Here is a 121896-nt window from a genome sequence, read left to right on the forward strand (position 1 = left end):
TACTGTGCTGATGACGGTGGGTCTCCTGATCTCAGTGTGAGTGCAGCAGCGCAGATGTGAGGAAATACTTGAGGTCAGTGACCGTGGGACGGCGGAGCAGCCACTGAAATAGAGGAGCTTATTGATCGTAGAGAGACACAGCTGAGGAGTCCTGAGTCAGATAGAGGTCTGCCCTAACTCAGGCTGTGACATCAAACAAAGTTGCATTATGATCTTTTATAGCGAGCATGATTTATTGCGGTTTGTCCACATTATAGCTCCTCACCGCTCCAATTAAGAGCTTTTAGTTCGACCAGCCATGAAAGATTAATCAACCACGCCTGATACTCTGCACCTCATCTTGTGTCATGTTGAGCTTATGATTCATGTAAAACAATTGTTGCGTTAGCAGCTTATCAAGGCGTTTTATAAGCTGTCACTGATCACAGATACATGTTACCACTTTAAAGAGAACTTCCATCTGCTTTGAAGCGTCATTATAAGTTGGCGTGTGGGTTTTTTACTAAGTGATTCCAGCAGAGCGAAATGATGAATCCATTTGCAGATGCTGTCTTCCCACGTGTTTACATCAATCAATATCAACTGCAGATGAGTGAAGAGGATATTTCTTTCTTGTCTTATCACCACCATGTGATAAGTTCAATACCACCACCATATCTAACTAAGGACTAATATGCTTATTGGCTTTCTGGTAGATGATTGATACAGTACCACTCCCATATCTGTCCTTGAAATCTGAAGCTACAGACAGCACCTGGTTAGCTTAGCGTAGCACAAAAACTGGAAACGGGAAAGCAGCTAGCCTGGCTCTGTCCAAAGGAGACTTCCTACAGCACCTTTAAAGCTAATAAAGACTGCTTTTTGTTTAATCTTGACAAAAAAAACATCAAACCTAAAGGCCAGAATAAAAGTTACCAAGAACGTTTCTGCAAAACCAAAGAAAAGTTCAAACTGAACGTTTCATGATGTTGGAACTTTACGTTTATTCTATTTCTCTTCCCTCTCTTCTCGCTGCTTCAGTGTAGGCATAATAACACTTGGTTAGGGTGAGGAAAACATCATGTTTTGGCTCAAAATACCTGTTCGCCCTAAAGACAGCTGGAAATATCCCCATTGGTGTGACTCAAAAGTAATCTAATAAGCATATAATGTGAACGTGATATGCTACAAATGTCAATCTTGGACGTAAATGTGGTTTAAAAACAAAAATTGGCCATTCTTACGATAACCTGACGTGCCAGATGGTTTGTTGCAGGGAACCATCTGGGATGTCTTTCTTGGAAACTGTTTGGACAAGCGCAGGAACTTTCAAAAATACTTGGCAGTTAATCAGACAAACAGTCTGGGTATCACTGTCTATCACAGGCTAACCGCAATCAGATCAACAGTAGGAGAGCACTTCTACCAGTGGAGCCTGTTGATAGACTCTGATCAAAACTCTTGCCTATGTCAGTCGGAATAAGAGGGAAAATATATTTCCACCAAGAAAGGATTGAATCCTTTTCTTTGCACTTACTCTTCCTCTTTCACCGCGACCACTTAAAAGAGCCACTGTTCTCTTGATCACATGATCACGACATCTTACAAATCCAGCTGCCTTGCAAAGTAAATTTTGAGTCAACTAGTATTTCTTGTTTGGGAGTAGTTGACAGGCAAACAGCAGAGACTCCAGGAAGTTACTGCATTCAGAATAGTTTTACTCATAACTAAGCATTGGACGATATTAATGATTATCCTGACCAATATAAACTAACAAAATAAAAGTATTAATAATAAAATTACACTTAGACATACTGGAATCACTTTAACCATCACAGATAGGACACGTCTTTTTTAGTCAAAAACAATCAATCAAAGAATCTTAGATAAGTAATCATAAATTTAAAGGTTTTGTGAGGATATTCACAATTATCTTGATTGACGATTATCCCGATAATGAAAATTCACAACAATCAACTTATTGTGAGTGTCTTTTATCCCAATCCACGTTCAACTCTTTAACCATCCTATCCCTACTCATTACCCCTGAAGCTTTAGAGGTGCTGGAAGGTCAATTTTTTAACTGCTGATCAAAGCCAGGTTAGCTGTTTGCTCTGTTTCCGGTCTTTATGCTAAGCAAAGCTAACTGGCTGCTGGACATGATTATCTCATCAACAAATGTTGAACTATGCCTTTAGTGCGCATGCACAGCTTTGATGGTAGTTGCATTGAGAATATGCAGCAGGTCTACTTAAATCATCAAGTTCATAGTCATTTTAAGCAAAGTACTTATCCTTATTATTATTAAATATGCATTTTATTCAGTTAGCCACCTCAGAAGTAATAACACGCCGTTCTGATCGTTAGCTGCAATGTGTGGTGGACATTATTTCCTCAGGAATGCAAAGTGATTCAACAAAAGAAAAGGATCCCAGAAAAGTCAAAAGGAGAGCCTGGAAAGAAAAGAAAAATACCCACAAAAGCCTGCATATTTCCAGCATGAGCTCACTGCACCTTTCTCATAGCACAGACGCACATATCCTGTATAAAACCACAGCAAGGCGCATAAATCTCCCTGAACAGACCGTGTGGGGGCTGAAACCCATAAGCATGTCATTTGATCCCGAATCATAGAAGGCCTGGTAAAGTAGCCCCGGTTTTCTGAACCGCCATCTCCCATATTGATCTGTATGGAAAAGGCCCCTGATTCTGAGCTGAAACCAGATCCTTGACAGATGGAGAAGAAATCAGTGTAGATAAAGAGTGTGTGGCTCTGTGTTTTGATGGAAATTCTGGGGGTTGGGCTGCACAAATCAGCCTGCATGACATTTGTTTTCTCTTTGTCAAACACAAAGTAAAAATTCATGTTCAGCTCACTGTTGACGTGCTGTTCATCAATGAATTTGGGGGATATTCTTCATCCTAGCGTACATGAAGACATCTTGTTAACCTCTCTGTCTCTGGCAGAATATTCCCAATCGGAGGATACCATGTCGGCAGAGCGCTCCCTCCGGCTCCTTTTTTGCACGGGACAACACAGCCAACTTCCTGGCCTGGTGTCGTAAGGTTGGAGTTGGAGAAACATGTCTGTTTGAGTCGGAGGATTTAGGTGAGTGAACTCTTTTTCTGCATCAGACCGCTAGAAAATCACAAAAGGACACACAGGCTCCAGTGTCCTCATTGGGCTTTGGCTGTCCCTGGCACTGCCGGGGCATTGGACTCAGATTTCTATCTCCTGTGAATGGCGTGTTTGTGCAGGTAGAGCGATCACGCAGGTTGGGCTGCTTCCCTCTTCTTTCCCTTTGAAGCTCAGAGGACTCACATCTCCAGGCTCTGATTCAACTCCTTTGACATGCACACAAAGCTCACATGGGCAGCAGCAGTCTGCTGGGAGCACTGTGATGGGAGCAGCTCTACCTGACCACAAGGACGCGTGCATCTCGAATAATATGCTCATGCACGAAATGTCTGAAGTAAGACAAAGGGAGCACAGACAGAAGGGTGTGAGTTAGGGAGAAAGTAGGCCAACGCTATGCAAATGTTTTCCTCAGCCCCGAGTAGGGACATTTTCTCTTCCTCTTTCTCACTCAGGGTTTCATCTAAGTCTCGCTATCTATTGCAAGCATTTTTTTGCGTGTTATGTCACTGAAATATGCTCACAGTTCAGATATGTCTGGACTGAAATGCGGTCCTTACAATCAGATGTTCAGTATGTGACCCCGAGAGTGACAGAGATACCGAGAATATTCATACATTCCTGTAATTTCTGACTAATGGCTGGTGGACCATCGCGAAGCAATTTGAACTATGCAAATCATTTCTGAAGGCCGAGTTACACACAGAGTTATCTATCAACACTGCACTGTCACATGAAGCAGACATGTAATTGTGATCTAAAAACACTGACACCTGTCTTCTTTCTTTCTGTCTGTCTTTCTCTGGATGGATTTATCAGTTCAGCAGTAGATGTAACAAAACAAGGTTTGCTATCATGCAGTGGATATTTTGTCTATAATGCATGGTCTGGTGTGTCACATGTAACGTACATCTTGCATCCACCCTCACCGTCTGATCATATAGTCTGAGGTTAAAACAAACACCTGAAGCCTTTCTGAACAACGCTCCTTTTCATTTTATGTGGACTGCAGAGGAGAGGAACATTTGAATGCATGAAGCTCATTTTTGTGTGCCACTTACCATCACACAGCCACCCATCATCACTTTATCATCTTTTACCATATGTACAATGTCTATATGCTGTAATTACACAATGCTAAAACCTGATCTCTTTCTGCAGTTCTTCATAAGCAGCCAAGAGAAGTGTGCCTTTGTCTTTTAGAGTTGGGACGGATAGCCTCAAGGTAAGGTCTAGCTATTTTACCATTTCCTTCTTGGGATTGTTTAGCAAATACTCTCTTAATTCTATTCTTATTTATCTTGTTTCCTTTGGTCTAGGTACAATGTGGAGCCTCCTGGCCTTATTAAACTGGAGAAAGAGATTGAACAAGAAGAGAAAGCACCTCTACCACCCCTCTCACCTGTATCTCCAGCCCAGCCCCTCCCTCCATCTCCTTCCATATCTCCTGCCCCGTCTCCTTCCCCGTCTCCTGCTCCATCTCCTGCCCCGTCTCCTGCCCCGTCTCCTTCCCCGTCTCCGACTCCTACCAAAGTCACTTCCAGCAAGAAAAGTACAGGGAAGCTTTTGGATGATGCTGTAAGTTAGCAGCAGTTTACCTCTGAAGTTGCGTCGACTTTTGACACGAGGGTGGAAATCTGTGACATATTTATCTTTGTCTGTGTGTGTGTGTGTGTGTGTGTGTGTGTGTGTGTGTGTGTGTGTGTGTGTGTGTGTGTTACAGGTAAGACACATCGCTGATGACCCCCCCTGCAGATGTCCGAATAAATTCTGCGTAGAGAGACAGTCACAGGGTCGTTACCGCGTTGGGGAGAAGATGCTTTTTATCCGGGTGAGTTTATTTCAGTAAGATTTAGATGTATGCATCTGTTGGAAAGTTTGAACAGTGGTGGAAAATGTATTGAAATACTTCATGGGGTTAAACATAAAGATACCACAGTGGAAATATTTTCAATGCAGAATAAAAGTTGTCTTAGTGTTGTATTACTGATTTACATACAAGCAGTTTATTGTTGTTGAGGGATGTCCAGGTGTACTGTAACTGTACTTAAGTTCAATATTGAACTTTGTACTTGCCTGAGTATCTCTGTTTTTATTCTATATGTGCTTCACTTCATTTCAGAGGCTATTATAGTTCTTTTTATTAATTTATTTGACAGATATAGAACCTTTACTTGTAATGCAGTATTCAAATGTTAGCAACTTTTATTTAAGTAAAAAATATGAATACTTGTTCCACCACTGAATACTTTATACTACAGTATCTGTGTACTATTTGCTAGCTTATTGTCCAAGTATGCATCAAATTATTAGTTAAGAGTTAAAAGTACAGTATTTTCCACTCAAATGTAGTAAAGTAAGAGTACAAACTGGGTAATAATCATGCAAAGCACCAGTATACAGTATATAAACTGAATTGCAGGCAAAAATATATCAAAGTTAATTGACTTTTATTGGGTTGATATATTTTATAACACATGAACAGAGAAAACCTCATAAAAATGACACAACTTCATATTTTTGCTGATACACTTTCATCCATTCTATTAATTTTTAAATCAGTGACAATAAGGTCAAACCTCTGTTCATTCTCGCAGCATATGGCTGTATGTTGATTCTCGGGGCTGGGTTTGGGATGAAAGTAACCTATTGTGTCTGGAGAGCCCGCCTTTGCTGTGAGGTCTCATTTACTGCGAATGGTATTCTGACAATGTCCGTCTTCAGCCAAACATAATGTGTTAGGAAAATAACATCCACACATTTCCATATGATCTGTTGACCAAGTTATCACCTGGAAAATATTTTACTCAACTACATTACTCAATACTGGCCTCTGCATGAATCACATCTTATAATAACATTGAATCTATCAGTGCAGGAAATGTTATTTGACTTTCTCTGATTAGTAGTTTCTCTACTGGAGACAGACAAATGGAGGCTAACACAGATTAAAGAAGTAGCATTGGTCCCCTGGGGATCCTGGTTACTTGGCAACCCACAACCAGGATTCACACCTCGAAGGATGTGATTCATGCCGGCAGTACGTTCAGGAAGAGAGGACCTTCAGAAGACAGTTTACTCTTGGGTGTCCTCTGCTGTCAGCCTGTTATATTGCAACTGCTAATGTCAAATCTCAACCAAATCAAATGTCAGTCAGCGTCAGGTTAGGATGAACAAGGCGCTTTTGAAATATTTGTGAGGACAATGAGAGTGTAATTTACAGCTAGAACAAGACTAACAACAAAACAACATAAATCTGAATATTTATCATCATCTGATGCCTCCTCAATCTTTATTGTGTTGCTGAGCAACCAAGGACGAATTGTGAGAAGCTCACGTGCCTTACCTTACATGTCAATTTTATTTAATACATTCACATTCATAATATAATATAATATAATATAATATAATATAATATAATATAATATAGTATATATTGACCAGTTTTTCCCTCCTCTCTTAATGAATACATAACTTAACATTTGAATTGCTTTACAGCTGTTTTTTACCCAAGACTGTATTAACATGGCGGCCATTTTCCTCTGATGTCACGCTCAGCGTGGGAAGCTCAAATGTCATTCTGCTGTATTCAAGGTTGCAATCTTCCTATTTATTTTCGCCCTGTAATTAAAACGTATAGCCTACTGGATGTAGGCTTATCAAATGGCAGCTAGGAAGTGGTTGAATACTAACTAGTTAGCTAATTAGTTATCAAATATATCGTCTGATCCCTCTGGATTTTCACTATCCATCATCGAGAAGTGGTGAAATGATAACAATTAACCTATGTTTATACGTCTTGCAACCTAGAAAACAGCAGCATCACATTATCCCGGCATTTAAGCTTCCCACTCTGTGCATGCCTCAGGAGAAAATGGCTGCTGTGTGAATATGGTCTATGGGTCTCCCTCTAAATTCCACCTTACATGCAAGAACATTTCCTAAACAGTGCATTGCAAAGTAAAAAGAAAAGCAAAATATCAGTAAAAGTGGAAAAAAATGAAAGCCTCTTGATTCAGTTAAAACACAATATCCTCCAAAAAACCCTTTAAAAGGAGAACATTCAGGGAGATCAACAGACATGCACTAGATGTTGTACACACACAGAAATTGCATGTTTATTATCATGTGTAATCGAGTGAGATACATCATCTGATCAGGCCACAGCAAGTGTTAAACCTCTGCTCCTTTGTCTCTCAGCCTGCACTCTTCACAGTCAAATGCTTTAATTAAAATTCCTCGGATGGTTTTACCCCCCAGCAGCTGCTTCCACTGAAAAGGCATGAATACAGTCTGTCTGTATGCAGCCGTGGAGTGAGGACAACAGTGGCATGCAGCACATATATGGGTCTACGCCACAATTATCATGACATGCCTGAGAGTCTGACCTTCTCAGCTCCTGGAAAAAATGAGGTGGCTGTAGCCTCAACAAGGGGGCAGAGTAACATCACAGTGTTTGTGAGAAGTGCTGTCCCAGATCAGCCCCGGGCCCCTGTCCTTCTCTGGACCGCTGAGGAGGGAACGGGCTTCAACAAGGGTCTTGTCCCAAAGCAGCATGATTGAAAGCCCTCTGCGTCACACAAGTCCATTAAATCCACAGTCACAAAGCCTGAGGGTTTGGCGCTGGTGATTGGAAGCAGTGCCCCGCCAGTGCCCTCCTGATTGATTCTTCTAAGAGGCTTATAAATGTTGGATGTTATGCTGCTGGAGGGCAGGAGGCCTCATATCTGGCTGGACTGAGGTGACAATCTCATGAGGTAGTTTACCCTTTTTATCAAACGATTTAGTTTGGTATTGGTCTGAGTCATTCTCCTATTGTTTGTGGTCTTAAAGACAAACAAAGCATCCTAATCTTAACAACAACAACTACTTAATTCCTTCTTAGAGGGGCCTTCAGTAAACAAGCTTGTTTTACTGGTGGTGTAATGGCATGTTAATGAGGTGGGAGGTGATATGGCTCCATGGAGGCAGACATGTTTTGTGCCCATAGCCTCTGGGAAATGTGAGTGTCTGAGCATGCAATATATCAGAGCCTTTAATTCCTTCTTCTACTGCTTATTATAATGGCCGATGTTGCCATGGTACCCAACCTTGAGAATGTGCCCTGATGTGGCAGGTGGTATCTTTTTGACGCAAATGGTTCAGACCAAACAATGAAAGAAACACTGCATATAAATCATTGGTTAAGCAAAGCATTTAGGGTTATTTTATTGATTCAATAGCTTTCTTTTTTTTTTTTTTTTTTTTTGTTTGCCATGCTAGCGGCCTGGCTCAAGGGATGGCAATGTCTGTCTGCCTGTCTGTCAGTCAACCTTTTTGGTCAAGACTAAAATATTCCAACAGCTATTTCGATGGACTACCATGAAGTTTTGTTCAGACATTCATGATCCCCAAAGGATAAATCCTACTGATTCTGGCGATCTTCTGATTTTTCTCATAGCGGCACCACCAGGTCAGAGCTTTCACTTATACAGTGAAATATTTTAGCATCTACAAAGATAGATTGGCACAAAACTTAGTACAGACATTCATGGTTTCCTGAGGTTGAATACTAATGACTTTGGAAATGCCCTCAATTTTTGGTTAAGGTTTGCATATGTGGTTTTGAGTGAAATATCTCAACAAATATTGGATGTATTGCCACAGAATTCAGTTGAATTGAATATGTGCAGCAGAGCTTCTCCCACTGGCCCCGCCCGTGAGCCCATAGACTTTACATTGTGATGATGGCACAGATTTTTAAAATGCTTTTCTCAGCTCTGGGAAAATTTTACAAATATGAAACGTCCATCCAAATTCATGATATAAAGATCGAGTTTTCAGTTTGAGGTGTCCTGTCAACAGTTTTACAGACGCCACAAAGGAATTTAATGAGATTTTTAAATAATCATCAGTAATTTGGATATAATGACTAAGTGGGTAAAGGCAAGTATTAGAACAAGTAGAATATTGTGGTAAGTTCAGAAAACTACATCATTTTGCTGTAACGCAGCCTTTAAAACATGAGGAAACGACAAAACACACACCATATCCAAAACCTAAGATGATAAATAGCCTTTTATTATGATAATTACTTAATATTGATATATTGCCCAGCCCTACTGTGGACCGTTTGTCTTCTTTATTATGTAATCAAATCAAACACTCAATTATTCTGTATTTGAATGTAGCCTGGTCAAATGGCATTAGGCTGCTGAGAGCTGGAGAAAGCGTCCCTCCAGGGACATCAACCGGTCCGAGGCCCCCCAACATCCATCAACAGCCTTATACATCAAAGCCAAGCTTAAGTGTTCATTCAACTCAAGCCTCAATCAGTGAAATGACATTAGTCCTATAGAAGCAAGGACTCCGCTTTGACACACCAACATCACAAGTGACACTATAATCCTATTCCTCTCTGCAGATGCTGCACAACAAGCACGTGATGGTGCGTGTTGGTGGAGGCTGGGAGACCTTTGAGAGCTACCTGCTGAAACACGACCCCTGCCGCATGCTCCAAATCTCCCGGGTGGAGGGAAAGACGTCGCCCGTCAGCAGCAGCAAGTCTCCCAACATCAAGGACCTCACCCCTGACAGCTACCTGGTGGTGCCAGCCCACTACCGCAGCAAAAAGTGAGGACACAAGACTGGAAAGTGGCATTAATAAACTTGAAGGAGGGTGACTTATTGCCGTTGTTTACTGCCTAACGGATGTGGCTGTGTAACATATCCCTGTTCTCATGCAGCACACTTGTGTAGTAGTGATGCTTTGGCTTTGTTTTCTGTCAATTCAGTCAAATGGATGTTTGTCAGCAGATAAAGCCTTGAATCACACTTGTGGGCCTTTAACAATGTGTTTTATTTAGTTTTACAGAAGAAGCCCCGACCAGCTTTGAATTTTTTACAATATAATGAGTTACCTGGGTAAAAGTGAAGCTGTACATTGTTTTTTTTTAATTACTAATTGTATTTTAAGCAATATATCACTTAGAGTAGGTAGAATCTTTACAGGTTTAGGCACATGTGCTCCTTTGATATAATCAACCAGGCCTGTGGTACTTGCTGTGTATGGTACTGGCTGCATTTGTTGTAGGTGCTGAAAACACAACCTTTTTCTGAATGACATGATGTAAGTGGTGGAGGTTTCAGGACACTTAGGAAGCCAATATTCTTGAGAACCTGGCATGTGAAATAGGAGAAAGCAAGAAGATATTTTTTTTACGAAGGCATGAAACAAAATGGCTCACACGCTGCAGAGTTACAATATCCACTTATTTAATGCAGCAAAGTAGTCACGCCTCGAGCGGCACTCGACTCCGATGGAGAGCGGTGTTTTTTCGGAGCATCACTGCTTTGGTGCAGTGAATAAGAGATATTGGAACCTCGCAGTGTGCAAGACGTTTTTTTTTGTTTCATGTTTTGCTCACTTTCGACCCGCCCTTTTTGGTTTGGATGTATGTGTAAACTCCTATTTCTGCAATGTATTGTCCCTTCCGCTGTTTATTTGCCATTAGGCTGATATTATTATCCTAAATGTGATAAAGCAGCCTACATTGAATACACGTGTGGTCGTAGTTGGCATCGCACTCAACTATGACATTAGAAGAATAAGTGGAAATCTTAGTCCAAAGAAATGTAATTTACCAAATCTATAAATGATTCTCCATTTTATTATAGTTATAGTTCCTATAAATCCTGCCAAATCTCTCATACAAACCAAACATGGGTGATAAAATGTTACAGCTTTTTTCTTCTTATTTTTTATTAGGCTAATAAAGCAATGCTTAGTGTTTACAGGTTGAATAACTACTCCATGCAGTGCATTTTTATACTTTTGCCATTGTTCATAATTAGTCATTATTGTGATAGCTCCTATTTTGTATCATTCCTGGACAATCACCTGTATGCAGCATGTAGTTGATGTTTGATTGTTAATACAGCAGATTTACTCAGTCGAGGCTCTATAATTTGTTGTATGTTACTGACCTCTGGAGGTAGTGCAATCGTTGAAACTTTGATGGATAATCTCTTTTTCAAAGGTTTAGATTCTGACACTTACTAGATATAATTCATCTCTTGATTCAGTGTATTAATTTGTACAACTGTTCTACTTTTCCCCTGGAAATGAATGTGGGATGGTATAAGATCACTGGCTATGCAAAGCACGTATGTCCAATTTCTGTTTTTAGATGTAAATTTTCAATAAATTCTCAAACCTTTTGAAAATAATTTTTGAAATATCTACTTTGTATATATTTAAAAGACTGGGTAAGTTTTCAGAACAAAAGCCCAAACCTTAAAAAGGTGCAATACGTAACAATCGTCCTACTCAAAACAAATAGGAGACAGTATATCAGCAGAGAAAGTTAACTGCTGCCAACTGGCTAGCTGCTGTTAGCTAGTTAGCTCAATTAGCCGTGCAGCTAGCAGTACTGACTGGTTCGTAGCACCGGGGGAATGTTTGTGTTCACAGGAACACAGTAGACACATTGTAATACATAGACGTCAGAAAGTAAAAACTGTTGATCATTCCCATTCAAGTTAAGTTTCTTAAGTTTTCAACATATTGCACCTTTAAAGAGGAGTCTGCGTTGGAAATAAACCTAATTCTCATACAGTATATGTATGTACAAGATACTGGTAAATGTTGAACAGATCAACTGTAGACTTTAATAGTCTGCGTCCATACTTTGTTTTATAGTTTATTCCTCAACTGCAGAATGTTACAAATGGTACCACTGACTTTGTTAACTAAATCCAAATCTTATCTGAACTTGAATCATCTTTGATTAAAACAAAGACTCATAAAATCCACACAGGAGTAGCAGAAATGTGTTTTATTGTAGCAAATAACATTGGCTGGATTTCCTGTTCTACAAAATGTTGAGAGCACCGGAAGCATTTAAGGATCAAGTGAAGGCTGTAAGAAATGCACTCAATTTAAGCAAGTCAAAGGAAATACTTCATCACATACTGTACACGCTTCACTTATTCTTTTCCTTCATTTTTACCTGTTACTATAGTAAATGACACGATTCTCTCCCAACAAAGTGTGAGCAAGCATATTTGCTTTTCACCAAATGTTGACAAACTATGTGCAAATACATGTCTAATGAAAGCTTCTGTTTGTCATATGGCAATTCACAAACACATTCCATATCTCATTTAAATAAAGCAGGCATCACATCAATGTTTGCATACATTATAATTCAATGCAATACACTATTTGTGCAGAGAAAAATCAAGACAGAAAAGGCTCTATTAAATGAGCAACAGCAGAGACCGGAGCAAAGTGCTATAGGCTTCTGTTTGCGTGAATCACCATGGTGACTGGTTGTGAAACATATTTTCAACATCGACACCTCACGTTGCCTTCCTCATTATAAAAAGGGACTCCCATGTGAGACGCTCTCTCAAAAATACCCCAGGGACAGGCAAAGTGCATGACGAGTTCAGTACAAACCAACAGCTTATGGCACTGTTTGCACTAGTCTTTGTGTCGCCAACAAATAGAGCAAAAAACAAGGTGAAGTTAGTGTTAACTGGTCGCTTATTAAGGTAGACGAACCCTTCAATAAGCACCCTTACGTTTCTTTGTAAACATAAATTGTTTGAGATGTGAAATGCATCATTTAAATGACAGATTTTTGGAGATGAAAAAAAATAACAGCTGATGGATTTGGATTTACAGTAACTATTGTTCCTCTATATGAAAAGCAAAAACGTTGTAGTGAAAAAGTTTGTGTTGAGAATAGCTTAGTCTTAATATAACAAGAGAATAATAGTCTTTTATGTTAGTCACTGTAAGACTCATCAATCATCTAATAAACTAACAGCCGGGTGTGTATATGATGCGTCATCCCTGACTCCAGAGGTCCAAACCAGCTTGTATAAATTGGCAACAAGGGGGTAAGACCTGCTGTTCTGTCTGTAAGCACTTCAGATTGTTTTGCATGGAGCATGACAACTGTAGCTGTTTGTCTCATAACATCGTAAAAGAGGCAAAGAAATTAATCTTAAAAGTGGACAGTAGTTCAAACACCTTTCAAGTCATCTTGCAGCAATACTTATTCTTTCAGCCTCCAAGGTTAAGACTTCAGGTTTCACCCTCAAGAGTTTCAGCCCACCTGCCACTAAAGAAACAAAGACGGAAAAATCATGAGAACAATCAAATTTTTGTTCTCATTTTGTCAATCTCAATCTCAAATTTGTGTAATATTTTGAGGTTATCTCTAACTAGATTTAAGATTGCAAAATAACAGTTGATTTATACATTTTACAGAAATCTGACTGCGTGAGGTAAAACACTGGTTTACCACGATACAAGTGACTGCTGAAGGCATCAGAACTCACCCACAAATATTATGACATTATCCATAAAAACATATATTCTCAAAGCGATTATAATATTACATTTATTAATATCATCCGGCTTCACAAACAACTAAATCTGTACAAAGCATCAGTGATGTGACACAAAGAATCTCTTAACGTTTCTTCTTGACATAAACGTCAGCTGAGTAAATGAATATAAACAATATCACATATAAATGTCTGCCTGCGTTTATGAGAATGACTCTTGAAAGTGGTTCAGTATCGCTATAGAGTGTTCAAACATGTTAATTTGCAATAAACCTCAGGGATGATATTAAAGATGCTCCTGTTATAGAAATCACACAGCTCGAGGATAAACACAAAACTAACCTTCAGCCCACCTCCACCCGACACAGAGGTGCTCATCGCCTGTTTCTCAATCTCTTCCTGTTTTTTCCTTTTCCTTTCGACTGCTTCTGGGTTTTTGACACCCCTGTATGTTGTCTGAGAAAGAGAGACAAATGTGATCAAGCACTAACAGGCAACAACTTCATGAAAAAAACGTGTTTTATCTCATTTATATGTTAAAAGACATATACAAGCAAACATGCGTTAATATTTTACCATGACCGTTTACATACAAAAGCACAAGGCATCTTCAAAAAGGGAGTTCAACTGCCAAATAAGGTAATTCAGGGAAAGGATGGAGCAGCTAACTGGAGTGTGACCGTGTGTTAGGGCTTGAGGTTTTCATCTGCGGTAGTACAAGTGTGATCTGTCAGGGTGTCAGGAGTTTCGAAGATGAAAAGAGTGATTTGGGGAAAGAACGTGTTGCAGCTGAGACATGAGCCAATCCATAAGATTCACCTGGCAAAGAAGGGTTATATTCTGGTCCTTGTCTACTTACCTGGATACAACCTTAGCATGGCGCTTACGGGCGTGCAAGTGGCTTTTCTGTACAATAAAAAAATCACTCACCACACTGTCAAGTGCATCTAGCTTTAATGGGGTGTATATATTTAACACAAGGCTACAAAGTCATACTATATTCAGTTGCCAGATTTTTATTACTATTAGATACATCTGGTGAAAACAAATGCAGTCTGAACAACCCAGCAGTACATCCTGTTGTTGCAAAGGTTATAATGTTACGTTTGTGATTAAATTGTCTTAGAAAACTGTTGTGCATTATGGTTATTTTGGAGGCTGTTGTGTGTTTTGCTGTTGAATTGTATTGTGTTGTACTGTGAAGAGTTTCTAATGAGGGTAGACAAAGTGTCTCAGAACACATTACCAGTGGTGGAAAGTTACAAAGTACATTTACTCAAGACTGTACTTAAGTAAAATTCTAAGTTACTTGTTCTTTCAGTATTTCAATTAATTTTTTTCACTCCACTAAATGTATTTGACTGCTTCTGTTATATTGCAGATTTAGTTAAATAATACAAAATATAAATCAACAAATAAAGGATAATTTAGTACTATAAAGTACGATCAAACTTTAGTGTGAAGCTGGAGCAATATATCGGGCAGCCAATAGTACTGGCTGATAAGGGCCAGTCACAGACATACCAATATTGGTGTATAATATGCTGTCTGATATGTGCTGATATAAAAACTTGTTTTTGTTATTAGGACAAATGCAGAAAAAGATGCTCGAGGAAGTTAAGTCTACTGTTTCAGTGCAGTGATTACATTTTGGACAATGAAGTTCATTGTTAAACTGTAAAATATCCTGTTAGCCTCCGTTACGAATCTGTGTCACGAGTGTTTGACAAAAATTTGATGTTTGGATACTGGGTTTTTTAAAAACCCTAATATTGTACTGGCATCAGCCCAAACAAATCCAGTTTGGTCAGGCTTCACTTTATTTATCCCTGACAGGAAAATGAAAAGCTACGAAGCAGATGAACTATTGTAACCACTTCTACCATCTTCAACATTTACGGGATGAACACACTAATGCATCCATAACTATAATCCAATAATATCACATACATCAATCTGAGATGTGCTAGAGTACTTTTACTCTCGGGACTTGAGTAAATTTTGATGTTAATACCTTTGAATCTTTACTAAAAGGGGCACTATGTAGTTTTGGAGAAGAAATTCAAACTGAATTTTAATATTTACAATATCAATGAGGTAACAAAACAAACTCGGAATATGTTTTTCCATAACTGAATAAACAAGCTGTTCTCAGAGGAAAAAAAGGTCCCCAGAACACTGTTTGGAGCGAGAAAGGTGGCAGGGTCCGCCACATATAAACAGTCAAAGTAAGAGTAGTAAAGTACAACAGCATGAAATTGTGTTCCCCAAAACTACATAGTAATAATTTTTTTTAAATGCATGACTTTAGTTTGTAACTGAGCATTAACACTTTTACTCAAGTACTGATCTGATTACTTATTCCACCTCAGCACAATAAAATTCAACAACATACCAGATAATAAATCCTCCCTTCATGATGTTGGATTTATTGCAGGGTTGTTGTATGTAGAGAACCTCTGATTCAGCTTTATGACACCTAATGGCAACCAAGTGAATAAAAACACTTAACTAAATAACTTACCTCTTTTTGTCTCTTCTCGGCGGCCTCAGCTAATTGTCGTCTTCTTGTGTCCTGAAACACCACATATTAAACGTTGTAAACCACAGCTGAAAGCACATTGTCCTCACTTCACTGCCAGTGTTGGGCCTGGAGCATACTTGTCATGCCAGTGTTTACAAAAGCTAAACACAGTCGACACTCCTGAACATATTAGGGCCTGTGGGTGTCCGACATGTGATTTATCAAATCCATAGTTAACTTTTGTTTACATTAATTTGCATCAATTCACATTACATATTGTGATACAGGCGGCACATTCTTACTTTACTAATGACACAGCTGGTGATAAAAGTTTAAGTAAATTAACTTACAGGATCGGGAGTGACAACAACGTCGTCCGCTGCTCCACCAAAGCACGGTAAGCACATCCCCATACTTGAGTTGTTATTCCACGCAGAAAAGCAACGTAAAAAATGAGTTATCAGTGTCTAGTATTTAGCCTAACTTACTAACTACCTAACTAAGATAGCTGGTAAGCCACTTTTAGATAGAAGAAAACAAAAGCAGCAGCTTCCACTCCCATATGCAGTTGCTGGGTCGCCTAGCATAACGTTACCGTTAGCTAACGGCTTCTGTTAGCTACTGTAACGTTAGCATCCTTGCTAGCAGCTAGTTAAAGCAACTACTACAAGCCAAGTAACGTCTCCAAGCCAGCGGGTAAATTACTCGTCCTCACACCTCTTGTTCAATCGCCTCGGCATTTAGAAAGCTTCTGTGTGAAGGTCTGGTGTCGACGCTAAATGATTTTGCTCTGAGTTTGTTTTGGTCGGAGTTCAGCTGACTGGACTGTTCAGCCAGGGTGTGTTCAAGAAAGTTGCAGTCACGGTTGTCTGCGAGCATGTGATAAACACATTATTATTTTCATGTGAGCAGTCAGCACACCACAAAACTATTCCTGTTTTAATAGACAATTAATCATTAAGCGGTAGACATATTTACTTCACTATGTTAAAATGTGTGTAACGTAGAATGGTCTGTGGTAAAGGATCTTGAACGCAGCTCGATGTGACGGGTGGGTGGATACTTCACGCTCTAATTATGATATCTGGTCCAACAGCACCACCGTGTGGCGACGAATGACACGTGTCATAATCGCCGTGGTGAGGATGAGAATATAACACATGATGAGTGCTAACCTACATACTGATGTTGGATTTTAATTCACATACGACTAACGCAATAAATAAAAATATGTCCTGGATTCATTACCCTATAGCGAAAAGCAAACACAGTATAGGACCTCCAGCCCATAATATAACATAACAGGGCGACATGAGTACTAATGATAACCGATTATATAGGAATGTCACAAGCGTAATTAACCTACATGGTGGCAGATGATGCCAATATAAGTCATAGTCAAACCTACGTTTTAAGAGAGTGGACTGACTCTCCTCTGTTGTTATAATTTGTTGTCAGTCACTAATGAGAAAGCTCCACGTGAAATGAGTAATGCTCCATACAGGAGCTCCCTCCAATCAATATTCTGCGATCAATAAGCTGAGAGTTTAATGTTGTTGCTCGCTTCGTCACCCGACAACACTTTAAACTCCACCCATCCATCTTGCACCGCTGCACCGCCCTGGCTACTACTCCACAGCTCAGTGTGCTGCACAGTGAGATTGACAGACTTATGAGACAGCAAAGCCTTTTCTACAAGTTGTCACTGAGGAACTTATTGATGGGGGATTTGTACTGAAGGCGCAAGTACATGCAATGGAAGTCAAGGTGTCACAGGCTCTTGGCAGCTCCTCAGGTAGGTTTGACTCACCTCTGAAGGAGGCACAATGAGAAATAGTTGTAAAACTGCAGCTGGCTTTGACACTGAAATGATTCAGTAGCTGCTGAATACTGAAATTGATCTGTTATCTTGGCATGCTGTGATACTTCTTATGATTAGGTCGTTGTTGTTAAGGGTTTGCAGTCAATTGATTATAAATCAACATTTAAAATGAGGTTGAACGCCTGTTTCTTGTAACATCTTGTAGAAAATTCAATGTATATGTTCTCTGTCACACACTCTCTGCTCTGCACTTTAAACAAGTCCATCTATATACTTTAATTATGTATTTAACTGACAATTTTGGTTAACAGTTTATTATAATTCAAAAAGCTGTATGAGTGCAGAAGAGTTTTTTTTTTTTAATCTTATTGTTTATCTACAGATGAAAACTGATCCTTTAGGACTGATTTATTAATGATGTGAGATATGTAATTAATTAATAAACAGGAAAGTAAGAGTGGCATCGTCAGTCAGTGGAAGTGTTTTAAAGAACCCACATGTCCGCTTCCTTCATGTCATTTTCTTTAAATGAGAAATAGATCACACAGACGGGGAGAAAGGAGAGCGTGACTGTTTTCGAGGGAAATCCAGCAAACATGTCCAGCGTCATTCAGTTTAATGAGCTCTCTAATGCACGAACGCTGAGGCTTTTATTAGCCGTTCTAAATCATCACTGCCTCAGGCAAGAGATGAAAATGGCAAAAACTGTGGTTATGTCCTGATGGCTAATAGGACAGTGTTTTCATCTGTGTGGAGCCATGTGGATAATGTTCAGCGCTGTGCAGAGTCTCTGAGAGGGACATGGGGGCAAACTGTGACGTGGTGGCTCTGCTGGAAGCTGGGTGAAGTATTTACAATATAGTATAAATCATCAAGCGTTTGAATCTGGTTTTAGATCCTCCCGTGTGTGCCCCCTCACTCTATGTTTTTGGTCACTGCTCACCAGTGACTATATTACGCAAAGATGTCAAAGAAATTGTCTTCAACCGAGAGCCTCCTCATGGACTAACACTGGAGTTGTGTGCAGGAGGAAGACCTTTGTGTCTTTTTATTCTTCTACTTCCTCACTAATCCTCCGTCTAATGAACTAAAATGAAAATGTGTATTACATTAGCAACTTCTAATAAAACAATAATCACTTTCTGCGCCAGTTTGCTGGAAGTCAAGGTCCGCTTTTTGGAGCTACAATTTTTTGAGAGTTTGCATGCAGTTTTATAATGACAGTCACTGTTTACAATCGTGTTCAAAGGCTCTAATGTTTGCTTCCCTAATGCAATTTGGCTCAATAACCCAACTCTGTGGAACTCCACATTTTATCTGCACACATTCAATTAGAGGGGGAGACAAGACTGTTGTGATTTTATGGAAACATTTCTATGGCCTTAAGTGATCATTACTGAGTAATGTAAGCTGTTTAAGAGACGTAAGGCACACAGACCAGGTAGGAGTCGCTATCATGTAATGGAAACACACTGTAAATGCTCTCCAGACTGGATTAGCTTATATGTAATAAAGTGATAAACACTGATGCCCCTTTATTCAATGGATAAGTTGCTGGAGAAGATGTTCATCTGGCTGCACTCAAACAAAATTACATTTTCTATATCAGCTGCTGACGGCTCCATATTGTAAAGTGTTTCCGGGCGTACACTCATTCTAAATAACCATAACATAATCATAACCCCCTTAAGCTCATCAGTCATAGAGCCCAACTGTACCAGACTCAAGTGTCATCCCTCTGACTCAGGTGTTTCAAGTTGGATGTGATGAGAAATGTTAAAGATATCATTAAAAGTTAAGAGACCATCTTGCGATGGGACCAGCTGTGACACCCAACAACATGTTGATGTTCCTACCCATGACTACTCAGCTGTGATTACAACATTGTACATGACTAATAAGTGTTGGTGGGTCGGATGTACACCTGTCGCACCTGTCAGGTTTTGCAACTGCATCTTAAAGAATGTGCGCCAGGGACGTAAAGTGTCGGGGATGCCATCCGTCTACTTCTGGCCCCCTTGCTTTGTCCACGTCCATCTATGAACTTGGCCTTCATTTTCTTAACTACACGCCTGTGAAAGTTGCTGCAGACACTGTCATTGCTGTTAAAAACATTTAGCGGATCTTGATCTCTAAAAGAAGTTTCTTTATGGATTTAAACCATTTCTTAATGTTTTAATTGAAACATTGTCACTTGATACATTTAAAGGTGCACTATTTAGTTTTGAGGAAGAACTTTTAACCACAAGAGAAAGATCTTCACTGACTAAATAAACTATGTCTCTGTTTTCATGACTGAATAAACAAACTGACCTTAAAGGACAACACGACACAGTTTCATACCGTTTTACTTTGTTTATATGTGGCGGACCCTGCCACCTTTCTAGCTTCAAACAGTGTTCTGGGGACCCTATTTTCCTCTGAGAACAGCTGAGAACATTCTGGGTTTTCCTGAAGAATTTGGAGATAATCCTCCATTATTATTCCATTTATTTTCTTTAGAGCACCAGATCCACTGGCAGCAAAACAACCCCGCAGCATAATACTGCCACCACCATGTTAGACAGGAAGTATGATGTTCTTGGAGTGAAAGGCCACCTTCCTGCCTCCAAACATATTGCTGCTCATTGTGGCCAAACAACTTGTTTTTTGTTTCATCTGACAACAGAGTTTTCCTCCAGAAGGCTTTTTCTTTGTCCATGTGATCAGCAGCAAACTTCTGTCGAGCTTTAAGGTGCTGCGTCTGGAGCAAAGGCTTCTGTCTTGCACGGCAGCCTCTCATCCCTTGTTGATGGAAAATACACTTGACTGTGGACACGGACACCTGTCTTCCAGCAGCTTCTATTTTTTAGCGGTTTATGGTTGATTCTTGCGATCCTGACCAATTTTCTCTTAGCAGCAGGTGATAGTTTGTGTTTTCTTGACACAACTGTACCTTGCACTTTATATGTACAAACAGTTGTTTGTACAGTTGATCTTGGGACCTGTAGCTGCTTTAAAATGGCTACAAGTTACTTTCCTGACTTGTTCAAATCAATAATGTGCTCTTTCAGATCAATGCTGAGCTCTTTAGGCTTCCCCATTGTAGTGTTTGTGGTCTAATGGGTGTGTCGAGCAAGTCCTGTTAAAATGGGCCCAGAAAGTCATCAGCTGTTATCAATCAGAATCACTCAGAAGAAAGTAAGGGGCCGTGCTACAAGGAACATTTGATTCACACAACTTTCTATAATCACCAAAATTATTGATCGTTCAAGTTGCTGTATGTATGTTTTTGATCCAGCAGATTTGGTCACATTTTCCACCTACAAATATCTATATCAGATTTTAGTGTATTCTGCATTACTCCCTCAAAAGATGTTAAAGAAAGTGAGAAAACAAAACATTAATAGGGTCTGCTCTGGCTGAGATCTATCCTCCGTCCAAGTTTTATGGGAATCCGTTCAGTAGTTTTTGTGTAATCCTGCTTACAAACCAACAAACCAACCAACAAATAGACAATTGGAGAAATCACCTCGCCCCCTCAACGGCGCTGGCTATCCTTATCAAGGTGTCAGCTTTGATATTGTATTATTTTGATAACCCTATGCAGTCAGTGTTGAGTGTGAAATACTTTGGATGAGCAGCTCTCAAGAAAGCCGAAAGCTGCAGTACTAGAGGCCAAGCAATCGGCCGTGTTCTGAACGGACACGTTTTAAACGGGCACTCCGCTAGTAATATTAAAAAAGAACAAACACGTGTTTTTATAACGATTCCTCAAATGTGGCAAATACTTGTGGCGAAGATGGAGGCAGTTTACTTTATTGTGAAAACTGACATCAGAGCACTGAAACAGTAAACTCCCCTGGAAATGTAATAATCATAAATTAAACATATCAAAAAGCATTAACATTTCTGCGTTAACAGACACAACATACACACTGATACTTCTACATCTGTGTTAGACCAATATCTGCCAGCTGATAAATCTGTCAGCTTTAATCAACAAGCGTATGATGTGTTTGTGACATTTATTGCAAAGTAGTAATGTAGTCACAGTCATAGTAATTGTATTATCCAGACAGTCTGTCTTTGGATAAATGAAACCTTTTACATGGTTAATGGAGTCACACTTTCTCCCAGCAAACCATCATAGATTCAGGGTTATTTGAGAGTGGAATTTAGTGACTTTAAACTTTGAAAGGTATTTGTTTAAATAAATAATCAATTTGCCAGGAAGTTCTTGCAGGAAGTACTCGCTCATCAATCGATCTACCTGGTGTGTGTGCAGTTTGGAAAACTTATGGATGGTGTATTGCTGCACTTAGACTCCAGCTTTAATGGACAAAGCACATTTGAGAGGAAGTGAGTGTTTCTGACCAGTTGTCTAGACCTCTGGTAACCAAGACGCAGCAGTTTCCATCAGCTAGCCGTTGTTTCTTTGTCCTCCAGGTAATCTCTGTTAATGTTTGTCAGTGAAGCAGTGAAGCAAAACATTTTGCTGTATTATTCAACTGTATCACAAACCCTCCCTTCTTTCAGGCTTGGGTTACACAGCCCTCTGGTAGCAATTCTGTTGCTGTCACGAACTAAACTGTGCACATTCAATATTTAGCATTTCAATAACGCGCTGTACGCACCAGCATGTCTGGCAGCAATGTGTTGTTTTATGTGGGCTCCACATCGTGAGGAGCTGCTGAAGGGAGAGGTCGCTGTTGAACCTGTGGAGAATCATTTTCTGAGATGTAAAGTACCCCCGAATATTTGTGAGTCATGCTGTTTGGACTCTGAGTGCAGCCCCTCGGCTCTTCCTGTTGGTCTTAATGAAGCTGAATGCGCACAGGAGGAGGGAGAGCACACATCAGCACACACTGAATGAAAATCTCTGGCTGTAGATGCTTATTTCTCCATCGTAAACAAATTAAAATGCATTATTGTATGCTAACTTGGTTAACCCTGGCAGTGACCTGTGTAGGATTCAGAGTGGTAGCCGCTACATTATGTAATGAAGCAATTACAACAACATTATGGTTCAGTGGCTGTATGAAAAAAAGGGCAAGGATGAATTTATAATGTGCATTAAGCTGTTGTTCTTCTTTTTGTGCCGATTCTTCCCCTTCTAAACATCCACATTGTCAGAGGGGAATGTAGCATGAAATAATGAGACAGTTTGCTGTATTTGAAAATGAGCTAATTATTCATCCACATGAATTAATATTCTACATTTCAGCTTCAAATGTGCAGTTGAATCGCAAACTGGCTTAAGCAAAGATTTAGCCTGGTCAGACGAGTTTCACAGCTGGCTTTTGAAAGCCAGAGGCCTCATTGTTCTCTATTAGTGTCAAGTATCAGAGTGTAAAAAGGAATTTTAAAGACGTGTTAAAAATGTATGAGGGCAGTAACACGAGAGGAATAAGTAGGGAGTTGGGCCGCTGTGATCATCCACCAATTTTACTGATCTGAACGCACAAGCTCGTACGTTTTCCCTCTGATGACTTAAAAAACTGGTGTAATGCGTGCCAGGATCCCCTTCCAAAATAAAAGCAGCAATAAAATGACATCAGTACCGTAGCCTCACACCACTTTGTCTCATGTTGATGTGTTTGTTTTCAGGATCATGTCATCAGGACAACTGTATGTTCCTGCCCCTGCTGGAGAGTCAGGCCTCCAGCTCCTCTGGAGCCGACAGGCCTGCTACCATGAATCCCACCATCAGCCACTCAGTGTCCTGGAGCTCCTCGCTGGCCAACAGCACAGACACCGACCAACACTCTGGTGAGTTTGCCAGGAGCAGCGGTGAATCAAGTTTTCTTACATCCATTACATCTAAGCTCTGCCCATGCTTGCTGGGCATATTACTGCACACCTAATGTGTAATAAAGTAAAAGCTTACAAAGACTTATTCCTTAATGAATATGGACCATGCTGTCTCTGCCATTGTGGGTGTTAATCAAGCTGTCAAACACGTAGATTAATCTACCGGGCAGCTAATCAATAGACAGAAAATGAGTTAGCATATATTTTATAATTTGTAAACTAACAATGAAAGAATAATAAGTTTGAAATGTTTGATAAATAACTTCAATTTATCATTGCATGAGCACTAAATACTCTCTGGTTGCAGACTCTCGAATGTTATTATCCACCACTTTTTCCTGTTTTATCCCATTATAATAAAATAAATGGGTTTTGGACTTTGTGTCGTACAAAACAAGTCATTTAAAGCAGTGATGTACGATAATATCCATGCAGCATTGTTATCAGCTGATAATTTATTGAAAATGAAGTATTGGCATCAGCCCAAATAAAAATTTCTGCTGATAAGATGAACGACCCAGTCACCAGAATTAATGTTGGCAATGTATCTTTAGGTTCAGTTTTCAACACTGTGCTCATCTGGCATGAGAGGTGACCTGTTGACTAAGTAGTTTTCCTATCTTGTCCAGTGAAAGTGCACATTTAGAAAAGCACTATATGTCTGCATCTGACAGTGGGCCATTGTGATAAGAGTTGGCTTAATAATATGTTCATTTCATTGCAGAAGAGACTTGATGTTCTCTGCAATTAGATGTGCGTACATCAGCCAAAATAAGCCCTCATATCAGATATCAGCAAAAGTCCAATACCCTGCACTCCTAATATATAGCTGGTAACTTGGACTATGGGAAAATGAGATGTGACATTTTTGAACTACTTTCTGAAATTCTGTGGACTAAATGATTTATTTAAAAAACAAAAAGCATTGATAGACTAACTGATAATTGCAAAAATACATTGCAGGTTTGACCTCTATCGACTATTTGCTCTGAACATCCAAAATCACTTCATCAGCAGATCCCTCGGCGAGCCAGTAATTTAGCTGCATGTGCTGTAGAGGTATTTCTTATTCAGGAGCCTCTAGACTTCTTTAATTCTTCAAAAAAGGAAACATAAAACCTTTTTATACAACGAGAGGTGTGTTGAATAGAGAAAGAAACAGCTTTGAGTATTTCTCAGCGTAATCAAATATCTCCACCTACGCCTGCTTGTGACCTTTTCTTTGAATGAAATATGTGGTTGCTAATTTTAGTCTGCTATTACCATTGTAATCTTATTACAGCTACTTTACAGCCATATAATTCTGACTGCTTATTGTTGACAGCAAAAAAACAAACAAAAAAAAATGAAAATTAAGTTTGCTTCCCAAAATGGAAAGCATCTCGCAGTGCTGATCTTGGGTACTAGGTGAAAATTATCGGTAGGCTTTTGATGCATAGACTTAATGAAGGCAACTATTTTGTTTGGAGGCTGCAGGAGTATCATTCAATACATGAATCTTGTCAAAAGTACTTCATTATTGTATGTTTGCATGAACAGGCTGAGGTGAATAATACAAAAACCCTCTGAGGTTATTCCCCTTTTAACCACAGGGTGGCAGTATTAGATTTATCTAAAACCTGGCTCCCTCTGCAGCGCCGTCATCTGACCTACATCTCTAAACCAACAGGCAGGAATGGAGGAGATCAAATTTTAAATGGGACTGACCGTATAAGAGCTGCTTACTTATTTATTTGTCTGCCCAGTGGAGGAAATGCATTTGCCTGGTAGTTCAATTACATGTTATAGGGGTTGGCACGCACAGCCCTGCCACCGGTCCTCAGTAAACATCAGAACAGTGGGAGGAACAGAGGCGTGCTGAGCTGCAAGAAAGCAGATGGTATTTGCATCTATGACAGATGCCAGACTACTCCCAGAATACCAGCGCAGACAGAGACTGATACACAAAAGTAGCACTACAGACCAAACTGCAACCTGTGTTACTGTGACCCAGTGGAGACTGACTGGATCACAGCAGTCAGTTCAGGGTCTCCTCACATAGAAACAACATAAACAACACTGGGCTTCCTCACTCCTGAGATTCAGGTCCTGATCCGAGGTCTGCTGGTCTGTAACTCGCTGTGGTTGACATTGAGATAAGACCGGTGACATTGCAGATAAACCATGATGGGATCTCTGTGTGTTTAACACAACTGAAGGCCCTGAAGCTGAAGTGATAAGGAGACCATATTGTAGGTGCTGCCTACATACATCACTAAGGCGCAGGTTCAGCTGCCCAGTTAATTGACTGTGTGATTGATAATAAATTGCTTCCTATTCTATTTTTTCCAAAGCACATATAAATGTTAAAAGCCACCCAAAACAACAGTGACATGTACAGGTGATAACAGAAGCAAGAAACCATAAAGTCAAAGCAGAGAAATAACTTAGTTTAGTTTGGAAATTAATGATTATTTCCACAAATCTATGATAACCGTAGATGCCATTTACACTGGGGACGCTGGTACATGTCCCCACCACTGTTTTAATATCCACATCTCTTTTTAAAAGCATAATTTGGTAAAAAATAAAGTAAAAAAAATCTGGAAAAAAAAAGCTTCCACTCAGAAATGTTAACTAAAAAAATGAAAATGACTGACTGACAAGCAGCGGCTGTATTATTAGCAGTGTTTGATTGACAAGGTATTGAAGTTGTGATGTGATGGATATGGATGACTGGTACTTAGTCGATCAACATTGTTGTGCGTTTCATGCTGAATAATTTAATATTGTCCACAATGAAGTAGCCAAGGAGATCCCTCTTTGGTGCGCCGTTATATAATGTTTAGCCTGCTGTAATTATCTACTCTGACCTCACACTGATCCCTCTGTTATATCGGCTTAAATCACATATGTTGAAGACCATTTGAAAAAAAGCTCTCTTTATCTGACACTTTGATGCTTGATAATAACCTATACAAACTCTCAGTGACCCAGTACATTTTTTAATCATCATCAGTCCCATTTGTGCAATAAAGCTGGCATGATAAAGTTTTACAACCCTGCTCAGTTTTCATGAGTGATACAACATTCGTCCTGACAGAGGGATCCCCCTGCCTGCCACTCGCAGTGTGTCAGCACAGCCGAGCAGCGAGCCCTGTAGTAGTAAGCTATAGTATTGATTGTTTTGGATTTTTCTCACAGCCTCACGTGCCTGTCAAAGTGGATGGTACAGTGTAGGAAATGTCCAATGGTTCATATTTCCCTTTGTTGATGTTTTGGTCTTTTTTATCAGGGCCTCAGGATTAATCAAGACTGGGATGGAAATTGCAAAAAGGCCAATTGCACTATTCAAATCACACGATGCTGCAGTTTTTTGATGAAGGTAAATGTCTGACAAAACAGGATTATAATGAAGTGCTGCCGAGATATTCTGGCCTACAGGTCTTGTTCTCCAGATGTGAGAAAATGTTGAGAGCAGACCCCAACAAATGTCACATCATCACGATGTTGATGTTTTTTTCAGGAATAATGAAAATCCTGATTTTAAAATGATCACATCCTCTTATCATGAATCATATCAATTGCAACATCTGTGATAATAATGACAGTATGATATTTTTCCTATATCGTGCAGCCCTGGTTTTATTTATTTATTTTTTATGTATTTCTTGCATGGAGGTACAGTTAAGCCTGACTGTGGCTGCCAGCCAGCACACTGAAAGCTTCTGTCAGCAGCACAGGATGTTGTCATCTGTGTTTTAAGATTACGTGAAGTCCAATGGGTTTAGAAAATCCGATGGCCCTTTTGTATGTGAAATCCTTTTTAAATTTCCTGCCTTAACACGCAGTAGTTTATCTAAAAAGCTATATTTAGAGTGTCTTTTCAAATATTTCGAATTTAAGTTACATGTTTTACTCAAAAGGCAGCAAAACGACCTGATAAAAATGTGATAATGGGTGAAATTACAGTATGTTGACCTCAAAATTAAAAATTAAATGCCATTACATAATATTCAGAGGTCCATTTTTTTTTATGTCTGTCCTCGGGACAATATGATGCCTTCAGGGTGCGAGCAGCTCTCAGCAGGCGGGTAAAAGCAGGATGATTGATGAGCAGATCAATACATGTCCTTGTCGGTCCATTTGAGATGTGCTGCCCCTGGTAATGTCCCGCAGCTTATTTTGGAGTCAGTAAATCAGGACGGGGGAGAGAGAGAGGATGAGGGGCGTGTCCGATCTCAGTACCTCCCCCTACCGCCCGTCACCATGACAACAGCCGTGGATGGTGGTGGTTGGGGGGGGGGGGGGGAGGGAGGAGGAGGAGGAGGAGGGAGGTGGGGGGAGCATGCGGAGCAGCCTCAGACAGGTGTTGCTGGGGTTTGCGCATCGCCCGTGAGATCGCTTGGCAGGATGGGAGCTGCGAGAACTCCCACACAACCCCACCACAGATCCCCATGTGCTCTGCTCCGCTTCACCCGCTTCACATAACGGAATTCAATTAGCGCTGGAAACCAACTGAACGTCGCAATGGTGCACCACTCGGGCTCCATCCAGTCCTTCAAGCAGCAGAAAGGTTGGTGGCGCCGCGCGCTCACTTCGCGCCCCCGGTGATGGTTTCTGCGTGACGTGTTGCGACTTTTCTCGTCCAGTTTATTAGTTTGTGATGTTGAGATGCCGCTCAGAGGTGTCGGACACTCTACTTGCCGTAAGTGTGACGCAGAGTTGGAGGTCTTGCAGCCTCCTCCTCCTCCTCCTCCTCCCGGGATGAAGCCTGTTTGTGCGCTTTGATATTTGATCTTGTAGTTCACGTTAACGTTGACTGTGTGTCCTAAATCATTATAGTCGTTAAGCAGCGTAAAACAGATTTACAGTTAAAGCAGATATTTATAAGTGACAGGTTGAATTTGACTAGATTTACAATAAACACGAGGTATTTAAGCCAGGTTTGTTGGTGGTTGCATGGTTGAATGACCATTCCTCACGACTCAAGTAATGCAGATGTTGTTTTAGTATTTACACTTGCAGCGATTTAAACTGCACTCCAAGTCGTGTCCACATGCATCAGCTTCCAGTAGGCTGGTATAATAATAATAATAGATTGATATCATGTGTGTGCTTTGAGGAAAGATACAAACTGTTCCATTAAGAAATGTGTTCAGAGTAGTTTTGTAAGTCGAGTTTATTTAGTATAGCACCAGAGCAAGAAAGAAAAGAGAATTTAATTTAAACATCAGACCATAAACAATAAATGTAAGCAACAACGGCTCATGGTGCACAGTGCACATCGTCACCACCTGTCTGGAAAAGTTGCTCTCAGCCTTTGTTAGTCATAAAAAAAAGTTAAAAGTTTGTGTCATGCAGTGAAATAGAAAATGCATCTCCTCTCACTCAGCAAGTAATTGAAAAAGCAATCTGAGACATCAGACTCCGTTTCATTTCGGTTTCCATTTGGCATCCTTGTGTTTTGGACTGGCACAGTGTGCTATGAAAGAAAGATAACTGGTTTAAATTCCTTCAAATCTTTCAGTAAATTCCTATTAAGTCGTCAATCTGCGTCTTCCCACTGCTGCACCAGCATTGATTTTCAGACGCTAAGTAGGGTTCTTCAGAGAACATTAGTGATTATTTAATACTTTGCGTTAATTATTAATGTGCTGGCAGTCTAAATTTAGTAAAATGGGCAAGAGACTTCTTGTTTTCATGCTGACAGGCTCGTAAACGGGGCGCACTGACCTCTTTCTGTTTACCTGGCTGAGGAGGATGAAAGGGTCTCTCCCCTGGCTTCTGATGAGAGGATGCTGAGCTGAGCAGCTATATAAGAGTCCTCACGACAGAGGGATGCCCTGCTGAAGAGGCTGGTAGCTTATCTGCTTTCTTTGCTGGTTTTGAGTGCGAAAACAAGCGGAGAGAGACAAGAAACTTTTTTTTTTTCATCTGCCATGACCTACTTGAACAGTACAGACTGTACCACATGAATCCATAATGTGTCTGTGTGGATTTTTTCTGATCATCCGAACAGACTTTTTTTGTGTGTGTTCGTATAACAACGTGAACCATTTCCTGGCTTCAGCCCAGCAAACAGGAAACACGTAGCACAACATGATATCAGATTAATGTAAAAATCTGACTACAGGCTTCAGGGGCCCACTCAATATTTCAGTGACTGCTAAGTGCACCATTAAACTGAAGGCAAAAGGGGTGAATGTTGGCTCACAAAGTCCTGCTGAAGCAAAAATCAGAAATTTTATTGCACTTTCTCAAACCAAATCAGCAACACCCGATCAGAGCATTAAAAAGCTTGGAGCTGAAAATGCTTGTTCACCATTCGAAATGGAGCTTTGTGTTTTATACACACAGGGTGTAATAAGCTAAGTTACTCAAGCCAAGTCATTAGTGCTTTATAGGTAATCATTAAAATCTGAAAATTAATAAAAAGAACAACTGGGAGCCAAAAGAAGGTGGTTTAAATCTCTCTCCAGCTTCTCCTAAAAGCTGCTTGGAGTTAGAAATGAGCTGATTATGACAATAAGCAAGAGAAATATGTATAGATATATTTTCTTTCTGATGAAATGTATCACTCAGCTGCTTCAAACTAGAAAAAACAGCCACATTTGGACTTCCAGACAAAAATGACTCACAACAACCATCTGATGTTACTTCACAGGATTCCAAATGTTCTTTGGCAGACGAATCATGAACTCAGATTCATCGGCAGCATGTTGATGGAAGTTGCTGAAGCTTATTGACACAGTGAACATTCAATATCTGCCAGGAAGTATTGATTTAAATGTAACCCGTTTCTACATTCAGATATCTTTAGTAAAGCTGCGCCGACGCCTGTTTATGTTTTATTCTAGGGCTGCAATGATTAGTCAGTTGAAGAAGACAAATTAATATGCAGCAATTTATAAAATCGATTTGTCATTTCAGTCATTTTCCAAGCTAAAATGGCATAAATTTGACAGTTCTGCGTTCTCAAATGTCATAATTCGCTGCTTTTCTTTGTGTGCCATGATTTTAAATGTGAGAATTTCAGGTTTTGAACTGTTAGTCGGACAAAACAAGAGCTTTAGTGACATCACCTTGTGCTGTAGGATATTATAATGGGCATTTTTGACTGTTTTCTCGTGTTTTCAGACCAAATGCATAATCCATAATGGAAATAATGGCCTTGTATTATCCTGCACTTTCCTGAGAAGCATTTACGAAACTAACAAACATAGTTTCTAAAGAATTGGTCTTACATATCAAGCAATATCCGGCGCAGTCTCCTAATGGAAATAGTTTATGGATTAGTGATATTTTTTCGTAACAAAAGTGTGTGTGTGTGTGTGTCTGTGTGTGTTCTGTGTGTCAGTGGGTGGGTTCAGCTGCTGCGGAGGGACTGAGAGTCCTGTCCTCTGTTACACTCCACTTTTTGACATTACATGTGTGCATTTGTAGTCAGTGTGTGCGTCCGTGTGTGTGTTCACGTGTAAACCTTTGGTTGCACAGCACTAAGCAGGCCACCTGTCCTCTTATGCAAGCAGGCAGATGGTTTTATAGATAGAGACATTCATTTCAGGACAGATTTGGGGGAAAGCAAATATACAGTATCATCTGTGACTCTAACAGGCAGCTGTAGAATATTTGGCATGCATCAGTTTCATGTGAGATGAGTTGAGACAGGCTTTGTAAAGCACACCTTTTTATGCAAGTGTAACATGCCAGGTAGACACAGAGATGACACGACTGACAAAACAAAGAGGCTGTTTGTTCTGTATGTGTATGATCTGGCATTTACCAGCTTGAACACTTTCACAGGCTTTAAATAGTCAGCGGCTGTTTTGTTGCTAGGTTATAAAAACAATGCAAGGCAGAAGTTCTGCTGGAGCCCAAAGTTATGTCTGCAAGACACACTGATTTTGGTGACTTGGTGGCACGATGGAGCTGAGATGTTGTGAACTTGATATTGTTTACGGAAGATGGTGCAGATGACATACATTCCCCGATGAAGCTTTGGAGAAAAATCCTGTGACGTAGTAGGAATCACAAGCAATCAGGGCGCATAAGAAGATAGTGTGACGTTAAAGGAGCGCTCAGGAATAGAGATTGAAAGCGGACGAAGATGTTTAATCTGCTCAAATGATGCAACCCAGAGGTTGTGCCAGGATTGTATAATGAGGTCCTGAACCTTTTAAACTGTCTGGTAAAATGTGCCATCTGCTCTGAGGTGTGTTCACGGTCAGGCTGCCGGGCTCGGCTGCACGTGATAGACAGACGATCACGGCCGACAGCAGTGTCTGTGGAGCAAATGATTGTCTACTTCAGACTGTGTTCACTTTTCATACTAAGGTTCCTTTTTGCTGTTGATTAGTTTCCAAAAAACATAATTACATCCACTGTGATTCAATGAAAAAGTCCATTCATAAAATGGTGTTGTGTTTCTCTTCAGGGGGTTTAAAAGGATGAGCTTCTGTTATGAGATGATTCATGTTTTAATCACACATTTATTAGTTTCAGGTCAAGTCAAGAGGCTGTTCAGTAATATTAACTTTGCATTCATTAGCTACAATATATTAGAGATCAACTGATATACCGTTTATTAGTGATAAAGGACACTGATATCTTATATTTGTAACCAATATATATGTATATTTGCAGAAATCTTATTGTCATAATTTAGAGGTAAAAATAAAGTACAATTTGCTATTGAGGATTTCCATTTTCTGCTATATTACACTTAAAGGGGCTTTTTGTAACAATTTCTGGCAATATACACGTACTAATCACTTATTTTTTGGCAATATGTGAGCCGATTGTAACGTGATGTGAAAATTTAGACCTTCCCCGTCTCTCTTACCTATACAAGCCTGTGGACGATTTTTTAATGCTGGACTGTGGAAATGGAGTTTGCTTACATTAAACAGCTTCCAGCACAAGACAGAAGTTCCACAGAGCCTCTTTAAACTTCACTACATTCAGTCAGATATTTGACCTTTACTCCACTGCATTTACATGGTAACTTTAGTTACTAGTTACTTTGCAGATTCAGATTATGTAATGCTAATAAGTTCATAGTCGTGACATGTAACCAATCAGATAGTGTTGCGGGTGGGACATTGAGACAACAAAATGGTGACTACAGACAAGGAGAGATTGGTTGCATCAGAGTTAAAGTCACATCATCTTAAATACATTCATTTGAACAAAAACACAGTTTCTAATAAAACGAAGAGAAAAATGCTGTGTATTGGATCCCATTATTGGTCAGGATGATAATCACTCCATCCCTACAATTTATTTCATGTCATTATAGTGACCTGAGTCAATAGCTTGTGTCAATAATATAGAATTTTCAATTGATCATACTTGAATAGCTATCCATCATTTATGCTAATTACATGAATCAATAACCAAGCAGACATTACTTATTTGTATTTAAGGGGATAAATTGCTGTTGTAGTATCACAAATCTCATGAGAGAGCTCAAAACTGAAACACTGACAGAGAAGACCGAACAGTTTAAAGTAACAATACGTAGCAATGTTGTGAATGTTTGCGAATTTTTAAATCAATCTGATTTGTTTGTAAGAAAATAAGACTCTCCGGATGAAAACTGGTACAGTCACAATGCCTGTGGCTCATTTCAGAAAGACCTGGTATTTGATTTCCTCCTGTTCCGACTAGAAAATTAGATTATGCATCCGTTGACATGAATGAAGCTGCAAACCTGCAGTCACAGTATTTCTGTAATTACATCAGCTTTCATGTTAAAAATCTTTTTTAAAAAAGCTTTTGAGAATATTTTTTGAGCACACTGTTGGGATGCTTTAGCTCAACATCTGTTTCAACCAATACAAGTTAGACTCTGTGTTTGACTTTCAGCACTAATGTGATCAATAGCAGAGATCATTTGTTAGTCATCCTTGGTCTGCAAGAATTATTGGAATGCCTCAAGTACTAACCATGTAACACAAGATATGAGCTGAATATTCAGCAGCTGCTAATGATATGCCTCTAAATACTCCCTGTGAACTCAGCTCCGTCTATGTCTTCTTTGATACGATGCCAGGCGGAGGATGAAACACACTAATTGCTTAGAGAACGTTTCTGCAGGAGAGTCTCCGGGCCTCGCCTCAGTCCTACCTCCATGTGCTAATTTTTGTAAACACACAGCAGCAGTGATTTGGACCTGCTCCTCTGAGCCGGCTGGTTCTTCTCCCCCTAGAACCTCTTTTATAGCAGGGATCCCCTGAAATGCCCTCTGCAGGGGGAAGGTAATGATTGTGTGTTTTGCTTAAAACAGTCCAGATGCAGAATGTTCCTCAGCTGAGAGCTTGTGACGCTGAAAGTGCTATGGGTTGAGCGTGGATGAATAATTGAAGGTATAGAATGAGGGAACATAGAGGCATGATGGGAAACAGCCCACTGACCTGAATTCTCAGTTTGCTACTTTGTGCCACATCCATGCAGATTATGTTTCGATGCTCTTGTTTCTCACAGTGATCGTTGACAACAAGTAATGTTTGTTTTCACTCTTATTGGAGAATTGTTTTGCTTCCTACGATATCTGACAGCTTGTAATTGATCGTAAAATCCTTGACATTTTTCAAATGAAATGTTTGTGTTTTTCCAGCTGGCTCAGACTAGATTGGCAACAGTCACTCACAGGCACGTAGAGGAATAGAGCTGTGACTCTGCCAGGGTTATGCCCACTTTTTTTTTATAAATAATCAAGAGGAGCATAACGAAGACATAACAAATAAACAAGCTCGGTTTTTAATTTCTAAAAGTCAGAAAGGTATATTTACAGTATATATACATGCACAGAACCAAAACAAAATCCTTTTAATCGCACATCCAAAGACCGTCATGGACAAGCTGCACAGGAGAGATCCAAATCCCGGATCACGACCTTCCCTGAAGCGCGTCCAGCTTTCCCTCGGATGAGCCTCAGTGGGTGTTGTGTGAGCACACACACGTGATTGTCGTCTAGGCCCAGCATCACCTCACAGCGATTGTGCACTCTCTCTTGATCTGGTTTCTTTTTCACTCCTGCGTCCCTGCTCCTCCTCCTCCTCCTCCTCCTCCTCCCTGTGCAGGACTCACACACACTGACAGCCCACAGACTCACATATCAACTGCCATACACACACACACGCACATACAGCCCATGCACACGCACACAGGATTACGTTTTTCCTGATAAACCAGTCAGCGCACAGCGAGATTAAACACAGGATTTCACATTAGATGAACCCTTAATATATTTATATGGACTTACACAATGCACTGTCTTCAGCATAACTGCTCCGACTGTGGGACAGAGTTCACAGAGTCTGCCTGCATGTGGAAATGAAGCTAAAGCTTTGGAACGGGGCGATGATTGTCAGATAACCGTTATTATATCCTTGACATCCTCGGAGGTTGAGAGATTTGACCACTCAATTTTTTTTTTTTTATCTGCGTCTGCTCTGAAATTTCCATGGAAGCAATTTCACACAACACCAGCTCCGTCCAATTTGTGGCTCTATTTTAAACTTTAAGAGTCCATTGGGACCACCGAGCCTCGCCCCTCCAGGCCCATTAGCTCGCTCTGCTTCGATGTATCATATGAGACATGTTGAGCCTTGTCAATGTCTGTTGGGATTACCACCTGGAGTCCAGTAAATGTACCTTTTTGACAATACATAGAGCACTACCATGCAGCAGCCATTCTCTGTATTGATCAGCATAATGGAGAGAGAGTGATCTGTATCTTCTAACTGGAAAGTCCTGTTAAATATGAGTGCATCCACTCTTCGGACCGATCCACAGAGACTATGGCACTTTATGCTTCTGGTCTCTGAGTGGAAGCTCACAGCTCGCACTGATTTACCAGCCAGTCATTAAGCATGTTGTCGCTCTGAGAAACATACCTTCTCGCTCACTGGTCCATAAAATCTCCTGTTTCTTAAATGTCATTGCAGATGTAATTGGCACAATCTGACTCGAATAACTCAGCAACCTGCTGCTCAGTTTTGATTAAAAATGTTGGGTTTAGTAGGATTGATTAGAATATAAAAATACAATGAGGAGGAACTTAACGCTGGTGTGCACTTTAAAATAATTAAAGCACTGGGAAATGGAGTTTTGTTGTTAGTCTGAAGACAAATTAACTTTATGACATGGACAAATAGATCTATTTAAAGTTTCCTCATCTTGTGTTTTGTGCTGAGTAATGGCTCTCTAGTATTTAAAATAATTTCAGATTATTTTTCAAAATCTGTCCCTTGAGTAGAGCGAAATCCAGCTGTAAGCAGTTTCAATGCACATTTCAATGGACAATTCCACTTTCTCTATTATTCATTTTATAGCTTTTAGCTGGGGCTTTCATTCATTTCATATCTGTGGGGCTTCACAGGAAATAAACAGCATGATTAGTGGTTCCCCTGAGCCCGTCGGCTCACATCTTTAACTGGCTCCATTCTCACCCAAAAGGCAGTGGGAAATCCCTCTGAGATCAATGTCGGGAGAATGAGTTATTGCGCAGCTTGCAGCGTGCACCCCAAGGATGCCGAGAGTGAATTATCAATGCAGCCGAACGCTTCTGGAAGGTCACTGTGAGAATTTCTCACCGGAGGTGAAAATAGGAAGTCACGTTCCCATTCGAAGAGAGAGCGCCTTTATTTCATGAATAAATATGTCAGGAGCTGCAGAGCTGGAGCTGCTGCCTGGAATGAAGGTGGGGAACAATGTCCCGTTTCCTTTGCCGGACGTTCATTACCGCTATTAACCTCTGAGCTTCTCTTCACAATTCATGATTACAGTATCATTGAATCACCCGTTCAGCTATCTGTCAGCCACTCTATCACCATGCCGCTCTTTTATCTCTGAAATCACCTTGAAAATGACCTCTGCTGGATATTAATAATAAAACATTGACATGCTAATGAGAAAGCTATGCGAACACAAGTCAACGCTGTTATTAAATGTTCAATTAGTTTCAGTTCTAACACACATATTGCTGCAGTTGAGTTTTGTGGTGTACCGTCATGCTGCTGAGAGTGATTTGATGGAGGAGGAGTGCTGATGGTTTTAATGCACTCTGCTATGAAGGGCAAACATGATCACTGCCACTGTAGCCCATAAAATGATGGACCAGTTGATGAGTGAAGTGATTCCTCCCTCCCTTCCTTTTTTCCACTCACTCCCTTGTTTTCAGTTCATGCACCACTTCTATGTATTGTAAATAGACCCATTTTGCAGCAGACATTTTGACTCGTCAAAGCAGGAAAAGCTCAGGTGGAATTTTTTATGATTAAAGATTGTTGCATTTTCATGTAGTTGAGCTGGTTCCAGGGCTCTGGTGTTGTGCATGCTAGGTCACTGACAACAAAAACAACAAATGAATAAAACAAAAGCAATCATTTGATGTCAACATGCTACTACTTTAGCAGCTCCAACAAATCAAAGAGACTGAATCTGAACTAATGTAGAAATGAATCCAAAGAAATTGATTATCAACAGTTATGTGTTTACAGTATGTCGAGTTTTTACACGAGCATGTCACTAACATGCTTAATTTACTACCAAAATATGCATAACTGAATATGCAAAATGTTATACAGCTATAAATACATAAATATTAGAGAATGAACTGTTGCATTAAAGTGCTGGAGTTGCAATTGCATTAGCTTATTGGCGTTAGCTGCTCCATCCAAAGGTTACTCCACCGATTTAGTATTTCACTCTCATAAAGTTGCAGCGCCCCTTTGGGCTTCCCTTTCACTGGGGCTCATTAATCAGCTGACTGGAAACATCCAATCATACTCATGCAGAGGCACAGCGCAACCATAATGACCCAACACCTCTCCCTGGCGACCTCCTCCTTATGTAACACGTTTTTTGTATTGTTCCTTCAGTAAGGCTTGACGTCATATATGTGTTGGGGAAATAAGTTCTCCCAGGAGAACCAAATCCAATTAATCTCTATGGTGTCTCCGTCTAAAATATAGTTTTATTCATCAGTATAAGCCTGCTGCATGATACAAACATGCTATACATGTATAAATATGTAAACATATGTATTTTCACAGTTCAGCCCCAGAGTTTGATTTTCCTTTCATTCCTTTACATATTTTATATATTTTAAAGTGACTGGTCTCCACTCTTCATCTGTCTTGTCCTCAGGCATGCACACCAGCATCAGCGAGATCCTGAAGGAGAAAAGCCTGAAGCCGTCTCGCCGCAGCCTGCCCTGCCTGGCCCAGAGTCAGACTCATCCAATCAACCTCAACCACTTCCTGTCTGTGCCTCTGAGCCCGGAGCCCAAACCAGAAGTCGAGGGTCTGAGTCAGAGCATCAGCACCTCCTGCAGCCTCCTTCCCCCACAGACAGGTCAGTCCAATCAGAGGACAGCATTTAATAAGTCGAACTTAATCGAAGATTAAAGGGGCAATAAGTAAGATATGGCCAGGACTTAAGTTTAAGGCATAAGTGCATCCAGAAATTAAAATTCATTCAGTCATCATCTGCTGAAGTTTCGCAGTGCACAAAACATTTCTGGAGCGTCACGGGAAAACAGCGTTGCAGAATACTCCTAAACAACTCAATAGGAACAGATTTGGTTGTCGACACACAATTACAAAATGTTGGTGACATTTAAGGCATGTACATGATATTGACTGAGTAGATTGTGTGTTGATGCTGCAGGGGATTCAGGAAACATTTGGTGCACATTCACAGGCAGTGTGATGGTGTGAAAAAATGCTGTTGCAAGGAAAACAGTACATCTCTGTTTGGACTGGTGGAAATGGAAATGCCTCTCGGTGAGAGGAAATTATTCAGTCTTATTAACATATTCAAGATTATTCAGAGGCCGTTGACAGTGAGAGCTCTATTTCTGTCGCAGAACAAAGACAAGTAACAACAACAGGTTGGCATTTTCCTGACCTTGAAGATGCCCTTTGCCTGACTCTTTGGTATTTCGGTGCTGAGTGCACGGTGTGAAAGGGGGAAAGAGAGATACAGTTTCATGCAGATGAGACAGCTCCAGGTGAGGTGTTGCTATTTTGGTGAAAACTGGCTTTTTGACGTTGTGCTGAAAATAGCGTCTGAGGAAGAGTTTACTCTTGGCCTGAGGAGGGTGTAGACAGAAGGAGACAGTGTAGACTGATCAGCCAGTGTGAGGTGGATAAACAAGGACATGATTCTTCCCACCAGTGTGCACTGACAGATGTGTTGGATAGGTCTGATCCTAACCAAGATGTGACACACTCATTCACTGTTATTGTAATAATCCCATTATAGCCTAGAACAGACTCGGTAACAGTTATCACACAGAAAACAGAACATTAATGTAAATAACGACAGGTCCCACGCACTAAAAGCTGATCAGCTAAGGAATCCAGCACCTTAAAATTCTTGATGTGTAAAAACGCAGCATGATCCAGCAGTGTAGATTCACACTGCTTTTGGGTTCATTACAACACCCCATGTTGCCCAAAAGGTCTGAGTCATTTTTCAGCACAGCTGATGCTTTTATCTCCGAATCAAAATGGACTGCGTTGGCCTTCAGTGTGGAGGAAACTCACATTGATGTCTGTAAAGAAGAAACACCACAGCAATCAATGTTCCACAACTGTCTGGACTATATCTGTGCACTTTTATCCAGTGCATACTGTTTTATGTCATTCATGTCGATGTTTTTGATAATTTGTGATGGGTAATAGATATAATCTTTCACTTTATTATTCTAATGAAGCAGCTATGGCTACTAAATATGATCCCACTGTGCTGTTGTGATCTTAAAATAGATAGACAACAGAAGGACAGATGTCTCTACAATCCCAGCCTGGATGGAGATATTGATTAAAATAAACTAAAGAAAGAAAGAAAGAAAAAAAACTCTCCTTTAGCCAGGGTCCCCGAGATCAGAATAGATTTGAAAAGACGTACTTAGACCTTCAATCCATGGTCAAGCTTGTGCACCCCAGTGAAGATTTCATCCCCAAAACACAGTGTAAATTCAAATAAATTTGGGATCTTGGGGCTTCCAGATTACTTTGATCAAACTGCTGCACCCAGGTACAGCCACGTAGTGCAGACTAGAGAGCAAATTAATATTTAATCATCAATAGTTTCTCACTACATCTGAACCTTCCTCACCCTCAGGTGTGGGTAAACTACAGGTTAGGAACTTCTTTTGAATACAAAAATGTGAATTATCAGTTAACTCACCATTATCGGCCATTAGATGCAGGTGATTATCGGTAAAGGCTGAAAAAAATCCTATCAAGGCTGCGTCTAACCAGCATATATACAAATACATAACACATTAAAAGTGGATTGTTGTGGAAATGTATAACTGTACTGTATTAGTCTATGCACGTAACATAATTAGTAACATTGACTGTGAAGCTGTAGCTGTTAGAAAATGAATTCTTGGTACGGTCTAGATTGTTTGTCTTGCCTCACAGTGTGGGTTTGGGAACATCAGTGGGATGCACAAAGATTCAGGGAGGAAGGAAACAAGATTGGCCCTCTTTCAACATCAGTGGATAAATCTGTTAAACTGCATCAAGGTGTTGCTCTCAAGCTTGCGCCCACATTTTAATAACTTGGATTTGAATTTATCCCAGATCTAATTTCAACGTTGTCAGTCGGATTAAGAAAAATATCGACTCGTGCAACAACAAAAGACTCTAGTTAGTGCAGATTGGATACTTTCTTACACGTTCAATAAAGGTCTGACTGATGATGCTGTTTCTGTGCGCAGCAGAGGATGGCAAGGATCACTACGTGGAGGAGTCGGAGGCGACTACGTGTGAAACGAGGGCAGACGAGTCGTTCCTGCTGCAGAAGCCCGTCACCCGTGCTAAATTAGAGGCCCGCACAGATTCACTTCAGGTACCACACTCCCACTAATCCACGGTTATTGCCACGATGTTGCACTGCAGTTATTCTGCCACTGATAAGCTTCCAGCATTAGCAGTCTTGTGTTAAAGGGACATTTTACCTCAAAATCAAAAATACATATTTCCTCTCTTACCTGTAGTGCTATTTATTCATCTTAATTGTCTTTGTGTGTGTTGTGGAGTTTCGGAGATATCGGCCGTAGAGATGTCTGACTTCTCTTGAATATGATGTGACAAGATGGCAGAATCCAGGAAACGTGACCTGCTTACTCAAGATAAGCTTCAGACCTTCGTGTGAGCAGTTTTATGTAGGAACTATTAGGGTTGGGTGGGTTTACAGTGTACGAGCTTCAACAGGTTTGATTTTATGGCAACCGACTGAACTAGTGTTTGTCAAGTGTAACGTTAGGTGGAGAGAAATAGCAGCATGTGGTTAGTTAGTAGAAGCCCAGGATGGCCAGTTAACTCAGCTCCAGAGTGCCACTGTACTACTCAGAGTGAAGTCCCTAAGAGAAAACTGTCATTATAACAATTGGGGTTATGCTGTAGCTCATCAGCGCTATATGCTGGTAGATGCCATTAATGTTCACATCACACGCTGTCACAAGCACAAGCCTCTTGTCCATGAGTGCCATCTAGTCCCATTATATTCAAGAGATATCTTTAAAACATAGCAACTCACACCAAAACAATCTAGACGGATAAATAGCTGTACAGGTAAGAGAAAAATCTCTATTCTTGATTTTGTGGTGAACTGTACCTTTATGCATCCCTGCATCTAAAATTCAGAGGCGAAACATTGTCGCTACAGGGAAAGAATCGCGCTGGTTCCTCTGGACTGTTTTTCCGAGATGGGAAAAAGCGTATCGACTACATCCTGGTTTACAAGAAGTCCAGTCCACAGGTGGAGAAGAGGTGCACCTTCGAGAAGAATCTACGGGCTGAGGGTCTGATGTTGGAGAAGGAGGTAAAAAAAAGGTTTGGTTTTAAAAGATTGATTGCTTGATTGCTCAACTTAGTTCTAAAAATCCTGTGATCCTTTTTTAATTTGACAGCCCTCACTGACGAACAACGACATCATGTTTGTGAAGATCAACGCTCCTTGGGATACGCTTTGCAAATATGCAGAGCAGATGAACATCCGAATGCCTTTCAGGTAACAGTTACAGTTAATGACAGAAGCTTTAACTCTGCAGAGTGTTTGGGTCAGCTTTTTCATCAACTTTCTTACTAACTTGTCTGTTTTTTTTCTTCTTGAAGGAAAAAATGTTACTTTACAGACTGGAAGAGCAAAACCCTGGGCAGGTAAGTAGATTTAAGGTATAGGATATTCCTCTCTGTTTCTCTCTGGAGGCTGGGTGCTGCGGTGAATCTAATAAAATTCATGAGCGGCACAGCTGTGAGGGCTCAGCGGTAATGTGAGCTGTGGATGTTGTTCTGAGATTGTAGTTATCAGTCATCCCACTGAGGAACACAAACAGAGAAAGTTTGAGTCAAACCATGATTGTCTTTTTTAACTCAACCACTGAGTGAGAATTAATTAGTTTAGTCTTAATCAACCCTTTGCACTGACTGGGAGTAAACACAGTATTTAGAAAGTCTGCCATTAATTAAAATGGTTGGAAAGTCATTTAAAAATCAGCGATTAAGTGCAGTTTATTTTTCCAGAAGCGTTGTCATCTTTGTTTACATGAGTGTGATTAATTCAACTTTCCAACCTTTTCAAAAACTGCAGCCTCCTGCACGTCAGGCACATTGTTAAGAGTACAATACTGTAACCCACCCACGCTCACAGTGCTTTTTAAAAAAATACTTGCAATCTTTCAGTCAAATAAATGGAGCTGCACTGGCTTATTTGCATACTATTTTTAGAGAGAAGCTTGCGCTTTGATGTGATGTTCAAGTGTTGTCCAAGCTCTGCACTGGACTCCCATTTCCCATTTTCAATTCCCATCTTCTCATCTCGCTGGAATGCAGATAGAAACAGCAAATCACTAATAGAAATGTTCTGCAACATCATTTGTTTGTCATGCTGCATTTACATTTTAACTCTGTTACGACTACACACGTGCCTTTGCTTGGTAGGCCATGATAAAACCTTGTTTTCGAGTTTTTGATTTATTTTTGAATAGTTTTTTCATGTTCAAAATCAATCAATCAATCACTCAAGATATCTTACTATTAGTGATCCATGTCCTACATTACTTCAACATTTTCTGTCCAACTTTGAGCCACTAAGTTGAAAATAGAGGAACTTTCATCCACCAACCAGGATTCAGCAGCATGTCACTAATCCACTGTCAATCAAGTCAGATCATATCACGTCCCTTCAGTCTGAACAAAGCAGATAAAATGAGATTATGACTCTGAAACTAGAAAATATATATATATCTTTTTTATGAACTTTAGTGTGTTGCTTATTCTAAATTAATATTTAATGTATACTTGTTAACATTATGATGCAAAAAAGAGGCAGATTTTTCTGGGCTATCAGCAAATGGCCACTGAAAGGAAGTGGGCAGCGCTTCATGGTGTTTCTGCCTCAAAGTGAGACAGGAGGCAAATGATAATAACAGGGAACGTCAAGTTGAGTGAAATTTGGAAGGGTATTTCTTCTTCTTGGCACCGGCTTTGTCCATTTTCAGCAGCAAACTGAGTGGTAGGCAGGGTTGATTGTGCATCATCACCTCTGCCTCTGGGCACATAGCCCACACAGAAACTGAGATACTCCCATTTGATCTGTGTCACTATGAAATTAGAGAAAATATAGGGAATATAGGGAGGCTCAAAAATTGAGTGTTGGCAGGTATGTTAATGCTTTTTTGTTCAGTTCAGTGATGAAAAGAAACTGAAATGATGTTGAACCACAGCATTGACGGTGGAAGTTTATATGTAAGATGTGAATGAGTCTTTGTAAATCTTTGATTAGGCAACCGTTAGTGATGAGTAATAATACTGATCTTGAATGAGTGCTGTTTTTTTATCCATTATACTGCAAACATGGTGTGACTCATTTCCTCCACCCTTTGTCTCTGTCTGAAACACAGATGATTGAGGTTGCTAACTAGAATAGGTACAACCTGAAAAACAGCAATTAATGTGCCTGTTTTAGTGTTTAATGATACCTCACCACGCAGACTGATATGTGTTGTCCAATATCAATACAGAAGCTCTTAAAGTGAAAGGAGTTGACAATATGAATAATTTGGAATATTCTTCATATTATATATTATCATTGTACATTTTAATGGTCGTGCTTCGAGGACACGCACACACACACCTACACACACACACAGAGCAGACGAAAATCACACAGACAAGTATCACTCGCCCACCTGTCCAACTGAGAACAAAGCACTTTTAAATCTTGTGTGCGAGCGAGAGTTAGTCACCGTGAACAATGAGGACCATTATTTTTTTTCCTTCGAGCTCCTGCCATCTTTCACTAAAAGCTGCTCCAAGAAGAAAAATATACCCGGGTAGTAAACAGGCTTTATGTGTTTACTAATGGTCTGTCGCTAACTCACGTCCCTGTAATCTGAACAAATGGGACGAACACAGTTGGTGACAGCCTGCTGGTTTGATATTATTACTTTCTGTACCTGTCCTCCTCACAACAACATTCATAAAAAGCTCTCTGGCAACAGTGTGTTTACCCCAGAAATCCCATTTATATTAATTCAGTTCATATATCACAGCAGAGCCTCGCGAATTAGACCGTAAATATGGAGAAGCAGCGGCAAATATTGCCCTACCAAATGAGTCTGAGCCACGCTAGCAGCATGGCGCATGGGGTGTTGATGTCTGTCTGTCTGTCTGTCTGTCTGTTGGTTGGTTGGTTGGTTGGTTGGTTGGTTGGTCGGTCCACTACTTTGGTCCAGACTTAGAAATCACAACTACAGTAGTGGATGGATTGGCATAAAATTCTATACACACATTCATGGTTCCCAGAGGATGAATCCTAATGATGCTGTGATCCCCTAACATTTCATTCAGCACCAGTAGAGTGTCAAAAATGCTACTTTGAAACATCTCAATCATCAAGACTTTTTTGGTTTTTTGATTTTACCATTGACTCAAATGTAACCCTGTAATTTAGTACACAGGTTCATGTCCCATACAGGAGGAATTGTCAAAACTTTATTTAAATTAACTTCTGATGTCTTTAATTTTCATGTAGCATAATTGTCTGAAAAATGCAGATTTGTCCAATACTGGCAAAACTAACATTCCCATCAGCTGTATTTTGTATTCACTGCTCATTAAAAAATGCAAGCATGCTACCACGCTAAACAAGTAGACAGTAGGCTACACCGTAGGCATGTTAGCATGCTGGCATTAGCGTCCAGCCTTACAGAGCAGCAAACATGACTGTAGAGTCTCAGTCTTATTTCCATTTATTAAGTTAATTTAATGTAAAGGAGAGACAATTTAGGAAATCAATGCATGCCTTCAAACTTTAACAGGTCCTTAACTGGGCAATATGTAAGAATGTTAATTGAAAACATTCCAAAATTAATGAAAATAATCAACAGTGTTAATTATATAACAGTTTTTGACATTATGATGTCTGTGTATTGTGTTGCAGAGATATCTATTGAAGTTAGCATGCTAACTGGCTAGCCCAGACCTGTCCTGGTCCAAAGCTCCTGTGCTAGCAGCGTAAACACCAACACTCTCCAGAGCTTTCAGTCCAAACTGATAGCTGCACAGCTAACTGAGCTAACTAGTTAAGGGCAGCTACAGTTAGCAGCATTTAGCAGTACTCTGGTGATATGCCCCGTGTTTGTATTGAGTATGAATTTGACAGGTGACCACTTCTTACATACTGCACCTTTAAATAATTTCTTTAATATGAAAAAGCATAATTTTCCTTTGCGTTCGATTCAGCAAGCTGTTGTACCGGATCACTGACTCCCAGCCTCATGAGTCACTGGCAGCGAGAAAATGGAAAACAATAGTCGGCTGGGTGATTCGTGTACTTGCACATGTGTGTGATGATGTGTTTGTTCTTGGGTGTGAGGTGGTGTGAGCTCGTCAGGGTTGTGTGAGGAGAAAAGGTTAGCAGCCACTGTTCCATATCAAAGAAAACAATCTTCATGTTAATCTGCAGCGTTAATCCTGCTCCTCTGTGCGTCTGTGCAGCAGGTTTCATCTGAGATGTCGACAGATAAAAAGCTGGCTTCCCAGAAATCCCATGAAGCTGGACAAAGAGGCCTTGCCTGACCTGGAGGAAACCGACTGCTACACGGCCCCCTTCAGCAGAGCTCGCATGCATCAGTAAGGAGCACCGTCATGCATCAGCAGGACTTCACAAACATGATCATAATGGCGGTGTCTGTATCCGTAGTGTTAGCTGATATATATCGTGCTCTGTTTCTCCAGTTCTGTCTAATCCATCACATCCATTCCTGTCCTGAATTTAGAAAGCAGCAGATGAAATTTGCAATACGACTTCTTTTATATTTCATGTCTTTGAGCCAGAACTCAGACCGATCAAGACAGGCTGATCATAAATAAGATATCGAAATACAGCAGCAGATGCCCGTGAAATGATTAGACTGTTGATCCGTCTCATTTTTTTCATTTTCACAGCATCTCTATGATGAAAGGCATCATCTAATCCTGTTTGTCAGAGAATCGTTTCCACTTTTCTCTTTGCTTGTCAGCCTTGACAGTTTTGGGGAAATAATGATGCTGGAATGAACACGAACTTTACACCCCGAATTTAGTTGTGATAAACTTCCCATCGTTATGTGTCCCAGCTCTCATTAAGGGGATGATATTGATATCCCGTTACATGACGGATATCTGAACTGCTGGTATTTTTCTCCCAGCTTCACCATCAACAACAGAGAGACCTTCTTTTCCAATTCCACCAGAAGCAGAATAGTCCATCATGTCCTGCAGCGCACCAAGTATGAGGATGGAAAATCAAAGATGGGTGAGGCACTGCTCTCTTTCTTTTCTTGCTCCTCACATACAAGTGATGATAATAATTATAGTAATCACATTAGTGGCAGGGGAGGTCCCATGCTCATTTATATATAATAATTTATATGCATCCGGCATAATAAGCTTTTTAGGACTGTTATTAACTCTGGAAAGAGTCTGCATATTTTCAAAAAATGTTATGTTTTCTGTTCATTATGCAGCTTTTTTCACCAGCAACTTTAGTGTACGACTTTATAGAAAGAGGCTTAAATAATTAATGCAAATTAGAGGCATTCAGTAAATTCAATAAAACACAGTAATTCTGTCTTTATTTCTGTCTCCGTGTACTCGAACCATCAGGGGCTGCGGTGACCGAGACAAGGTTTTGCTGTTAATGTGACTTTAGAGAGTGATGGTAGGGTAGTGAAGGGGGAATCATGTCTCTGTTGTTGAGCTGTGGGTGATTAAAATGTGGACCGCTGCTGAGCTGTTGGTATCCTCCAACTCCTGGCTGATCCCTTCTCTCCCTCTGGCTGTTGTTTTTTTTCTTTTTTGTTTTAGTGTCTGCAGTTACCAAACTGTCCGTCCACTCCCACTCCCACTCCGCTATCTTGTCCGACTGCTGTCGACATGTTTCGCTGATTAAAGTTTGGCCTTGAAGGGTTGGAAGGGATTTCACAATAATATTTTAATGCTGTTGACCACTCCGCTCTCCAATAAATAAGATCAGCTCCGCCACAAGAGTGGAAAATCCTTTTCAAATCCGCCCCTCCCTGCGCCTGCTCTCACTATCGGTGTCAGTCAGGGGATAACAGTGCAAATGAATGCACTATTGTCCTGTGAAAAATAACATTTGATTCATAACTGCTTCAGACAATACGGTACCTGCTGCCAATACAGTGATTGAGACAATATTTCGTGCCAAGTAATAATGGTCCAGCAAAACATTTGTTTTTCAAGTGCTTACAGCTATTTGAATGTCTAACCTGAGTGTTTTAAGCCCCTAATGTGCTTGTCTAATGCAGCTTGTCTGTTACATAATGCATTAAATTGTTATGACTGTGGAAGAGTGGCCTTAAATGAATCTGCCACTGGACCCCTCTCTCAATTACAGCTGGTGCTGAATTTTTAACGTGGTGTCCTTATGCTCATCCTTTGACATGACTTGGTTTATTTTATTGTAGGTATCAACCGGTTATTGGGCAACAACACATACGAGGCTGCTTTTCCTCCTCATGAGGTGAGAAGATTTTTTTTGTATTCGTGCTAAAAACCCAATTAGAGTGAAATTCTTCCTGTAAGGTAGATTTCCTTTCTCTTTGTCTCAACAGGGTGGTTACAAGAGTCGACACCCAATTAAGACGCACGGTGCCCAGAACCACAGACATCTTCTGTATGAGCGCTGGGCCCGCTGGGGGATCTGGTACAAATACCAGCCACTGGACCTCATCAGGTAATCAGCTTTGCAGCAGGAGACACAGCATCATGAGCTGTTTTTGAGCCTTGTTCTGTCAGTATGTCCTGTTTAATAGAACATAGACCGACCCAGTTGTTCATCTCCCTGTATAAATACACTTTGGATGAACCGACCTTAGTTTATGGCAGATTTGGCACCCCTGCGTCGTGTTCATCTTTTCACCAGTGATGGAAAAGTAGACTCAGTGACGAGAGAAAGTTTGACATTTTGTGAAAAAACACTTATTCACTTTCTTGTCAAGTGTTAGATGAGAGGATCAATACCACTCTCTGGTGTGAAGTACAGAGCTGGAGCCAGGAGGCAATGAGCTCAGCTTTGACTGGATCGAGGGAAAATACACACATACCTCCGCCTAAAACCACAAATTTCTATCTCTGTTGCAGAATAAACAAACAATTTAAAATAGTATATTTATTGAGCTTTGAGCTATCTAGCTGTTTCCCCCTGCTTCCAGTTTTTAAGCTAAGCATCACTGCTTACTGACATGGTATGAATTTGTCAGCCATCAGAGATTTTGTTAGCGGGTTAGCTACCATTTTAACATCTACAGACATATTATGGGATTATTACAAATCAATAAGCGTCTGCTTTGTTAATATTGGCTTTAAAGCAGCTGTAATCAATTTTTATATGCAAAAATACAATCAAATAACAGTCTAACAAATGATAATGTGAAGATGAAAATACAAAAGAGCTCGATCATATTGATCAACCAACCAACCAGAATTATCTGCTTAATCTGCAGCTCTGCTAAGCTTTACGGAGATTTAGAGCAAGTTTCAGCTCATTGTTCGGCTTTCTGGCCACAGCCTTTACTGCTCTGGTCCACTCTCATAGCATCAGTTTTGCCTGCATCAGGCAGCTGATTGCAGGGAAAAAGCACAAAAACCCACAGTACACTCTGCTCAGCACCAAATGACAGACATAGTTTTTGTCCAGCTGGTGAAAAAACTGAAGCATTTAGCAGCTAATAATCCAGAAATTTCCCTCAGGAGATCTCAAACAGAGCTAACAGAAAGTGAATATTGGACTTACATTCATCAGGTAGACAAACCTAATCATAGTATTGCTCCAATCTGTAAATAGCAAATGTTTGCTAACAATTTCTTTCATCTACTTAACAGGTGATGAAAAATGTTGTGCTCACACAATTTTCCATTCCCTCTAAGTGGCCACATAAGTTGTCCATGCTTGTGTGAAAGGTTTTCTAATGAAATACCTTCATATTTCAAGTTTTATATACTACAACTGTATCACCCATCCCTATATCTTAGTTACAGACACCTAGTGTGTATCAGTTACTATCCTGAAACCAGGATCCATTACCGGGATACAAGTGTGCATGTAAACATACTGAGGGAATATTTGTTGACACTTTTTTTCTCAGCCATGTCCTCCCTCGTTGTGTATACAGCCTTGCATACACACTTGGGAGTTTCCTGATACAGCTAATTGCCACTGAGCTGCTTTACAGGAGTGGTTTTAAAATAAGTGTCTTGCTCAAGGGCGCCTTGACAGCTGTGGTTTAGGACGCAGATACAGTTATTGATTCGTTTCCCACCACAGCGTTACAACATGTGACCTTTCAGCCCAGCTGCCTCTCTATCCATTAAGCTACCACGACTACCTCACAGTACACTAACTTCACCCACAACTTCACTGCAAGTAAACATGGCCACATTTAATGTAACAGCCAACACAGTTTTAACCACTCCATCTGTCTTTCTCTGCCCCAGGAGGTACTTTGGTGAGAAAATCGGTCTTTACTTTGCGTGGTTGGGCTGGTACACTGGCATGCTGATTCCTGCCGCCCTGGTCGGCGTTTTTGTCTTCCTCTATGGTCTCTTCACGATGGACTCAAGCCAAGTCAGGTCAGACAACTGCTTCACACAACTTCACACAACTGCATACTATTTTAGATTGCTTGTATTGACATTATTTTTTATGAATGTGTAATTTAAAACATTGTCTTGATTCATTGTCTCTTCAGTAAAGAGATTTGTGAAGCCAACACTACCATCATGTGTCCTATGTGTGAGGACACCTGTGACCCGTGGACGCTGAGTGACAGTTGTGTCTACGCGAAGGTCAGTGCAGTTCCTCAGACTCCTCCGTAGTCACAGCATTCATTATGTTCAGAGTTTCTCAACCAGGCTACAAAATTTTTAGTTACAGATAAAGAAGATCAACACCACTCAAGTACCTGTCCGATAAATATGAAGCTACAACAAGCAGCCAGTTAGCTTAGCTTAGCACAATAATTGGAATTGGCCGGTTTTCAGCATGACTGGCAACTGGCCGATCAGTGTCAGACATATCTGATTCTGTGCCGGTCAGATTTACATACATGCCACCAACCCCCGAACTGGGTCGCCAGCCTGAACTGAAAGAAAGAAACTAAATATGTTGTGTAATTTAGCCAAAATATGTGCACTCGTTTCATTTTCAGGTCAGTGTGAGAGTCTACTGCTGTCTGTCTTTGTGTTTTACTGTGGGAGCCAGACAGACATGGAGCTGAGCAGAAGCAGGGATGTTACTCGAGTTGACAACAAGATGTGTTGTGATCTGTTGCACCTGTTTTCTTTTGGGAAAATAAAACATTGTAGCCGAGGGTGATTGATTGCACATTCACTTTGAGGGTAAGGATCTGTTGTCTGAACCAGAGCAGCAAATGTTTTATTCTGCTCACATGTCAAGTGCAGCGCATTACAGATTTTTTAGCTATCTTTTAACCTTTCACAATAAGATTTAAAAAATCAGAAACCAGAATCGGCAAAAAAGCAAGATGTAACATGTTAGATGTAGCGGGGGTGCAACATTCATTACTGGTGGACAGAGCCAGGCTAGCTGTTTCACCCTGTTTCCAGTATTTATGCTAAGCTAACCTACCTGGCAAACATCAGAGTGGTATCAATCTTATCCCGTCTAACCCTCAACAACAAAGTAAATACCCTTATTTCCCAAAATTTGAACAGTTCCTTCCGGCCCCAAACTCAAGGATGAGACACTCTGAAGTTGATGATTGTGAGACAGTCTTGAGATGTATTGGACCAAAGTGAAGCGCACTTTTTCATAGCAGCCCTTCATGTGCTTGTATTTCTAGGTGACCCATCTGTTTGATAATGGCGGCACCGTGTTCTTCGCTATCTTCATGGCTATCTGGGGTAGGTGGAGGCTGTTTTTGTTTGTCCTCTTTTTGTGAACACACTTTGTGAACACTTGTTGTGATATATCAACTCTGTTCCTCGCTTGAAACAAACCCTTCTGGAATTGAAAGCTATTTATACAATACTGTGTCAGTGCTCATGCTTCTACTCTCCACTCAACTCCTCCAAACACATTAAGCTTTTCAACTGAGAATTCAACACCGTAAACACTCTGAGGTGCAAAAACAGAAGATCCTCACTCTGTGATACATTTGTCAGCGAATAAATCAGGTTTCTCTGACTGAGCGTCTGCACTTACACTTCCACCGCTGTTCTAATGTAATTAGTCGGATAATTAAACATATCTCAAGGGGGAGGCTGTTACATTTGGCTGTCAGGGTTGCAGGATTGCACCATGATAGCAATATATTGCAGCCATGGTTCCCACAGCTATAATGTGTTTTGTAATCTGGAGTGTGAGAGTTACTGTGCAGCATCTGGCCCAGATCCATATATCTGTCAGCCTGGTATATAATCACCTGTGCCCAGAGGGAACACTTGGCACATTGTGTTCCGAGTTTGGGCTAAATGAAGGGCCAAGGAGCGCTGGAGAGCCGAGGGATGTCCAGCCAGCCTCGCTGACTGAGGTCTGTTGCTCCGAATCCTCCATGACGGCTTTTGGCAATGTGGACCAAAGTAGGAGTACTGCGCCACTGAGCGAGTGCACTCCAGGTCTGCTGTGTGTGAGCGAGTGTGTGCGAGATAGAGATGAGAAATTGGTTAGCCCAAGGGAGCAAATGTAGGTATCTGAACAGGCTGCTTTCTCTCTCTCTCTCTCTTTAAACAAAAGTGGGTCAAGCTATATTAAACTTCAACATCTTCAACAGCACTGAAAGTTGTTCTGACTGAGGATTCACATTCTGGTGCTTTTTAAGGCCATGATTCCCATATTTATCTCCATCACTGGAAATCGTTTTGTTTTTACTTTAAAAGGATTCAAAAATAACACATGGAGGGCTGCAACTCACACTTACTCTCAGCATCCTATTAGTCTGCTGATTTTTCTCTTTATTGCTGAAGCTAAAGATGGAACAAAATACTATAAAAATGTCTACCCACAATTCCCGAGGGCCCAAAGTGATGTCACGTAACTGCTTGTTTTGTCTGACCAACAGACTAACACCTTAATATGGCAAAGAAAAGCAGCCAATTCCTCGTAATTGACTCAACTGTTAAAATTGATTTCTTTATCGTTGATCGACTTATTGATGAATCATTTAATAATTGTTTCAGCTCTAAACACATGTATGGAAGGCACGTAGGCCTACACACTCTGTATTACTGTCGGCCTTGTTCTTATAGTCTATATTAATAGGCTGCTGATTTTAACCCACTGTATTGTGCACATCACATGTTTAATGTGCTGCTGAAGTCAAAGTAAAGAAATGTTCTGTTAGGTTTAAGTGATCTTTGACTCTATTTCCATAGTTAGCATTGTTTGACTATTACAGAAGGCTCGCAGCTTCACACCAGGAGTTTCTGACTGAGCACTAACAGAATAATCTGTCTCAGTTTATAAATGGGTATGAAAATGCCAAATTACTTGCTTTAATGAATCGGCTTGGCATTTAATATTCCACACAGTCACTGCTGTAGGAAGTCCAAGCTGCATTTTGATCAATGTAAGTGGCATTATTCTGCCTTAATCATTATTTAAAACACCAAATTATACACTAACTAGTTCAGGTTGGGAACCCATAGGTTTATGAATATTTGTCCATTTAGAGTTGCTTGAAATATGACAAATGCTTTGTGAGTGTAGCTGAGATTATACCTTCAAAACAAGTGTACTTTTGTGGGATTCCCGGGACAGAGTGGATAGAAAATGTATAATTTGCGGGAAAATAATCAACCCCTAACTTACATATAAGTTACCATACCAGACGTTAAAAATTGTTTAAAAGTCGGTAACATTCAGTCATAAACATTTGTTTTTTCTGGAGCTAAAAGTCACTAACAAGTCAGCCATCTTGCTTCCTTCTCATCTCTGTTGTTGCTCGAACACGTGCAGTGCCGATCAGGCAGAATATACAGATCCGGTTGCAACAGCACTAATTAAAATACATTTCTAGCAAAAAGAAAGACTTGACATTTATGTTACATAACTTGTTAACACACAGTATATGTACTATGTGTTAAGAGTGCATGAAGAAATTAAAAGCACTTGGAAGAAAGCATGAATTGATTTAGTCCCGTGTAGAAATGGGCTAGGTTTGCTCTTCAGCCTCTTGTGGCTGAAATAAGTATTACAACAACAAACAAAAGACCTGTTTTTTGACTTGTTCTTAAGTCATAAACACAGGAGAGAAAACTATTTAGCTCAGACCAGAAAATGTGCCACCATTGTTTTTCTTAGTTGCTTCTCAGGGCTTCCATACACTTGTTCAGCGTTGTAAAACATGAAGAATGCACGAATAAGAGCTGCTTTAATGCTGCACAGCACTGATCGAATACTCATGTCAGTTTTCATCAGACGTCCGTCCTCCTGCTACAGAATCACACGCGTATGTATAATGAAAACTGACAAAAGTGCTGAATCGGTAGTATAGTGTTACAGAGTGCTGCACATCATAGATCATACATGATTGCACTGCTCTTTTCCACTGATCTGGTGCTGTATTTGCGCTCACGCTACTGAGACACATTTTTCCACATTTATTGAACCACATAAGTGTTGATCCTGAAGTGTGCGTGCCATGCTGCCTTTAGGAAAGCCTTTTGTGTCTGGTGTTATGTATCTGTAATGAGCCAGAATATGTGAAAAGTCTTGACAGAGAAAGATTACCAACAGGAATTCCTGGTGTTGTGTGCAGCTCACGTCACAATAGAGTCCCACACAAAGGAAACAATGCCTCCAGACTGAATTCTGCCCACAGAAAATCTTTCAACACAAAACAGATCTCGCCTGACAAAGACATGATTTGGGGTGAAACTTTGTACAAGGAAAGCCCATTGGCTTTTGCCACTTTTCTTTAACTTCACCGCAGAGACGAAGAGAGAGGGAGAGAGTCTGTGAGCTGATGGCTGTAATCAGTTTCCATAATGGGTTGTGCAGGTCGCTGCAGCCGGTGTTTCACTCTGGATATCCGAGCATGATGTGGTGTTAATGGCCCTCTGCAGTCACATGATTCTCAATCACACTGTGTGTTACATATCGTCGTTGATCAATAACTGATTCCTGATCCCCTCTGCAGCCACAGTATTCCTGGAGTTCTGGAAAAGGAGGAGGGCAGAACTGACTTACGACTGGGATCTTATTGATTGGGAGGAGGAAGAGGTACGTCAACAATATCCCCAAATAGATCTGATATCATTTGATTACCGCTACATTCATGCAGCACGTGACTCGCATGATATAAAAAGAAGACATGTTGCCTCATCAGGCAGATACACCTTCAGTTCGGCAGTTCATAGTGAAATGTGTGTTGTTAATCAGGAGGAGCTCAGGCCTCAGTTTGAAGCCAAGTACTCCAGGGTGGAGAGAGTCAACCCCATCTCTGGCAAGCCCGAGCCTTTCCAGCCCTTCTCAGACAAACTCAGCCGGCTCATGGTGTCCGTGTCCGGAATATTCTTCATGGTAAAACCTTTGATCTTGAATAATCTGCCCTTTTGGGATTTAGGCTCAGAGTGAGATCGCCGTCATTATGTGTGCACCCTTATGATGTCCCAGCGGCGTCATAACAGCTCCCCCTGCTGGATGAAAACTGTAATGAAATAGTGGATCTGGCCTTTCTGATGGCCTAATTTCTCCTGTTTGCTGATTACATTTGAATGATGAGTGTTTTGCTTTTGTGATTATTTAATACATTCTCAATCAATAGCTTTCCCTTTTCATGCTGCACAGTTTGTTCATTATAAGATGAGATAATTAAACTTGAGCGTTCGTCTGTTTTTAAACACATACCCCCCTCCTTCCTTTTCTCCATCATCTCTCGGCTTAGATTTCCCTCGTTCTGACAGCTGTCTTCGCTGTGGTGGTTTTCCGTCTCATTGCGATGGAGAAGTTTGCTTCCCTCAACTGGTATTTTGTGAAGAAGAACTGGCAGTTTGCCACGTCTGGCACTGGCGTCTGCATAAACTTTATGATCATCATGTCTCTCAATGTGGTGGGTGTCTGGACAAGCATCATCTGGCACGTTTACATACACTGTCCAACAGATGTTTCATGAAACATTTATTTAGAACTTTGTTCCAGGAGCTATCACATCCACAGCCAGAAAGACTTTGGTGTTTTTTTTGCTGAGATTCCTGTTTGCCTCTCTTTGTCATGACCATTACCCCACTCAACCTTTTCCCTGTTGATGCTTATGAGTTCTATCATCTTGCCAGGTGTATGAAAAGGTGGCCTATTTGCTGACAAATTTAGGTGAGCGTTGTCCACATGCCGCATTAATTTATACCTTCATTATCTCTTGCTTCCCAGATGGTTGGCAAGCATTTATTTTCTCCCTCGTTCACCCTATGACCGCCCCTTTTTCTCCCCTCTCAGAGCACCCACGGACAGAGTCTGAGTGGGAGAACAGCTTTGCTCTGAAGATGTTCCTGTTCCAGTTTGTGAATTTGAACAGCTCCACGTTTTACATCGCTTTCTTCCTCGGAAGGTAGGCCAGCTGCCATGAACTCTACGGTTCCTGTTTACATTGAATTTAATGAGAGATTTTGCAAAGATGTTTTGCTTCAGACTCCCATGTCATGACTGCCAAGTCTCTTTCCCTTTTCCTTCTCAGTTAAGTTCAGACCTCATGCTTTTTAGAAAATGCTGCCCTGAGTATAACCCCGGTTCCAAAGAAATTGGGACGCTGTGTAAAACAAATAAAACAGAAAATTTGCAAACTCTTTTTGACATACACTCAATTAAAACAGGACAAAAACAATGCCACAATATTTTACCTCGTTACCATTATTGATTTTTGTAAAAATATTATTTTTCTGTATTTGATGCAAGCAACACATTTCAGACAAGTTGGAACAATAAAACTCAAAATCATTTACCTCAAACGTGTACTTTCAAAAGTTATCAGATTAATAAACAAGTTTTCACTACTTATTCCGGTTAATTAATTTCAGCATTCAGGTTACAAGTTGTAATAATGTTGATGTTCAAAGTAACTTCCTCATTTTAAGTAGCAGTTAAATAATCTGCAAACATTTCTATGTTAATCTAATTATTTAATTTCATCTTTCAGATTTTGAGTTGTAGAAACTGTAAATCTGACTTTTTCATTTAAAGTAGTGGTTACATAATCTGCAAAGAAAAAAGTAAATTTCAATAGAATAATAATAATAATAATAATGACAAAAGAAAGCAAATGCTACTGGCGCTCAATATTTTTCAGTTAGCAGGACAATACATTTAGATATTTCACAACGTATTCTAATTAATTAAAAATAAAATAAACTGTTGTCTGTAAACACAGTTAATTTGATTGCATTCTGTTTTATTCACATTTTACGCACCGTCTCAACATTTTGGAAGCGAGGCTGTAGAAATTTGACCAAGCCGAGAGGTTCATCGAACATAATTAGCACCTTTAAGTATCTTTTTTCCTGCTCAGAGTTTATTAGCTTTCCTCTGATTGAATCTGCAGCTAATGTTGCCAATCTCAATCTCTTCAGGTTTGCTGGCAGGCCTGGAAAATACAATAAACTCTTTAATCGATGGAGACTGGAGGAGGTGAGTGCAGTGAGACATCTCCATAAGTGGTCTGATCACTGCCTTCTGTTCCAGGATATATTTAGAGTTGTCATGTCATTCATCTTTCTAATGATGCGTCTGTATATTAGAACCATTAATCTCCCACATAATTACTGGGATTTTGAATTTTAATGATCAAAAAACAGAATTGAACCAACTGTGTCCCAGGATTCGCTCGTGGCTTTGAATTATCTGCCATGAAATATGGATGTCACAGTTTGCTCATTTTAAATGTATTTTCCTCAGTGTCACCCGAGTGGCTGTTTGATTGATCTGTGCCTGCAAATGGGAGTCATCATGTTCTTCAAACAAATCTGGAACAACTTCATGGAGCTCGGCTATCCGTAAGTAATATGCTATTATAATCATTCGCTTCTTTCTTTATGGATCATTAGAAATGCCATATTTAATCCGCGATGCAGTAAATTCAAGTGATTGGCATTTTACAAACCTTGTGTAATATTCTGTTTAGTTTCTTTGTCCTTTAGCTCATTAGCATATGAAAAGGATTTTCTCCTGCAAAAACACATCAAATCCTCTTGTGTGGGGCTTAGTAAGAGGGTTCATGCAGCGCTCAGCGCCTTGTCAGAAATAATTGCTTTGAGTTGACAGTTAGCTACTTGCTACATTTCCAGCTTGCTGCAGAACTGGTGGTCTCGCAGGAAGATGAAGAAAGGAGGTGGTGCAGGGCAGAATGTAGAGAATAAAGCCCAGCTCCCACAGTGGGACAAAGACTGGAATCTGCAGCCGATGAACGCCCATGGACTGGTGGACGAATACCTTGAAATGGGTAAAACACGACTCCCTTTTGAAGTGTTATATATTGTCTGAAGAGGGTAGTTCAAAAAAAAATCTGGTTGTTAATGCAGTGTGTGCCAGAGTTGAGACGGACATCCTCTGAAGTTCATCCAAGTGTTTCTTTCCTCTGCAGTTCTCCAGTTTGGCTTCACTACCATATTTGTAGCAGCGTTCCCTCTGGCTCCTCTCCTGGCTCTGCTCAACAACATCATTGAGATTCGTCTTGACGCCTACAAGTTTGTCACTCAGTGGAGGAGGCCCATGCCTGCACGAGCCACTGACATAGGTCAGCGTGATCTCCGACTGCCCCCGCACCTCCTCAGTGCCTCTTACACCGAGTCTGTCTGTATTTTTAGATCAGAGATGCTTTACCAACAGTAGAACATTTCCATCCTATGGAGATAGATATGTTCCCATATCCTCTGTGTCTGTCCCGCCATATGTTGCACCTCCCCTCCCACCAGCCCACCTCCGCATATGACTACAAACACCACCCTCCAACTGCCAGATAATATATGAACAAATGCTTCTTGTGGCATGCAGCCCTGTAATTAAAGGAAGAATCCACACTGAAACATTTAGGAAGCTGTAATGAACACGTTATGTTTCAATGGCACAGAATCAAAGAGCGAAGCATCTTTGTAGGTCTAAGCTGATATTTACTGATTATACAGAAACAAAACTACTGCAGGAAAAGCAGAGAGATGATTAAGACTTTATTGCAATACAGCCAAACAAACATGATGTATTCAGAGGAACACAGTTCACAAACTATTTGGTAGCTTGGCTGCTTATGTGGGTTTATAAACAGTATGTTCTTGCACCATCTCTGGAGGCTGTTGACACTGTTTCTGGTGAAGTACTAACTGAATAGGCGTGAATGAAGCTCGATGAGGGAGACAGTTCATCGCAAAATAATTCCTGGAATGTTAATAATGTCACAAATAAGTAGTTTTATGACAGAATCAAAGGACTGAGGAGTTTTTCTTTCCAGTTGTGTGTCATTATCTTCTGCTGGATGCACTTTAATGTTTCAACAATAAAAAGCTGTTGTCTTTCACACAGAACTGAAGTTCTGTGAAACTGTTCAACTCCCCCCTCCGGAAGAGCCATCACATCCATCTTTAACTTTGTTTACTTTGGGTTTTGCCTCTTTTTTGGCAAATAAATTATCCTCAAAATATGAGTGTAGGGAGGCGGAGAGAGTCTGTAACCACGACTGTTAAAAAAAAAGTGTACAAAGAACTATTACACTACAGTAGATTACTAGTGAAAAAGCAACCAGATGAACTCATAAACAAAAGATGCTCAAGGCCTAGCATCTTCTCATGGATTATACACGTTATTATCATATGTGTGTTATCACACAAAAAAATGTAATATTTCACTTTTTAATACCATGGTTAATGTGAATATCGGTACAGAAACGATACATCAACAGCTTAACCAACAAACAAGCCGAAGAAAACGACATGACAGACATCAATTCAAAGAAAACACGAACATCCACAGTGCTCTACGTCCATCAACAGAGATTTAAAGTGATTTAAAGGGATCAGCTTGTCTTAATGTAGATGAAGGCATGCAGATTTACAAATAATCATACTGAACACTCATCTTCCTTTACATTTCATTAATTCATGAAAAATGTTGATTCTCCTCTGGCTTTGCTGTTAGGTATCTGGCATGGGATTCTGGAAGGGATCGGCGTGCTGGCAGTCATCACCAACGCCTTCGTCATTGCCATCACCTCAGACTACATCCCCCGCTTTGTTTACGCCTTCAAATATGGCCCGTGTGTGGACAAGGGACACCACCACGAGGATGAGTAAGCGTTGAACGTAATGCGTAAGCTTTTAATATATATCCGGCGGAGTGGCTCGTGTCGTGGTCTGATAGCTTCTCCTCTCGCCCTCAGGTGTTTGCGAGGCTACATGAACAGCAGCCTGTCTGTGTTCGAGGCGAACAGCAGCCAGCACAGATACTGCAGGTACAGAGACTACAGAGCACCGCCCTGGAGCTCAGAGCCGTACAAATTCACCCTGCAGTTTTGGCACGTCTTGGCTGCCAGACTGGCCTTCATCATCGTCTTTGAGGTCTGTGAGCACCCCCGCCTCCCCCCTTGTTCTTTTTTGTGTGTTTACCAGCAGGGCAGGCGGCTCAAACTAAATCCTCTTATGTCTTCTCAAGTCTGAAATTACTGAATATTTTGTAGTTTTATAATTTCTTTAGCTTTTATTAATTCATGTGTTGTCAATGTTACATGAAAACCTCACAAGTCTAATTTGGCTGATTCTCACGCTTTGAATGAATCTCACTGCTGCAGAAGGCTGAGAAATTTCACTCAAAACCCACAGAATAAATCCCAAATTACATGGTGGTCCTGCTAAAAAAAGGCACCATGTTTCTCTTTCTCTCTCCAAAAATGTTCCCCTGACAACGCTGCCTTATGCATCGATTTATGCATTGAGAAAAACTGGCATAATATACAGCTCTAAAACATTATAGGGAACATAAAGGTCTTTATTGTGGTGGCAGACAGGGTAAACCTTTGCATGCCTTTTGTATTATGCAGCAAAAACTGGCAAATAAATTGTGTGTGTTCTGTGGAAGGTAACTCATAAATGATTAATGCTCCCCTCAGCACCTGGTGTTCGGGATCAAGTCCTTCATAGCGTACCTCATTCCTGACATGCCCAAGGATCTCTGCGATCGCATGAGGAGGGAGAAGTACCTGATGCAGGAGATGATGTACGAAGCAGAACTGGAGCACCTGCAGAAGGAGAGAAAGAAGAACGGACGGCGTTATCACCACGAGTGGCCTTAGCTTCGCCCCCCCCACGTCTCCGCAACTCGCCGCACAGCCCTCGACTCACAGGCACAACCTTCCCCCTGCCTGCTTTGTCATGTATTTTAGCTTTGAGAGTCTAGCTTCACTTGGCTGATTCTGTACACCAAAGACACCCCCTCTGGTAACCAGATCCTCCCCAAAACCTGTCTGACTCCAGGCTGGTCACTCCCTCGCCATCTGTTCCACGTCCAGTGTTGGCGCTGTTCTTGGTTTTGGCTCCGCCCCGCCCCGATCCCTCACCTGCCTCCATCCAGCAGGTTGCCCTTGTCTGTGCCGTGTCATGGCTTCACTGGAAAAACCTGTGCAATTGTAACGTCTACTATGCAGATCAAGGGCTGCAGATCACCACTGTTCACTTTCGGCCCCCATCCTGCACTCTCTGTATGTGTGTGTGGCAGCTAGCACCCCCCCGCTTTGACTCTGCAGTCTGGTGCAGCACGCAGCATGGCTGTGTTTATCTCCCATGAGCATCAGTGGAGCCGCTGCTCTGCTGGTCAAGTGAGAGAGCTCCTGTGGCACTCAACGTTTCTTGTTGCAAAAGTGATTCTGGTGACGTGGCTACCAAATACAACGGACACTGTTCTTGCAAAGCGACTGTATATTGCCCTCGAAGCATGCTGATTAATATTTGCGGCCATTTCGTGAACTTGCAAAGGAAAAAAATAACAAAAATACAAACAACAGCACTCATTGTGGAGGATGTTAACATCTACTCAATACATTTGACAAAGCATTCTCTATGAAATCCTATAAAGTGCATGGTAATATTGTTTTGTACCTTTTGATAGATCAAGTCCCCGTCTTGACGCCTGGTTCACGTGTGTCTGTACTCAGTGTGAGCTGTGTGTTAATCTCTGTCTGTGCTACTGCTGAGCTTGACCGTCTTTGAGTGGAGAAAATGTGAACTTTGTGCGATTTGATTGTGCCTACAGTTGTGCTCACCACAATTGTGTCACCAACATCACGTGTGCCTGTTTGTGCTGCACGTGCTTTTCTCAAAGTGCAAGGAATATTCTCTCTCCTCGTCCTGTTGTCTGATCTCCTGTAAAACTCTCTGAACTCCTCTGTAAGGATTTGTTTTGGATGCGAGTCACACCACAGTACCTACTCGGGTCTCAGCTAATGGCTCTGAAACACGCCGACGCCGGTATACGTTGTAACGTGACTCCCATCCTGAACAATGTATACACTCGCATGCAGGAGCCGCAGATCTGCTCTTCCGTTCTGCACTCGCAGCCTGTTTTTCATTTGCTGTTGGAAGCCCTGAAGCGTGGTTGAAAGTTGGATCCCTTAGACATACCTGTGGCTTGGATGTTCAGTTTGCAAAGAACATCCACCACTGTTCCTCACTTAGAAAGGACAGCATACTTAAGCTCTAGTCCTTCGCTAAGCACACGGTCTGATGCGGTTTCGGCTACTTTCTGACCTTTCATTGATGTGAAACTGAGAAATTCAGTTAAGTTAAAAGCAGAGTCGTGACATTGCCTTGTGTTGTGGTCAGTTCTGATGTCATGGATTAGAGAACTCAGGAAAACAGGCAGCATGAGCGAGTAAGTCAGAATCATAATAATTTCCTGTTTCATTCATGTTGAGACGGCGAGTGTGTGGAGTAAACTGTATTAATGAGAGAGGTTTTATTTTGTAGGTGACGAGAACTTTAAGGTTTGCTTCAGTACAGGTCATGTTGATCAAGTGATGGTAAATAAGATTTAGAGTTAAACACATTTATGCACGGAAATTGTGAATTAGACCAATCTAACAGCTGAAGATGAAGAATATCTCTACCCTGAATGCATTGCACAACACTAAAAAACAAAAGTATACATTATTTTAATGTTTATTCATTTGTTTTGCTGTTCTTTGTATATAGATGTTACGATGTACGTCATTTTTTTTATACTTTTTATTTCGTGCTATCAGTATGAGTTCACCTGTTCTCACCCTCAGATAGACAAAGTGACGTCCACATTTCTCAGGTGTCCTCTGAATGTTTGCAGATGATCAACTTTTTATCATATTTTCTAAGACGCAGTCAAAAGGTATCCTGCTTTTTTTAGATATATATTTTTGCACTGCAGTGCATTTGCATGTCTATAATGCGCACACACGGTTCACAGCATGTTCAGTTTTTTTGTTGCATTATCACAGTGAGTGTGTCACAATCACACGGTTCGTTATGGAGACATGTGCTGCAAGTTGTTGTTGAAGTAATAATGCTTTCGGGTCCTAATGTCAAATCATTGCATTCACAAGAGAGATATGTTTGTTTTTAAATCTTGTTAGGAGACTAGTCCAGGTTTTCAGAATATCTTCCCTGCTATGTGAACTTTGAAAATCTATGCATGTTGTTATCCTTGAGTGCTACATTTCCTTTGAACAGATGCAGATGTAAATGTACTGGTACATTTGTACTGTAGAGTATGCATGACCTAACACCTGCTTCGAGCAGAGCTAACTTCTGTAAAGTTGTTAACAGCGTCTTAAACATATCACCTCCCTTTTTCAGTGTTGATCATTTTTGGAGGCCCGGAAACAAGACATTATTATGTTTCCCGATGATGCAGAATTTTATACTGTTAGAGTATTTTCTAAATAATAGTTCAGACTCCAGACTGGGAATCACAAATTATGTTTACCATCTAGCAGCTGGAGTGTTCAACCCGATGGGATAGGTGTAATTTATGAATAAATTTATCATGACCTTGGATGTTTGACTTGCCCAGCTACTAATCATTTCTGGATGGATCTTTTCCTGCTATCTTCTCCTCCCTAAGCGCATTAGTTCACTTTCTCACAAATGCTGCACAGTGGTGGAAAGGTGTTTCTCATGCCTTCTGCTGTTGGCAATAGCACAATATGGGTATTGCATAATAAGTAATAATGGCATGACCTTGCACATCTCTGAAAACATAGCAGTCTAGAGGGGGATTAAGCTTTGTGTTGTCTGCCATGCCTCCTAATAGGATTGTGCTTGAGCAAGTGATGTACTTGACATGGAAGCACAGCGACGTTAGACCATAGATTTACCTGTACAATAGGATGGTATCAGTCGTGACATGAAGTGTATCAATGACATTGTTTACTTCGTTCCTGTTTACATGTAAAAACATACTGAAATGTATAAAAATAATGTAACATAAAATAATTTGGATATCACTCTTTTCTGTATTAAATCATGGATTGTATCTTTTAAATCAAAGCTGCTGTCCTTGTTTTTGTTCCTGTTACAAAACAACAGAGAAAATGCCTCCAGCTGATATCATCTCCATGACTATCCAAGTTTAACTAAATCTGCTTACGAAACAAACCAGAGCACAGAGATTGTTTGCTTTCCCCCCTCAGCTATGATCAGGGACCACAAATCTCCTTGCCAAAGAGAGCTCATGTAACATATTGTTAAAAAGATTGTGTTTCTATCACAAACCCACTATTTGAGTATTGTAGCCATGTCAGTTTATTTTCCCACTACTTCATGACGTTACGACTGCCACAGCTGCTAACTGCTTTTCCGTTCATGCCGTGTCTGTTAACAGTGGATGTCATTTTTTATAGCAGAGTCTAAACACCCCTGAAGAAACATGCAAAGGTTTGGTGTACTTGGAGCTCAGATGACAGACGGTTAATACTTTTATTATTTCCTGTGGTCTGTCTTACAGTTGGATACCCACGCCAAGATATTTCCTTTCACCTCTTTGACCAACAGACGTCACATACTGGCTTGGAAAGCTGCGGTTTTAGTAGAGGATTTATGCATCTCTGGTTTGTCGTGCTGCCGCACACCATATAAAGGGCAGTAGATGTTGTGTGTGGCTGGAAAATTTAAGAGGGGATGCTGAAGAAGCATATCTATGCAAGTCTATGCAAAAAGACAAAAATAGGCAAAAGGCAATATAAAAAAATTTTTCATTTGAGGAAATAAAATAAAAAAATGGGTGTGTCATCTACTCTCCTGCAGCAGTGGAAAAAGTCCTCAAACACAAGTAAAAGTAGCAGTGTAAACATATATCATTACAAAAACATCCTGAATTTAAAATAGAAGTAAATTGTACTCAACGTTTCAAAGATAAAGTACTGTACAGTTGAGTAAAAAAGTACAATAGCTGCCTCTTGAATGTGGTGCTGTTTGTGTATGTTTTCACCTGTATTTTTTAGATATACAAAATATCTATAAATTATAGAAAAAAATAGACTGTGAATTTACATGTCCAATATAAAATAATATGAACTGTTCAACTCATTCAAATTCTTTACATAAAATTTATTTTTTTCCGCATAAAAATACTTTTGCAAAGTTTATTTTAATTGAAAAGGTTAAATTAAAGGTAAGCACTGTTATTACCTCTATTAGATAAAATTAGTGAGGATCAACACTAAAAGAAATATTGATTCCGTAGTTATATTAAGTTATATTAACTTATAGTTAAGTATCGTGTAGTTACATAAATATGTTAAGTTACAGATGTCTTTTTCAGGTTTTCACCTTTGAATAAATGTGTTTGTATCGACCTTGCTGGCAGTGTGTTTCACAAACTAGTCAAATGTTGCTGTGAAGACACCACTTGACTGCAATTTGAAAGAAAATCTGTACTGACAGATTAAATGAAACATTGTTCTGAAAATAAAGAGGCCCTGGAGTTTCAATGTAAACAGAATGAGTTTCTGTTAACATCCAGTGCCACTCACCAAAACACATTTGTTTGTAACCTTCAGATCAAACAAATGTGTCGAATTCAATTTTCATACAACATTTGTAGAGCAGAGCTGCACAGTTTACATCTATGGTTACATGCTTCGTTACTGCTTTTGATGGCGTACTGCTGCGCTTCCTGCTTAGTGGACTATTGTGAAATCTTGTGAAAGAAATTGGTACGGAGCTACACATGTGCACAGGAACAAACAGAAACACCTCTCAGCAACCTAAAACATCCATGTGGCTGTATGGTTCTAGTTCTGTGAGAAAAGGGGTGAAGCAGATGCATATCTGCTCCTTACAATAAGGAAGATGCTCTAGTTCAACTCAAAATGTATTCTGCAGCTCAGTTGAACACGCCTGCAGCAGTTGGGGTTCTCTACAGGGCACCAAAGTTAAACCTGTGGGATGGTCGACCCGTAAAACAGAAGCATTGTTATTCACATTTCTAGCAGAGCAGTTTTCCAGAGCAGACATAACTCCGACCACAGCCTCACATCTCAGTTATGTTAGCCACTCTCCCTCTCGTACAGACTGCAGACTTTAGTTCTTGGGCTCTATGTAGTGACTGATTCATACAGCACAGATTTACAGTACAGGTTAGGAAGGTAATCAGCGGTCCCGCTGAGACTGAGCCCATAAATTCAACAGCACTGAGGTGTAAACAGGACAGGGAGCCGAGGATGAGCAGCAGGGGACAAAAGAGTCAACACAGACATCCATAAATCAGCAGATAGCTCAGCTCAGCTAGCTGTTTGCAACATCACAGAACGAGGCGATCACTCTAAACCTGTTCTGATGGGATCTGTTAGATTTCTTTTGACAAAAATATTCGACAAAAGATGTTCAATGAAAATGCCACTGATTTTATGTCAGTGGTTGATTTTTAGTCGCATGGCTCGAGGGCTGGCCGTGGCAGTCAGTGGGTCAGTGCACCACTTTGGTACAGACTAAGATATCTCAGCAACTAACAGATCGACCCCACTGTATTGTGTTTATGCAAAAAGGACCCAAATACAAGACACCAAGACAGATGGATAAAAAAACAAAAAGGCAAGCTTTAATAACGTAAGCTAAAGTCCCCCAACTATCTTTCTCCAGAATCACCTCCCCCTAGATAAGATGGGGAGATTCATGAGATACAAACCCCCAGTGGTGAACATTAGGACCTGTTTAACATCAGCGTGTTTGCACTGTCATTGCATGTTAGCATTCTGACGTTAGCATTTAGCTCTAAGCACTGCTGTGCCTCAGTAAAGCCTCACAGAGACACTGACATGGCTGTCGACTTGTCAAGTCTTGTAAAGTCTTAATACTCTCATTAATGCATCCCTGTTTACAGACTGTCAGCATATTTTTTTTTATCAATTTATTGGATTTGAGTCTTTCCTGGCTCCTCATACTAAGTGCTGACGCCCATCCAAGATGATTTAAAAGCATTTGAACTGACAGAACACCTAGAAAAGCCTATTTCAAGATCCAACACTTGAATATTAATGCAGGCAAATCAAGTTGTTTCCAGATCAGTGCCTACCAATAGAATTTCAAGCAGTAAAATGCATTAAAATTCATTTTTGTTGTATAGTGCATTTTGCACCGCAGCTGGTGAAGATAACAGTGCAGCAGGCATGGTGGTAAAATGCCCAGCTGGGTGAGAGGGGACTGCGATTCAGATATGAGGCACGAGTAACAGCAGTGACAGCTGAGTTGACCTGAGTTAAGCCTCCTGCTCTGAGGAACAGCAGCCGCAAATTAGTTTGCAGAGCTGGATGGATGATGGAACTGACACCTGCACAGAGGGTCGGAGTGAAAAACCTGCTATCAAACCTCCTGCAGCACCAGGAAATAACTGAGCAGAGTCAGTTTGATTTTACTCTAAACGAGATAGATATGATTTACTAATAAAACTGTAATTATCATCACAATCATTGCTATTGTTACTTGTTGTAACATATTTTTGGATTAGTAATATAAGAAAAAATACAGACTTATGCGACATATGCCTGATTTATGTACATCTGTGCCTTTGTAAAGCATAATCATTTAAATTCTTGGCATTTCCACTCTAATGTATGATGCATTTAGTGCCACAAATGTGCAGTCAGCTCCAAAGTAAACACCTGCAAAACGATCTTATCGTCATATGTAAAAAGGTCACATATTACAGCTGCTTGGCGTCTTGCTGTTTTATGTTTGTGCTGTGCAGTGCAGATTCATCTGTAAACAGCATTAAGCTGGTTTTGTGTTGACACAAATGTTTGTCAGTCCAGGTGCTGGCAGTGCTGGAGAAAATTACAAACCACAAAGTCCCGTTGGGTCCCCGCTGTAAGAACACGCACAGTGCTGAGTTGTTTGGTCAATAACATCCTCTGTTTAAATATAAATCTTGCAGAAATACACTGAAAACTGAAAACATGGACACTTAGCTTGGTGTTTCTATGTCTGGAGAGACATTAAAGGATAAATTCAGCCAAAAATGAAAATTCAGTCATTAACTAGTCACGCAGATGGAAAATCTGGTGAAGTTTCATAGTCCACAAAACATTTCTGGAGCTTCACAGCAAAACAGTGTTGCAGCATTCTCCCAAACAACTGATGCAAATGGAAACTTGTTGTAAAACATTAAAAAACAACCAGGAAAAAACAACTGAAAATGGCTCCTATAAAGCAGACAACACAGCACAAAACAATCAAATAAGTAGAGTGAGGAGGCTGAGGGACATAATCCTTCAACTTTAACAAACACAATTTTTACTTACACAAACACAGCTCTGCATATATTTACTGTGTGTGGAAGAGCGGCGGTCTAAGCTCGGTAGGAGCTGCATCTCTGGATTATGAGCTTAGTGAAAACACAGTGTAGTCGTGCCTCCACGTTGGTGTGAAAGTTGAGAGCAGAGGTTTATTAGTCATCCCCATTGTTCCATTCACTAACACTGTCAGGGGCACGCTGAAAACATCCACTCTCTGTTCGCACTCTTGAATACATATTTCTAACCTTCAGTGGGTTCATTTCCAGTGGATCTATTTAAGCGCTCCCACTTTCCAGAAGGTTAATGACCTTATTGCTTTTAAACAATGGCGAGTGTGTGGGCTCATGAAAGAGTCATCATTCAGCTGAGGTTTATATGTGTAGGAAGAGAGAGAGAAAAAAACTGTGACCGTGATTATAATACTACTGTAGGTAAACGATTGCACCAAATGATGTGTCTCGGGGCTGTATTGTATTGTACTCTATTGATGTTTCTGACAGTGGGAAAATAATTTGCTTCTGTGGGTTTTCTTCTGTGTGATTGTCGGAGAATAGAAATCTTAACAAAAGACCTTTGTCTTTGGAATAAATAAAACAAACACTTACAGTCGATGCTTTTGATAGATGTATTTTTGTAGTCAATATAAATTTGAGAGTAAGACTTCTGTTTCTGGTTATGGTTTTGTGGAAACAATCACAATATCAGTGCTATAAAAAGACAGGGTAAAACACTCGGTTGTATTAGTAAATAGGCTGGTTTTGTTACTTACTGATCTAGCAGAAAGAAAGCTGGTTTTGAACTGACTCAGTGGTAGGATGAAACTCATATCAGCAGGGGAACAGACATTTACACAACACCGGTGCTCAGCATTGAGTGAATGCCCATCCGTTCACTCTTGATTTACCTTGGTTTCTATTACTCTCCCTCTTCACCTTCTTCGCCTCCTCCGTCCGCTGGGTTCATTTTTTATTGCATTGCAGAGTTTCCACAGTTATTTCAGTTGTTTCACAGTTACCTGGGGATAGTGGCCAGACAAAACAACGCCTCTTCCTGATTTGGCTGTGCAAATGGCAGACGTGCTTCCATCTTGCTGTAATTCATCCAGTTTTTTGTGGGGAAAATCAAAGCTGTTGGCGAACAGGACAGCCTAATGAAAGTGAGGTTTATAGGGGCCCAATCTACGTGGATGGTGTCATTTTGCTAAAGCCATTACACCGTGCAAACAGTATTTACTGCAATGATAAGTTAAAGCAAAAAAAGCTGTATATTGTCAGTTTAACAAAAAGGTCTATCTTCCTCAGAATCGTTTCCATAATGTTGTCAGACACTCAGAATGACAACCTCAGTCTGTCAGTGGGAAAAAAAAGCATGTTTAGTGGACTTAACGTTGCCAGTCGCCCTAAAGGATTACACAGCAGTCATTGAAGCAGTGTCAAGGCTGCAGGCTGAGGAGATCCATTGGACCAATTCCAAAACGTTTGGTATGTCTGATCCAGTTCCTCACCAAAACATGCAAATGTTTAAAACAGGTTGAAAAAAAATACCAGAATTCCCCTTTAAGTGCATGCTGTCATACTGACAAAATGCAGTATGATTCATCTAAACGGCCATCAGTCTGCGGTCATTAGTTCAACTCAATATTTCCAAACAGGATTTATAGCAATTATTCTCAATAAATACATAAAAACAAAGCAAAGTATTTGATTTACAACAGAATGAGAGGATTGGGCAGAGATTTGTGTTCTCTTGGTGATTATTGAAAGCTGATTGTTGATTAATAAGAAGTCGATGTTGTAATTCCTCGGAGACCATGTTAATGAAGGGCTGCATAAATAAACCTTGCTTCATCGCTAATAACAAACCAAACATCTCTGTAATGAATTATCAAACCTAAATAATTATTTTGACACTGAGAGGAGCATGAGGCCATTGAGATTCACTGTGAGTCAGCTGCCTGGCTCTCACACAGCCTGCAGGCCCTCGACCCTTCAGGCTTCACTGAGAGGAAAAAACCCATCGCCACAGTCTGAAAGGCATCTGTCCAAACTGCAGGCTTCAGGGTCAATACACACACATACTCGCACACATTTTACAGAAGAGGATCAACAAGAACATCCTCCGAACTCCACCGAACTATATTTGTTGTTACACTTGTTGCTACATCTGCTTTCAGACAGCGTTGCCCTGCAGAGCCCCACTCTGCTTTGGCAGGCTGGTCAGTTTACTCTATCTGTGTTTATCTTGAGTGACGCTCTATTTATTCAGGTGTTTCACTTAAGACGAAACAGAGAAAGCCTGGACGCTGGGAAGCCTCAAGCTGTCTTTGCTCCTATCCTTCATTTAACAGTGTGTTCAGCAGTACAGCAGCGGCTTTCAAACAAACAACAAGCTCTTCTTTGGTTGAAGTTGATGAGAAACACACAACAAGTGCGTTTATAAGTTTTCCAAAGCTTGTTCTTAAGTCGAATTTTAGATTATTTCCACAAGGTCTTACTGAATGTGATGACTGCACTGTTGCACAGAGAGATCCCTCATGAGCTACCGTACGGTTATAAATAAATACAGCAGAAGATGCAAACTGTGTGTACAAATAGTTTCCATCTTGGCTCCAGTTAATTGAATATTTTTTTAGGTAGGAGCCAAATTATAATCAGTAATTGTTCAATTCCAATTAGGTACTGAAAATCAACAACAAAACACTGAAAATGTTCTGTGTGAACTGTGAAAAAAGGAGCCGAAGCTGGAGTGAGGGTGTCACAACTGCAACACCATCCCCACATTGATCTGCATCTGATTAATCACCCCGTTCGGCACAAAGCACTCGATTCTCCTGTCATTTCAAAATAGATATTTTGACGCAGTCTAAATAATAATATCACTGCACTCCAGCGATGCATCGATCTATCAGCAAACGTTCACCTTGTTGACTGTTATCGACCTTTCTGCAAATATGATGACATTCGGCGGTGGCAGTGGCCGATGTTTATCTGATGTGTTGCATCAATTTTACACTGGCACATTCATGAGCTGCTGTATTGACATCCCTGCCTTCAAAATGTTAGCCTGAAAAATCCTTCTAATTGATTTAGTAGCAGTTACCTTTAAAAAGATTGTGAAGGTGGCAGGGCCAAACATTGATTACTAATTTTGGAGGGGACAACTACATGAAATTTTCTCAAGAATTTCCTGAGGGGGACGCCTACATCAGTCCCACAACTCTGCTAATGAAGAGTCCGTTACGCTGCCAGCTAAGAAAAACTACATTGCATTTCCATCTTCACTCATTGACTCATCAGCATTTGGCATCGGCTACCCGACAAATTGTTATTTAAACATCAGAATCATCCCAGAGTTTCACGATCGGTGCATCCCCACCACCCTACATGTTTCAGGGCCCTGCTGATGTGTATTTTATTTGCCTTTAGTTAAACTCGAACATCATTGAGGGCTGGTCCTTATTTACAAAGATGTTGAGTAAAAAAGACAAAACTATTAAAACAAGTCTGCAAATAATGCACATAAAAACAATCAGTTAAAACAGATACAGAGATAGTGTGATTTCTTATTGAGGATTTGACACTAAGGGCTACCAAATAATGAATTTTCAGGTGGCTGCCTCACTGATATTGTTCACTAATTGATCAGACATTATTAATGGGATTGATTACACCTTTGCTCTGGTAAAGGTCCATCAGTCATCTCTGTGTTCTCACCTTTCCCCATCATCTGACCTCATCACACACCTGAACTCTCGCTCTCAATTCCCTCATCAGCTCAAAGTATATAAACTCAAGCCGTGTCTTCCTTTTAGCTGTTGTTTCCTGACAGATTGTCTATCGTGCCCCCGAGCCACAGTGTTCCCACTTTGTTGTCTTATATCTGCCTTCCTGTTTTTCAAATCTTCGATCCTTTGATCCTGACTCTTGCCTTCCTGCATGATCTCTAGGCTTTGTTCGCTGCTGACTGCCTGCCTTTTACCAACCTGTATCCTGCCTGTTGTCAGAGCTAATCCTGCTTTTATCCTGCTGTCTGTGGAGTCTGCTTGTGGCTCTCAATTGTTACAAGAGATGAATATACACAACAACTCCTATATGCAGAATACTAAACACTAGCCCTTGGCAATAGGATCAAACATTTGTGATTTTCCATTCTTCTTTTTTTAGTTTACAATTACATCAAATCTTTCATTCAGTTCCCAAACCATATGTGTTTTATCAAACCATTTCTTCAATGTTGTGTAGCAGCAAATCACAATACTGCACATACTATATGGAACAAAAATGGATGGCGGACAAAAACAGCCAGTTTCCAGCTCTGTGTTTACAGCCTGCCATATGTTTCCAGTTTGTGTGAGTGCTGCTGACATGCTGAGAGCCGTATCGGAGACCACCCCGTGATGATGTAATTATCCAAGGCAGGATGTGCAGTGGAGGGGATCGTAGCCCAGGGGACTCTCCCCTCCGTGCGGTAATGTAATCACCTGACTGAAGTCATCAGAGTGAGCTCTAACTGCACTCTCACTGTCTGCGAGTCCAATAGAAATCATCGACTCCGAGCTGCACTGATAAAAATCATTGCATTTATTCCTCATATTCCTGTGTGACAACAAATCAAAAGACTGTTTCCTCTTTTCTTAGATTATTTGTGGACATTAAAACAGCTGATCTGATTTCCTTTTCCTCTGACGATATACATTTGGCACTTTATTTAATGGCAGCATTTTTGAAATTTTAATTTAATTCAGATTTGGAAGCTTTGCATTGTATTTATTTATATAGCTAGTTATTGTGTTACAGTCAGAGCTGTGAAATTTAATCGGTGGTACGTAAGTGGACTTGACTGCTGTGTGCAGACAGGACTGCATTCAGGAAGACCTTGAATATTTAATAGCATTGGAGACACTTGTGCTGTGTGGAAAAAACACGATGTAACTTAAAAAAAACGCTATGTAAAGGAAATGTTGAAGAAAAACCTGCATGTTGACTTGACATCCTTGACTTGAGTCGTCCTGACTCAAATGTTCATTTTGTGTTTTCATAAAATTTTCATTTTCCTGTCATGGTCCTATCATTTCTGTGTTTTATGAGTTTTCTGGGGTTTTGTTGTATCGTTTGCCGTGTTTCCAGAGATCTGTTACTCCTCTGCTCCTGCCCAGTCTGTCTGAAATCAAGGATTTTTAAAGTTATGGAGGCAATTCATCAGATTACATGCAGCTTCCTCTGGAGCCACAAAAGGCTTTGTGCCACTTTTTCACAGTAGTCCTCCCAAAGACCTGTAAACACACCTAAAGGACTTATTTGTCCATAACTGGCGCTTTGGGATGGCGGACGACCCATCCTACAATCCAAAAGTGTCAGTTTTTGAAGTTTGAAATGAGACTCAAAAATCTACTTTTCTAGGACCTATAATGTTTAAAAATGTTGGAGTGACCCTTTAAGAAGGTCAGAGAAGATTTCTGGTAATAGAAACTGCCAACTGAGAGCTTCATTATAGCACAAAACACAATATTAAAAGTTTATTTCACTCCTGAAATGACTGAAAGCTCTTTTAATAAGAACTGTACCCTTAAATATTAATGTTTTTAAAATGCACACACACAAAAAACGGGACATAAAAGGTCTGTCTTCAAACGTGACTGATGGAGGAAAACTCCTTTTGCACTTCAAAATTTCCTCTCAAACAATTAAAAACAGTGTTCGCTCAGTTCTGAGGTTTCCTGTGTGACTCTTGTTGGAAAGCAGCCTGGTGACTCTGCGCTGACACTGTGTGGTTGGAGTATCCAGGGGCCACCAGGGGCCCTCCTGACTCAAACAGGCAGTCTGTGCCTTTTAGGTGACGGGGGACTGGGTGTAACATGAGCCGGGGTGAAAACTGTGCGCTGGATCCGGCTGCCAGTGCAGATGCGGTTCGCCAAAGAGAGAGAGAGGAGGTGCATGATGGATCCCGTCCCACTGCTGCTCATCATGGCCACAGCGCTGCCATGCTGCTCGGCGGTCTACACCGGGCCCCTCCAGCCGGAGATCTCCAACGGCACTTTCCATCACTTCTTCGTCCCGGACGGGGACTACGAGGAGACTGAGGACCCGGAGGTGTGCCAGATGCTGTTCAAATTCTCAGACGTGTATCCATGTGGGGCCAATGAAGAGAGGGACTCCGTGGTGCGGGACGACTTCATCATCACCAAGCTGCAGGCGGAGGACGCGGCGCGGCTGCTGGAGGGCATCGGCCGGACCGTGGCGCACGACCTGGACGGAGAGGACAGCTACGGAAAGTTCCTCCAGCGGGAGATCAGCCAGATCGGAGAGGCCTTTAATAACGTGGACAAGTCTCTGGTGGAGCTGGAGGTGAAGTTTAAGCAAAGTCAAGAAACTGAGCTGAGAGAGGAGCAACAGTTGAACGGCCACGTGATGAAGCAAGTGAGTGACATCAGGGGCTCTCTGAGGAGAACCACTGACATCTCTGTGGGACTGAAGGACAAACAGGAGCTGCTGTCTCTCATCATCCGCAGTCATGGTTCCAGGCTGAGCCGCCTGAAGACTGAGTATCTTAATGTTGGCTCTTAGTGGGGTTATTGTACCTTATTGTGTGTGAGAGAGTGTGTTTGTGTGTGTGTGTGTGTGTGTGTGTGTGTGTGAGGGGACCCTCCAGTTCAACAACAGCTGGAAAGTTCAATGTAGCTTGAAAATATCTTTCTAAGTATCTTGAATAGTTGTGACCTTTGGTTATCCCCATTCCTCGGACGTGTGTCATTAAAGGGAGCTGGAACAAAAACGTCGACACATTCCTATGAGTCAGGAGGGGAAATGTGGACATAAATTAAGTCTGCATGGAGCCCTTTGTGCCACCCCAGAGGAAAAGTTTTGTTCTGAAGAGACTGTGAAAATAAAAGCCCTCCAAGTGGATTTATTGGCCATAAAACATCTATATTTCTGTCTGTATGGTATAATTTATGTTGTTTTTTTAGGTTATTATTGATCAAATAAATGCTTAATATTCATCACATATCTTTATGCTTCCTTTTATTTTGGACAACATGAGTTTTCTGCTGCATGTCTTGTTCAATTTTTCCTACAATGCCACTCAGTGGTTTATTGTAAAAAAAAATAAATAAAACAAACATCTCCATCGCTGAAGCCTGAGGTCACCATAAACACTGAAAAGCTTTGAAATCTGAACTTCTGATTTCCCTCCTCTGTCACGTCTTTACGTCACCATGTTTGTTGTTGGTACTTCAAGTGGCATGCTTGCCTGTCCCATCCAGTGGCCCTGGTTAATTGGCGTCTGAAGTCTGTCACTGCCTCCCACTTCCATCTGGAAGCCATCTTCTCGAGTATGAAATAAGTTTGTCCGGAGGCAGCCACTCTCTGCATTATCTACTCCTTTGTCTGTCACGGTCTATAAAACGTGATCTCAGATGATTTTGAGGTGAAATTCTGAGTCACTAAAAATAGACTTATTAAAAGTGACACACGACTTGTTTGACTCTAAACAAATCTACTCTTTTGTTGAAACACGTCTTATTCCAGACCCATTGTTTGTAGGAGGTAAGTTGTTTTGAATTCCTGAAAGACATTAACTCTACAAACTAACCAACTGTCAGGCTGTTTTCATTTGCAGCGCCTTGACTTTTATATTTTGAAGGCCTCTGGTCGTCATCTGTGTATTTTCTTTAACTACCATCTAAAAAATGCTCTTTTTCCAGCCAATGTCTGCAACAACCACAAAGTAGCTGCCATAAGCGTGCCCTCTTTTTACGCAGATAATGTCTCTGCAGATGTGAGGGAGCCAGATGGGTTGCCATGGGCGCAACTGGGTGTGATTTCCTCTGTCTGGTTTTCCTCACAGTCCGGCTTCCCCTGAGGGACCCCGTTTTAAAAACAGCCCTCTGGAGCTCAGCACAGTCAGTCAGCCAACCCCGTCAAAAACCCAGAGCTGCGGGAGCTCCATGTGCAGAGAAACCCTATATGTCTGCAAGGCTCCTAATTTTCAGGGGCACTGCACAGGGCTCACAGGATTTGATTAAAAGATTTGGTTGAATTTTCCACTGTGTAAGTGAAGGTAGAGCGGTCACGAAACCTCTCATAAGCACTCATCCTACTTAATTTGTATTTTTTGGCTCAGATCATAAATTCCACCTATAGTGAGAATATTTTTTCTCTAGGCTGGTTTCAAGCCTCGTACAAGGAAGGCCTGAGTGAAGAGTATTCTCCTCACTGCCTTATTTTAAGGACAAACAAGGAAAGGTCAGGAATGCAGAGCAGAGTTGACCTGAGAACACGCTGATCCCTCTCCAAAGCCCCCAAACCTCATGCCTCTGTGGTGTTATTATTAGAAAGATGAGAGCTGTTTGAATACTACCACTGCTGCTAGTCCTACCATTATTATCACTGCAATGAAAACCACTGTGTAGTACAACTACTGCGATCACCGTTTGGCTGCATCTGTTAATAAATGGCACATTTCATACATCATTGTGCTTTACAGGATACAAACACAGCAAAGTTTAACAGTGCTGTTTGTGAGAAAAGTTGATTTTTGAGTCTCATTCGCAATTCATCAAAAACTGACACTTTGGGATTGTAGGACGGGTCGGCCGCCATCCCAAAGTGTCAAACTAGGTCACAAAATTAAAAGTAGGTTAACTGAAAAAAGGGGGAGACAAAAAAAGAAAAGTGTATGTCTGTATGTGTATGTATGAATAGTGCAACAAAAATGTACGTTTGTAGCAAAATCCCACGGCACACCTGGACTCCACCGGGTCAGAGTATGCACAATAGGTTTTTAGTTTTGATTTAAAAGTGGCCAGAGTCTGGACTTGTCTTATATAAACTGTGAGGTTATTTCAGGTCTGGGTTGCATGATATCAAAATGATGCTCCGCCTGGCTGGTCGCAGATGTCCTCAGGGTTCTGCGAGGTTCATATGGCAGAAGCATGTCTGAGATGGATTTCTGCCCAGAGCCAAGCAGTGATCTGTAGACGAGAGGCAAGATTTTGAAGTCAGTTCTCTGAGTGACTGGCAGCCGGTAGCCGGACTGGTAGAATTGATGTGATACAGTCAGATATCTTGAGTGCTTGCTTGAAAGAAGATACACGCTGGTTGTTGATCACATTATAATGACAATAGATGAGTGCTTTTCAACAACTGAGAAAACTCCCGCTGAGCATCCTTCGATGAAGACCATGAGATGGCGTTGAAAGCTTTGAAAAAACAAGCAAGTGAGCCTTGAGTTAGGTTATTTTTGTCAAACTTGCACACTCACGTGTCTAATACTCAGACACAGTGGTGGAAGAAGTACTCTGATCTCTTACTAAAGTAAAAGTAACAATACCACAACGTAGACATACTCTACTGTAAGTAAAAGTCCTGCATTCAAAATTATAAGTAAAAGTACATAAGATTGAGCAAAATATCTACTCAAAGTAACAAAAGAAAACATTCTTTACAATTATATTTAATATGTACATACGGTAATTCCATGTGATATTGATACTTCCTGCACTTCTGCAGTCATTCATGAGCTTTAAACAATGGATGACTTCTGCACTGTGCTAAAATAAGAAATTGTTTAATTCAAAAACTGTGCATCTTGAAGATAATTTATTCTAGATTTTATTTCTATGTCTATGATATAAAGCATATCATTTATCATGTCATGGACTTGTAATTAGTCTCTGGTGGCCGATGGTACTCAACGGCAGGGATTTCTTTCAATGCTGCAGCTGCTCATCATAACTCTGCACAGTTAATAAATAGGCCATCATTTGAGCAATACAGCAGTGGAGAGGAGATGCTAACGGGCAGAGAAACCTCAGGAAATGATTTGTGCTATCAATCGAATTGTATGTCAGAAAGATTTAATTAGAAATAAAAGTTGTGGGAAAGTAATTAAAGCGGCTGGTACGCATGTTGTCAATGGATTAAACCTTTTAACAGTCATCAATCATATTACAAGAGGAAATTTGTGCTGATGTCACAATAAAGTATGAGATCAGGAAACTGTTGATGCAGAGTCAATAATATTTATTAAAGGACAAGTTCACCCAAAAATGAAAATTCAGTCATTATTTGCTACAACGGAAAGTCGGAAACTTTTGTAGTCCACAAAACATTTCTGGAGCTTCACAGCAAAACAGTGTTGGAGCTCCTAAACAGCTGTAGTAGATGGGGACTTGTTTTAAAACGTAAAAACAAACAATAAAAGTAAACATAAAATGGCTCCATACAGCTCATCTTGCGTGATCTAAGTCTCAAGAAGCGCTGATATCCCAAACTAATTTAAAAAGACGTTAGCGTGGTGGAGCTCTTGCCTCTGCTTCAGACAGAGTGCACGCTAACACTTTTAGCTTAGCCGTTACAGTGAAGATTTTCAGCTTTAAAAAGGGTGAAAATAACACCAAATCAATCAATTTCTGGGCTTCTGGCGACTTGGATTACGCCAGACGAGCTGTATCGAACCCTTTTCTGTTTTTTTGTCCTTTTCTGGTTGTTTTTTTTTTATATATTTTAAAACAAGTCCCCATCTACTTCAGTTGTTCAGGAAAATGCGGCAACACTGTTTCGCTGTGAAGCTCCAGAATGAATGACTTTATTTAAACGTTAACACAACATAATAAAAAACAAACAAAACAGAAGTAACAGAGTCCAAAAAGGAGCAGGTAGAAGTAAAACTTACAAATCCCCTCCCCCTTTCTCACTTTTCTTCTTTTAACTCATGTATTATTTCAACAAATTCTCAAATGTATTTACAACTAATAAACAAACAACTTTCCCCAGTTTTTTTGCCACAATGTTAGTAGATAACAACCGAATTTTCATTTTTGGGGTGACGTTACCCTTTAAAAGAGATTTTTTCACTGTGACACACTGCAGACAGTTACTACATTTCATCTGTTCTTTTTTTATTTGGATTGTTTTATTTTTGTCACTCAGTTTTGGTCACTGACTCAAGCTTTGGTCACTGACATTTTCACATTGAAGAGTTCAGAAGTGGTTGAATAAAACAGACTCCTTGTTGCACTAACAGGAACATAAACAGCCGAGGCAGCTGCTGTTTAGAAAGTAATGCTGTAAATGTTTGGACTCCATCAGCAGGCCCCTCTCTGCCTGCTGACACACCAGTGACTCAGAACAAGAGAAAAGACGACCACAAAGACGTTTATATCATGTTGGTTCGGTGTGTTACACGGGCAGAAAAAAAAAAAGTTTTGCATTGCTGTTTTATTTTTCAAAAATATTCGATGGGGGGGGTAAGACCTCAAGAACAACAAAACATTTCCCTCAAACACAGTTTGGTCTTAATGCTCATATTTTTCCTTGAATAAACACAAATGCATCTGCATACATACAATTCAAAAAGTACATGTAGCCTACATATCTTGGTTTGAATGGGTACATAATGATACACAGTTGCCCTTTGAAATGTGACGGTACACATCCATGGATTGATCTTCAATACAGATTTCAAAGTTGTGCTATTGATCTTCTGCCTGTGTTTCTTTTTCTCTTTTTTTTCTTCTTGAACTAGCAGATTTTACAGGAAGAAAAAAAAAAACTTGTATAACTATTCTCCTCTCGAAGAGCAAGCAATAACACTGAACAGTTCATTCATAAAGAGGGACAGAAAAACAGCACCAGAGGAACTGAAATCATCTTCAGTCATATGTCACCTCTTTGTCATTTTCATGTGAGCGAGAGCCAGTGTCCTGTGCTTTCTCTGTGCCAAGCTGTGTGAAGGCTCTCTCTCTCTGCTCTGAGTCCCTGGGTGAAACTGTCTCTTGAACAGGGCTCGTCACCGTTTCAGGATGAGACAGGTGTCTGTTAGATGTGCGGCGGCCTGTCACACGCAGCCGTTCTCCTGCCTGGGCTTGTGCACCACTGGGGTGTGTGGAGGGTAGAGGGAAGGGGCCAGTGTGCACAAGAAACCAGCCAGCAGCGTGAGGCCCAGTCCGCCCCACGCACAGAACATGGACCAGCCGTACCCGTGGCTGATGTCCTCTGGGATCCCGAACATGTAGCGAGGGTAGCGGGACAGTTCAAAGTTGATCCCGGCCACACATGTGCAGAGGGAGATTATGCAGCATGTCCCTGGCAGAGAGGAAGGAAAACAAGTCAGCCACCCATTGATGCATCATTCCCCCCCTTTCGTTAACAACGACCTTACTGCCCCTCTGTGGTGATGCAGGGTAGTGCTCTTTATGTAAAGTGCATCTCACCTCCCATGAGGAAGAGGAGTCCAGCGACATACTGCATCAGATCATGCTCCTTACAGCAGCCCAGCACGCCTATGATCCAGCCGAACAGGATGATGGAGATGGCCATGCCTATGAAGCTGGCAGTCATCCTCTGGAGATCTGCAAAGAGAAAGAGAAACAGAGAGGGAGGGAGAGTGTTTGTTTGGGGTGATGCCAAGTTTCTCGACATTGATTCATCAGATTATGAAAGGGGGGGGGGGGGGGGGGGAACACAAAAATAAAACTCACGGAGCGCGTGCCACTCATCCTGCCTTATTGTCTTCGTCAGATTGATTGGCAGATTTCTGGGCAACGCTGATGATGAGTAGTAGTATTTTATTGGAGTGCAGCGCGGAACCAATCCTGTGGATGTAAACAACACAAAGAGGATGTCACATAAGCACTGAGATCAGATGGAGAGGATATCACAAGGCTCTCTCTCTCTCTGCTGCCACCCCCCCACCCCCTCCAAAAAATAAGCACCCAACCTCCCCTCCTCCACCACCACCACCCACCCATCCACCCACACCATTGTGGAGTAGCTTATTGTACGCATCTCGAGGCTTCTGTTACTACAGCTTGCCCTTTTGTGCTGGAAAATATCACAGCGCGTCGAGTGCGTTGTAACTGTACTCCGCGCGTCGGTGCTGCGTAGGCCTCGAGGGTCTGTGCGCAGCATCAGCACCTCGGATAGCGCATTCAAAGTATCCACCGATGGCGCTTCATTCACACAACAACAACACGAATGTACAGAGCATTAAAGCACAGAATGTGATCCCTCAAAGACAAACCTTTAAAGATCAAATCCTCCGTCTCCAAGTCGAATCCCCCCCGGTGGCACTTTCTCCACAGTCCGGTGATGGTGGAGTTGTACTGCCGACTGCAGAGGGACTCCATGGCCGGGGCAGGAGGCAAGAAGTGCCGCTTCGCCCGCAGCAGCATCTCGCCGCCGACGCTGGAGCCCCTCCTCTCCACATTTTTCTCCTTTGGCAACATGCGAAGTGGCAGGTTGTTGTTGGAGATGTAGATGTAACCGGGGTCGTTTCTTTTGTTTGAATAATTCTTGCAGCGTTCCCGGTGCCTCCTCGCGTCCGTCTCGTACCAGTTGTCAGTGCTGATCGCTATCGCTATCAGTCCCAAAGCGCAAAACGCCAAAAAGAGACCCGCCACGGTTAAAGTCCTCATCGCAGCCATGTTCCATGCGTATCTCGCCTCGGTGCCGTGATGATTGCCCGGGACAGCAGGACTCCGCTCCCGGCTGATGCTGTCAGTATCTGAGGTGGGGAGCAAATTCAGCAATACGCGGAAATGTGACCTGCAGAAGACTCCCCGAAGCCCTCATTTCTTTGATTTGTCAACCACAACCGAAAAAAGAGCCAAATTCCGAGGCAGGAAGATAAATAAATACATTTGGGCCTCGATGAGCTATTTTGGTTGTCTCCTCTATGCCTCTGAACTCAGTCTAGCCTAGATACTGGTCAGTCCAACATTTCTTTCCAGTAGATGGAGACAGAGCAAATATTTGAAAGCACAACAAGCCCAAGGCCTGCACTTACGCATGATTCGTAGGAGATGGTTTGGTAGTAGAGGAAGTGCCCTCCCTCACGTTTTCATACATATCACAGCTGTTGTTGTTTTAAACCTTCAGTTGTGAAAGACTGACTCTATTAAACCACACAGAGGGCCTCGTCTTTCTCTGGCTGGTGTACAGGAAACTGTTTCATCACATCCAGCATCTTGCCTGTGGTAACTTTCCTTCATCATGGGACCAAAATTAGTCGAAAACAGTTTGGATCATTGTGCAATTTTGAGAGAAGTCATAGAAATACAAAAACATATACATATACAGTACATATATGCTTTAAGTATTTGTTTCCTGCTAATGATGTCGACTCATGAGAGATGTATCTGGGTTTTATTCTAGTTTTCTTGGGGCAACGTTTTTTAAAACACAAACGAGTCACAGTGACACATAAGCTCTGGATGTTTCAGTCATGTTTACACTGGTTTCACTCTCTTGGTCAATACTTCCTCAATTGAAACCAGAATGCCAAACTAAAAGAGGAACAAGTCCGATTCCAAACTTCGCTTTTGGTTTCGGCTCCTGTGCTCAGTAACTCTTCATAAAAATTCCAGCATGAATAAATCTTACCGGGGATTCGTTGTTGTTGACAGCAAGAAAACAAGCAAAGCAGATTTTCCTGCACAGCAAGAAGTTTTGACTTAATAATGAAGAGTTCAGTTAAACAGTGATGACCTTTTATTTGTGTTTTTTTTCTTGTGTTAGTATTGAGAGCAGGATTAGAGATAATGTTGCTCTAAGGTCACATTTGCTCTTGAACTCATGAGGGGGGAAGTTGAAGCAAACAAGGGCATGGATGTGGTATTGAACAGTGTGACTCACCCAAAAAAAGGTTTAGGGAAAAAAATACATTCTTTTAAACAACACATTACCTGCTGCTACTTTCCACTTTTTTCCCAGATGTTTTGAATAATTATAGATCTACTGTAGGTTCTTCGAATCTGCTCTCAAAAAGAGGAATCATTCTGAATTATTGTACAATCATACCTCTTAATTGTGCACTACAGTGCATGTGAACATGATTGGCTTATACTCGGCCATCAGGAACTAGCTGATCACTTGAATTTGACGACTGGATGATATGAGCGCAGACTGCATAGGGTCCGGCTTTCAGTTCCCATTTGTCTGGTGAAGTCAGTGCACGGCGACATTGCGTATGTCTCTGTGAAGCAATAAGAAAAAGTTAACATTCATCACAAGCTTCAGGGACCAAGATTCTCATGCTGCCTTGTTTACATGATGGACGGATATGTCATATCACCTGTAAGTGTTGCTGCTTTATTGTCTCTTGGATCGATGTTTGTGACACTGAGAGGATATTTTACTGTTCGTTCTATGTGCCTCTGTAGCCGTTTCAAAAAAAACTTTTAGAGTAGCAAGGTAAATTCTTGTGACCAGAGTGGGACAAGTATGGCTGAGAAGAGAAGACTTACTTCTTTTTGTTTTGTTTCTGTTTATAGGACGTACATTTTAGTAACCCTGAACATACATGTCTGTATGAACTCGTGTCCCTTGTGATCTGGTCTGTTTTGGTACTTTATTCTTTTCATTTATTCATCTTAATGTTCTAGTACAAGTAAGGCTGGTTGATATACCGACAAGATGAGCAAGACTTTTGATATCGTAGTCTCATGATATGTGTAAGTGCTGCCTTTTCTCGGTTTTGAAGGCTGCGTGACAGTTTGAGTGTCTGTGTATGTGTATTATGTAAAGCATATGTTGCCAGGAAACTATTTATTTAAAGGGCAACTCCACCAATTTCACACATTAAAGTGTGTTTACAGGTCTTGGGGAGGATTACTGCTTATGTGAAGTAAAAGTATCTTGTGTGAGTAGTATAAAGCCTTTTATGACTTGAGAGGAAGCTCCATGTAATCTGATAAATTGCCTCCAGTGATGTCACTCGGTGGCTAAATTGCATTGTGGGTAATCTAGGCAGCAGGTTTTGTGAATGAAGATGGATACGTGGATAACAAGGCAATATCTTTGATTCTGCTGGATCAATTACAATAATTTGTATTTAAACCATAATGAGTCAGACAGTGTTATAAGAGCACATTGCTAAACCAGCAGACTGCTTTTCAAAACCTGGTGCCTACATTACCCACAATGCAAATTTATCAGATTACAATGCAGCTCCTCTGGAACCATAGAAGTCTTTATACTGCTTTTTTAACAAATGTATTAGTACTCCCAAAGACATGTAAACACACTTTAATGTGTGAGTTGCCCTTATAAGTCGATTTATTAAAAAATGATCAAATAATGTTGATTGAATCGTTTTATATGAAGTGCTTTAAAGAAAATATTTGGTGTATTACGATGTAGCCTAAATATATTGTGATCTTGTTCACAGGCTCTATTGCTCAGTAAATTAAATAAATTCTTGTGTTTGAACTGTTTCCTTTTCACCTCACTTTAGCAGGACAAAGAGACACAACTTTTACTTTCTCTATGACAAAAAATGTAATTCTTTCCCTTCAAAGGCTTCGGAGGAAATCCTTCCAAATGAACCTGAGGATTACCGACCCCCTGCAGAGCTGTACCCGTACCTCACTACTGCGGGGGAGATTTATGAAGGTGAGCAGTTGGGATTTAACCGTTGAAAAGAGCATGAATATCTACATGACTGAGTGCCTTACAGTGCAGTACAGTTACTGAGTGCCTGTATACCTTCTGTCACTTTTCAGACCATAGATGGACCTTCCACTCTGAGCGTGTCCAGCCAACAGACTTCGACAATTCTCCAGTGAATCATCTCACAGAGCTTCAGTCTGTATCTCCTCAACAACTGATCCCACCCTACCGCTACAGCAGCGAGTCTCTGCCCCTTCACCTGGACCCAGCGCTCGGACCTCTCTCTGTGTCACCACCAGTAAGCTCTTGCGTGTGAAGAAGTGAATGGTGGTACTAGTGTGAAAAGACACAATCTCCTCAAGTGTGGTTTAAGATATAGATAAGTAAATGTTGTCTATGATTATACACATATGTACCAAAGCAAAACCAACATCCTTAAGCAGGAAAAAGCTCCCTTAATTGACAACAAGGTCAATTTTGAATGTGATCTTAATATTGGTGTGCAGCTGATGAAAAAGCTACATTACGTGATTCATGTTGGTCATCTTACTGTATTTAGTCTGAGTGAAGTACAGAAGCAGAAAAGAACAGAAAGAAGGAAACTGTCTCAGAAAAACTTGGGTGATTTTTCTACTTATTTTTCATAATTGGAGGTTGGAAGTTTTAATGTAACAGAGCCCCTTGTGAGGATAAAATGATGGTAAATTCAGAAGCTAACTAGGGCTAGCCCTAATGATTGTTCACTAATCATTATAGATTAATCTGTTGATTATATTCTTGCTCAATTGATAATTGTAAACAATGCCAATCATAATTTTACCAGAGCTCAAGCTGACTCCTTTAAGCTGCTCGATATATCCAACCAGCCATCTACAACCCAGTGATATTCAGTTCACTATCATATAAGACAAAGGAAACCAGCAAACATTCACTAATAAAGCAGCTAGAATCGACTAACAACATTGTTGATTAATATTCTGTCAACTGAATAATCAACTAATCATTTCAACTTCATCATTTCCTATGGTTAATATACATGAATGTGTGGTTGTACATGCTGCAGGTCAAACAGAAAAGGTTCTTTGGACTAAATCTGTTGCTGCCACAATAATAACACAATACATTTCCAGGAATTACCCTAAAAAAACATCATGGATTTAGATCACTTATAATCTAACCAAAAAAAGGGCTTTGATCTCTACAAAGACAGCACATGATGTTGGGGATATTTTCACTGAAATGTCATCTGCACCACACAGTCTTGCTGAGCATTGAAATCTATTTTGGCAGAGTTACTTCCTCTTTTGGAACAATGACAGTGTTTTAACGAAAATGTCAGACAGATTGCAACACAAAACCCATTGCAGCTCTTAAACTCCTTTTATGCAAACCTGAACTATGCTGTGCTTTATATCTCTACTAAAGATCCCATATTACACCCAGTCCCTGGTTTACCAGTACCAGCCCTCCGCCTCGCCTGGCCATTACTATTCAGAAGAGGAACAGAGAGGAATGAGTCCCCCGCTTGAGGTATCAGATGGGGAGGATGAATTTGAAGACCACAATCACTCCTCCTTCAGGAAAGACACTAGTGAGTATTTTCAATGCAAATTTTCTACTGAGATCGAATGTACTGAAAGACAAAATTGCTTTAATGGGTCTAATGTTTTCAAAATCAGGCAACAAGAAGAAAATCCGCTTGTACCAGTTCCTCCTGGACTTGCTCAGAAACGGTGACATGAGTGACAGTATCTGGTGGGTGGACCAGGAAAAAGGCATCTTCCAGTTCTCCACAAAACACAAAGAAGTTCTGGCCAGCCACTGGGGTACTCAGAAAGGAAACCGCAAAAAAATGACCTACCAAAAGATGGCTCGAGCTCTGAGGAACTATGGTAAAACTGGAGAGATTAAAAAAGTAAAGAAGAAGCTAACCTACCAGTTCAGTGAGGCAGTGCTGAGGAACATCTACATACGCCAGTATCCTCACTGATGGGGGAGCAAAGGCAGTCTTTTGTTACGCTGAAATCACTAAACTAGCCAAGATTGTGTTTGCCTGTTTGCTATGTACTTAGTTTTTCTACCAAGTTTTCCTACCTATTTATTTGTGATGCACATCCTCTACTGCTTCCATATAAATTGCTTTATTACATACTCAAATTAAATTTGTGCTTTTGTATCTGCAAAGATTAAAGGATAATGACACATCAGGGAAAGTAAAAAAAAAAAAAAATCTATTTTTTGTCATGAATGTGTGTAAATAAATATTATGTTCTATTGTTTATGTCAAATTACTGAAATAAACTGAATTCTCCTTTAAAAAAAGCAGAAAACATTTCAGAGCATGGTGTAGCCTATTTCTAAATGGGGCAACAGATCTCATATCTCATTAAGAGCAAGTTGAGTAATCGATAAGTTGATCAAAAGTAAGTTAATAACCAATTATTTCGATAACATTTGCTGTGTCCAGCTTATGAAATATCAGGATTTGCCGCTTTTCTTGGTCAATTACAACAGTAAATAAAGAGTCTTTGGATTTTAGACTGGTGGTTGGAAAAAAGAAGCTTTTATTTCTTTTTTCTTTTTTACATTTTATAGACTAAATGATTGATCAATTAATCATGAATATAATAATCAGATTAATGGATAAGAAAAAATATTCAGTAGTTGCAGCCCTAATCTTATTGTTTTAAAGCCTTGCTAAAATTCAAGATAGGGAGAGCATCAGAGAGGAGATTCCTCTTCCAGGACAGACATGCAATAATGTCACATGTATAGAGAAGACTGTTAATGGAGTAAATTACTTTAAACATAAATCCAAGATCTAAAAACAAACAAACAACAGAACTACAAGTTACAGACAGAAACTACAACCGAGCATGTCATGCAAAAAAAAAGTTTCAATCCTAAAAGCATTTGCAAGCAGATACAAAAGGTGTGTGGAGTGAGACTGTACCTATGAAAACACACCTGGCAACTGGCAGGGTCTTCACCAAAAACTGTGCTTCGTTCCACACAGGCCTGGAAAGCGGATGATAAACTACTGATAAATACACATCAAGGGAAATTCACACAGTGCAGAAAGATGAATCATATCAGATATATTGAACACTTCTGATGCAAAAACCGATATGAACAACTACAGTGCAAGCACTGACTGAGTCTGTAGGATCAGACAAAACAGGGAAACATAGACATGAGATATGGTCAGAAAGACACAGAAAAATAGTGTGAGATAGCTAAGTAAAATCTGAATCACGTTCACTTCCAGGTAGGTTTTCACATACTAGGAATTTGCCTCATGGTAACAAAAAAACATAACATAATATAATAAACAGGAAAAATGAGCACAACAAAAGTCAAGAATCACAATTATAGATAGATGATTTATAGATGTGCTCATGATTTACCACATTCAGGCAACAGTTGAACACCTGATTGTCTGTTCCGATATGACCAAGTGTTTATTTGTAAATAACATTTACAACTGATTTACAACTTTAAGATTGACCTCTAGTTAGCCTACCTCATTTTGAAGCACAGTGGTTCCGTTTTGATATCTGTTTCCAGCCGGACTGTTGCTATGTTACACAAATGTAGCTATTTCTTCAATTTAATCACCTCACAAAAATTAAGGGCGAACAGATCGCATCGTTTTAATGTTAGTATTATATTTCTATAACATGCGAGCACAAAAATATTATTCATGACGTTACTTTTAAGGGTTTGCATTTTCCTAACGGACGAGTAGATTTTAAAGGACCACTCCCAGAACAACTTCCGCTGACGTCACGTGTATCAGCCAATCAGAGCTCATATGTTGTTTCGGTACAAATTTCAAACGCCGTCGCGTCGACAAACGGACGGGCAGCCCGACAGCCGTAGTTGTTAACGTAGTTTAAGCCCGCTTTGGTTTTAAGGAATATTGTTTTTTTATATATATTTTTTAGCTGTCTGCGGTGGCACCATGAGAGTGAGGTTAGTAGTAAACATTTGTATTCATTACAGTTTGAATTGTTTAACGATAACAATGGAATAAGTTAATCATTTAACCAGCTAAACGTTACTTCCTGATTGGCCTGGTGATTTTAGATAAAAGCTAATGTTCGCTTTACTCTGAGCAGACGCACACAGCGTGTATCACGTCTTTGCCGTTTGCCTGTGTTGCAATGAGTATTTTTGAACGGTAATTATGTTTCCTGTTTATCTCATGTCACTCATGCTACTCATGAGCTGGCCATTTTTAACGTTACAACTAATGCTACAATACAGCGTCTGGTAGTTAGCTAAAGCTAGCTTGCTCAGGATTGTGGCATCTAGTGTTCGCTCTTTGCCGCTAACAGACTCTCTAATTTTTAATTAACGTTGCTCACTTTCGCTAATGTTGATACTGAACCGGTTTTGACTGGTAACAGGTGTCTTCACCTGAAACTGACCCACTGAAACTACTGTTTTTCTTCCAGTGAAGTCCACGCAGCAGAGTCTGTTGCCTACCTCAACAGAGCACTGGTCAGGCTGCAGGATATTTGGGAAGAAATCGGGATCCCAGAGGAGCAGCGCCTACAGAGAACCAATGAGGTTCACAAGCACATTAAAGTGAGTCACATGTCAATTTATATAATGTAAGTATGGATGCTGACCTCACAGAGCTAAGGAACTATAACATTTTTGTTTTCCTTGTCTGGCAGGGTTTGCTGGACCTAATGATTGCAGAAGAAGAGGAGCTCAGGAAGAGATTACTGAAGAGCATTGAAGCCTGTATTAAGGAACTTAAAAGTTTGTGCATTGAACTTCAGCTGCCCCCCTTTGAGGTATAGTCACCTTTGAATATGTGCTTGTTTTCTCAAATCTGTCTGGGGAAATTATTAACCTGTTTTGACTAATGTTCTGGATTTTTCTGAAGGAGGAGGAAGGCTGCACCATGTTGCAGATGGAAAAGAATAGCCGCACACGTCTAGAGGTGATGAAGGAGCACAAGAAGCAAAGAATGGAAGAGCTTAAGGGCCTCCTTAGCAAAGACCGTGAGCTGTGTGGTATCATGTGCACTACCCCATTTTGCATTGACCAGAACGCCATCCCATCACTGCAGCAGCTGAAGACTTATCATGCCTACCTGGATGATCTTACCAAAGAGAAGGTGTTACTTACTGTCTGCTTTTCTTAATAACTCACTTGTAATTTTTTATTAGGGTTATAACCTGGCTTTTCTTTTCAGGAGCGACGTCATGATGAATTTGTGAGCGTCAAAAAGGAGATCATTGTATGCATGGATGATCTGGAGCAGAACCCAGAGACCAGTTTTGAGATGGATGTGATGTGTGAGGATGAGGAGGCATTTTGTCTGTCGGATGACAACATTGCTGCTCTTAAACTTCTCCTCACGCAGGTGAGTTTTGTGATCATTTTCATCATTTGTTGATTCTGTAGTGTACAATATTATGTGTTATATATATAATCATATTATAATGATTGATGGTTTTTATGCCTCTTCAGTTACAAGACCGTAAGACTGAGAATGAGCTCCGTTGTTCAGCTTTCCGCACCAAGATCCAGGAGCTGTGGGAAAGACTTCAGATTCCCCAGGAGGAGAGGGAAGCTCTCTCTGAGCATATGGTCGCGTCAAAGAAGAGAAACATTGAGGCAGTAAGAAATCTACCACGTGTAGTCATTTACATGAATGATAAGTGATTCAGACAATGTAGCAGTTTATGTGCCACGCAACCCAAACATCCCCACAACAAATTTTAATAAATTCTTCGTTTTCAGCTCCAGGCTGAGGTCCAGCGTCTAGAGGTGCTGAAAATTCAAAGCATGAGGAGTGTCATTGAGTCCATCAGAGCTGAGATCGCCCTTTACTGGGACAAATGCTTCTACAGCCGAGAGCAACAACAAGCTTTTGTTCCATATCATGCTGGTGAGTAATGTCCTAACACTGAATATACGTAATTAGTCATCACGAAGGGAGTGTGGGTCTCAGTGCATCATGTCTTCTTTCCACAGATGATTTCACTGAGGAGCTTCTCAACCTGCACGAGGCCGAGGTCAAGACCCTGGAGAAGTATTACATGGACCACCAAGAACTTTTTGAGGGAGTCACAAAGTGGCGGGAGAATTGGACCCTGTACTTGGAACTTGACGTAAGTACCATCGTCGTGAATTTAGTGGGGAGGCATTCAAAACAAACTTCCCTTGGTGTGCTAAGGTGTGGATGTGTGTACTTTCCTTCTCAGAAAAAGGCGAACGATCCTGGAAGGTTCAACAACAGAGGTGGGAACCTTCTGAAAGAAGAGAAGCAGAGGACCGACCTGCAGAAAAGTTTGCCCAAGGTGAGGAAACGTTTAAATGTGGTTTGATATGTTCTCTCTCTGTTGGGTAAATTTTAAAAAGATGGGATTGGTTTTCTGCTTGTATGAGAAACTGTTAGTGGGAATTCAAAAGAAAAAAAAACAAGAGTGACAGAGGAGAGTGAAAACAGCTGAGGTAGTTGGTGCATTGCCAGGTTTGGCCAACAGATGGCGACATTAAACATTAATCTCAGTCTGTAGATCCTGTGAAAACAATTTTGCACAAGAATGGCATTTTAGAGATTGGACTGTTATGTTGAGGTCAATGCTATGTATGATTACAGCAACATGGTAAAATAAGTGTTTCGTGTTTGTTTCAGCTGGAAAAGACTCTAAAGACCCAAATCGATGCTTGGGAGCAGGAGCATGACAAGGAATTCCTGGTCAATGGACAGAAATTTCTTGAGTATGTGCAGCAGCAGTGGGAGCACCACCACACTGAAAAGGAGAAGGAGAAACTGGAAAGGGTATATTATTTATCTGATTTAAAAAACTACAGTCTTTAATATCACTGTCACAAAAGTGTTGTCTGTATTCATGACTACGTTTTTGTTTGTTTGAAATAGCAAATGAAGAAAACTAAACAGACACAGGAGGACATGCTATATGGAACTGCAAAGAGAACACCATCCAAAAGGCGGATAGCAGGGACACCCACACCCGGGAAAGTAAGAAAGGTAAGACGGTGCAGCAGTTTTATTGGATTTATTGAATGTGATTATTTCATGTGCATTGCTACTATTTGACTGCACCTGGATGAGTTGACCCATCTTGCTTCCTCTGTCTACTTAGTTCAATGGCACGACCCTCTCCACTCCAACCAGCTTCCTTAATTCAGGCCTCGGTGGAACTATGTGTCAGTCCTCCATCCAGAAACCACCTCTGTCTGCCAGCAAGGTACGCTCACTGTCTTTCTCCTGACTCATCTCACTGACAAAATTCATATGTGGCCTGTCAGACCTTAAGGTTGGCTCTGTATCAGACTCTTGTTCTGAGACCATTCTTTATATTGGTGGGGTCAGACAGGGTACATTCTCTAATTTTTGTTTAATTTGTGAGCATAAGTGTATGTCCATGTCATGTAGTGATGTGGGAAACCCAGCTGCTGATTGTATATTAAACAGCCTAAATGAAGCATTGAACAATTCTACCAAAAGCTGCTCTTGTGATACTTTGATGAGGCAGCAGGAGTGTACTGAGGATGATTGATGCTGTAGTTTTTCATTTTCATGATGATGTGCAAGTGTGTTTTGTTTTTTTGTTTTTTAATACATTCATTATAGTCTTCTTATGTAGTGAAGTAAAATGAAAATGATGGCAAAAAACACATTATCATTCAAGTTGGTCTTGTTGTAGGGTCTTGGCCTGCGAACCCCTGGACATGGAAAGACTCCCCGTTTACTAGACCGAAACAAGGAAAACATCTCCCATCTTAGAAATACACCAAGTGGCGCACTAAGGTCTCAGGATACTCAAGATCACACCTTCGCCTTTAACTCTTTTGCTGGCTCCTATTCGGACTTTGCGGTAATGTGGTTTTACATCTATTTCGTCCCTCTATTTCAGAAAAAAATACTCAATTTCCCGTGATTTCAACAGTACCATGAAGTAACACTAAGAGGAATCTTATATTTTCAAGTCTGTGGGATGAAAAAACTTGAAAGTCCTCAGATTAACATTTCGTAAATCTGAAGGAAGATTTTCCCTTTGAGAGCAGCTAAAAATCAACCATACATACTTCTGCCAAGACTGCATAATGAAGTGAATTTTTAGAAACAGACAATTTGCCTCAAAGACACAGACACATGAGTACATATTACAGATTTTTTATTAATTCAAGTTAGGGCAGCATGTCATGAGACAACAGTGGAACAGTTTTTAATACCCTGTTGTAAATCATGACAGTCAAGTCGATCAAGACTTGTTCCCCGGGTCACAGTTGAACTTTCCACTACGTTACTTTTAAATCTGGACGTCATGACAAAATTGTTTCCAAAATGAATATATACATTAGAATTTCATATTATCATGTTACATGCTAAGACTGTGAATGAGACACATTGACTTGTATATTTACTCATTTGACATTTTAAATATAAAGATACTGACCATTAATTTGGACTTTTTTTTTACAGAAAGACCTCTCGGAGGCTTCTAAAACGAATGTGAAGTCCGGGCTGCTGAACTCCACCGTCGGTCATCAGTGATGAGTCAAAGCAGTGGCTCCTGTGCCAGAAGTCATCCAGCTCAGCAATAGTTTGGTGTAGTTTCATAGAGTGGGCAAGAGGGAGCTTAAACTCCTTTTAAACATTGTAAATATTTGAATGTGTCTCCATCGATCATCTTTCTAAATGTCAGGGTTTCTGCTGGAGCAGTTTCCTCTGCTGTATGCATTATGTGGCAAGTTAAGGATATTTGTATCAAGGCTGTTGTGGCTTTTTATTTGACATTTTTCTTTTGGGGTGACAGCCTTTGTAAGTGAAATGTTTTTTACCATATCTAGAGCACTACATTATTTTAGTACTGCAGCAGTTATCCAGTGCACCGTAATTTTCTTCCTCCAGCTGGAATGACAGCTAAATTTTCTCCTCAGAATCTAAATATTTTGAATGCTTTTTTAAAGTCAAGCTGTAAATAAACGTTTTAAAAAAACGTTCATCCTAAGAGTGTATCTGTTTATTATGTTGTTGCCGTTACAGTTTTACCTGAATGTTCTAATTCTAGCTCCTATTGTTGAGTTGCACGTTTTGTTTACCGTGATTTCAGAAGGCGGTAGCTGTTAAGTATTTAATATTGACCTCATACTGTGTCATTAGTACATTTAATTTGAAAATAATCCTTTCTCCATGTAGACTAGAGTTGAAAATATGTTCTGTTTAAGCCATGCGTGTCATGAGTTCTTCGAGCGCCCTCTCGCGGTGATTTTCATGAACAAGCAGCACTTCTTTGATTGCACTTTGCTGGAAGCCCATCTCATTAAACTGAGTCAGAAGACGCAGGAACTCAGCAGCCTGAAACAGAATTCAAAGTGATAAAACACATTAAGTTATGATGAGATATGGTTAAGATGGGGTTTTTTTTTTTAGCCTTTTAAAAAAAGCAACAATTACCTTGCTTTCACAGTTCTGAAACATCTCCAAGGCCTCCTCCACTTGAGCTTCATCATAACCCAGCTGACACAGACGGTCACTGGCCTTCAGGTATTTTAGGATCTGTCAATAACGGGAGAAGATATTTTAAAATAACTATGAGAATGACATGGCAGTAATTCATAAAGCACACATAATCCAACTTAATTTGTTATTACATTTAGTTAAATGTCTTCATACTGCTTATGTATATGTTTATAAGGTTTTTACTTCATTATGATTAAATATTGGTGCTTGACAGATCATCTCGGGGTACAGATTAAAGACGGGACATTCTATGGAATTATATTGCATAGAGAAGCACAATAAAATATGGTTTAATTGATGAAAACCATGTAAAAAGTTGTTGCATAAATACAATTCAAGGTAAGCTCGAGTATCCATATTGTTGTATTTACTTTAATCGGCCTGCTTTGTCCTTTGAGACAGAGAGGGAGAACCCCTCCCACTGACAAATTTGGAAGCATTTATTACTTATAATCATTTTTAAATGCAGCTTTGGTTATTTTTGTAAAAAGAATATTTTACAATTTACTATCAATCCTGTTTTCACAGAAGGCAACTCAGAAGTATTTTTTTAATACATTATCAAGGTTTTTGAACCACAAGAGAGCCACAGACTTATAAGCCCAGAGTGGTGCCTACCTTCTCTGGACTGTGGTAGCCCGTCTTCTGCAGAGCCAGAATAGCTGTGCGTAGAGGGTATCCCTTCTCTGTGATGGTTTCAAGTAGCTCCCTTTCTTCCTGGCTGAGTGCTGACAACAACTCTGCTGCTGAATCGAAGAAAACCCCACAAGGGCCGCCTGTCCTCAGGGCCTGATGACAAGACAAGAACAGACATAAATAAATGTTTATAAAAAGAAAGAGATTAAAGTTTTTCATAAATCCTCCTCTCAGTGGCACTGACAGAATAAAAAATATAACCTTCTGTCTGTGGTTCTTCACAACAGGCCCTGCAGAGGAGGGTCGTTGCTTCGGCAGCCTGCATGGCGAGGGAACAGCAGGTGGTGTGTTTTGGGAGAACTTTCTGCCGCCAGAACCCAGCGAACGCTGCCTCTTTTTGCTGTTCTTCTGCCCTGAGAGAAGGAGGCTGGCCTGCAGTGGGCGGTGCTGCTCCATTGCTCTCAGAGGTTGTCTGCAGTCTTGGAGTGAAGGTAAAGACCCCCTGTGGCCTCTGAGGCCCCGAGGTGAGTCAGGCTTACAGTGGTGAGTGGAAGGACAAAGGTGCATGTCTTTGACTCTGGAGACTGGGTCTTTGGGTGCAGCGCTCCGGGGCCGCTCTCTGCTCTTGAAGGGGTGACGAGCATCTTCAGTGGAGGAGCCTTCATTATCCTCATTGTAACCGTCTTCATCCTCAGAGTCAGATATGAGGAACTTTACGGTGCGATGGTGCGACCAGCGAGTGTCAGCTGAGTTCAGGCTGTGACTGCGAGGCCGAGGGCTCGGGGCCCCGCAGTCACTGCTCCTGCGGCCGGACCTGCAACTCTCCTGAGGGCTGCAGAACATCATCCAGTAGGGGGGGCAGGATGGGGTCTGATGGACTGGCTGCTTCCCAGTTGTAATCCATTTCTCCAGGTTGAATCCATACTGCAGTAAAAAAAACAACAAAGACATTCATCAAAAGACCTTCTACACAGAAATTGCACATAATGCCAATATCTACCTAATGTTGCTTTAAAGGCAAGGGTTTATCAAAACAGAGCAAAAGACAAAAGCAGTAACCTGCCACACACACACAGATTCATATAACCTGTTCAGATGCCAGTGGTCGAAAGTAACTGAGTACATTTACTCAAGTATTGGACCCTGTACTTCAAGTTTTTCTGAAATTAGCCATTCTGAATAATGAGTCCTTTTACTTTTGATTCTTTAAGTAAATTTGTCACAAATACTTTTCTACTTTTAGTTTAGTAAAATTTGAACAGGATTTTTACTGATTTCTACACTGTGGTATTACTGCCTTTACTTCTATAAAAGATCTGGGTACGTCTTCCACCTCTGTCAGATGCAGCACCAAAACATTTTGGTGTATTATCTATTATGGCTTATTTAGTATAAGTGTTTTTAAAAATACATTTAAATGAAATTGGGCCTTATTGGTCCCAAGTACTCAATTTCCCATCAATTTAACTGACCAGTTACTAGGAGAATAAACATAATGAAGATTGACTGTCTGACTGACTGTGACAAACAGATCACGGCTAACAAATTGATCCCAGAAAGATGCTCAACAGAAAAAAAATAAATTAAAATGTTCACTCGCATGTGTGACCTCAGTGTCTCGCAGTATCTGTCGGCAGTCTGGTACAGTGATGTCTGGAGCTGTCACGAGCTGCACTTCCTCCTCCAGTGGACCCAGTAGGGTCTGAAACGGGACGTCTTCCAGAGTGTTCATGTTCACCAAAATAACCTGCATCAGAAGAATCGCAGAGTTCCTGAGATTAAAATCAAACAAACAAACCTTCATTGTAACTGTGTAAGTACTTACGTCTGTCAGGTGTTCTCTCTGAGGTCCACCCCAGCTCTCTGAGGCATCGACAGGTGTCTGAAGGACTATCACACACACACTTCATTGTACACGATAAACCTCTTCATCACTAAGCCTCTGACATCATCTGAGGAGTTGTTTACCAATAACACCCTGATCACCTGTTGTAATGCTACCTGCAGCAGAACAGTACAAATAATGGAGTAATTAAATATATACTTATAAACATATCCTAGTAATAAAAAAACACTCATAATAAATGTTATTATTTTATCATTAGTATTTACTGTAATACATTAATGCTGCAAGATCCAATTTTTTTTCCTGAATTTTATATTATTTGATTGCAGCTTTTTCATCTATATTCAAAGCCACATTTCAGACCATGTGACTTTCAATGTGTGCTTGAAGGGGGGATCAGGGAAATGCTGAGGTATTTGGAAAGAGAACGGCGTGATACTTTCCAGAGATTAAGCAGATTACATAAAGGTGACAGCGTAGCAGCATGGAACAACATTGTGATGTCTGTTGCACTCATTTCCTGTTTCACTGATTTGACTTCAGCAACCAAATCCAAGTATAGGTTCTTGTCTGCAACTTTTAAAAGTAAAGAACACTTAAAAGTACTGTACAGAGATATACATTTTATTTATATATTTTTTTAACAATCACAATAAATTCAAGATTTCAAGGGGGTGGGGGTTACAGGTTCTGTAACAGACCTCTGAAAACAGAGAAAAGCAGTTTGGAAACTTTACTAAAAGAAAAGGAAACTTAAAGCAAAGGAGAACAGATCTAGTTTAATCTCATTTTATAGCACAAACAGCATTTTAAAGAATACAGCAGCGTGGTTCAGATCAGTCAGAGAGCGTTTTAGGTGGAGGCTTGATTACAGACGTGTGTATTGAGGTACCATTTAGTAACAGGGTAGCACATCACTAAAGGTGAGGCGAGTTGCTGACGCTGAGGGTACACACAAAGAAAAGAATAACACTTGTGCTGCTCTGAGGGGCGTCTGACAGAGCAGGTTTGGAGGATCATCCAGTTAACGGTGACAGAGATGATCTGTCTGATTATGAATCAGTCATCTATATTCAGCATTACTACTCCAAAATAAAACAGTTCCGTGCTAACCTGCTAATCCTGCTTTGTGAGACAGCCCTCTGATCCAGAGGTCTGCAAGTAAACACATATACATTCCCTAAAGAGTGGGCTCGAAAAGGAAGCAAACACTGACAAATAACCATTCTGGCTGTTTAAAAAGGTCACCATTAGTTTTTACCTGCTCTGTTTAGTGTGCTGGTGAATTACACGTCACAATGTGTTCTCCTAATTACAGGTCATGTCATACAAACTGCTAACAAATGCAGTGTAGCTCAACATTTACAGCCTGATTTTATATTGTGAACACCATTATTACAATGGTGGTAAAGAAGAAAACATCAAAATATTGATGTGTCATGGAATATCATGCCCTTATGATATAAGGCATTACTTGACATGGTAACATCGCATCTAGACCTTCTCATCGCTCCACGTTTTTCAAGTGTACAGTATGATCCCATAACTTCCATTTGCTTCCCTTGCCATGACAGCCCATCACCACAAAAAGAGAAAACAAATTAACTAGCTACAAATCCTTTCATGAATAAAATTGCATTATCTTTATATAGATAAAATGTTAACAATCCCCAGAGATTGAAATATTTCATACAAGGTCCACCCTGTGAGTGCACCGCTAGAAAATTAACATCTGATGCACAGGACCAAAAGTTGTTACACTCTCCTAACTTGTACATGATGAAAACACTCCTCAGTGAGAACCATTGCCTCTAACACAATGTCCGCAGCTTGTTTGTCAGGGGGCTATAATAAAACCCAGAGTTGGTATACAAAGCTTCATAGTAATCTAATGATTTCAGAAACTGTCCTAGGTGAAATGAGTGACATGTGGTTCAGTTGTTAGCGGCGTCCGCCTGCCGAGGCCAGTTCTCCTCCTCAATGCCCGAGTCGTATTCCTCCTCTGCAGTCTCCTTGGCTGGAGCTCTGAAATTCAAATGGACACTCCAGTTCAGGTTTCACACCAACGCAACACTTAAGACTGAGTGAGTTGAATTTTCTAGGAATCTGATCCCAAACATGACACACATGTAGCCCTGTGCGGTTAGCAGAGAGACTCTGACCTGATATATCTGGGTTGTGATTTTCCTTGAACAACATCTTTGTCCAGCTCGACAGCCATGATGTCAGAGTGCGGCACTTCAAACATGGGCTCTAGAAGGAGCTTTTCCTATTGAAAAAGAGATACGTTATTGTTTTACGTTATTAGAGCCCAATTGATACTTGATTTTTGTGGCCAATGCTGATATCAATATTAGGGTTAAAAAAATACTCGGAAATTGATATATCGGCTGATATAAACACCATTTTTGCAAAAAGATATGCAATGAAGGAAGGAAACTTTACAGTTTAATAATTAACTTTACTGTTTCAATTCAATGGTGAAATTATGGACAATAACATTTAATTGAATAGAATTTACCCCAAGTATCTTTATCTGCATTATAATGTCTTAAAAAAAGAAATACCGGCGCATATCAGACAACATTTAGTTTGATATGTTTGGCAAGATCACATACCATGATGGATCTGAGCCCACGAGCTCCAGTTTTTCTCTCCAGAGCCATCCTGGCTATGGCTCTCAAGGCATCTTGATTCACATTGAGTTCACACTGAAACAAAAAATATGATTTTTTTTAATAAACAGACACATGAAGATACACTGCCTGGCCAAAAAGTCACCACCTGGATTTAACTAAGCAAATAGGCAAGAGCCTTCCATTGGATAATGATTGCAGTGATTAATATGTTTCAGCTGGCATAGTTATGTAACCCTAACTGATGCAGTGAGTAGCTTCTCATTTCTTTAACAACCATGTCGGAAGACATATCCTGTGGTTGTGGAAAAGATGATTATTGGCCTGCATCGAGCAAAGAAACCAACTAAGGAGATTGCTGAAACTACTAGGGACTGTCCAACACATTATTAAAACCTGAAAGGATAGTGGTGAACCATTATCTTTGAGGAAGAGATGTGGTCGGAAAAATAATCTTGAATGATCGTGACCTGAGATCACTTAAACACTTGGTGATATCAAACCGTAAAAAATCAACAGTAGAACTCACAGCTATGTTTCATAGGTTAAAGTAAGAGCATTTCCACACCAGAATGCAAAGAGAACTCAAGGGATTGGGACTAAACAGCTGTGTAGCCTTAAGAAAACCACTTGTCAGTGAGGCTAATCCGAAAAAAACTACAATCCAGGAAGGACTGTTTGAAAAGTAGATTCATGAGTTTGAAGGCTTGTCAGATGCCAGAACACTGCCTTGGGTTTATAATACTGTCAGAAAGGATTTAACAACTCTGGGAATGTTGTTATAACAATTGAAATGTAAACACTAGAAATACAGAGTTCACATTAAATAAGTAATCTACCAGGAATGTGCCCTTCCAGGTGACAGTGTGTTGTGACAACAGCTGAGCTTTTTTGTCCCTAGTTGGAACCTTCACTGAGCAAATACAGTAGTCCCTTTCAAATGAATGAGGGGGCCTTGTGCTGTTTTCTCTCTGAACACCACTGTAGAACCAGTTATATCAGAGCCCTTACTTTGTCCATGCTGAACAGAGCCTGGTACTGGGGCACCACAGCGTTGCGTGGTTCGGTCAAGATTCGGACTAGCGTCTCTTCATCCAGGCTGTGCAGAGGAACGACCACCGGCAGACGGCCAACGAACTCTGGGATCATTCCAAACTCAATCAGGTCTCTTGCCTCAACGAGCTTGAGCAGTCTGTCCTTCTCCTCTATCTCTGCCACAGTGTCCGTCTCACCACTGGTGTTGGCCAAGTCTGCGGCGGCAGCAGCACGTCGTCCTTTCCCCAGGTTGGAGGGAGTTCCAAAACCCAGATACTGAAGAGTGATGAAACAGGAGGATCAAGTTAGAGGCAGGAATGACGACAAACAAGAATCTTGGCTGACTGTCTGCGGAAACGTACCTCAGTAAACATCGTATGAGCTGTGTTAAATTTACCTTTTCATTCTTTCTTCTGCTGATGATTCTGTCAAGTCCGTTGAAGGCACCGGATGCAACAAATAGGATGTTTGTTGTGTCGACCTGCACCGTTTCTCCTCTCAGTTTCCTGGAGTTTTTCTCAGGAACATTGACGATCGTGCCTTCCAAGAGTTTAAGCAACCCCTGATAGAGAAGACAAAAAACAACAACACAAGTCTAAGCAAACGGAACAGGAACAGGGAACCAGTTACAGTAAATAAGTAAATTCTGTTCTCTTTTGTTTTCAACCAAACCCCACAAAATATAATGGTGACAATTTAATTTTACAGACAAATAGCAATAAGGTTTTATTTAGTGTAACTTGGGTTGAATACCGACCTGCTGGACTCCTTCTCCTCCTACATCTCTCAGCTGGTGGATCCCAGGCACACTGCCAATCTTATCAACCTCGTCCAGAAACACAATACCTGCACATGAAATACAAGAACAGGGCCGTGGGCCAGTCTGAGTTTCACTTCTCATAATCACATAAGAGAGTCCCTAAGAGTGCATACATGTATACAATGTTCAATAGAAATTTAAGCTTAAACTATACTGTACACTATTATCTTGAGTAGAAGGGCAATGGTAAGTCACCCGTGTAAAAATAACAGTAATGTTTACTTTTGTCGATCTCAGTTTGATCTCATGTTTTTAGAACTTCTTCCTGCTTCCTTCCTCGACTCACATCCAACCAATAACACATTCTTTATCCATTTAAGGAATGGCAATGGAAATGTGATACAAATGTGCAAATTCAAAGAGGTTGTAGATGAATAACACAAGTAAACATCCAACCTTTACAAAAGGTAAAGTCTCACCGAGGGGTTTATAAATGTTTGAAAAGATTGTTCTGGTAGTGTTTCACAGAGTTTATATTACATCTTTAGAAATGTTCTTGGCATATATTAGAGAGCACACTATAGTAAAGGTGGTTCAATTTGCATAACAGGACCACAAATTCAGAAACAAGTAAAAGGGTGGTGACACACAAAGCCAGTGTTATTATTTTTGATTATGTCCTTTATCTTTTCTCTTTCTTTAAGTTGTTAACATCCAGTCAGCTGCTTGCTGCTGTCAAACTGGTTTTCTGACTGTCATATCCTGCATGTTGGTAAATGAGGGATACAGGCCTTGTTGTCACCGTCATGATGTTCATACAGACATGAATGACTCTATATCTGGTCTCAAACTCTGGATTTGCGCCTTGCAACTGCCTTGTTTGTGTTATCTGTGAGCTCCATGTTTTTAATACTTTATGTTACTATATATCCATTTTGATTTTAGTCATCAGTACTGTGGGTGGGCTGATTTTCAGAATGCCAAAATTAAATGTTAGAAACAACAGAAAACATGCAAGTACACTAGTCAGACACGATTTCCTCTCTCTGATTCTTTGATATGGAATAATGAGAGAGAAAAAAACGAATGTTATGTTTAATATACTGCTGTTGTAGTAATAAAAACAAACAAACATACGTTTGTATGACTAACTTAAGGAAACTACACTGCTGTTAAATTAAGTCCATCTGCCCACCTTGCTGTGCTTTGTCCACTGAGTAGTTGGCATCTTGAAGCAGTTTGGCAATAACTGATTCGATGTCTTCTCCCACGTATCCAGCTTGAGTTAGTGTGGTGCAATCGCAAATTGCAAAGGGAACATCCAGACAACGTGCCAGTGTCTGCGCCAACAATGTTTTTCCTGAGAAAAATCAGAGGAATCAAGATAAAATTTATTTTGGCAAAGCAGATTCATATTTACAAACGAGTTGCATATTTAGCGGTGTTAATGTTAGTAGCACTGTGCAATATTACAAATTAGGACAATGTTGACAACACAAACCTGAGCCAGTTGGACCTAGAAGTATGATGTTACTCTTCTCCAGTTTAATGTCAGTGTGTGTGGAGTCCAGCACCTCCCCGCCCCTCCTCTCCTGAGGTGCCTGCTGGCTCGCCTGCTGCTGCATGGACGCTCCTAGAGCATTACCATGAGGACTGATTCCTGCAATCTGCAACAGTTCTGCAACAAGGTGCAAAGCCACAAGGTTAGCTTTGTGACAAGTTTATTTCACAAATCACCATAACACAACTGTTCAGCTTTCTATTTGAGCTGCTGTACACTTTAACAGGCCATTCATTGATGGTTTATGTGTCAGACGGTGCATAGTAACCGTTTCCATGGACAGGCTAAAAATATTCCTGCTCTACTCTGTGCCAGTGTGGAGTTACCAAGTGATAAGAGCTGGACTGAAAATAGCCAAAGTACAGATGTGAATATAGGTCACTAGGCTACCTTTATCTTACTGTCTGGTCAGTCAAAGATTAACACGCATCATTTTATTGCTTCAGTTTCTGTAGCTTACTTGTACACGTGGTAATGCCCTGAATAAACATGCAATAAAATCAGTCCCTGTTCCAGAATGGCTGTACTTCCTCAAATAATATATACTGAAAATGCCTAAGAGGGCTTTAATTGAGCACGATTACAAATACGTTACTAAAAGTTTCTACCTGAAAAAGGCAGTACTATCTGAGGAGCCACAGAGGTCTGTACACTTTGGCATTTGCGCAACTCATGAAACTCATGAAAATAAAGACTGTTTAAAGGTTCTATATATGAGATTTTGAATATTAATATAGCAGCAAACAACTCTCTGCTATGTAAAGGTATGGTGGAGAAATGGCATCCTGAGCAGAGAATGACATCCCACTCCTTCTGTGTGCATTGTCATCTGAGCTTCTCTGCTTTGTTGTGGTAGCCGGTCTGGCCGGGCGTGCATGTTAGTGCATGCGGGTTCCTCCTTTGAATACTGTGATACCTCTCCGCATATGTAAGGAGACCAAGAGAGTGACCTCCCACACAGCATTGTAAAAGCAGAGTTCAAAGCTTTCAGCTGAAGGTGCTCAAATTCAATTGAAACCATCAAGCTTCAGCTACCAGCAGTTATGCTGATTTATTTTGTTCCTGTCGAGTTTGAATCCAGAATGTTTCACCATGATCTGCCAGGTAAAATCCCAGTTTTTGTCATTGGAGTCTGGTGGCTTTGAGGGGAGCAATATAGCGGCTGTTTCTGGTTAGGGGGGAGGTAGTGGCGGTAAATATCGTATATAGAACCTTTAATTGTTCTGACTTTGAAAAGGGGCCACTGATAAAGATAACACTAAAGAGGACCAATCACTTACTTGTGAATCTGTACTCATCCTCTCGTCTTCTCATCTCTAGCTCTACAGGGAGGATGAAAGTACTCAAATCAATATTATTTATGAATCATTACCATTATGACATTATCAGTACAGTTGTACAAAAACTTTTATACATTTGAGAGAGATAATTATTGAACAAATGCCAAATCATACAGCTTATGATTCAAATCAAGTTGTACATATGTGATTATCATCTCTTATTATTAGTGTTGCCTTTATGAGTAAATGGCTCTTGATTATGCAACGTCTGCAACAGAAAGATTTTGTGCCCTAAATTTTATTGCTTTAATGTGACAAACATGAACATCTGCAAGTGTATTTTCTCAGCACAACAAATGGTTGTATCTCCTATATGCTGACTCTATCAGGAACTTATTTAAAACAGCCTTGTTTTTAGATATAGACTTAATTTTCAAGTTTGGTTTTGAAATATTTGTGTTTTTTGTGTTTAATCGATTCCCGAATCTTATTAAAAACTCTGTGATACATTTTTTTTTTGTTGTATTTTAAATTACAAGCCCTGTTGAATGTCATTCCCCCTCATTGTTTTCCCATCTTTCCCTGCTGTCTAGGATTGAACAAAGACACAAACACCCCCAAATTAGGTCAAAGCTCGGCACTGCAGTATTTTCCACATCAGACTTCATCTGATAATCTGGTTTACACGTGGAAAAGCAACAGTGAATTGATTTATGCAAGGGACCAGTGGAAACCAAATTTATAGATGTACATTGTGTAAAAGTAATTTAAAAGAAAAAGCAGCAGAATAAATAAATATTTATAAACGACAGTAATACTGACCACGAGGTGTTAGAGAAGGCTGTTTTTCCACCTCCACCTGCTGTCGACTTCCAGCAGGGATGTTGTTGTAGATGCGCTTGTAGTGATTGTACACTGCAACTGCTAACACCTTTTTTGCATAGGACTGGCCAACAACGTACTTGTCGAGGTAAGCATATATCTGAAACAAAAAGTTAATTATATTTCATTACCGTATAAAAGCATAATAGACTATTATGACAGAATGTGTAACAATTCATAAAATGTTGACATCTTTTCCTGCATCGATTTCTCACCTTCTTGGGGGGAGGGGGCGGTTTCTGTGCAAACGCCAGTTTCACTGCCTCCGCAGCAGATTCTGGCTCTTTGTTTAGCCCCTTCTTGGAGTCAGTTTCAGACAGGACCACGAAAAAGTGATGGCATTTCTCACATTTGACAAATCGTGTTGATGCTACAAAAGAACAACAGCACATTTAATACAATAACATTTCACAACGTGTTTGAAACAAGAACATTTTCAGACTGACTGACACTCAAACCAAAGTTAACCTTTTAGTGAGAACATGTGCTGAAATGGAGATAAGGCCCAAAATTGTCCTGAACTACAGGAAAACTTGCTGATAAATCTGCATTATGTAATGCTAAGTTGTGTTTTTATTTTAAAGATATGAGCTTTAAGGTATGACGACTAAATACAAATTTCAGAGTTTAGTTTCACATTGTAAGGCTTCAACAATTTGACAATGGTGCCATCTACTGAATTGTATTTATTCAGCAGTCAACACTTTATCATTATACATTTAACTGTGGAAATAAAGGTTTAGCTCACACTGTTATGCAACAGGATAAATGTGAAGAATTGGCAGAACACATGCTGCCTAGCTCTGGAAAATTTCCCTCTTACTAAACAGCACCTCAATGTGTCACAGAGCAGTCTGTGACCAAACAGCACTGTCAATGCTATGACTTTAATGCATCATGGACGTAGGGGGAAAGACAAACTGGAGTATTCTGTGTATTTAGCAGACAGACAAAATGACCTGTGAGTTACTCTGCCTAGTCATGTTCAGCCTAGTCAATTTTCTGTGTTATTCAGTTGAGAGTATTCTGTGTAAATATTAGCTTTCTACATCGAAGTATTAAAGCACTCCAATGATGGTGGATGTTTGTGACTTTTCCTTCGAGTAACTCATGATGACTCAGGGCTTTAGGAAAGTTACAAAAACAAACCAGTGCAATAATCTGATTTACTGAGAAGAAGTTTCTTATGCCAATCAATCAAACAATCCAAACAACACTTCGTAGTTGAAGCAAGCAGCAACTTATAAACTTACAGTTGATTTCGTTACAAAAAGTAAAAACTACTCATTGGCAAACAACCTACCAGCATCTGAGTGTTTGCTTGCAGGTCTTTCTTCTGACAAATATGCCAGAAAATGATGTGTGGTGATTGTGCTATAGTATTTACAGTATGTGCTATGTGTTTACAGTACAGACATAACTATGTGTTCGTCGTTATTTCAGTCCACCACACAGTTCATGGATTTAAATGATCTGCTGGGGCACTATGCCTCCATTTCCCCTTCTTCTCATTCATGTTGCATGGCCTTCAGCAATGTCAACAACATCTCTCCTATAATGTTAGCTATTCATTTTCTGTATTGTTTTTGTGCTTGCCAAACAACTGACCATAACCACCACAATTCAGGCTCACATACTTAGGACTCCTAACTGTGTCAGCTCCAGAGGGTGCTGGAGCAACAAAACAAAACAATTGAGACAGATGTTTTTCCCCAATTATCTCTAAGCTGCATTCCTTTACATCTGCTCCTCATGACATTACATTTCTACATGCACTATGCACCCAAAACGCACAATGGATCATTTGTCTTGGGAAAGACTGTCAAAAGGTTTACTCACATACAAACGTCTCTACATGTGTGCAGGGATCTCCACATTTAGGGCAGCGTAGCTGGCTTCCCCCCTTGCCTGATCCTCCAGAGCCAGATAGTCTCTTCCCCTCACTGATGCTTTTCTGTGTAAATTGTGGAAAAGTTAAATTACATCACAACCACCTCTTCCATCTACAAAGTGGTGTGTAATACAGCCAAAGAAAAGAGGTACAAATGAGATTTATCCTCGAACAGATTACCTTTCCACCATCACTTCCACCGTCCTTTGTTGTTCCATCTTTAGAGGCAAAGCAGACAGCAGTCTCTGAAAACGACCTCACCCGTACCCGGGGAGGTAAATGAGTTTCCCGTGACCCCTGACGACTCAGGGAAAACAGCTGGATCCGGGAGCAGGACAATCCTGTGACAACAACAACATCCCTTTTGATTGCATATGTTATTTAAAATGATTTTGTTTACCCATACAACACATATTACCCTGAAATATAATTAGGAAACAAGCCAATGGCAGAATAATACAAATTTTACAACTCTTTGTATTCGCCATGTAACTAGAGCAGAAATGAGTAGTTTATTTATTCACTAGTCAAGCTACAGAAAATGTATCTAATCGTCCCGCTCATTTATGAAGCAAATATACCAAACATTCTCTGTTTCCAGCTTCTCTTATGTCATGATTTGCCTATCATCATTGTCATTTATGTTAGTACACAGAATATCTTTAGACTTTGGACTTGGTCAGACAAAAATCAAAGATATCTGACGATGACACCTTCTGAAACAGTTTCACAATTTTGTTTCACTTAAAAAGGGGCGCTGTGTAGTTTCAGAGAAGAAATTCAAACTCGCAATTTTAATATTCACAACCTTAATGAGTTTATAATACAAAACTCAGAAATGTGTATATTTGTTTTTATAACTGAATAAACAAGCTGTTCTCATCTTTGAAGCTAGAGAGGTGGCAGGGTCCGCCAAATATAAACAAAACAGTATGACATTGTGTTGTCCTTTAAGGTCAGTTTGTTTATTCAATTTATTCAGTCATGAAATTAAAAGAGTTTGTTTATTTCGGTTGATTAGGCATTAAAAAAAAATCAGTCAATGAATTTCTTCCCCAAAACTACATAGTTCGCCTACATAGGACAATCAATTAATTGATTAACTGAGAAATGACCCACAAAATAACATTTCATGATCAGGAGCATATTACACGTTTTGTATTCCTCATTATGTGTGAAGGTGTCTCTCGCAGGCTTGTAGATTGAATAAGTTAGCCTAGCCAAAGCTAAATAACACCATTTTTGTGGTTTAAGTGATGTGTTTTTCTTTTAGTACTGTTGCTCTAAAAGCACAGCTGTGCCACTCTATGAAAGACTTGGTTATATAACAACGCTACATTAGATTCAGCTACATCAGCTAAATAATAAAGTGACACCTGCTGCTGACATTAACGTTACTTCACTGTCATAACAAACTGCGATCTGGGCTAGCTGAAGCAAATAGCACAATGTCATGGAGCTCTGGCAAGCTGGCAGGGTGTGTGTTTTCCTTTTCTTACCTCTGTGGGCAGTGTTTAGGAACAACCTGGCAGCCGAAGTGCATGGACAGGACATAACTCGTCTTTTTGGCCCAAATCCTGTAAATAAACAGAAATGTCACACGGTGTACCGAGGGGAGGGGGCGGCTGAATTAGCTGGTGGCTAACAGCAGAGGCCAGTTAGCGTAACGTTAACACATTTCATAACTTCAACGTCACAGTTAGCATTAGCGAAGCAGGTCATAGGCTGGTGAAGGTGGTCAGCAGGGTTGCCTCATGCTTACAAATACTTCATTGTAAACCAACGTCAGTGTAACGTTATTAATTGACTGTGCTAACACGGCTAAGTAGCTCATGCTATCTAACGCAAGTAATCAATGGCAAAATAAACAATATTAGCTAACCGCGTTGAATAAACAGGTTACCGTTAGCCCATTAAGCTAGGCCCAAGCCAGAGCTACGGCGTTCCTGCCAGTGGGGATGACAAACAGCCCTCGCTGGACAGACAGCCAGTGCTGCTGCACAGTGGTTAATCTGAGTGGCTTTACCCGGCGGTGTGGACACAAATAAGCAGCTGACAGTCAGGCACGCAAGCTAACAAAAGCCTAGCTTAATTCTTAAAATGACACCAGCAAAAGGGGAGGAAACATGTACCAAGCTCGGTAGTTTTACTCACAAGGCACGATGAAACCAGTCGCGTCTTGACAGCCCTTTTCGAAAAAAACAAAATTGCCAAGTCACTGCAGCTTTCGCTCTCTTGTCGTAGCTTGACAGGTCAGTGTGTCATACTAATGGCACAGTGCCTTTTGTGGGAAGCGTTTGCCCCTTTAGGTCGCTATTTCCCAGGTGGGACAAGCCGAAGTGATGTAACGTTGCTGTTATGAACTGGGTCGGCTACCCGCTAACTAGTTAGCCTCCGCTCGGGGTACAGTATCTGGTAGAAGTCGTGTAATCAGTGTAAACAGTCAAAGCAAGATGGCGGCCGGTCGTGTGTCTACGGTTTAAACACATCCACATGTTTAGAGATCGACTGATCCACAGGAGGCGTTAACAGGGACGACTGCTGGTGCGTTCAAGTGATCCTCGTAATGTGCGGGAATAACAGGGGGTATGGTGTAACTGTGTTGCGTTTGGGTGATCCTCGTAAATGTGTAACACTGCCCTAACCCAAAAAGCAGGATTATTGAATTCTCAGCATGGATGTACTGTTTATTATTTATTGCATGATTCATGATTTTAAGGTCACAAATTTTCCAATACAGTGCTCCTCAAGCTGAGATCAGCCATAGGTGGAATAATATTTTTTTTAAACTCAGACAGCTCACAGAAGTGTGTATATGTTTGTCGGGTTCCTACTGACTGTCACAACCTCCCGCTGCCTGTACACTTATATATTATGCACCTCAAGTTTCCATGAAGACAGGTTGTCAGAATGAGCTAATAATGTTAGACCTTCTTGAGTTCATATATTGTTATTCAAATTATCAAACAAATTACCTAAAAATAATCAACAGACAGAGAATCATGGGGCTTTTAAGCCCACTGGGAGTCTGGGGCCCCAACACGGTTGCCTGCTTTGCCAGTTGATAATCCAGCCTTGACTTTTCCACAGTCAGTGGCTCCCTGATAAGGAAGACTGCTGCTTTTCCGGTGCATGTTGTCTGTTTGCCCTGTGCCCGAAATGTAGGGCAGCACAAATTCATCCATGATGACGTGTTGCCTTCAGCTGAAGCTCTTCCTCCCCCTTCTATGTGTTTCCTGATAACATGTACCATCAGTGTATCTCTATAATCACACAACACACCCAGGAAAATAATTATCTGTATACATATTTGTTTGACCGTGGACATGAAAAAGCCATGTGAACTATAACTATCGGTCAATTTTGTGTGAAACTTTTTGTCACATAAGTCTAAAATAATAGGCTCTTATTTATATTTTGGCAAAACCTAAAAAAACTGTTGCAGCTCTGTGAATAACAAAACTATTTCTCTCTGTGATACAACATCTACATTTCCTATTACCATTCATCATGCCATGTTTTATTGCAAACATATCCAGTGTGATCTATTAAACCACTACCAGCACCTTCCTCCTGTGTCAGAGTGAGGTAAGAAATTCACGTAAACCAACTGAGATAAAAAAAAAAAAAGTAAAAACTTTATTGTTAATTTTACAAGATTGGTGGTTATTTTGGGGTCGGTTTGAATTTAACCTTGCATGTTTTCACACTGCTGTTGTCCCACAGATACAACAGCTTTTTGTTAGGATAATATGAGACCATAGCCAAGATCCCATTACCTGGCCTGAAATCAAAACTTGCATCCTTGGGACTCTCTTCCTTTAAATCAAAGGCATATGTAACTCTTCTGTCATTGTCGTCTGTGAAATACAGCATCCCGCATACAATGAAAGCATTTCCCGCTTTAGTTGTAGGGTAGTGAGTGTTAATGACTGACTCCACAGAGAATGTGTCTGGGTTAAGCTTCGCAACCATCGTATGATCCTCTGTATCTGCAGCAAAAATGACCCACAGTCCATTTTCGTCCACAGCAAACTTGAAGTACGTCTTGGAGTTGTGGAAGAGATAAGCCAGGTGTTTGTATCTGCTGTTTGCCATGATCAGAGTGTTTGTCCTTCTGGTGTTCAGGTCAAATCTGTAAAATATTGATCATGGGTAAGTGAAGAGTACAAAATTCTGTATAAAAAATGTAAGTATGTCAAACACTTACTTTACAAGTCTGTTTGTTCCTGCACTTTGAAAGAACAAAGACTTCTTGTAAATGACATGTCCACAGCCTTGGAAGTAGCTCCAAACGTGTATGTCTCTGTTGCTTTTATTCTGAAATGTCGAAATGTTCCTGTGCTCTGCTAGAACTCGACCTGGTGAAAAAGGTTTCTGTGTTAAATCCACAATAACTTACAAACCTCTGTGATTTATGGTATCAATCAATCAAACTGGTAGACTTCTGGTTGCTTTAAAAATCACCTGAAAAATGTTCGGCCACCCAGTATCGACCATCATCCTGCTGAGATGCATCAGACATCCAGGCTCCATAAGTGCTCGACATTTTGATGGCTCTTTCTGAACATTTAATAGTTTTCATAGTGCACTCTAAATGAATGAAGACAGGTAGTTTAGTATTTGAATAAGTTGTCAGATAGATAGATAGATAGATAGATAGATAGATTTAACAAAATGTTCGAACCAGTTCTTTTCGGTCTCTCAGTGGTTGTTGTCACATTGATCGGATATGAAGAGTCTCGAGAGAAAAGGAGAGGAAGACAAAGAAAAAAATATATAGAAAATGCAGAATTAAAAATAAAGAAATAATAATAACATTTATAATTAATAAATAATAAAGATACAAAGAATATAAAAAAAATAAAGTTGATGTTTCTTTTTTATAGAAGCCCTAAAGGGCCATGCATTCATACATTTTATTTCTTCCATTTTCCTGTGATAACGAGTTAATTTCATTTGTTTTCTCAAGATCTCGAGTTATTATCTCGAAATAACAACTGCTGTTTTCCCGAGATAACGAGATAATTAATTAATTAGTTAATTAATATACACACACATCGTTTTGTTTTCTCAAGATCTCGAATTAATTATATCGTTATCTCGGGAAAACAAAGTTTTGTTATCTCGAGATCTCGAGAAAATTATCCTGTTATCTCGGGAAAACGGCAGTTGTTATTTCGAGATAATAACTCGAGATTTCGAGAAAACAAATGAAATTAACTCGTTATCACGGGAAAACGGAGGAAATAAAATGTATGAATGCATGGCCCTTTAGGGCTTCCATACTTTTTGTAGCCAAAGGTGATGTATTTGTTTTTTTAATTAATATAAAATAATAAATTAATTCATTAAACAGAGGGCTGACAGTGGTATTCGCACAGGTGCGACCACTAGAGGGGGCTGTGAGGCGCCACATGCTGTAAGTCAGTAAAGGTAAGTCAATATTGGAATGACCTACATTAGGGACAACGCCACAGAACTGAGATCACTGGACATGTTGAAAAATGTATTTTGTCTTGTGTATTGTATATTTGTTTTGTATACTGTTCTTTATAATGTAACAGTTTTTGTAACCTGCTTATGGGACAACAGATGTTAATTTGCATTCATGCTAATATACAGCATGTTTTCATCTTGTAGTTTTTTTACTGATGAATGAATGAATAAATAAATAAACAGTTTCAAAAATGATGGATGGGCTCTGAGAGAAAAGACTAATCTTATAAAAAAATGTAATACTAAACAATAATAGAATAGAATGGAAAATACTTAATTGTCTAAACTAATGCATGCAAAATGCAGAACTCTTTGCTTGCATGTGCACAAAGGTGCATTAAAAAAAGACAACATATCATGTCTAATATACCTAAATTAAATACCAAAACCTATACCAAATATGGTACACATGACAGTTTCTTACCACTTTTCATTGGTTTATCCATAATGTCCACACTGTTATTGAAGGTGTCCTTCTTTTGAGTCTGGTCTACAGAAAGTGAGGCTGTAAAATAAAGGAAATATATCTAGATGAATATATATAGACAAAAGTGAAGTGAATGTTTTTAGGTCAATGCTAGTTTTACATACAATTCAGAACAGAGCGTTTCCTACCTGTTAATAATTTAATTGGTGCCTCTGTAGCATTTTCTCTTTTGGGATTGTTCAAGGTGTCGTGGCGGTCGTCTTGATGAGATGATACTGATTCTAGATAATCGAAAAGTATTGGGATGAACATGTTTTCTTTTTCATATAGTCAAAGTCAGGATTGTATTCACAGTCTCCCTGATGCTCAAAATGATTGCAATTTTCTTTTGACTTAAATAAACATACATTTGAATTGTTAAATATTTCAACAAAATACAGTTAATATGATAGTTTTTTTAACCACTTTTTATTGGTGTATCATTGTTAGGATCTACTACCTGTAAATAAGTTAATTGGTGCCTCTGTAACACTCTCCCTGCCGGTTTCAATCCGTGTGTCATGTCTGTCGTCTGGACGAGGTGATACTAACTCTGTAGAAAATAAAACAGAACCATCACCATAAAATTTAAACTAAACCCTGTATGTTGTCAAGCAGTCTCATTAATATCAACATGGTATATAAATGTCCTGAAACATCAGTGAAGAGGTCCGACCACCCAAAATGGTTGTTAACTAAACTTCACTAAACAGACATGTGAATTGGTCAAAACTGACGACAAACACAGTTTATACAATGTGACAGTTCCTTACCATTTTTCAAAATAACAGTAAAGTTTTCCCTGTCATTGAAGTTGTCGCTGCTTTGACTCAGGTCGGGAGAAAGGAGGGCTGTAGAGTGCAACGAGACATTGTATAAGATGTTGTAGGGCAGCAAGTTTAATTAGGGTACAAGGAGAGTTTTACTTATAATTCAAAATACAGTTAATACCTGGTAATAATTTAATTGGTGCCTCTGTAAAGTTCTCTTTGTTTGTATCATTCAACATGTCGTGGCTGAAGTCTGGATGAACTGATACTGATTCTAGAGGAGAAAAGAAAAAAGTACCAGGTCGAACGAGTTATTTACATGATTAATATCGGGTCTTCCTACCACCCAAAACAAGTTGCTTACCAGATTCCACACTTGTGTGTCGAAGTTTCTCAGAGTCAGTAAAATTCAAAACACCTTTGTCATCATCAGCTGGATGTGATGTTGTTGATTCTGCAGAAAGAAAGCATATCGATAAAATAATTAACTCATATAATATATTGGTGTGTTCTGCTCTCATCAAAGTTCACTCACCAGTTTCTGTCCATCTCACGCTGTCTGTCACATTGTCCTGGCTGTCGCCTTGATGAGATGATACTGACTCTAGAAAAGAAAAGAAAGTTACTAGTCACGTTTTCCTTGTTGTTGTTCTGGTGTGAAAATGAAGAGGCTAAAAATATAATATATAATAAATAATAACATAGCCCACCACTATAAAACACTGTATACTCACTTGAACTATATCAAACTGTAATTGTAGTCTCACTTTTAAGATATCTTAATCAAAAGTGTCAAGACTCTCAAAGCCTTTATCATCACAACTAAATTATTATAAATGCAATTCTGAAAAATAAAGTTCACAGAATTCTGTTACACCCACAGCAAGCAATGTATTCATCTATTCATATCAACTAAATATTCAAACAAACATTGAGGGTGATGACTGGATTTTGAGGCAGGAATAAAAACCACTGAATCAAAATCCAAATAGTGAAACAGGGTTTCTTACCACTTGTCACGTGTGTATCAACGATGGTTCGAATGTTATTGGAGGCATCAGTGTTTTGACCTACAGAGAGTGGGCCTGAATGAAATGAAACATTACGTACAACGCTTTAAAGTTGTGGTCACTCGCTTTACTCATATTTTAAAACACTGTATTTCCTACCTGTTAATGATGTATTTGTTTGGTCTGTTACAACCTCTGTGCCAGAGTCATTCAGGGTGTTGTGGCTGAAGTCTTTATGAAATGATGCCGACTCTAGGAAACATTTATGGATACATTTCTTCTTGAGACTTCATTTCAATAACTTATTCAAACTTTTCACAAAAACAAAGATTAGAGAACAGTTGGAACAGTTTTTTCTCCGTCCTTGTCCGATTAATCATCTCACGACTCCTCAGATTTCTCTTGGAGGGGTCAGATCCGTATGTTGGGAACCATCTGACTAAAATACCAAACTATCAAAGAGTATATAAAGTAGTTAAAACTAGCTCTACTTTGAGCAGATACAACAGTAAAATGCTGTGTACACAGTGATGCAACAGTACGTTAGTGCAGACCAAGTACTTTTACTTTTGATACTCCAAGTGCATTTTGCTGATACTACTTCTGTACTTTAACTTAAGTATGATTGAGTGCAGGACTTAAACTTGTAATGGAGTATTTTTATATGGTTGTATTTGAATACTTCTTCCACCACTGATTATTTCAGAGTTGCAAACTTGAAGTGATACTGTATGAATAAACATGATTTAATTTCCTCGTCCATTGTCCTCTTGTTTATGCATTCTTGATGTCAGTGAAGTCTTTCAGCCACTCAAACAGTTGCTTACCAGATTCCTCATCTGTGTCTCGAAGTTTCTCAGAGTCAGTCACGTTAAACACTTCTCGTGCTTCATGAGCTGCATGTGGTGTTGGTAACACTGTGGAAAGAAAGGTGAGATCTACATTTAAAAGGGGCATATGTAACTTTTTACTCCATTTAATTTATTTGAAAGCTACAGTTACTGGTTACTTTTTAAATGAAGAGTATATAAAAACATATAACATATGTACAGTGTATCCCCTATTGACTTCTCACATGGTTTCATTTTGATTGTGAATGCAGGACTTTTACTTGTAATGGAGTATCTTTACTTTGAAACGGTCATATTTTAACATTTATTTCTGATATTAAGAGAAGCTATGGGATTAAAAAGAGTACTGAAACGGTTTCTTACCAGATTCTTCGCCTGTGTCCAGAAGTTTCCCAGAGTCAGTTACATTAAACACTTCTCTGGCTTCATGAGCTGTATGTGCTGTTGGTAAGGCTGCAAAGGGGAAAGAGGAGATTTATATTTAAAAGAGACATAAAAGTCTGCCAACAAAGTCTTTCAGTCACTCACCAGATACTTCATCTCTGTCTTGAAGTTTCTCAGAGTCAGTCACAGTTAAAACATCTCTGGCTTCAAGAGCTGTACGTGTTGTTGGTAACACTGTGAAAAGAAAGAGGAGATTTACTTTCGAAAGGGAAATGTCTATTTTTACTTTTCAAATTAAAAGGTTATGTAAAAACAGTTATATTAAATAATCGTACTATTTGTAAACACAATTCTTTGATTTAATTTGTATGTCATTATCTATGTTTTTAGGGTATTATCTCACTTCAGGAGTTAACACTGACCTGTGAACTCACTTTATGAGTTAAAACAGTCATATTTTAACATTGGGTGCTTACCAGAGTCGTCTTCTGTGTTTTGACGTTTCTCTTTGTCACTCACAATAAAAACCTCCCTGGCTTCGTCATCTGGATGTGTTGTTGGTAACACTGTGGAGAGGAAGGGGAGATTAAAAACACAATTCATTCAAATTTTTAGGTCATAACCCAATTTTTTTAGGATATTTACTCACTTTATGTGCTACCACCTACCTGTTAATCATTTAATTCATGTTACGAGTGACAAAAAGCATAAAAGAACAATAAAATCAGTAAAAGACTGTCAATAAAGTCTTTTAGTCACTCAAATGGTAGCTTACCAGATACTTCATCTCTGTCTTGAAGTTTCTCAGAGTCAGTCACAGTTAAAACATCTCTGGCTTCATGAGCTGAACGTGTTGTTGGTAACACTGTGGAAAGAAAGGGAAGATTTACATATCTAAAATATACATAATACATGCTTTACTTTACTTTATTTATTTAAGAGCTATAGTTACTGGTGACTAGTCAATGTAAGTCAAAGTCAATGTAAAAACAATTATCTTAAATAATCTTACCCTTTGTGAACACAATTCTTCAAATACATTTGTATGTTTTTAGTGTATTGTCTCACTTCAGGAGTTAATACTGACCTGTGAGTTAAAATGGTAATTTTTAACATTCCTTTCTAATATTAAAAGAGGCTATTGTATATAAAAGGGTAATGAAACGGTTGCTTACCAGATTCCTTGTCTGTGTTTTGACGTTTCTCTGAGTCACTCACAATAAAAATCTCTCTGGCTTCATCAGCTGGACCTGTTGTTGGTGACACTGTGGAATGAAGGTGAGACTTAATAAGAGATGAGATTGAATAAGTTTGGATAAAATCTGTGTAAATATTTCACAAATGATTTTCGGTCATTCTTAGTTTTACATACGATTCAAAAAATGTTTTTTCCCACCTGGTAAAAATGTAATTGGTGCCTCTGTAGGATTCTCTCGTTTGGTATTGTCCAAGGTGTCGTGGCTGTCGTCTTGATGAGATGACACTGACTCTAGAAAATAAAAAAGTATTGGGTTTAATATGTTTTTCTTATTATGATGATGCTCAAAATGGTTGCTATCTCGTCTTTTTATTTGTACCTTGACTTAAATAAACATGTGAATTGGAGTATGTTACAGTTTATACAACATTACATTTTTTCTTTACCACTTTTCATGGGTGAATCATTAATGGGATCTACTACCTGTAAATGATACTTGGTTAATAGCTGGTGCCTCTGTAACCCTCTCTCTGCTGGTTTCAATCAGTGTGTCGTCTGGACGAGGTGACACTAACTCTGTAGAAAATAAAACAGAATTTGGATAACCACAACATTTTAAATCAAACCAGGTATGTGGTCAGGTAATCTCGTTAATATTAACGTGAAGATTGTCCTGTGGAATAAATTAAAATAAGTAAAGAGGTCAGTCAAGTCTTCTTATTAAATAAAATCTAACTAGATTTTATATGTGTGCCTTGACATAACTGAACAGACATGTTAATGGGACAATACTGACACCAAACAGTTTATACAATGTGACAGTTGCTTACCATTTTTCATGGTATTGGTTAAGTTTTCCCTGTCATTGAAGTTGTCGCTGTTTTGAATCAGGTCTGGAAGATTCTGGGCTGAGGAATAAAAGCAGACATTATGTAAGATTTACAAATAATATTAGTGTTGTAGGGCAGCAAGTTTAATTTGGATACAAGAGACTTTTACTTATAATTCAAAATGCAGTTAATACCTGGTGATAATTTAATTGGTGCCTCTGTAAAGTTCTCTGTGTTGGTGTCATTCAAGGTGTCGTGGCTGTACTCTAGAAAAGAAGTACCAGGGTAAATTAGGTCTGACAATGACGTCTTTCTATTACTAAAGACAGGTGCTTACCAGATTCCACACTTGTCTGTAGAAGTTTTTTAGAGTCAGTAACATTCAATACATCGCTGCCATTATCAGCTGGGTGTGTTGATGATTCTGTGGAAAGAAAACATATAATTAAGTTATTAATTCATATAAGATATCCGGGTGTTCTGCTCTCATTTGAAGCCGAAATTCACAAAGTTTACTCACCAGTTTTTGTCCATCTCATGTTGTTAGTCACATTGTCCTGGCGCTCGTCTTGATGAGACGATACTGATTTTGGAAAATTTTTTTTTTTTTTCATTTTTACATGATCAAAATCAGGTCTGACAATCATTTTCCTCTGACACAAAACAGCAGCTTACCAGATTTCACACTTGTATCTCCAAGTTTTTTAGAGTCGGTAACATTCAAACCATCTCTGCTATCATTGGCTGGATGTGATGTTGCTGATTCTGTGGACATAAAGGTGAGTTTCACATAGAGGAGTTGATACGGACATTGTGTATTATTTAACGATGGCCAATTAATTTACCAGTTAATGTATAATTGGCTAATTATTTCAGCTGTACTTGTATTGATCAAATTTTATAAGCTCTTGTTTGTTCAGGCAAAATCCTAACTTGTAAAATAACTACAGCTATAAAATAGTAAATTCTGAGTAAATGTACTTACATTCCACCACTGATTGTTCATCATCATATAACATTCAAGATGAACTTGAAGCTCTAAGTCACAAACAGCCGATAATCTAAATCATTAACTCGTACAATTGTTGTAAATTCTGGATTTTCTCCTACCATCTCTGTTTATTGTGGAGCTGCTGATGTTTTCTGTGTCGGTTTCGTTGATCAGAACAGGAGATGAATCTAAACACGAGAGTAGAAATGAAAGATCGGTTTAACTTTAAAACTTCAGCTACTAGTCATTACAAAATATTCTCAAATGCATATGAAAAGTCCACACTGACTGCACCAATAGCCTAAAAACATAAATCAGGCTGATTGATTTTAGATGATGATTCTGTGGAGGCGTTCTCACTCGTCAACATGTTGGTTTGACAGATGTGCTCTCTGGTGGTCTTGTTTCTCACTTTATTACAGTACCAGGCAGGACAGGGTGGACCAGGTGGGCCTGGGGGACCCCTTGGACCAGGAGGACCTTTAAATATACACAAACAGTAGCGTCAAGTCAGACATGCAAAAGTGACATAATAAACAATTGGAAAAACATGAAAGCTGTTAATAACATTAATTTCTGAAATATTTTATTCCAATATTGTACTGTAACTTTTAAGGGAAACTTTAGATTTAAACAAATCTTAGTGGCCATCTTGATTTTCGTCAAATTTTGTGCAAAGCTCCTCAGGTGTAATGTTGAGTAAATACTGGATGCACTCTGCAGTTTCCTCTCTGTTAATCACATTATCATATCAGGTTTAAGGGTGTCGTCGTCTCTTACCCTCAATGAGAATGTCATTGTAGGTTTCTCCTTTCAGTTGAAGAGGCCCAGGGTCTCCTTTAGGTCCTGGATCTCCTCTTTCACCAGGGGGTCCTAGTCATTAACAGGTGTCATTATTAGTTTAAAACACTGTTGAAAACGGAAATCCAAATTAAGAACAGAATGAGCGTGTGTTGATTGTAGGGCTGTGAAGCTGTCAACAGATGATGTTAGATAAAACTAACCCTGGACAATTCAAGACGATGATCTCAAAACTCTTCAACTCAGTTTGCAGTTATTTTCACTGAGCATCGCTCTTTTGAAATGTTTTAACGCTGCATATTTTTGTGCATCTTGACATCATTGCAAAGGATTTGAAGGAAGCCTCAATGATTTTTTTTTTTAGGCTTAAATAAAGGTTTGAATTGAATTTATCAGTTTTAAGTACAACCGAGCAGCTCTGTAAAGCCCTCAAGAGTAACTGAAATGTCCCTGTGGATGAGTGAACGTTTGTCCACAGCGCTTCTCGATGGCTCAACAACAGACCAGTGTGATTCCAGTATGACCAGTCCAGCAAACAAAGTCTCTTGCAGACAGTGAGTGGGATTCTCATGTTATGTAACCGCGGCCGAACAAAGGAGGAGACTGTTTGAATCTTTTGACTAACTTCTGTTTCTGTGGCTGATCTGGTGCACACTTCATTCAGGGAGCGGTTTATAGCTTTCCAACCAATTTCTAACCGATTACTCACCTCTTTTTCCTCGTCTCCCCTGCGGCCCGGCCACACCCTGCGGTCCTGGTGAACCAGCTCTGCCAGGCAATCCTAACAGGCAAAAGAACTGTGACTGCAGTAACAAATTCAGCTTAGTCTAAGTAACTGATGCAGCTAATTAAAGTGTTTTTACCTGGAGGTCCAGCCGGGCCTGGGAGAAAAGTAAAAAAAAAAAAGTAAGTACTTTACACAAATCAAATACAGAGGAAGCACCAGAAACAAAAAAATATATATGAAGTGCACCTGTTAAACAAAATCCTCTGGAGCTGTTACACAGATCCATGAGAGCCTTGACCTGACATCAAGAAAAACAGACAGAAAGAGTTGGTGAGGTCAGCTGATTGTAACTACACCTGCAACATCTGGAAGCTTTCTACAGTTACAGTTTGGTGTTTAAATCACTTGGACACAAACACTTTTCATCTCCCGTGAGACATCTGGTCAAATGCAGCTGTGTTATAGTTCTCAGATTAGAGAGAGGATTACTTTCATTTTAGTTTTGCATTATTCTCATTAGCCCCATGACACTAAAAGCCAAAAATCTACTTGAAGGGTTCATTTGCAAAAACACCCATATCGATTTTCTTAAAGGGGCACTGTGTAACTTTTTTTCCCACCTATATTCTTGAACAGTCAGACCTCTAGACGGGCAAGTAGCTCTTTTTGATCTCATCCCGCCAAAACTCATAATACACGCCTGTTGCTCTTCTTCTCTGTACACATACAAATGTAAACATATGTAGACTACATCTAGAAATTCACGTTCAGGAGATTTAAGATCTGTAGACCCCTCACATTTCCAGATAGTTTGGGTTGAACAATGGTAAATGTGCTGTCAACACACACAGTAGCACCCTCTAAAGTTCCCAGAGGATGTGATTACTGCTGAAGGAAGAGCAGGGAACAGTCACGCTGCTCAAACTATTTATGTAGCAACAGTTCAGAGGAAAACCAGACTTCTTCTTAATGTCTGCAGCAGATTCTTGGATTCTTTGCATTACACAGACATGCTTCTAATCCCACAAGGGAAACAAGAGGAAATGTTTCTATGAAGTTGACTGCAAAGAGATGTTGATTGCTCCCCTGTTCTCGCTCATATTAACACAAGAAGAATACAGTAAATACTTTATATCAACAATTTCCTAAAAAGAGCCCATATTCAAGCTGTGAAGCATCTTACAGGAACCATGGAGTATGTCATCATCATCATCATATCCTTCTCCTCTTGGCTCTGTAATGGATCTTCCTCCTGGTCTCTTCTGCTGCGGTGGAGCTTCTTCAGCTCTCCAGCTTCTGCAGGCTCCATGATTCCCGCCTGCAGCCTGCAGCTCTGTGACAGCTCCTGCATCTGGGCATCCAACCTGTGCAGCTCCTCCGTCAGCTCTCTCTGTCGCACCAGCAGGAACACCAAACCTGCTGAGCTGAGGAGCAGCAGCGCACACATCCCCACCAACAGCACCTTCCACGCCAGGAAAACTCCACTCCTCTCCTTCATGTCTGTGCCCTGTTTCCTCCTCCTCCACTGAAGGACTGATCCGGACTCTGAAATTTACAAGCACATACAGCACATATCTGAACACCTGCCAACAGATGAGACGTCAGAGGGAAACTACGCTGGGAGCTGCCGGAGAGGAATAAACATGTCAAAATCTGTCTGTTTGCACCACGTGACGCATTGCGCAACAACAAGCAGCTGGGAAACGGTTAAACTCTAATAGGCCTTCACTTGATTAAGAAGCAGCTAATGGACATAATTCAAGAATGACACATTGTGCAGACAGTGTAGTGCTTCTCATCATTCTGGTGCCCTTCCTCTCAACATTGTCACCAGGCCGTCCTACACAAAATTACATGGAAGTGGAATAAATAAGTTGCGAACAAGGGGAACATTCTTCGGATCTACAAAAGAGCTTTCAGAGCACTTTCAGTAAAAGACTGTGGGTGTGTGGATGTGCGTGTGCTGAAATCTCCTTTTAATAAACGGGTTTTTATGTTTTCTATTTATTGCATAATTCACTTCCAAATATAGAGTACTAGTTACATATTTTTCTCTACTTGTGTTGGTGACAC

General features: G+C 40.2%; 10 protein-coding genes and 1 long non-coding RNA gene across 17 annotated transcripts in view; 5 read left to right on the top strand and 6 right to left on the bottom strand.

Annotated features, from left to right (window-relative positions):
• The window catches only part of gas2a (growth arrest-specific 2a), a 20244-nt gene extending 9198 nt beyond the window's left edge, over positions 1–11046 (top strand). Inside the window, exons 4-8 of the mRNA XM_084363329.1 lie at positions 2947–3088; positions 4277–4340; positions 4435–4693; positions 4839–4946; positions 9519–11046. Coding sequence (XP_084219455.1) covers positions 2947–3088; positions 4277–4340; positions 4435–4693; positions 4839–4946; positions 9519–9731 — 786 coding nt within the window. The 3' untranslated portion in view covers positions 9732–11046. The remainder of the gene's footprint in view (positions 1–2946; positions 3089–4276; positions 4341–4434; positions 4694–4838; positions 4947–9518) is intronic.
• Positions 11047–11916: 870 nt separating this feature from the next.
• Positions 11917–16818, bottom strand: svip (small VCP interacting protein). Its single transcript, XM_084363331.1, has 5 exons — positions 16698–16818; positions 16331–16394; positions 15981–16031; positions 13799–13912; positions 11917–13227 (listed from the first exon to the last, which is right to left on the bottom strand). Exons 1-5 carry the CDS (start codon positions 16718–16720, stop codon positions 13213–13215), a joined length of 267 nt encoding a protein of 88 aa, XP_084219457.1. The 5' UTR covers positions 16721–16818; the 3' UTR covers positions 11917–13212.
• An 11103-nt stretch (positions 16819–27921) lies between these two features.
• On the top strand, positions 27922–63617 carry ano3 (anoctamin 3). 2 transcript variants are annotated; one of them, XM_084363325.1, is made up of 25 exons: positions 27922–28150; positions 37732–37938; positions 40319–40449; positions 41269–41424; positions 41513–41613; positions 41718–41762; positions 45603–45737; positions 46295–46401; positions 47576–47631; positions 47723–47844; positions 49605–49739; positions 49859–49955; positions 50972–51032; positions 54269–54351; positions 54511–54651; positions 55016–55180; positions 55404–55440; positions 55564–55675; positions 56691–56748; positions 57016–57113; positions 57405–57559; positions 57701–57853; positions 59245–59395; positions 59486–59663; positions 60212–63617. In XM_084363325.1, exons 1-25 carry the CDS (start codon positions 28105–28107, stop codon positions 60392–60394), a joined length of 2913 nt encoding a protein of 970 aa, XP_084219451.1. In that variant the 5' UTR covers positions 27922–28104; the 3' UTR covers positions 60395–63617. The 2 variants fall into 2 exon arrangements, with proteins under 2 accessions (XP_084219451.1, XP_084219452.1); XM_084363326.1 differs by having other exon boundaries at positions 40322–40449.
• A 10050-nt stretch (positions 63618–73667) lies between these two features.
• Positions 73668–74865, top strand: fibina (fin bud initiation factor a). The gene has a single exon (XM_084364150.1). The coding sequence runs from the start codon at positions 73762–73764 to the stop codon at positions 74422–74424; it is 663 nt and encodes a 220-aa protein (XP_084220276.1). The 5' UTR covers positions 73668–73761; the 3' UTR covers positions 74425–74865.
• Positions 74866–77866: 3001 nt separating this feature from the next.
• On the bottom strand, positions 77867–81636 carry tmem276a (transmembrane protein 276a). The gene is made up of 4 exons (XM_084363873.1): positions 80885–81636; positions 80343–80456; positions 80076–80213; positions 77867–79947 (listed from the first exon to the last, which is right to left on the bottom strand). Exons 1-4 carry the CDS (start codon positions 81285–81287, stop codon positions 79700–79702), a joined length of 903 nt encoding a protein of 300 aa, XP_084219999.1. The 5' UTR covers positions 81288–81636; the 3' UTR covers positions 77867–79699.
• A 1070-nt stretch (positions 81637–82706) lies between these two features.
• Positions 82707–87193, top strand: spi1a (Spi-1 proto-oncogene a). Its single transcript, XM_084363874.1, has 5 exons — positions 82707–82938; positions 84162–84255; positions 84366–84550; positions 85678–85843; positions 85932–87193. Exons 1-5 carry the CDS (start codon positions 82912–82914, stop codon positions 86240–86242), a joined length of 783 nt encoding a protein of 260 aa, XP_084220000.1. The 5' UTR covers positions 82707–82911; the 3' UTR covers positions 86243–87193.
• On the bottom strand, positions 86172–88030 carry LOC311263655. Its single transcript, XR_014623375.1, has 3 exons — positions 87776–88030; positions 87220–87292; positions 86172–86238 (listed from the first exon to the last, which is right to left on the bottom strand). It is a non-coding gene; the product is annotated as an uncharacterized lncRNA (long non-coding RNA).
• Positions 88031–88107: 77 nt separating this feature from the next.
• Positions 88108–93249, top strand: LOC311263651 (protein regulator of cytokinesis 1-like). Of its 3 annotated transcripts, none has more exons than XM_084363870.1 (14): positions 88108–88227; positions 88713–88845; positions 88938–89060; positions 89153–89386; positions 89465–89635; positions 89743–89892; positions 90016–90163; positions 90250–90386; positions 90480–90575; positions 90914–91060; positions 91160–91270; positions 91386–91490; positions 91950–92120; positions 92729–93249. In XM_084363870.1, exons 1-14 carry the CDS (start codon positions 88217–88219, stop codon positions 92798–92800), a joined length of 1809 nt encoding a protein of 602 aa, XP_084219996.1. In that variant the 5' UTR covers positions 88108–88216; the 3' UTR covers positions 92801–93249. The 3 variants fall into 3 exon arrangements, with proteins under 3 accessions (XP_084219996.1, XP_084219997.1, XP_084219995.1); XM_084363871.1 differs by lacking the exon at positions 88108–88227 and adding an exon at positions 88354–88435 and having other exon boundaries at positions 91950–92053; XM_084363869.1 differs by lacking the exon at positions 88108–88227 and adding an exon at positions 88355–88435.
• Positions 93250–93360: 111 nt separating this feature from the next.
• LOC311263652 (uncharacterized protein) lies at positions 93361–96137 on the bottom strand (the record flags this gene model as incomplete). Its single annotated transcript, XM_084363872.1, has 5 exons — positions 93361–93604; positions 93704–93805; positions 94388–94558; positions 94667–95329; positions 96015–96137. The coding sequence occupies 5 exons, from the start codon at positions 96135–96137 to the stop codon at positions 93470–93472; spliced, it is 1194 nt and encodes a 397-aa protein (XP_084219998.1). The 3' UTR covers positions 93361–93469.
• Positions 96138–96854: 717 nt separating this feature from the next.
• clpxb (caseinolytic mitochondrial matrix peptidase chaperone subunit Xb) lies at positions 96855–108777 on the bottom strand. Of its 3 annotated transcripts, none has more exons than XM_084364908.1 (15): positions 108451–108777; positions 107796–107873; positions 106477–106637; positions 106245–106359; positions 104621–104775; positions 104346–104505; positions 103524–103565; positions 102184–102360; positions 101878–102042; positions 100680–100768; positions 100320–100484; positions 99899–100198; positions 98870–98962; positions 98414–98520; positions 96855–98276 (listed from the first exon to the last, which is right to left on the bottom strand). In XM_084364908.1, exons 2-15 carry the CDS (start codon positions 107848–107850, stop codon positions 98186–98188), a joined length of 1875 nt encoding a protein of 624 aa, XP_084221034.1. In that variant the 5' UTR covers positions 107851–107873; positions 108451–108777; the 3' UTR covers positions 96855–98185. The 3 variants fall into 3 exon arrangements, with proteins under 3 accessions (XP_084221034.1, XP_084221035.1, XP_084221036.1); XM_084364909.1 differs by lacking the exon at positions 108451–108777 and adding an exon at positions 108200–108330; XM_084364910.1 differs by lacking the exon at positions 103524–103565.
• Positions 108778–109910: 1133 nt separating this feature from the next.
• On the bottom strand, positions 109911–121389 carry LOC311263696 (uncharacterized protein). 2 transcript variants are annotated; one of them, XM_084363964.1, is made up of 33 exons: positions 121007–121389; positions 120070–120121; positions 119960–119977; positions 119806–119877; positions 119076–119168; positions 118656–118775; positions 118415–118483; positions 117980–118069; positions 117825–117887; positions 117642–117728; positions 117499–117570; positions 117305–117367; positions 116958–117050; positions 116673–116765; positions 116452–116541; positions 116052–116141; positions 115753–115842; positions 115421–115510; positions 115256–115345; positions 114869–114958; positions 114201–114293; positions 114042–114116; positions 113567–113635; positions 113396–113485; positions 113213–113305; positions 113035–113112; positions 112722–112814; positions 112411–112503; positions 112220–112300; positions 110984–111037; positions 110764–110889; positions 110507–110657; positions 109911–110431 (listed from the first exon to the last, which is right to left on the bottom strand). In XM_084363964.1, exons 1-33 carry the CDS (start codon positions 121319–121321, stop codon positions 109963–109965), a joined length of 3405 nt encoding a protein of 1134 aa, XP_084220090.1. In that variant the 5' UTR covers positions 121322–121389; the 3' UTR covers positions 109911–109962. The 2 variants fall into 2 exon arrangements, with proteins under 2 accessions (XP_084220090.1, XP_084220089.1); XM_084363963.1 differs by having other exon boundaries at positions 117305–117382.
• Positions 121390–121896: the final 507 nt, after the last annotated feature.

The sequence above is a fragment of the Pagrus pagrus genome (assembly GCF_965226575.1).
Source record: "Pagrus pagrus genome assembly, chromosome: 10".
NCBI classification, from domain to species: Eukaryota; Metazoa; Chordata; class Actinopteri; order Spariformes; family Sparidae; genus Pagrus; species Pagrus pagrus.

Excerpts from the sequence above, each read along its gene's own strand:
- svip (XM_084363331.1), bottom strand. The coding sequence starts at position 16,720 with ATGCCGAGGCGATTGAACAAGAG. Across the intron at positions 16,395-16,697 it reads CCGAGGCGATTGAACAAGAG|TATGGGGATGTGCTTACCGT; the intron begins GTGTGAGGACGA and ends TAACAACTCAAG. Across the intron at positions 13,913-15,980 it reads CCGAGAAGAGACAAAAAGAG|ACAACATACAGGGGTGTCAA; the intron begins GTAAGTTATTTA and ends TCTCTTTCTCAG.
- ano3 (XM_084363325.1), top strand. The coding sequence starts at position 28,105 with ATGGTGCACCACTCGGGCTCCATCCAGTCCTTCAAGCAGCAGAAAG. Across the intron at positions 47,845-49,604 it reads CAGCCACTGGACCTCATCAG|GAGGTACTTTGGTGAGAAAA; the intron begins GTAATCAGCTTT and ends TCTCTGCCCCAG. Across the intron at positions 55,441-55,563 it reads CTATTTGCTGACAAATTTAG|AGCACCCACGGACAGAGTCT; the intron begins GTGAGCGTTGTC and ends CTCCCCTCTCAG.
- fibina (XM_084364150.1), top strand. The coding sequence starts at position 73,762 with ATGCGGTTCGCCAAAGAGAGAGAGAGGAGGTGCATGATGGATCCCGTC.
- tmem276a (XM_084363873.1), bottom strand. The coding sequence starts at position 81,287 with ATGGCTGCGATGAGGACTTTAACCGTGGCGGGTCTCTTTTTGGCGTTT. Across the intron at positions 80,457-80,884 it reads GGAGGATTTGATCTTTAAAG|GATTGGTTCCGCGCTGCACT; the intron begins GTTTGTCTTTGA and ends TTACATCCACAG. Across the intron at positions 80,214-80,342 it reads GGATGAGTGGCACGCGCTCC|ATCTCCAGAGGATGACTGCC; the intron begins GTGAGTTTTATT and ends TTCTCTTTGCAG.
- spi1a (XM_084363874.1), top strand. The coding sequence starts at position 82,912 with ATGATGGACGGATATGTCATATCACCT. Across the intron at positions 82,939-84,161 it reads ACGGATATGTCATATCACCT|GCTTCGGAGGAAATCCTTCC; the intron begins GTAAGTGTTGCT and ends TTCCCTTCAAAG. Across the intron at positions 84,256-84,365 it reads TGCGGGGGAGATTTATGAAG|ACCATAGATGGACCTTCCAC; the intron begins GTGAGCAGTTGG and ends GTCACTTTTCAG.
- LOC311263651 (XM_084363869.1), top strand. Across the intron at positions 89,893-90,015 it reads AGAAGAGAAACATTGAGGCA|CTCCAGGCTGAGGTCCAGCG; the intron begins GTAAGAAATCTA and ends CTTCGTTTTCAG. Across the intron at positions 90,387-90,479 it reads CCCTGTACTTGGAACTTGAC|AAAAAGGCGAACGATCCTGG; the intron begins GTAAGTACCATC and ends TTTCCTTCTCAG.
- clpxb (XM_084364908.1), bottom strand. The coding sequence starts at position 107,850 with ATGTCCTGTCCATGCACTTCGGCTGCCAGGTTGTTCCTAAACACTGCC. Across the intron at positions 104,776-106,244 it reads ACATGTAGAGACGTTTGTAT|CATCAACACGATTTGTCAAA; the intron begins GTGAGTAAACCT and ends GTTCTTTTGTAG. Across the intron at positions 98,521-98,869 it reads GTGGGCTCAGATCCATCATG|GAAAAGCTCCTTCTAGAGCC; the intron begins GTATGTGATCTT and ends CTTTTTCAATAG.
- LOC311263696 (XM_084363963.1), bottom strand. The coding sequence starts at position 121,321 with ATGAAGGAGAGGAGTGGAGTTTTCCTGGCGTGGAAGGTGCTGTTGGTG. Across the intron at positions 119,169-119,805 it reads GGGGAGACGAGGAAAAAGAG|GACCCCCTGGTGAAAGAGGA; the intron begins GTGAGTAATCGG and ends GTTAATGACTAG. Across the intron at positions 118,484-118,655 it reads TCAAACCAACATGTTGACGA|ATTCATCTCCTGTTCTGATC; the intron begins GTGAGAACGCCT and ends TCTCGTGTTTAG.